The 144,179-nt window shown below is 47.4% G+C and overlaps 3 protein-coding genes, 1 long non-coding RNA gene and 2 pseudogenes across 4 annotated transcripts; 2 read left to right on the top strand and 4 right to left on the bottom strand.

The window, feature by feature from the left end:
- Positions 1-4,192: 4,192 nt before the first annotated feature.
- Positions 4,193-4,829, bottom strand: LOC147974158 (uncharacterized). Its single transcript, XR_015603724.1, has 3 exons — positions 4,523-4,829; positions 4,341-4,436; positions 4,193-4,253 (listed from the first exon to the last, which is right to left on the bottom strand). It is a non-coding gene; the product is annotated as an uncharacterized LOC147974158 (long non-coding RNA).
- Positions 4,830-11,799: 6,970 nt separating this feature from the next.
- Positions 11,800-12,930, top strand: LOC147974159 (anthocyanidin-3-O-glucoside rhamnosyltransferase pseudogene; annotated as a pseudogene).
- A 6,782-nt stretch (positions 12,931-19,712) lies between these two features.
- Positions 19,713-20,876, bottom strand: LOC125506582 (protein PLANT CADMIUM RESISTANCE 7-like). The gene is made up of 4 exons (XM_048671370.2): positions 20,592-20,876; positions 20,434-20,505; positions 20,136-20,351; positions 19,713-20,052 (listed from the first exon to the last, which is right to left on the bottom strand). The coding sequence occupies exons 1-4, from the start codon at positions 20,743-20,745 to the stop codon at positions 19,973-19,975; spliced, it is 522 nt and encodes a 173-aa protein (XP_048527327.2). The 5' UTR covers positions 20,746-20,876; the 3' UTR covers positions 19,713-19,972.
- A 20,257-nt stretch (positions 20,877-41,133) lies between these two features.
- On the bottom strand, positions 41,134-43,720 carry LOC147974160 (uncharacterized; annotated as a pseudogene).
- Positions 43,721-48,579: 4,859 nt separating this feature from the next.
- On the bottom strand, positions 48,580-76,822 carry LOC125507684 (uncharacterized). The gene is made up of 5 exons (XM_087524932.1): positions 76,697-76,822; positions 75,316-75,390; positions 49,140-49,499; positions 48,846-49,055; positions 48,580-48,756 (listed from the first exon to the last, which is right to left on the bottom strand). The coding sequence occupies exons 1-5, from the start codon at positions 76,820-76,822 to the stop codon at positions 48,580-48,582; spliced, it is 948 nt and encodes a 315-aa protein (XP_087381058.1).
- Positions 76,823-104,458: 27,636 nt separating this feature from the next.
- Positions 104,459-111,189, top strand: LOC147974161 (uncharacterized). Its single transcript, XM_087525191.1, has 3 exons — positions 104,459-105,167; positions 108,522-108,701; positions 111,023-111,189. Exons 1-3 carry the CDS (start codon positions 104,459-104,461, stop codon positions 111,187-111,189), a joined length of 1,056 nt encoding a protein of 351 aa, XP_087381317.1.
- Positions 111,190-144,179: the final 32,990 nt, after the last annotated feature.

Raw genomic sequence — 144,179 nt, forward strand, 5'->3', positions numbered from 1 at the left:
TGGAGGGGGGAAAAGAGAGAGAGCGGCGCGCGGCCCATCTCCTTGTCCAATTCGGACCAAGGGAGGGGAGGGGCGCGCGGCCCATGTAGGGCTGCCTCTTCTCTTTTCCACTAAGGCCCATCATGGCCCATATAGCTCCCGGGGGGTTCCGATAACCTCCCGGTACTCCGGTAAAATCCCGATTTCACCCGGAACACTTCCGATATCCAAACATAGGCTTCCAATATATCAATCTTTATGTCTCGACCATTTCGAGACTCCTCGTCATGTCCGTGATCACATCCGGGACTCCGAACAACCTTCGGTACATCAAAATGCATAAACTCATAATATAACTGTCATCGTAACCTTAAGCGTGCGGACCCTACGGGTTCGAGAACAATGTAGACATGACCGAGACATGTCTCCAGTCAATAACCAATAGCGGGACCTGGATGCCCATATTGTCTCCTTCATATTCTACGAAGATCTTTATCGGTCAGACCGCATAACAACATACGTCATTCCCTTTGTCATCGGTATGTTACTTGCCCGAGATTCGATCGTCGGTATTCCGATACCTAGTTCAATCTCGTTGCCGGCAAGTCTCTTTACTCGTTCTGTAATACATCATCCCGCAACTAACTCATTTAGTTGCAATGCTTGCAAGGCTTAAGTGATGTGCATTACCGAGAGGGCCCAGAGATACCTCTCCGACAATCGGAGTGATAAATCCTAATCTCGAAATACGCCAACCCAACATGTACCTTTGGAGACACCTGTAATGCTTCTTTATAATCACCCAGTTACGTTGTGACGTTTGGTAGCACCCAAAGTGTTCCTCCGGCAAACGGGAGTTGCATAATCTCATAGTCATAGGAAAATGTATAAGTCATGAAGAAAGCAATAGCAACATACTAAACGATCGGGTGCTAAGCTAATGGAATGGGTCATGTCAATCAGATCATTCACCTAATGATGTGATCCCGTTAATCAAATAACAACTCTTTGTCCATGGTTAGAAAACATAACCATCTTTGATTAACGAGCTAGTCAAGTAGAGGCATACTAGTGACACTCTGTTTGTCTATGTATTCACACATGTATTATGTTTCCGGTTAATACAATTCTAGCATGAATAATAAACATTTATCATGAAATAAGGAAATAAATAATAACTTTATTATTGCCTCTAGGGCATATTTCCTTCACCCCATTTAGCAGCGGGCGTTCACCAAGCTAGTAGGCCTCCAATTTAGGATTCAGTACAAGCCTGGGATATCGAACAAGGCAGCGGATGCTTTATCTCGCCGAGTGCCGGATGCCAACGCAGAACTGGCGACAATTTCGCTCTGCAAGCCGGCCTGGCTGGAAGCGATCACTAACAGCTACCAGCAGGACCCCGCAGTGCAACAGCTGCTGACTCGTCTGGCCCTCACGGCGGGCAAGGATGATGAGGAATTCGCCCTTCAGGATGGGGTAATACGCTTTCAGAAACGCATCTGGATTGGCGACAACGGGGAGATTCAGACGTCGCTGATCCGGGCACTTCACGACAGTGCCACCGGGGGGCACTCTGGCTTTCACGCCACCTACAACAGAGTTAAACGCCTCTTCTTTTGGAAGGGCATGAAGGGAATGGTGCAGCAGTTTGTTTGGAGTTGCGCTATCTGCCAGCAAGCAAAAACTGATCGCGTCTCTCCAGCCGGTCTACTCCAGCCCCTGCCAATTCCCAAGCAGCCGTGGGCAGTGGTGTCACTAGACTTCATTCAAGGACTGCCCAAGTTAGGGGGATACGATGTGATCCTGGTGGTGGTTGACAAGTTCTCCAAATACGCGCATTTCGTTCCAATGAAGCATCCCTTTACAGCTCTGACCGTGGCCACCATTTACATGCAAAACATCTTCCATCTTCATGGACTACCCTTGGCACTCAGCTCCGACCGGGACAGGATATTCACAAGCACTCTGTGGCAAGAACTGTTCACCCTCTCGAAGACGCAGCTCTGGATGAGTTCATCCTACCACCCCCAGACCGATGGCCAGACCGAGCAGTGAACCAGTGCTTGGAGACCTATCTTCGATGTGTCGTTCATTCGTGCCCCGCTAATTGGATCAAATGGCTGTTCTTGGCAGAATATTGGTACAACACTACCTACCACTCGGCTCTGGGAAGAACACCGTATGAAGTGCTCTATGGGACGCTGCCACGAGAATTTGGGATTGCACAAGTTGACGAGAGCTCGGTTCCTGATTTGACAGCGTGGCTGCAAGAGCGAGAAGTTATGAGGGAATTGCTGCAGCAACAGTTGAAGAGAGCGCAAGATCGTATGAAAAAGCAAGCAGACAAGCACCGTACGGACAAAGAATTTCAGGTGGGTGAGATGGTCTACCTCCGACTACAACCATTCATTCAAACTTCTTTGGCCCAGAGGCCATACCAGAAGCTGGCGTTCCGATACTATGGACCATACAAGATCGAGGCTCGCATTGGTGTCGTGGCGTACTGATTGGCATTGCCGGAGTCCAGCAAAATTCACAATGTGGTGCATGTCTCTCAGTTGAAGCGTGCGCTGGGGGCCAGCGAGAGCGCAGACAAGCAGCTTCCGCCCTCCAATGACGTCCTCCATGCACTCCATGTGCCACTTCAGGTAACTGATCAACGTACTGTGCAGGTCCAAGGGAAGGCTGTGGAGCGGGTGCTCGTGTAGTGGCACGATCTGCCTCGCTCGCTCTCTACATGGGAGGATCCTGAGCTTCTTCTCCTCCGTTTCCCTACTACACCGCCTTGGGGACAAGTCGGACTTCAAGGGGGGGAGAATGTCACGCCTGGGGTTGGACCCCTGACCAGCGCGGGCGGCATCGAACAGGCGGGCCCAGGCGACAGCGAGCCAGGCAAGGGAGGGAACGAATATTTCCCAGAAGGCCGTGACTGATTGGGTGAGCTGGCTGTGGGTGCGTGCGTGGGTGGAGTGGAGCATACACTACCGGACTCGCGGGCTATGCCTACGGCCCAGGGCCGTCGGCATAGGTCCTTTGCCGTCGGCATAGATCTATGCCTACGGCCGCCGTCGGCATGGCCCCGTCGGCGTAGATCACGTCAGCGTAGATGTGTCAGACCGTCGGCGTAGTATAGCCGTCGGCATAGGTGCATATGCCGACGGCCGTGGGATAGCCGTCGGCATAGTTTAGCCATCGGCGTTGTTTTCCGTCTGACGGCAACGGACGGCACCGTCAACAGCGCGATTCAGGAGACGACACGTGGCGCAGGTATGCCGTCGGCATAGATGGAAATCTTCCATCTATGCCGACGACCTAGCCGTCGGCATACCTGCGCCACGTGTCGTCCCCCGGCTTCTCCTGGCGGCAGGGCTATGCCTACGGCAAAGCCGTCGGCATAGATGGAAATCTATGCCGACGGCTTTGCCGTAGGCATATGTCTGCCACGTGGCAGCTCCTGGTTTCTCCTGGCAGCAGGGCTATGCCTACGGCAAAGCCGTCGGCATAGTTTGCCACGTGGCAAGCCCTGGTAACTCCTGGGCGTATATATGCCGACGGCTTTGCCGTAGGCATAGTTTTTTTTTGTTTTTTTAGTTTCCCTGTTTTCTCTTTTCCAATTCATTTGACAGCATTTCAAAATAGAACAATATGAAATTATGCAGAAATATGACAATTCATCATGTGAACATACTCAAGTTCATCTAAACATACTCAAGTTCACCATCATCATCTAAACATACTCAAGTTCATCACATCATCTAAAGATCATCACCGATGGAAGTTCATGAACATAAAAGTAGTGCAAGACATGAAACATGATAAAAGTAGGAATATGAAAGGCATGGCACGATGGCCACATGCACGGAATCATCAAGCAAGAGCACCCCCGCCAAAACCACCACCTCCGCCATAACCACCACCACCTCCGCCAAAAGCACCACCTCCGCCAAAACCACCACCACCACCTCCGCCAAAACCATCATCGCGACCACCACCACTCTGCCAGATCGGAGTGACTGGGGTCGACGGAGCAGGAGTCGAGCCACCGGTCCCCTACATGTTTCAGAAAAGATTCTAACGGTAAATATGATATGATAGTGTTTCATGAACGAGAACTAGTTTGCTAGTAGTTAGGAAAATGTACTAACCGAACCATCACTACCTAGTGCCACCCATTCATCGAACGTGGGCACGTGTGGGGGTTCTCCCGCTGGTGGTGGTGGGGGTCCCATTTGTGGTGGATCCGTGCGGTTAGTCCAAGACGCCAACATAGCCTGAATGTTAGTTAAACAAGCAAACTAGAAGATCAGAAGGAATGAAAGTGCAAAAATTTAGGTTGGTTTTAAGAGGGCAAAACTAACCGTCATCATCTGACGGTTGTAATCATCGTTTGCCTTCACTCGTTTCAAGTACTCCCGCACCTCGAGATTCCTATGCTCGACAAACTCCTTATATGCCTACATAATTTAGGTTGTTTCTAAGTGAGCAATGCTGAAATAAACTGAGAATGAAAGATAGAAAAAGATAAAGAGGAAGTACTTACAGCATGCTGGCGGGCTAAGGGAGTCTGTGAACGCCCCGTACTCTCTAACTGGCTCGGGTTGCTAGCCCGAAGCCGTGTGTACGAGATCGAAGGAGTGATCAAGCCATCGAAACACGGATACCGGCCATTCTTCTTCCCCTGGATGGCCACCACCGCCGTGTCGTCGATCTGAGACTGGGCGACCTCAGCAACAGGAACATCCGGATGCAACTCCTGATAGTGATGAATGTAAGACCCCAGGTGCTCCTCGGTCTTGCCGTAGTACTGGCTCTCGCCCTCCTTGCGATGACTCCGCTCGCGGGCCAGCTTCCACGACTCCATGTATGAGAGCGGCCTCTTCAACTTGTCCTCCTACAACGTCAAATAGAAGTCAGCCATACATAAGACCATGACGTAAAGAAGAACAAAAATGCATCATGCACATAGATATACCTTCATGGCCTTGAAGCCCCAGTGGTTCCTGTTTCCTTGGCCGTGTGTCCCGTCGTCTCCACGGTTAGCCCAGGCCCTGATGCTCTTGGCAGCAAACTCTACATCGGCGCCGAGCCACCTATCCACCAAACTTGCCCATCCGTCATGCCTTCCATAGCACCAACGAGGAACAACCTATGCAAATTTTGGAAGCATGACATGTGAGCACGAAACATATAGTTGACTGCTTGAAACAATGAAAAGTTAGTAATAGTTACCATCATGAACTGCTCCTTGCTCAAGGTAAGTCGTAGCTTCTGCGCTTGAGTTTTGGGCATCTTTTGGTGCAGGTAGTACTGGTAGTACTGCGAGACGGCAACCCAGCGCACCTCGTACTGCAACTGACGAGCTTTCTTCTTCGCAGCCGCAAGCAAGACCACGTCGGCTCTGGCCTTGTGCTCGTCAAGAACTCTATAGAGTTGCTGCAATCATGCAAAAACCAGAAACAATCAAGGCATGAGTTGAGTGATTCAATGATAAACTATGAACGAAACTAAAGACAAGTGATTCAGAAGAGAACTTACCCAAAATTTGGTGATCACGGCCTTAGCGGTCGTCCCGTACTCCGCGTTGAACCCATCACCTGTTTCTGACATTCCCAGCCTCGGTGCTTCCTCCGGGTACTCTATATCGAATGACTTCCATGCTTCACCTCCTGATGGATGTACAATTTTTTTGGATTGTACCTTTTCTCTTCCTTGTGCCACTTCATCATTTTGGCAGACTCCTCGGTGATGAAAAGGCGCTGTAGTCTTTTTATAAAATCAAGATACCAAAGAACCTTCACAGGGATTTTTAGCTGCTGCTTCTGACCATGCTTATCGACCACCTCAATATACCGAGAGGAACCACACTTCCTACAGTACTTGTCATCCGCATACTCATGCCCAAACAAAAGGCAATTCTTTGGACAAACATGTATTTTTCTCATAGTCCATCGAGAGCGCCTTCATGATTTTCTTCGTACCGTACATGGTTTTCGGCAGTTCATGGCCCTCAGGCAGGCTGTTAGCCCATACTCCCAGAAATGCTTCGAAGCAACCTCGGCTACAGCCGTACTCAGCCTTGACTGCCATCAGTTGCGAGATGGCATCCAGCACAGACAGCTTGGCACCCTCATAGAGAGGTTTCTTTGACGAGGCCAAGATTTCCAGGAAGGCCTTTGCGGTTTCCTCCGGCTCCTCCAGTTCATTCGCTGAATGTGACGGAGGTGTCGGCTGTGCAGCAAAGACATCATCTAGCATGTCTCTAACCCCATCGTCCTCATAACCAGCGACGCGTTGTCGTATCACATCCTCTCTACCACGGTCCCGCTGGGCAAAGTTTATCGGCATATTAAAGTTGGGCATAAATCCATGCGTGCGAAGGTGCTTAGTCATCTCACTCTTATCTCTGCGGATACTCCTCTTACATCTGGCACACGGGCATTCTGGCACCATCCTCATTGGACTACGGAATATCTCTTTCAAAAACACATCAGTTTTCTCGACCCACTCTGTTGTTACTTGATTCCGACGGAAAAACCCACTATACATCCACTGATTATCTGCCATCTCTGCTTTATTGGAAGCCACACAACAAAATTAAGGATTCATTTAGATTACTCACATCAATATTTTATTTTTTACAAGGTTGACGAGAAACGTCATTTAATCCACCTACATCTCTAATAGGTAAAGATGGGTCCTAATCCCACCCGAGAATGTGTAGATTGAGTACGTTGTCCATGCTCTACCCCATTCCGAGACAAAATTTCGGCAGCACCTCCCCGCTGTTCTCCAAATACACGTCTCGACAAAATGCCGAGAGAATGTGCATCCGGAGAACAACAGGGAGGCGCCGCCGAAATCCTGTCTCGGAACGGGGTAGAGCATGAACAACGTACCCAATCTACACATCCTCGGGCTGTCCGTGGAAAGCGCTGGACAATCCGAAAGAGCTGCGGTGATAAATATGCAATTGAATGCATATTTATCGATGCAACCCTTTCGGACGGGAGACCTAGGTTACGCGACTTGATGTGAAAATTTAATCTAGTGACATGGAAAAAAAGTGGACGAGGTCATGGAATTGTTGCTCACCCTCCGATGTAGTCGATCAAAGGAGACGGACGATCGTGGACTAACACCTCCAACGTCGACAATCACTCCACGAAGATGGAACACCACAAATCCTGTTAATTACACCGAGTGAAAAAAAATTTGGTCATCACCTCACATTAAGCATTGATACTTTTAACTATGAAAAAAAATCATGTTTCGTCAAGTGTCAAATTTTGTCCTTCAATTTTTTTAGCAAGATCATCATGATTAAATAACCACTCATCATATCATAATTTTGCAGCACATCTCACATAGCTACTTAACATTAAGCACTGACACTTAAAACTATGAAAAAAAATCTTATTTTGTCAAGTGTCAAATTTTGTCCGGTTTAATTTTTTTGACAAGATCATCATGATAAAAATAATCACTCATCTTATACCAATTTTAGAGCACATCTCAAATGACAAGATCATCATGATAAAAATAATGCAAACTAACAATCTAACATCCTAACATCCAACATTCAACTATATATCAACCTAACAACCTAACATCTAACATCTAACCTAACAATCTAACATCCAACATCCATCCATGCATTCATTCATCCATCCAACAGTAGAAAAAAATGCAAAAAAATGAAAAAAAAACGTAGCTCACCGAGAGGGGCGTGGCAGGGGGCGAGGCGGTGGAGGGGATGGTGAGGCAGGGGCGGTCGGGGATGGGAGGGACGGGGCCGGACGGAGCCGCGGCCGGCGGGGTCGGGAGAGGCCGGGGCGCCAGGGTCGGGGGAGGCCGGCGCAGTGGCGGGGTCGGGGGAGGCCGGTGCAGCGCGTGGTCGGGGGAGGCCGGAGCGACGGCGGGTGGAGACGGCGGCGCCGGCCGGTGTGGAGGCGGGGGCGGCGACGCGGCTGTGGAGGCGGGGAGGGCCGCGCGGGCGTGGTGGAGGCGGGGAGGGCGGCGGCGGCAGGGGGAGGTGGGGGGTGCGGCGGCGGCGGCAGGTCGGGGTGGGGGGTGCGGCGGCGGCGGCAGGTCGGGGTGGGCGTGCGGCGGCGGCGCAGGTCGGGGTCGGGGGGTGCGGCGGCGGCAGCTCGGGGTGTAGGGGAGACAGTGAGTGGATGGGGGAGAACGCGAGTGGATAAGGTCAACTATGCCGACGGCTAAGCCGTCGGCATAGCTCAGGGCGCCACGTGGCACCTATGCCGACGGCTTAGCCGTAGGCATACTTTTTTTTTCTTTTTTATTAACCACGTCACCGATCCGCGTATAAGCTTCCCTATGGCCGCAGCTATGCCGACGGCTTTGCCGTCGGCATATTTTTATTTTTACTTTTCTTATTTTGTATAAATTTTGTAATGTTTTCTTATTTTTTATAAATATTTTAATTTTTTCTTATACATATTTTTTACATGCAGAACATTATTTAAAATGTACCATACATTTTCTTTAATGATTTGAAACATTATTTTTAATGACATGATCTTTTTTTATATTGTACAACAATTTTCTAAAATATCACGTATATTTTTTCTATGGTCTCGTGAAAGGTGATACATAGGAAAGCAACTGACTGAGGGGTACCGTTACCGAGTGCCTGATCCGGTAACTATGCGAGTGCCTGATCCATCTACTACCGTGTCATCGCCGTCCGTGAGGGGGGCACGCCCCGGAGACACGTGCCGCCTCTTCGGACATGCCACCACACCACCCCGCATGTATGAGGGCCCGGTGCGATGCTCCGGTGGCATTGCTACCCCCCAGGGCCCCCGACCCGCCTAACCCTGTAGCGTTTGACCACGGGATCTAACCCTTTGACTTTGCACGGACGGGATTTGACCAGTGGACCTCTCCACCCGGTTGTGTTAGGTCAGCCCATAGGAACACTTTGGAGCAACATCCGGGCCAGACCCACAGCAAGATCCCCTCCGTGTAGACCCGACGCGTCCGTTTCCCCCCTCCAGGTGCCGGCGGTGGTGCCGTCCGTGAGGGGGGCCAAACCCCGGAGACGCGTGCCGCCTCTTCGGACATGCCACCACACCACCCCGCATGTATGAGGGCCCGGTGCGACGCTCCGGTGGCATTGCTACCCCCAGGGCCCCCGTCCCGCCTAGCCCTGTAGCGTTTGACCACGGGATCTAGCCCTTTGACTTTGCACGGACGGGCTTTGACCAGCGGACCTCCCCACCCGGTTGTGTTAGGTCAGCCCATAGGAACACTTTGGAGCAACATCCGGGACAGACCCACAACAAGATCCCCTCCGTGTAGACCCGACGCGTCCGTTTCCCCCCTCCAAGTGCCGGCGGCGGCGCCGTCCGTGAGGGGGGGCACACCCCGGACACGCGTGCCGGGTGTTTGCAACCACCACAACACTTCCAAACTCGTGAGAGGCCGCCTACGCAAGATTTGGCGGCATGCTAGCCCCCGGAGGCCGCCGGCCACAGCCGTTGACGCGCGAAGGGCAATCCGCGTAGAGGGAATTTTTCGGATACTTCTCCATCACCAAAAATTATGAAAAAAATATTATCATTCCTATAGCACATGTGCCCACGTCGTGCAAAAAAACTCATGATTTTATCGCGCTCCGAGTATTTAATAATATTCACGTCGCATCGTTACCGCAGAATGGCTACTACCGTGTCATCGCCGTCCGTGAGGGGGGCCACGCCCCGGAGACACGTGCCGCCTCTTCGGACATGCCACCACACCACCCCGCATGTATGAGGGCCCGGTGCGACGCTCCGGTGGCATTGCTACCCTCCCAGGGCCCCCGTCCCGCCTAACCCTGTAGCGTTTGACCAAGGGATCTAGCCCTTTGACTTTGCACGGACGGGATTTGACCAGTGGACCTCTCCACCCGGTTGTGTTAGGTCAGCCCATAGGAACACTTTGGAGCAACATCCGGGCCAGACCCACAGCAAGATCGCCTCCGTGTAGACCCGACGCGTCCGTTTCCCCCCTCCAAGTGCCGGCGGTGGCGCCGTCCGTGAGGGGGGCTAAACCCCGGAGACGCGTGCCGCCTCTTCGGACATGCCACCACACCACCCCGCATGTATGAGGGCCCGGTGCGACGCTCCGGTGGCATTGCTACCCCCCCCAGGGCCCCTGTCCTGCCTAACCCTAGAGCGGTTGACCACGAGATCTTGCCCTTTGACTTTCCACGGACAGGCTTTGAACAGTGGACCTCTCCACCCGGTTGTGTTAGGTCAGCTCAGAGGGACACCTGGGAGCAACATCCGGGCCAAACCGACAGCTACATCCCCTCCGTGTAGACCCGATGCGTCCGTTTTCCCCCTCCAGGTGCCGGCGGCGGCGCCGTCCGTTAGGGGGGCCACGCCCCTGAGATGCGTGCCGCCTCTTTGAACATGCCACAACACCACCTCGCATGTATGAGGGTCCGGTACGATGCTCCGGTGGCATTGCTACCCCCCCTCCCAGGGCCCCCGTCCCGCCTAACCGTGGAGCGGTTGACCACGAGATCTAGCCTTTTGACTTCCCACGGACGGGCTTTGACCAGTGGACCTCTGCACCCGGTTGTGTCAGGTCACCCGTAGGGACACCCGGGAGCAACATCCGGGCCAAACCCACAGCTACATCCACCGTGTAGACCCGACGTGTTCGTTTCCCCCCTCCAGGTGCCGGCGCCGTCCATGAGGGGGGCACACCGCGGACGTGAGGGGGTTCACACTCTGGAGACGGGTGTCGGGCGTTTGCAACCGCCACAAAACTTTTGTCGGCATAGCTGTTTTTGATTTTAATAAAATATAATGATCTATATTCAAAAGAACATGACCGCACATTATTAACGTGCTCGAAAAAATACAAACCATATATATATATATTCATAATATATGAAAAAAATACAAACTACATATATATTCATATGTATGTTTATATTTAACATGCTATATGTTAGTTTATATAATAATACATAAAAAAGCTTAAAAAAATACATATGAAAAAAAAGTCGACCTATACCGACGGCTATGCCGTCGGCATAGAGACGCCAGGTTTTAGGCGGCGGGCGGCGTGCCGCGGATCGCTGACGTGGCAGGTATGCCGACGGCAGCCGTCGGCTTAGCTCATGGACGGTGCGCCGCGGATCTGTGACGTGGCATGACGATATATGCCGACGGCCGGCCTTCCAGGCCGTCGGCATAGATTTGACGACGTTAGCCGCTGGTCACGGGCGGGGTCGCCGGGCCCACGGGTATGCCGACGGCCTGGGTATGCCGACGGCTGCTGTCGCCATGTTCGCAGTTGGGCCGACGACATATGTATGCCGACGGGTGCCGTCGGCTTAGCTCGTGGTAGCCCGACGGCCAAGATACGCCGACGGCCAAGACATGGCTGTCGGCATAGCGCAAAGTAGGCCGACGGCAGCCGTCGGCATTGATTTGGCCGTCGGGGTAGGGCCAGTTTCCGATAGTGATATATGCTCAGCGGGTGTGAGTCAGAGAAGCATCGATTGTAACCAGAAACAAACTGACAAGAAGAGCTGTCCTCTCTCTCGCTCTCTTAATATTTATCTCCTCCTCCTCTACCTACCGTTGTTCTTCCCCTCCTTCTTGCCCCGATCCAATCTAGTCGCTGAGGTACGTTACAACGGGCCGCGCCACTGCTTCCAGATCGTACTGGAGTAGGACTAGAGTTGTCAATAAAACCTCCACCTATACCGCAAGCTGCTGTCGCTGCTTCCCTCCGTGAGACCGTGACAGTGTTCGTCCATTATCCAGCTGAGTACGTACACTAGACGACCCACCGATGGGAAGTAGCGGCGGTGATGGCAGCATACACGTCGTGATGTTCCCCTTCCTAGCCTTCGGCCACATCAGCCCGTTCGTGGAGCTGGCTCGGAAGCTCGTCGCCGCGCCGGAGATGCCATGCGGGTCACGCTGCTGTCAGCCGCGGCCAACGTGCCCCGTGACTCCCTGAGGGAGCCGAGAGCACGGCCGACGGCGCCGAGCTGCTCAAGATCGCCGTCGACGCCACCAGGCCGCAGCGGAGCTCCGACCCGATGCCGTGCTCTACGACTTCGCAAGCCCATGGATCGCCCAGCTGGCGAGGCCGCTCGGCGTCAAAGCGCTGTATATCTCCGTGTTCTCCGCCGTCTCCATGGCCTACCTCGGTGTCCCCGCGCGCTGTCTCCCCGGCCCCGGGCACTTCCCGTCTGCCCAAGACCTCACGTCGTCCCCGCTCGCCGCCGTGCCGGCCTACCAGGCCGCCGACTTCACTTCACGTACGTGTTCACCAGCTTCCACGGCATGCCGCCCGTGTACGACCGCACCGTCGGCGGCATCCAGGACAGCGACGCCGTCGTGGTCAAGACATGCGTGGAGACGGAAGGCCCCTGCATCAACTACCTCTCCGCCCAGTACAGCAAGCCGGAGCCACCACAGCGCGAGCTCGAGGAGCGGTGGGCCAAGTGGCTCTCCTCCTTCCCGGAGAAGGCCGTCGTGTTCGCCTCCTTCGGAAGCGAGACGTTCCTTCCGACTGCCGCCGTGACGGAGCTCCTCCTCGGCCTGGAGTCCTGCAACCGGCCGTTCCTGACCGTGCTCAACTTCCCCAGGGGCACGGACACGGCGGCGGAGGTCAGGAAGAGCACGCCTCCGGGGTTCGAGGAGAGGCGTGGTGCACACGGGGTGGGTGCAGCAGCAGCACATCCTGCGGCACCGGAGCGTGGGGTGCTTCGTGAACCACGCCGGCCTGAGCTCCATCGTTGAGGGGCTCGTCGCCGGCTGCCGGCTCCGGCTGGTGCTGCTGCCGATGAAGACCGACCAGTACCTCAAGTCCTCAACTCCGCGCAAGTGGAGGGACTTCTTCATGGACCACACCGCGCAGAAGAGGTTTGCAGATAAATTTGTCCGGGATTTCAAGAATCTCATCGGGCCATGAAAAGATTCACCCATCGAGAATTTTCTTTCATTTTTACTGGGTGAACGGCATTGTTTCAATCTGCTTATAGCTACGGGCCGTGAAAGTTATATTTCTCCAGTTTTGCTAATGGTCAGGTGCCTGGTTTTTAAGTTTGTGTCAGTTAAATAAATTATGCTAATTGTAGGGAGTGAATTGCAAAAACAAAAAAAAACATGTTAGAAGTTCTCGTTCAGAGTTGCCACCACATTTTTTGCGTGCCTAAAAAATCTACCTTCTTCTTACTAATTCTATCAATAAACACCAATGACCAATTTAAACTGTTTTAATCCAATTGTTGACATGTCGGGTCTACCTGTAAGCGCTGACGTGGCACAAAATGTCAGCACCGTTTGTTTACTCTGAAGTTGGACGAAGGGTCCACCCACCAGCAGCCTTGTCTCTCCCAAATCTTCTTCATCTATTTGAGGCATTCCATCAAACAGGTATAGAGCATGATCGTGGGCGAGCGGGTCGTCAATGAGGGGGAGCTAAGTTTTTTTTTTTTTGAGCATCGAAAAAAAACAAGTGAGTGAGCGACCGCACGGGGCCTCCAACATCGGGGGCCTCCAGATAAACGAAATGGAGATGAAAGCTTGGTTCATTCCCTCGTGTTGTTAAAAGTCGCTAAATAACAATATAGGAAACATACACGAAACCTATTTGACGTTGCAGGTGCCGGTTATATAGCCGTTTTCTGCAAACCGGCGCCTGCAGCTGCGTTAGTTGGGCTCGGCCCATATACCGTGTCTTTAATCGGCAAAAAACAACGCCATATTCATGTATCGAACCCGTGATGCACCACTACACCACAAAGCGAGTTCTGCTAACTAGCAACTGTTTCCCTCTTTTATTCCTTCGTTTTCATTTTTTCCTTTTTTCACATTTTTCCCTTTTTTTGTTTTTTTCTTTTCTGTTTTTTCTTCTTCCTGGTTCGATGAATTGCTTTTGTAAAATCGTGAACTTTTTCTTCAAATTGATGAACTTTTTGGAAATTCGCTGAACTTCTTTTCAATTGATGATCTTTTTTTGCGTTTTAATTGTTTCCTTTCTTTTCTAAAGTCAACGGTTAGGTCAACTATGACCGCACAAACAGCCCTGAGGCTCGAGCCAGCGAGGCAGGCCGAGCGAGTTGAGCGAGCGATCGGGCGTGGCTCGCCACATGGGCTGGCCCACGATTTGGCGCCTGTGAGCGCCAGATCTCTGGTGCCTGAAGCGCCAACTAGGAGCACCCTCGCGGAGCTACACATAAAAACTTTTTTTTGAAGGTCACCGGGGGAGGGCGAAGCCCTTCACCTGAATCTTTTTCTTTTTTCTATTGCATCACACCCCCTGTTTGGGGAAGTTGTTTACACAAGCGCGCGCGGGAGGGGGGGGGAGGAAGAGAGGTACTGAGAGAGGGAGGGAGGGCACAGGCGCCACACCCTAACACTAAGGCTAATTCTCCTGAGAGAACGCGCGCAGTCACTTATCTGCGCACGGCCGATCGGCCACTTTCAAACAGCCTTTCCGGAGGACCGAGTCTTCCCGGCAGCACCCGAGCAAGCGGGTCAGGGAAGGCCGTGCGCCTTGGAACACAACGGCATTTCGATGCTTCCACAACTGCCAACAGCAAAGGAGGGTGAAGGAGGCGTGGGCAGCATCACCGACCACCCCCCGCACACCCAAGGCCTGGAGAGCATCACATAAAAACTTGGACGGACCAAATTAAAGGGAACTCCAACTATTTTAATCTGATTCCCCATTTGCTCTTATATCCTAGTGAATTTTCGCTAAACTTGGACGGGTTATAGCACAATTTTGCTTGGCCGTAGCTTCGCGAGTGCTCGTAGTTCCCTGCTATGATGGCTGAATCATCGACGGTCACATTCGGGAAGGCAAAAAAAAAAAAACAGATCAAGGCCGAATGCCCTGATCGGACACGTTGGAGGCCTAAATCCAGGACAGGAGGCATATCTTTTCTTTGCGGCTGGTCAGGAGGCATATCGATCCATTCTACCCTCAGGCGTAACAGCAGAACTGGCGTTTGAGGGAATAATACGGCGAGGCCCTAGCAGTCGTGCTCGTGCCGGAGCAGTTGACTACAATGATCCGATCCGATCCGATCCCATCGGTTGATCTTCTTGCTGCCATGAAAACACAACAGCCGCGGACTGCGGTGCCGTTCCTTGCTTCGATCAGGAAGACCACCAACAAAATCATTCAGGAACACGCCAATGTCCGGACAACTGACTGACTGTATTTTAATCTTCAAGAGCAAGGTTCGTTTCTCAGTTTATTTTCTTGTATTTGAAGATCTGGTCATCTCCAGATCATTACCATATGAAGCTAATTTTATTCCCTTTGATAATTTATAATCTGTTAGGTTTTCTTCTTGAACATTCATCATGTCTACCAGAATTACCAAGATGATGTTGGTGCTGCAAAGCGTAAGAAGAAGCCACGACCAGAAGTTGAGGCTCAATCTCAAACGGATGCCCTCGATAGATATATTGTGAGAGACACTCAACTTGATTCTGAAAATCAAACTGCATATGTGAATGTTGAATTGATAATGGTCTTGATGATAATGCAGCAAAGGTTGAGGTCTCTGATGCAGAAAATTGATGATGGTAATTTTGTCGATGAAGGGGGTGTAGATAATACTCAACGGATTGGCGACAATAGTAATTGAAAACGATGTCTTGGAAAAGATTAAGTTTAAAGTTGTGATTGATGATTTTATTTCATGAAATACTAGAGGGATGCTCCTTTTTGGTAGAACATGAGGTTAGTTTGTTGTTGTACTATCATTTACTGTTTTTTTTAGCATAAGTATTTGATATATGTCTAAATATCGTACAAAATAAAACAAACTTGAAATTGTGTAATAGTGTGAGACTATGCTTTATGCATATTCATTCTTCTATTATACTAGTAAGGTATACGTGCATTGCACCCATGAGATTTGGTAACTAAATTATAAATAAACACCACACTATAGCATGTAAGCTTTGAGTCATATATGCATGATATAGATGTTTGTTTAATTCTTATAGTTCATCTCATTCAAAATCAATTAGTTTTGATCATGGCTATTTTTCTAGCGATAGTGGGGAGGGGGATGTTGGTCGAACCATCACGACAACGGCGGCGGCAGATCCCCTTTTAATAGTAGAGATAATAAGATCCTATTTGGGTTGGGTTGATCAGGATCAGAGGTCTTACCGGAGGTCGTGTTTCGGTCGCCCAGGATGAAAGACGAAGTTGGTGCCCCTGCACCTGGTAGTTCTTGGTGGGTGAGCGTCCAAGGGCAGCAAGTGTTGAGCCGAGTCACCAGAACCACTTCCCTTTTTATAGAGCCGGACCTTAGTAGTTCTTTCCACATTTTCTTCTTTATAAATTTTACATAGTCTACGTACAGACCTATCTAGTCTAGCCTAGAAGTAGAAAAGAAAAACAGAAATCCATAATGGAGACAAGCTCAGTTCAGCAAATCTTCTATATCTAAATAGCTTTGGTTGGACATCCCTAACCACCATTGAAGGACGAGAGCCGGCTAGGGAGCCACAAAGTTGTTTGCAGGACAAAGAGACAACGACAGAGCTTACTTTATCTGGGGTGGGGTGGGGGACGATTGAACCAGCGGTAGTACTGACTCCACCATTGAAGGCTCTTTGTCGCCCACACACACACACACACACACAACCGACGACGATTGAACCTGCGGTAACTCCACCATTGAAGGCTCTTTGTTGGGGAGCAGATGGAGAGCCCACTTCCTTCGCTTCCTTGCCGACCGCTCCCAGTGGGGTGCACCGTGAGCCGAAATCCCTCAAGATCTCCTACCGCAGCTAGGCAACGGTGGCTTCAAGCATCTACTTGTCCGACGCGGTCCTCGCTGTGGTTGCTATGGTATTTTTCTAGTGATATGAACAAATATGATTAGTAGTGGTAGCTTCAGGCATGTACCTTTTACACCACCGAAGTAAGTGTGATTCATTCCCCCCTTCAAGTGGATAAGAAAAACAGTTGAGTATTTCGACATGATATTCTGAGGCTGACATACGACACCCCTCCTGCCCGTAAGCAGCAGCAAGCGTAAAAGCAAAGAACTAGAGCTAAGCCACGCAACTGACGCTCACAATCATGTGTGCTCACAGTGATGTTCCCATCGTGGTCACCGTGGTAGGATCTAGTGGTGTGCCGTTATGCTAGCTAGAGTCAGACGCGTCGTAGTCACCATGGGAGGCAGGCTCACGTGATGCGTCGTTGCATCAATCAGAGTCAAGCGCGGTGGTATCAAATCAAGGAGACGAGATATCAAGGATTCTCCCTACCTCATTCATGGCCTGCCGCTCCTGTCCCGCGCCATGTAACATGGTTGGCTAGTCTTGTGAGCAAGTGGGTGGTTCGTTCTCTGGAAGAACACTACTATGTAGCACGGGCGGACACTCTGACGCTAGTTGGTTGGCATCTTCTTGTTGGCTTGCTACTCAACGTGGTAACGGTTGTATATTACTCTACTATGCAAGTAATATAATTGTAGGAAACTGGATGACCCGAATGCCGCACATAGCATGCAAAGCACGCATTGAACGGTTCATTTAAAAGAGGCCAACCGCTTGCCTTTGCAATACACACTTGCCATGCATGTGACTTCGTGTTCTATCAACAGAGGCCAAGCGTTTGCCTTTTTCATTATTTAAGTAATAGAGAGTTTCATGCGACAATAATTGTGGCACCCCGATTCATCAAACCGGAGGCCTCGTGCTCCAGCCTAGGGACCTATGTCTTCTGAAACACTGTATAGCTTGATATAGAATAAACCACCATATATTGAAGTATTACGACCACAAAGACTTATGATACAATACTCTTGCGAAGTATGGTGGTACTACTCGAGCAACTATGCTCTTTACATTATTCTTTGAATGACCTATCATGGGGGTACGACTAGTGGCGGAAGCGGTGAAACACAACGAAAAGCGCGACCAGACGGGACTCCAATACAAAGGCCCTGTTTAGATACTCTAACTCAGTTAGAGGTTGGAGTTAGATTCTAATCTTGAACTAACCCTGAACTAATTCTAACCAAAAAGATGTTTGAATGGCAAGGTTAGATCAATAATAAATTCCTTTTCTCAATCATTTGGCTACTTTGAACCCTATTTCCCGTCGGATTTGGTGTGGCCGGCTCTTGTATGGTCTCCCCCCGCTCACAATTGACATAAACGAACCATCTTTACAAATTGGCGCCCTCGGTGTCCGGCGGACGGGTACGCGTTGGCAGCCGCCACCGTCACTGAATGCCGTGTTGGTGCGCCGGTTACGGCGGCCGGGTGCCGCGGCTCCCGAGTTGGCATGCCGCCACCTGCCCCCGACGATGACCCGCCGAGTAACACACCACCGTTTCCTCCTCCACGACCGGCTGCCATCGACGAGGAGCCGCCAAAGTTCAGTCGCCGGGCGTAGGGTGGGCGATAGGGAAGGAGCCCGGATCCCCTCCTGCGACCAGGGAGGACCTCGTCGTCGTTGCTTTGGAGGAGGTCTCCATAGAGGCCAAGCCCCGAGAACCCCTCCGCCGCCGGCGCTTGGGAGTTGAGGTTGATGTCGGTGTGGGTAGCGGGGCCGCTTGCTGACGGCTGCGAACCCCACACGTCGAAGTCGTCTCCGTCCATTGCCTGCACCAAAAGTCGTCTGAGATTTCCCTGTAAGTTCAGAAAAGAACACCTACACTGCCTAGTACTGAAAGAACAAATTGTAGGCATATCACAGAAGGTCATCTGAACAGCACATGGAAGGTGATGGAAACTACACAGGATAGAAATCAACTGAGCAAGAGATTGCAGATGAATTGAGGGTAACGTGATTGCATTCCATTCTTGGCACTAGTATATCGATTCCAACATCAAGTAGAAACAGAGCAGAGCAAACAACGAACACCGCCACGAACTATGCTGGCGAATCAGATCACGGAAGGTCACAGGCGCTCCTTGCGCTGGCGGAGTGAGCCCTGGCCGAGAGCGACACGCCCGGCAAGGAGCCGCGCTGGCCTCTTGCGCAGCCCGCCGGCCGAATCCGCCGTCCCTGCGCAAGGAGCCGCGTTGGCCGAGGCCGACGGGGACGGGCCATGCAAGGAGCCGCGACTGCTTACCGGCCGGCGGACGGGCCGTGGGGAGACGAGGGGGTTGGAACGGGAGGATAGGGCGAGGCTGCTTACGGCGGCGGACGGGAGCATGGATACGGCGAGTCGCCTTCACGGGCGGTGCGAGAGGGAGGGAGGGAGAGGACGAGAAGCTTTGAGGAAATGGGAAGGGGTCTGCGAGAGCGAGAGAAAAAAAATGTTTTTTTAATGGTCCTGAGGAGAACTAACCCAAATAAACACCTCTTGGGTGGGTTAGTCTTTTTAGATAGGTTAGATGCATCTAACCGAAACTAACCCTTTTGTTTGAATATTTTTGGGTTAATTGAGTACAAACTAACACAAACTAGCCCTAACCCATGGATTCAAACAGGGCCAAAGGAAGACTGTTGGGACAAAGAGTCCTAGTTCACACTCTCGGCATCCTTGGATTGGGCTTGTCCTGCATCTTGCATGTAGCGAGCTCACATAAACTTCCAAAAGCAAGCAAGGCAAGAATATGGCAATTAAACAAGAAACAGGCTAAAGAAACAGTAACACAAGTTTAACTAGTGTGGACACTTAGCCTGCCCGTTTAACGTCCCGTGGACCAACTCCCGGCATGATCCCCGACTAGAGTCGCTCTTAAAGCATTATGCTGTGACCGAGTAATCATTATGGTCTGATTCAAATGTCTTCAAAAACATCACAGGTACATGGTGGGGGTGGAGGTATGAAAAACGACCCTTGCAACAGCAAGGCACACACATCGATCGGTCACAAAGACAAAATTGACTCGCGACATGACAAAAGCAGACGCTGGTGTAGCTAGACTGACATTCTTTATTTTGAACTGGAAGCTATCACTGAGCATGCAATGCATGCATGCGTTTGATTGAGCGGCGCATGCGGACACACTAGCTAGCGAGTCATCCCCTGGTGCGTCCGCGGTGCGGCGGTCGCACCGCTCTTGCCCATCCTCTCCATGTTCCCTTGCCACCCTGCACGTACCAACAGACAAACAAAGCAGGTTAACATGCCGCCGCCGTGCATGCCATGATCAAGCTTCACGGACGGAACATACCGAGGGCCATGTCGAAGCCGCGGGTCTGGAGCTCGCGGTACTCCTGGCAGAGGGCGCAGGGCTCGCAGAACCAGTGGACGCAGCAGTCGCCGCAGGGCTTCTCCTCCAGCCCGTACTGCTCCCGCAGCCTGGAGCGGTAGCCGAAGGAGTAGAGGCAGCCGCCCAGCCCCGTCGCCGTGGCCAGCAGCGTGTACGCCGTGCCGCTCTTACAGCAAGCTGATCGGTCGTTTCCATCGTTAGTGGTAGATCATTCGATCCTCGTTACAGATAAATGAAAACTAGATGAAGGAAGAGTTACATGTGGCTCCCTTGTCGACGATCTCGGCGATTCTCCCGAAGACGATGCACGGGCAGAAGAGCGTCAGGCAGCCTGCACGCACCACACCAGTTACTGTTAGGCCGGCCGGTCATCACCTTTTCTCTAAGGGAATGCGGAAATTAAAATTACTAACTTACAGCTGCGGACGTCGTGGGTGCAGCCGCAGAGGCCGCTGGACCACGAAGCGTTGTTGAGGTTGGCCATGGCGAGAGCCGAGAGAGAGACTTGCGGTTGTAGGACTAAATACCAGAAAGAAGCTCGCCGGAGTTGGCCGGGGTCTTCACGCGGCATGTCATGTGAACATCAGTATAGTTGTCACCAGCGCAACAGCGCTAGCGTCCTAGGTTTGTCGTGCTAGGCCGTGGTGTGTTCGCATTAATTTGCATGCACTACGTACGTACTGTACGTGTGTTTTGACTTGGGACTCAACGACGGCGAACATCACACGCACGACGACCGCTGTTGTGACCTAGACTAGACGACTCGTACCCACTCGATCTAGGTTGCAGCTGATTATATACAACTCGGATACGTTAGCCAACAGCGCGTCTGTGCCGTGTTACCCGTGTAGGCGTGTCTGTTTTAACAGCAGCTGATTTCTGTCGTTAGGTAAGTTGGCAGCTGCATGCATGCGTCCGATCGATAGCTTAGGGCCTGTTTGGAGCCCCTCCGCTCCGTGAGGCCGCTCCCGGAGCTGACGGAGTTCTACTTAAAAAGCGCAGAGCCAGCGAAACAGTACTTCCAAGATTCTCAATTTTTATGAAGCGGGCGGACTGCCGAACAGCGCCTTAGTTGCTTACAGGACGGACTCTTTCGGCGTTATTGGCTGTGTGTAAGCGTCTGAGCGTTTGCCTCCGGCCGGCGGCGGAGCACCTATAGCTTTCTCCACTGCACACACCAGAGTTGACGGCACGTGCGTAATCATGGGGACCGCCTTCCCCTTGGTCACCCAAAAATGAAAAAAAAAGTGTTGCATCTTCTTCCTCCAACCGTTCGCGGTTCTTCTTCCCCTGTAGATGCACGCACGTCTCTCTCTTCCTCCCTCTTGTATCATCGGTCGGACCGCCAGCTCCCGCATCCCGCGGCCCACTACAAGAAAAGAACAAGTTGCCTAGTCTTTGGATACAAGTCTAGCGTAGAAGGAAGAAGACTTTGGCACCCCAAGAATTTTGCTCATGATGTACCACCGGTTGATGTAGAAGAAACATGAATTTCGATGTACATTTTTCATATGAGTGTGTTTGTAAGGACTTATGATAATTAATACTATACGGCCTTACAATCCGTTTGGTCGGAGGGATTTAGTTGTAGGAAATGAGAGTTTGAGGGGTCGGAGATATATAATCCATGGTTTTGGTTGGAGGACATGTGAGTTTAGGAGGAAAGACGAAAGAGAATTAAGTAGGCCAATTCTCACATATCTCTTCCCTAGTCCCCTATAATAATTTAGGAGGGATGGAACTTCTTCTCGAAATCCCACTATTAATTCCCACCACACACCAAATATAAGATTGGGACTAATAATCAACTTTTCAAGTCCAATACCTTGACAAACTCCCACTCATAAAATCCCATTCCCTTTCTCTTACACTGCCAAAGGCTTTTAGGCCTTTCCAAAAAGGAAAAAAAAGCCTTGTGGCATCTTAATCATTAATCCCTTAACGTGTATATAACAAGGGAAAAACGGGCAATCACCCGACTGATCGCTCAGGCGTTTTTACCACATCTTCCATGTGATGCACGTCCTCATGGGCTCCTGCAGGCACCCCTCTCTTCCTCAGCCCATCTCATCCTCTCCTGTATTGCTTCTTTGTCTCTCGATTCTTCCTCTTTTCCGCTCTTTGTTTCCTCTGGTTGCATCCCAGAGCATCTCCCTCTTCTCCATTTCCCGTCGCCGAGGCCAGCAGCGTGTATGCCGTGCCGCTCTTACAGCAAGCTGATCATTCGTTCCATCATTAGCTGGTAGATCATTCGATGGTCGTTGCAGATAAAAGAAAAACTAGATGAACAAAGAGTTGCATGTGGCTCCCTTGTCGACGATCTCGGCGATCCTCCCGAAGACGATGCACGGGCAGAAGAGAATCAGGCAGCCTACATGTGGCTCCGTCTCCGGCGGACTGGCAACGGCGGCTGTGGCCATTGAGCCTTGCTTAATGAAGCTTCTGGTCTCTCTCCTGTCTCGCACCCAGACAACTTTGGTGCTGCGGGGTGGGGTTTTGTGTAGGTAGGGAAGGAAAGGGTTATGTTGGCCATTGGATGAAGATTCATTGGATGATTTAGTTACCTACAGCTTTTCTAATTTTTTATTGTTATATAATTAGTGCAAGTAAAGAGGAGTTGGTGCTTGTACGTCGTCAAATTTTGTTTCGTCCGTCCTCGCACCCTCCATTCCTCCTTCGGTAGTTGAGAGACGTGATTCAAGACCATTGGTTCAGCCGAACTTATAGTCTATGCCGTATGATTTAACATCCTACTACATGTGGATCAGTGACATGCATGCCAACTGCATTTTTAAATCAACCATGCATGGATTCTTATGTATAGACATGCATTCTTTTCTTTTTTACGAAAAGGGGACAGGCCCCGGCCTCTACATCAGAATGATGCATACGGCCATATTATTAATAATAATCAAAAAGGTTCCACAAAGGTCTTCCGCTCTGAAAAGCAGAAAAAGGTCACAAAGAGCAAAAGCATCATGACAGGAAAAGCCACAACCGGCAGACAAAAAAAATATAAGATAGGAACCTAAAAATCTATCCTATTACATGACCGTCATCCAAACCGGTTGAAGATATCCCGAGTTACCATCTCCCATCGGACAGATCCAGTAACCAAACGCTCCCTGGCCTCCGTCGGAGTGAGTAGCAACCACATACGGATCAGTGTAGTGGCCCGGAAGATAACCTGCAAGAAATGAATATTTGTTGTTCTGTTAAAAACCAAATCGTTTCTGCAGTTCCATACAACCCATAATAAAGCACATACTCCAACACGGATATGTCTCGCAGTTTCGGAGTCTAACCCATCTAACCACGTCCCAAATAACGTGTTGATGAATAGACATGCATGTCAACTGCATTTTTTAATCAACCATGAGTCCTTATGAATAGTGTCTAGAAATCAATGGAGTCGAGCGTAGGTTCGGTTGAACCATGGTTCCATAAAACATTTTCATTCGGTGGTTTTCTTTCCATAAAGTCCATGCTGGGTTTTTTATTTCGACTCGTACCATTCTCCTTTTTTTTAGGAAATACTCGTAGCGTTCCACACGCACAGTGGAAGAAAACAGAAAAAACCAGCCGTTCAATCAGAAATACATGCACATCTCTCTCTCTCTCTCTCTCTCTCTCTTGACCTCTATCCCATGATGTTCCTCATGCTAGCGCCGCTAGGGTTCCTCTATCGTGACTCGCGGCGTGCCCCCGTCACCGACTGGGTCATGCCTCGAATGTGGATCTCCATGCTTCAGCAAGGCCCCTGTCAGTCGCTCGCTTGATCCTCTCCACCCGCTCATTCAGGTGTGTGCCACCGTCGTCGCTCGCGTCCAAAATCCCATTTATTCCCTCGACCTCGTGGCGCCCGGCACGAGAGGCGCCAACAAGGCCATGGGTGTTATCATGGAGGATGTGAATGGCTGTCGCATCAAGGTCACCGACCCGGCCGTCCTCACTAGCAGGTGTAGCTCGCCTCCATGGCCTTCGCCAACCGCCACGTCTACACCATCGTCACTTCGTCAGCACCTGCTGCCGCATCGTGTAGCACCCCGGCACTAAGTGGGAGGTCCTACGGTGCGTCCCAAGAAGACCATGCAGCAGGTCATTCATTGCCTCTTCGTTCCCCTTGATAACATTTAACCCACCTCAATCGTCAATGAGCAGGTGGGGTTCCTTCTCACCAATTGCATGTTCATATTAATTGTGCACATGATCATGAACACGTATGTTTTCCTTTACTGCTCCATTTCTTAAGATTGTGATAATTTAACTTGCAGTTGTAGTAGTGCTTTTGTAGGTTAGTGTACTGAAGTAATTGAACGTATTCATGTGTTTTTGCTATAGATGATTGATTGGATTATCCTAAATGCTATCACTCCAAAAATTTGATCTTGAGCACACTGAAACACTCGAGAACCTTGAGTATCTAAGCAATTCCTACTAGTTGTTGATTCTACAAATCTTATATAACCAAGCAAGTTCATGTGTGCAGACCAAATTCATTGGACGCTCCAAAGCAAAGCGTAGATTGTCTATTAGGAGTAATTTCTAAACACTATGATATGTCAACAATGAGGCCTATCTATTTGTTTTGTTCTTCCTTTCTGGATAGAGTTTGAGGAACAAATTCTATATATTATAAAAGATAATGCATATTATTGCCGAGCATAAGAAATATCAGAACACAATGATGACTACAAAAAACTAAGGGGATCTACAATGCAAAGCACTTAAGTAGACACTTAAATAGGAAAATATACAAATAAAATAAACATCCCAAAAAAATAAAAAGGAGCTAACGACCCTTCTCTTCAACGCAAGGTGCTAACTAAGACACTAAAAATCAGCTAACCACTCGTGAGTAGACACTAAAAACATCTAATGTACATAATTTTTTTATTAATGAAAATATACAGTAGAACTATTGTTCTACGGTTTCAGGGCCGAAAAAAAAACTAAATTAGGTATGCAAACCAGGAAAAATTACAGAGCAGAACCATGGTGGATTGCGTTTATCTAGTCAATTTGAAGCCCTAGAAAGCAAAAATCTAATTTTGTATTACCAATATCTACGCTAATTACAACTCATTGCCATGGCATTGCCTATCTCTTTCGTGGCTACCTGGTCTCATTTCTGAACAATGCAAGAATGGTGGTAACTTCTGAAAGGATCAACTAATATGAAGCTCAGATCAGGTACCATACATCACATGTTTCATGAGAGCACACTTGCCAAGAAGGAAAATTATAGTGAACTAACATCAACTAACATTGCAAATGTGCCTTCCACCATCATATTTGAGTTGATAGCTCCCCATCATGTTCTTTCATATCAAGGCTATCCTAAATCATCTTATCTGCAAATAAAACATGACACATTGGTAATATTTTCTCAAACATATTTAAAATGAGAAGGATGTTGGTAGAAAATAATTTTCTTCGTGTAGAGAACTCTAACAAACACATGACATGCGAATTAAAATTATCCACAAGGCCTTCTCCCCAAAGCGATCAGCTTCTCCTCCACCCGTCGGTGTAGCTGTTTGGACCTCTGCCCTTGTTCAATGATGGATCCTGGGAGGCGACCCTGCCGGTGAGGTTGTTGGCCCCCTCTCTCTTGACTTGCCACTCCAGTAACAAGAGGACCCTATGACTTTGGTGTTGTAAATTTATAGTTATGGTTAGGGTCATAGGTCATGCGCCAACACTCCCATGGTAGCGACAGACGACAACGCCGTGTAGAATAAGTTCACCCTGGATTTGTCTCCAACTCTGCGACGAGGAGGATTTTCTTGGGTTATTTTTCCGCCATTCCTCTTGGGCGGCAGACATAGGTTTGTCGGGTATTGCAAGTGAGGCGGCAATGATATTAGGCGTTGTCGTCTTTTGGATCCAACCGCATTACTAAGTAGTCTCTTCTATCTGTCATGGTGGAGTTTGTGAGAGTTGTTTTAGGAGTATTAGACCAGGTATTATCCCTGGTCAACGCGGGCTCCAACAATGATGCCCCCCACCCCACAAACACAACTCAGAAAGTGTATGGGTGATTGTGCTTTGAGGTTGTGATCTATCTATAAAGGGGAGGCAAGTGCCCTTTCGGATGTGGGCGATTATGCATCCGACTTGGACAAAATCTCCACCGTGCGCCTTGGCAACCGTCATTGTAATTTCTATGAAGTACCTTGTGATTTCTTCCATTACCAACATATTTTTTTTCCTATAACATTGCACGGATCCCATTTGTACCGAACAAGAAGATATACTCCCGGTATAAACTAATATAAGACCATTTAGATCAATAAGTAGTGATCTAAACGGTCTTACATTTAGTTTACAAAGGGAGCACCTTATAATGTATTGATTTACTCTCAACCAGCATCGACACCTACAAAATATGACGGAAATAGTAATTGGCGAACGTTCGCCAGGTAGCAACTACCAACAAACGCCTAAACTGCCACACGACCTTTACCCCTACTCAGCAGAGTGGATAAGTTTCTTACAACCAAACTTAAAGAAATGCCATAGCAGTTTTGCAAAAAAGCTTCCCAGTTCCCCCAAATACACTAAGGCCTCCTTCGATTTGGAGGAATTTCATAGGAATTTTAGAGGATAGAATTTTTATAGGATTTTTTCCTTTAGAGCCCTTTGGTTCATAGGAATAGATTCCTATTCCTACATAGGATTGGTTCCTATCCTTCACATTTCATAGAAAAATAAAAATGAGCCTAGACTCAATGAAAAAAAAAATTGGTGTCAACCAAATGACATCTCGTTTCCTATTCCTACTCATAGGATTTGAGATACATGTCATCTTATTTCTTACAAAATTTCTATTGCTATAATAATCTTATCCTATGAACCAAAAGAGGCCTAAAACTGCCCGACGAACCTTGGCAAATGTCATCTCTTGTGGTGAACGTTCGCAAGACATGGCAACCGAGTGAGTCGTCGATGGTGCCGGCTGAACCGAACTCTCCTCAGCCTCTACTCTGAACCTCATCCCCTGCTTTCTTCTTCTTCTTCTTCTTCTTCTTCTTCTTTCTTCTACTTGTAACCTGAACTGGTATCCTGCTACCGATTCCATGAATCAAGGCATCAATGGAGAGAGGCCCTGGACGGAAGAGTGATTCTTGTGTGTGCTTGATTTGAACAGCAGAAATGAGATTCCATCAAGTAGATTTTGAACAAGCAGATTCAGCAAGTATTACAGGTTATATGGTTCTGGGCAGCAGCCGCGCGCGTAGCGGCTTGGCCATGACGACGGTGAACTCAGGCTTGTCGGCCAAGTCCACCTCGTCGCCTGCAACCTCCAGCGTCGTGTCCTCCTCCGTTGGCAATGGCACTGGCTTGATCTGTTGCTTCTTGCACTCCCTCCGCGGGTCAATCAGCGGCAGGAAGAGCTCCTTGTGCCGTTGCCTCAAGGCGAGCGCCGTCTTGAGACGCCCGCGGAAGATACGCTTGGTGATGGCCGAAAAGAAGGCGAAGACACTCGTTTTCCGCGCGGCGAACATGAGCCAATCGCGCTGCGAGCTTCTGGCCGAAGCACATGAGCGCCAGGAGGAAGAACATGGCGTGCCGGAATGCGTCCATGACCATGACCCCGCCGTCGGCGCCGAGGTCGGGCTCCCACAGCTTGTCAAGGAGCACGCGGCGCGAAGAGGCGGGCACGGGACGGGTGCAGCGTCTCGGAGACGAGGTTCCGCCGCAGGAGGCGCCATGCGGGCCCGTAGCTGGCGCCCGAGACGGTGCATCCGCTGTTGATGACGAGGTCCGGGCGGTCGGCCAGCGCTCCACCAGGAGAGCGTGGGCCACTCACCGGTCAGCCACGAAGATGGAGAGGCACCGGAGGAGGTGCTCAGCGTCAACCAAGGAGATGCGCAGCAACAGCACGGCGATCGGGCCCGGCGGGATCTTGGGTTTAGCGGCGCCGTGGTGCGCGAGTAGGCGGACGAAGAGCGGGATGAAGAGCAGGAGGAACCATGCGACCTCCCTGGTGACTCTGACTCCTTTGCGTTGGGTTGCTCCAACCCGGCCGACCGTCACTTGAGCTTGGCCCCCGTGACGGAAAAATGAGACCAATCCAAAGGTTAATCCTCGTTGGTTTTTTTATTATAGGAAAAACTTCGTGAGCACCGCGCATTCATGTCGAGATTTGAAGTTAGGTGGGCTGGCAGCAACCTCAGCTGCCCAACCAACGGGTGGACGCTCCGTCCTCCGCCCTTGATGGAGACTGCTCAACAATACCACGTGACAATGACATGATGTGGAAAGATTCTTGAGCAAAGCATGTTTATTTATCAATTTATCAGCTGCCAACAAAGGACGGATACGGGCGATTTGAGAGATTCATTCTCGAAAAAGTAAATAAGAGAGAGGCCTTGCAACCACCCATCTTTCAGTCAGTGAGGGAGACTGCCTCGTAGTCGTAGGGCCCTTTTCGAACACAAACAGGCCAGTAACACTGAATACACAAACATTTTTTGGTTTTGTCCCAGGTGCGTCCGCCCAAGAAAATAATCTTATACGACCTGGTCGTATGTGTCTGACCGAATCTCAAAGCAGCAATCTTCGTTCCGCAGGAGACCCTCTTCTGCATGTGACACGTGCCTGACCGAATCTCAGAGCAGCAATCATCGTTCCCAATTTCACCCAACCTTGATTCTTACGTCCAGAAAGCCATCTGCATCCTTCCAAGATTCCAGCTCTCCGCCGGCGGCGCAGCAAGATGGCACCACTCGACGACGGCAAGGGACCTATCAGCGAACAAACATGGCAGGCTCTTCAGTTGAACCTCCTCTAACAAACGACGACGATGATGACAGCTCTTCCACTCCAACAAGGATAAGCGATGGACGGTGACGCGAGCTGAGCCACCGAGGAACCTGACCATTTCCGGCAGGGATGGAGCACCAAGAGTTCGTCCTTCGTTGAGGAGCTCTCAGTAAAATTTTTTTTTGAAAGTATACATACGTAGTAAGAGCAGGAATAGGGAGACATGAGCCCTTCTAGCAAGCTCCAAATGCTCTCTCAACCGTTACTCTAAGGTTGGAGTCTGAGATTAAACCGTCATGAGGAGTTCTAGGATAGTGCCTATTAGAGAACTCCTTCAGATGGTACCTGGTTTTCCTGATGGGTTGAACAACACCTTGCCGACATGCACAACCAGCATCTTCCAGGTAGAACTTGCCATCGGGGATGTTGATGCCATCATGACGACTCATGCTGTCACTGAGAATGTTAGCATTATGTGCTGATCCTTCCCAGCTAGCCGACACATATGTGAACTTCATATCGAAGTCAACAACAGCGAGCACATTATGTCTTGTGTAGTGCTTCCTCCCTCTATATGCTGCAACTTGTGACCTTGGCACCCTGGCAGTGACATGAGTACCAATCTATTGCTCAAATGCAATCATGGAATGGCATTACAAGATGTTGTTAGTGCTCACCTTGAAGTATACAACAGAACAATAACAACATATCAAGGCATGAACGACATACTATTAGTGCTCACCTTGAAGCACGGACACCATCTTGGGCTAGTGCGGATCTTGGCAGGAGTCCGGCTGGATGGTGACCTGATCATCTCTCCTCTTAGCTCCCCAACATCATAGAGCACTTGCTTCAAGTACCTGGAGATGGTCTCCATTGTTCTCCTAAAGGCGTTGTGTATAACCCTGAACCACTGGTTATGACCAACAACATGGAGGAAGATCGCTACTTGCTCTTCCAAAGTGGTGGGGATGCTATTTTCTAGTAGCCCCTGCTCCTGAACGTCTGCACAAGCCTGGCGAAAGGTGCTCTTTTCATTCGAAGCATCCACAGAGCCTCTGTGTCATTGCATTTGTAGATGTAGTTCAGATTTGCTATCCTCTCCTGATCCTGGATTAACATCGGACTATACCGGATGAAAGGTTTTTCTCATTCCGACGAACAACTCTCTTATGGACCAACAAGATCCAGGCGTGAAGCACAGCTATCAGCCATGCTTCCTGAACTACAAGCTTCATCCCTTCATCCACAACCTAAGCGACATCCATGATGCAGTCAGTGGTGGCGTTATCGACCCTAAACGATCCTATCAAACTACCTAGCACATAACAAAGGAGGGGGAGGGGTAGCTTACCAGCTTTAGGGTCGGGGAGACATGGCGGAGACAAGGATAGCCTGACGGAGTCGAAGAAGAAGGGGAGAGGCAGCTGTCGCTGCCGAGGAGTATTGTTGCCGCTGCTGGGGAGTGTTGCGGCCGCTACCAACGCTGCCACCGCTGTCGCAGCCGCAGATCTGAGTCACCGCCACTGCTGGTGCCAATAACAGAGGAGGGTTTGTCTTACAACTAGGGGTGAGCGAGTAAATGGGATGGTGAGGGTATATTTTGTGCCATCTCGCCTCTGCCGTTTTCCCACTGCCGCCATCTCTCACCGAATCCTCCCTACACCGCGCCCTACGCCGCGCCTTCGTTGTCTGCCTGACTCAGCCTAGCTCACTGGAAACGGCCGATTCGAGTGTTCTCAGCGAGCCAGACTCTGGGGTGCTTTAAATTTCGTGCCGATGGAAGCCAAGCCTCCTTGCAGGCAACCAAACGGCCATTTTCATCCCGCCCGAGCCTGATTAGGCTCTATGCAGCCTACCAAACGCGTTCTTAGACCCTTGTGCAACCACGGCATATGCTTTCCTTGAATAATTTGAATTGAGTAAAACGCATTTGTGGTCATTAAACTTGTGTCGAAAGCTCCATATCTGACTGTCTAACTCGTATCTTACTCTGCATTTTTTTGCGGGGAGTATCTTACTCTGTTGACTGGTCAAACGCCACATCATCCTCTCTATTTTACGCGGATCTCATCTACTCCTATCTCCTATCAGTGCGAAAAAGACAAAACTATGCGTTGTAGGGGAAACGAACCAGGAATCTCCCGCGGAGTCCATGTGTGGATAATAAGAGGGACAGCTTAACCTTAGCGTCATCGCCGCTGCGTGTGTGCACGTAGGTGATGAATCACGCATCGAAGGCGATGAGGTGGCGGCACGGTGTCAAGCAGCGGAGTAGGCGGCCACCAGCTTCTCCATCTCCTCTTGAGTTGTCCTGCCTAATTATCCTGATCTATTATTTGACTGCAACTACACGGAAACCAAACAGCGTTCATGTCACCATCTCCCCGTATACACGAGCATCTATGTACTATCTAGCCTTCACATGGTTTTAAAAAGGACAATCTAGCTCACACACACACAAAAAAAAAAACCTGGCAACAACAAAAAAGACAACGCACAATGTGGACCACAATCAGATGATGATATCAACAATGCCACATCTAGATGAGCCTTAGGCACACCCTAATTTCAAAGATATCTCTTTTTGTTCGATGCAAATTGGATGTGTCTAATGTTATAGGAAATACGAATGTGTGTACTGGACAGAAAATGCAGTGTGGCCGAGGCATTCGAAGGAGATTCATCCAAATCAGGATGGACAGTCGCCAACAATCGAAAAAGGCTCTCGCCCCGTATTTTTTTAAATGGGGAAGCCCTTTGATGCATTCTTTTGACTTGTGAACAAATTTACATCATTCAAAAGCTCATCAAAAATAAAGCAGGGAGGATTAGCAAACCTCAATTGCCCATACACTCCTGAGTCAATGAAGAGGGCTGGCACGAGTGTCGGAACCCATGTCTCCGTGTCACGTCGATTGGGGATTGTCATGATCCTAGGTCCGCCACACTAGTCCACATCTCATCGCAGAAAGACACTAGATCCTTCTTCCGTTAGCCGCTTGTCTAGTCATAGGACACCAACATGTAGGGTAACACAGTAGAAAACAAAAAAAAATCCGACCTATGCGCCAGCCCAAGACCATTATGGAGACTGCATATATGGTTTGATCCTTTTTATTACCGACTCGTAGCGCAGCGGGAAGTAGAGTCGATGACGATCGGCGGTGCAGATCCCCGCAGCTAGGATTTACAACCTCCCGACCGTGAGGATGTATACACTCATCTGCTCCTCAGACAGCCCTCCGGGAGGTGGTCGAACAGCCCCACCCGGATGGTGTCGCGGACAGCCCTTCGGGAGGATCTTCGAAACTCGAACGGTCACTCGGACAGCCCTTCGGGAGGACCTTCGAAACTCGGACGGTCACACGGACAGCCCTTCGGGAGGCACTCACGAACTAAGACCGAAACTACGATCTCTCTACAGAGTTGCACACATACGGTGTCATCTATCCGGCAGGGCTTCACCGTCCAGAACTAGTTCCTGCCGGAACCCAGACAGCCTTTCGGCTCTACGAAACTATTTCGCGGGGAGGGAGAGAGAAGCCAGATCATTGCATGGCACTTGTATGTGAGAAGGGATCAATTTTGAGCTGCCCCACTCCTCTATTTATAGGAAAGCCAAGGGGTAGGGATGGCTCATAAAAACCCAAAATGCCCATGCAAATGTCACACATGAAGGGCATAATGGGGAGGGAAGTGGAGCTCCATGGAGCCCCACACATGTGGCCGGCCAACCCCCTTGGGGGACCCCCATGAGGAGCATGCTTGGCCCCCAAGCCCTTCTAGAAGCCTTTTGTAAATATCCCAAAAGGTGATTCACCATAAAATATCCCAAAAAGCACTTTCACTATTCACGACGACATTTTTCAATGTCTATTCGAACTGAAATTATTTATTGGGCTTAGAACATTTCCATTACCCACCATAATGATTTTCAACGCGTTCTGGAACAATTCCAGTTTAGTGATTTTCATCTGCGAAAAGCATCTGAACCGGTTCCAGCAGCTCCGAAACATTTCCGGTTTTTATTTCTGAAAATTCCTAAAAGTTTCCAGAATGATTCTGGCACCCTCCAAGAATTATCAGGCATGTGCCGAAACCATTTTGACTTAATGGCATACCCCGAAACAACTTTTTCGGTTTCACCGAAACTTATCCGGTGACCTCTCTCTGTGGAACTTTTCCGCTGTCCGAAACTTTCATTGTCCGAAACTTTTTCGATGATTTTCTCTCAGACTCCCTGTCTAGTATTCAGCAGATAGATGACCCTTAAGCGTGTGACCCTATAGGTTCGGTGAAGTATAGACATGACCTGGAACCCCTTCCGATCAATGATCAACATCGGAGCCGTGGACACCCATATTGACCCCTATACCCACACGAATAAATATTCGAGTGAACCTCCAGTTGCAGTGAGCTATTCCTGTTGCTTTGCGATATGTCACAAACACCTGAGGTGAGATTTATTGCATCCCCATGGACGAATAATTTGTCCACCATGCAAGTTACCTCGTTACCGGTTTTGTTCTCTTTTCTCGTTTCCGTGTTCCGGCATCCCAGTGATCAAATCACACTGTGTCTGGGGATACCGTAATACCGAGAGGGCCCGAGAATATCTCTCCATCGTCGGAGGAGCAAATCCCAATCTTGAGCTATCAAGTTACTTGACACACTTTTCCATGAACCCGTAAGCCGCCGTAATAGCCACCCATTTACGGATGACGTTTAACAAACCCCAAAGTTCATGAAGCAAGCATGAAGAAACTCGATACTCTCATGGTCTAAGGAATCATGCAAACGTTAACCATCTCTGTGTTATGTACCATTAACTTGTGACGAATGAATCTCTTAGCATAACATCAATCCGGGTCGATTCAACACAAATGTTCTCTTAACATTGTGCCCTCAAAATTGCTGGCATAGACATGCCCATGATCAGGAACAGAACCATCATGCAACACTTGAGCTAGTCTTAGAGGCCGGACTAGGAATACATTTTACCGTTTATTATTCCACACGTGCATATGAGTCTTCCTCTGAGCCTCGTGGTTATTGCAGACTCGAGAACCATAATAGTTATAGCATGGAACATAAACATAATTATGAACTCGGAGATAAATAATATCATTTATTATTGCCTCTAGGGCATATCTCCTACAGACTCCCACTTGCACTAGAGTCAATAATCTAGTTAATGCTAATGCACTTTACACCTATGGCATACTGGTGTAAAAAATGCTTTGCATGTGGTATAGCCTGATGTCCATCGGATCTGACAATTTCAGCTCCTTGTGTATCTCTGCATATCCTCGCATTTTCATGCTTTCACAAAATTCATATTTTGTGTGGACTTGGCGTTGTATGTATGTGAATCATAGGTCGAACCTGGATTCCTCAGACTGAGTTATGGAGCAACTACCTGCAGTAGTGTCCCATTGACAAAAGCCATCTTGGAACCATACTAAGTTCATGAATGAACTATATGATTCAACATCTTCTTTTGTCGCTTCTAAAGCGTCAACATACTTAGTCATTTGTTATAGAATTCGCCACAGTATCCTGTTGGGAACAATTTCCAACTACCGTGCCACCATATTGTGTAAAAACCTTAACTTAAATCGAAAAATCACATGTAGAAAAGATGAAGACTGTATCGATGTAACATTTTACAACGAACTCTTCATGATCTCCGCTTGCGAGAAAACATATCATCAGTACTTACTCTAGTACTCAATGACATCGTTCACTGTTGTCCCACGATCAGTACTTTGATCACTTTAGTATCCATACTCGCAACACCTTGGGAGTATCGGACATATCTGGTTGTTTTACATACCATGGAATACATGATTAATCCAAACACAAAAGTGTGTGGAATTTGCATCATGTATTTTTGCTCATCAATGTTTTGGGACACCGAGTCTTGCAAAAACCTCTTCCATGTGACTCCGGCAAGAATCACTCCTTGGCGGTTTTAAATGCTAAAAGGTTTTAGCACCTTGTCAATATGTATTCATTGCTTAGCCCTATTAGGTCAATCTATCTCCATAGATCATTATGCCTAATAATGAGGCTATTTAGCCTAAGCACTTCATCAAAAAACTATTTTCAAATGAAGTCCTAATTCGTGTCAAGAAATTTATTTCCAATTAACAATGTGTCAAGCACACAAGGTTTTTAGAAATATTATTACGTTCCCACTTACTTTCTTGAATTACAAGCATCTTCGTTACCCATTGATGAAGTCAAACCCCTTTGACCATTTCATCAAAGCACGGAGATTCCAACTCCATTTTGCTCTCTTCTGTCCATCGCTGGAACTCTGAAGTTTGCACCCTTACTAGCATCCTCTGGATAGACAAAATGCCTTGGACTGTAACACATGCAAGTCCTTGGTTTCATTTCCATCAGATGGAAATCCTATTGTCATCCATGTTTCATATCTCATGGTTGAAATATGTATTAATTGCTAGTTTAACCCGAACCGACTTTAAGCGTCCGAAGAGACATGAGACAACCGCCTCAATTAAGAAAAGCAGGGATTAATATGATTAATTAAATCCTAATGATTAGGTAGGATATTATTTACATGTTATTAATGTGATTAGCCCTATAATTGGTCTGATATTAATTGCACGTTAAACATGTTGAGGGCTCACCATTAAAGCAGTCTATGTTGTTGGATGGACCCGGTTTGAATTTTTTTGGGGAAAAACTTCTTATCTATTCATCTTCAATCATGCAGTACAACGAGCATAGGAAATAATAAAAATTTCATCCAGATTCGTAGACCACCTAGCGACGACTACACGCACTAAAGCAAGCCGATTGCGTGCCACCGTCATCGCCCCTCCATCTCCAGAGTCGGGCACAACTTGTTATCGTAGACAGTCGAGAAGTCGTCGTGCTAAGCACCATAGAACCAGCGCATCAGAATAGCAACTGCCACCAATAAAAAATAATGTAGATCGAAAGGATCCAAACCGAAGACACACAAACAAAGACGAACAACGACGTGATCCGAGCACCCCTCTTTGCACTTGTCCGATGCAAGATTTGTGGGCCTGAAGTTATGAGAAGAAAGGAGCGTTTACGGTAAGATCAGCATACAAGATGTTAGTCACTACAAAACTTCAAAAGAAGGCTTGGCTTGAAGGCTGTCCAGGTGTGTCGAATAGCATCACGGAACAAAGAGCATGGTGTAGATTGCGGACGGTCGATGTTCCATTAAAAATTCGGATCTTCGTTATGACATTGGCACAATTGTCACTACCTACTACCGACGTGATGCACCACCGTAATATGTGAGTGACTTCTTGTTGCACTATATGTGGTAATGAAGATTGGTGGATGCACTCTCTTATCATATGTACGATAGCAATGTGTGTTTGGATAATCATGGAAGGGAACAAAAAACTTTCTAGAAGACTAAAAAACCAGACAAAGGAAAAAAGGACCATCCGGAAGCTTTGGAAAACCGGGTAGACACTTCCCAAACCGGAGAGGGAAGCTTGGTAGAACTGCTACAACGCTTCTGCTATGGGCCGATCCACCAAAGGTGTGGCATGAGCGATTGCTCTTTAGCATTTGCACATCTCCGTTTGCCCCCTCTTTGAGCTTGGCCTTTAACCTATTGCCATTCGTTTCCTTTTTAGTATACTACTAGATGTGTACGTGTAATACACGTTAATATTAGGCAGCATATCAATTGCGCGTGCATATTAGGTAGGATATTATTTGCATGTTATTTATGTGATTAGCGCTATATTTGGTCTGATATTAATTACACGTTAAACGTGTTGAGGGCTCACCATGCGACGACTACACACACTGAAACGAGCCGAAGATGTGCCACCGTCATCGCCCCTCCATCTTCAGAGTCGGGCACAACTTTGTCATAGACAGTCGAGAAGTCGTCATGCTAAGACACCATAGGACAAGCGGATAAGAACAGCAACCGCCGCCAATGAAAAATAACGCAGATCGGAAAGATCCAGACCGAAGACATACAAACGAAGACGAACAACGATGTGATCCGAGCAAATCCACCAATGATAGATCTGCTGGTGTCACACCTCCACACGCCCACCAGCCATGCTAGACGCACCGTTGAAACGGGGGCTAGGTGGGGAGACCTTCTTTGCATCTTCAGGGAGCCGTGACCGTCTCGCCTTTCTGAGTAGGAGACAAACCCTAAAAAAACTGAAAGAAACGACTAAAAACGGACCCCTCCCGCCGGCCCTTGCAAGGATCCATCGCGCACCCATGGCCGAAGGGCCACCGAAGACAAGACAGTCCTGCGGCATCGCCGGCGAGGGGCAAGAACCCTAACTTTTGTTTTGGAGGAGGTGGCGGCTGCATTAACATATGGAGGTATAGTTTATGGACCTGGTTTGATAGCCGTGATTAATTGAATCTGTACTTTTGGTCTTTTTTGTTGATGATAGATATATACAGATTCTTCTAAAAAAACAAAAAACATATACATATAGGTACAATATTCTATATTATAACGAGTCTAGTAAAAAGCTCGAGAAAAAACAGTGAACGCGCCCCCTATATAATAACCTTAAAAGTACAAATATGTGGTCATCTAACTTGATGTCCGGTGCAAATACGGTGCTTTCCACCATATTCGGGTCTGTCTAGGTACAGACATTCCTCCGACAAGTATTATCGGACGGAGGGAGTAGTACTGTATATACAGAGGGACCAAGTAACAGTGTTCGAACTCGGGATCTCAGGAATTAAGCTCTCGGGCTGAAACATCCCGCCTAGGGCCAACTGGTGCTTTCTGTGTGTAACAATTACTTATAACCTTTTCCAGGAAAGACGTGGGAATCAGCTGAAATCGACAATGTTCAGTGCAGCACAGTTTGCGCCTTTGGTTTTTTTGAATTTTGTAAATAGTATGTAAATTATGATACCAGTAATAAACTAACATTTAAATATTCATGTGCTATAAGTATTGTACATAAAAATGAAATAAATTACTTTTGAAATTACTCATGCATTATTATAAACATATTTATATATTAAAAATAATATGTACCAATTAAAAAATGTTTGTGGCGATCTAGAAAACTATATGTGTCAAAACACTATGTATCAATATATATTGAAAACAATATTAGTGGAGGAGGTGCGGGAGAGCAGCGCGGCGAAGCTGAATAGGGGAGCTCCGGCATCCATGCGCCTGTGTTGAAAGGGTGGGTTGTATCAATTGAAGACGACGAGGAGTGGTAGTGTCGGGAGTTTGGGGAGGGGTTTCCTGGAAATAAAAACTAGTGCGACAAGAGTTACGGGGCGGAGGGAGTATAATTTAAAATAATACACATATTTGTAAGCATTTAATTTTCGAAATAATTATTTCAATTATACAAACATATCAATAACTACACAGACATTTGTATAGTTTACTGTTCATATAATTAAAAATATTCATAATTTAGAAGTTAACTACAATTATTTATACATTAAATTTAAATGTTTGCATTAATAATTTAATATTTCTAAATTTAAATGTTTACATATATATGTAATATTTTAAATTATACAAGCATTTTTTAGTTGATACATATTATTTTAAATATATAAATATTTTATTATGATACATAAGTAATTTTACAAGTAAGTTATTTCCTTTTGTTTACAATACTTATAAAACACGAATATTTGAACGTTATTTTAGTTACTTAGATCATATTTACATAGGAAAATGCTTGTTGTCAACCGGCGGATTTTCTCTCACTCGTCCACCGTCTCCCACGGGCGACGTGTGTCCCAGTGGGCGTGCACCGCTTTGCATCCAGGCTTATCTTCTCGTCCGACTGCTTTCATCCACATCTTTTGTTTTCTTTTGCCTTCTTTCTTCCTTCCCCAGCGACCCTTCCTTCTCCATTACGCACATAATCAGGGACCTGCTCGGAGATGTTGGAGACACCCACAACCGAGCTTTTTTGAAGAGATGCCGGAGGCATCGCCACTTTCGTGTGCGGGTGTTCGAGGGTGGATCTTCAAAGTTTCTGCAACATGGTAGTTGTTTCTGCAACGCAGCCATTGTTTTCAGGAATTGTTTGTGCAACACGGCCGTTGTTTCAGGAATTGTTTTTGCAATCTCCAAATTTTTGCAACATGGTAGTTATTTCTGCAACGCAGCCGTTGTTTCAGGAATTGCTTCTGCAATGTGGCCGTTGTTTCAGGAATTGTTTCTGCAACGCGATCATTGTTTCAGGATTGTTTCTGTAATGCGGCCGTTGTTTCTGCAACTGGTTTATTGTTTCAAGAATTAGTGTGTCGGGACGGCGATGAGCCGAGGAGCTAGATCGGACGGCTCGCGCGCGAAGATCCGACGACTGTCGAGGTGATGGATATTTACTAAACGTCTGCCGGTAGACGCGTAGCGCTTCCCATTTACATACTATCTACAAATTTTCATGAACAAACAAAGTCGCAAACTGAGCTGCACTGACCATAGCCCATTTCAACTGATTGGCCCGCATGTTTCCAGGGTAAGGTTATAAAACGTTGTAAATCCTACAGGCCCACAGCCATGTTGGCGCAGAGCGTACACCAAGATACAGTACAAGTTGCCCAAAAAACCAAGATACAGTACAAAGCACCGTATTTGCATCGGACATCAAGTTAGACTAGAAGGTGACGCGCTTTGCCGCGCCATTGTTTGATTCTGGGTTCAACTTCCCTTTTTTTTCTTCGTGGATTATTATGGTCAGTTGCTTCACCGTGGTTTCAGTTCCATTGCGTTGTGTCTTAATTATGTTAGACTAACCACAATGAAAAGTAACATATACTACTCCCTCCATTTTTGTTTGTTGGGCGCATCTCCAAATCCTTGATTTTTCAGAATAGGAGAGATTTAAGGCGTGTTTCATTAATCACAGAATTAATTGTGGCGTTTGGTGCATGCGGTGCTCTCTTTCCTTTCTCCTTCCAATTCTGCATGCAAGTGGGAACACGTCAGTTTTTATTGAGGTGTGAATGGAGAAGGATTTGCATGCAGCAGCTTTTGATCTCCTTTTCACACCGCATCCCCATTCCTTGGTGTATAAAAGAAGAGCCATTTGCTTTGCTATTCCTTGAACCAGCGAGGTGGAAGCCAAATGGAGAAGGAAGTTGAGGTTCATGGAGAAGGAGAGATGGAGGGCGTCCATGGAGAAGGAGAGGTGGAGGGCGTCCATGGAGAAGGAGAGGTGGAGGGCGAGGTGGATGCCGTCCATGTCGAGGTGGATGGCGATGTGGAGATCACGCAAGGCCAAGTACAAGAACTAGAGGATGAATTTCAGAGGGTTGATAAAAACATCCAGGATCTTTTTCATAGAGTGGATCGTGCAACCAATGTCGACGCTACAGATGCAAGGATTTCGGCTAGGTACGTCCGCACCGCTAACCTCGTGCAAGATGTGTCACACAGAACCTACTCCAACCCGACATCAACTTGCGAGGTGTGCATTCATCCGGCTTTGTGCTTCAAGTGTGGCATCCGCGGTGAGCCTTCCATATTCCTTTGCTTAGGATGTAGGCTCCCGGTACCAAAAGATTTGCGTTTTGCGAGGCTTGCGGAAATCCTTGCCTGTGTGACAACTTTTGGTGCAAAGATTGTGCGACTACGGTGGCGATAAACAAAGAAGGGGTATGCATAAGGTGCCGTCGCAACCCATCTATCTATCTAGAGGACGAAAAGAAAGCGCATAATGTGCCGGATAGTCAAGTTTAGATTCGCCGAATGATGAAAATAAAGTGAGTTGTAATGGTTTTATATGCTTCAAGTTTATGTAAGAAAGTGAGTACGAATATGGTTTTATATAATCTTATTATGAGCTTATCTTGGTGATAGAATATGTAAAAGTGTATGAGTGAACCTGCGGATTATTCACAAAGTAATCAAGGGGAATAGCAATGAAGTATACCATAGGATTTGCGCAAAAAAAAAGCTACTGCATGATCTATGAACCTGATGGCCGCCCCTTGCATATAGGAGTATTATCTCATGTTGAGTTCAAAACAGTACATTCGCAACACAGTAGGAGTATTATCTCATGTTGAGTTCAAGTGCTACTGAAAATCTGCCATTACATCTCATGTTGAGTTCAAGTGCTACTGAAAATCTGCCATTACATCTCATGTTGAGTTCAAGTGCTCAATTGCCTGCTCAACATATTCTCTGTCAACTGTCAAACGAACAGGGAGACATCCTTGTCTCTCTAGTGCTTTTTTCTTCAAGTGAGGAACTGCATAGTGCATAGAACCCTTGTGCTTGATGATCTCTCTCATACACGCTTGATGACTCAACCAGATCCTATTAAGCTTTTGATGGGGGTACTCAGCAAGGGATTGATTAACCTATTACACATAAAATTAAAAAACTCAATCAGTTCATAACATTAACCTATGGGAGTAGATATCTTGAACAAATAACATAAAATACTCAAATCAGTGCAAGACCTTTGCGACAATCTCAGGTAGAGTCTTGGGCATCTTTTTATGGAACATTGCTTGAATTGAGGCAAACCAACCAAGATCTAATATGTTTGTGTCAGGAGAATTAGGTGGTTGGTATATCATCCTAATATCCCAACCACCCCTTGCAGCTTCCTGCAAAAAAAGTGGATCATCTGGTTTTATATGAGTCCTAGCATTGTCCTGCTGTACGTAGATGGTGTTCCATCTATCACTCTCAGGCCACTTTTCCTTTATAGCCGGCAGTACGTATTTCACTAAGTACTCCCGACTTTTCTCCCTGTCCACTTTATCGCAGGGCTTCAACTCCCATGCTCCCCTCAACCTAAGAATATAGAAATAAAGAACAAGTAAATAATGTGCATATAAAAATTTAGCAGAAAGTAGGAGTAGTAACAAGAACAAGTACCAACCTATTTTGACTCTTCTTTTTTGCTTGCACCCACTCTGTGTAAGCCCAAACCCCAATCTTGCCATCAAATACACAATTGCCTTGAGCATCATACCTTGGTCTAGCCATTGCGGACAAGAACATAATTTTTTGAATGTGGTTTTTATGTTTACATTCCCGGTGTGGTGCCTCCTCTCTATGACTCAAATACATGTTCTGGGTCTTCCGCGTGCGATAAAACCATTTCTCATCTATATGAACCACATCCATATCAGCCCTAAATGTGGGATTAATACCGCCTTGGGATGTTAGGCTACTTCGCTCAAGATGCATAAGAGCATACTCCACACGAGCCCTTTCGTTTGCAGCAGTCAAAGAAGGCTTCAATTCACTTGTTATTCGTCTAATTTCCTTCATCTTCAACCTACAACAAAATATCAAAAATATCTCGTTGATAACACTCACCTCCATATAATAAAAGAATGTTGACATGTAGAAAATTGACAACAATCTGATAGTATGACGCTCACCTCCGCCAAATAGTGGTAGTTGACAAGTTCAAATGTCCAGCAACTTGTTCTAATGTTGTTCTCTCTCCAGGTGGGATGGCCTCCAATGCATCTATGTCGAAATTAATCCTCTTCCTTCCTGATTTGAGCTTCCGATTGTTTTTGACCCCAGTAATGCCGCCACCTTTTTTAGCCTCCCGCCATACCCTTTGCACTATCCTCCTAGGACAATCACAAGCTACTGCAACAGCTTTAGAAACACCATGCTTCAACCTTATACCCGTACCATTACGTTTAATGATCTCAACATATATGTGACGCTTGTCATCTGTATTGTACTGTCTTCTTGTCTCCTTGTTCGACAGAACATCTAGATTCGTAGGAAAAATAATTAGATAAACAAAAAATATGGAAACAAAACTATGCTGTAAATATGCTTACTCAAATCGATTGGTTGTTTTTGGGTTTGTACAGCCTCTTGACTAGGAGGGTATTCGTCGGCATGGGCAAAATTTGGGTTGTATCCACTTCCTCGATAGCCAATGCCCGAACCAGTTGCGTTCTCTCCGTTCATCACATCCAAACCATTGTGTCCACCAGTTCCTTTAGAACACAAACGTGAGAAGAGAACAGCTTTAGAACACAACAGTTTTAGTACTCCTGCAGCAAACACTGCAGTTTTGGTAACGATCTGCAGTTTTAAAACATTGCAGTTTTGGCAACGCCGACGAACACATGAACACAGGACGACGCGCCGTACCTGCACTAGTGCTTGGAGCTGGTACTAAACGCATGCACTAGTGCATGGAGCTGGTACTAAACGCATGCACTAGTGCACTAAACGCGAACACAGTACGACGCGCCGTACCTGCCCCGCCGACGAACATAGGAGCTGGTAGAACATTAGTGTTTACCTTCTGTGCTGGCTGCACTGAACGTGAAGCCTAGTGACTCGCCACCGCTGCCTGTACCTGCCCCGCCGACGAACGAGATCCCGCCGCCACCGCCAAACGAGATCCCGCCGCTGCCAAACGTGAAGCCCACGAACGTAGAACTTGCGATCCCGGCCCCGCCGCCGCTGTCTGTACCTTCCCTGCCGACGGAGCCACTCCAGTTCGACGAACCGGCCTCGTTAGGTGCCGGAGGGCGAGATGGGCGTGCGAGGCCGACGCGCCGTCGAGGCAAAGTCGTTGGAGGAGGAAGATGGTCGAACCCAGCCGTGCCGATGGAGATGGATGGAACTCTCGCTCGTCCGGTGAGACCAAGAGGAGGAAGTCCTCCGGGCGGCTGCGCTCTCGGTTGGAAAGCAACCCTAGACAGCCCACGGAGGCCAAGAGGAGGAAGCCGGCGATCTGATTCATCTTGCTGCGTCCGTGCCATTGGACCGAGGAGGCCAAGAGGAGGAAGCCGAAGATGAGCGCCGTCTGTTCGTGAACATCCATCGCCATAGCTACTTATACTGCGCGCGGCGTAGAAGGAAAATCAGGCGGCCAAGAAGGAAACTCGCGCGCGGCGCGCTGCGCAGAAGGAAAATCAGGCGCGGAATCGCGCGCGAAAGGAAACTCGCGGTGTAGAAATCGCGCGCGGAAGAAATGCATGCGGAAGGAAAGTACTCGGTCCGGTACATGCAGAGTAGGAAACGCCAGAGGGAAAAGAAGGAAACCGGTGCATGCAATCAGTTTAATGGACGGGGAGTACTATGCGTCAATTTTACATTTGATTAGGCGCATCTAGAGCTAACTGGCTCCGTTTTTCCTTCCAATTAGAAAACACCTAGGTCCCAGAGCCCTCTGAGTTACGCCTAATAAACTGTAATGGAGGGAGTAGTAACATACACGTATTCCTAGACCATGTTACTACCTTCATAGTGTGTGGTAACATAAGTGTGGTAACATGCATAGCTTCATTTATTAGGTTATAGACTCATATTGCATTGGGACATGTGATGTTACAGTAACTAGCTAAGTTACTACTACTACCTCTCTCCTTATTAACTCATTGCCACATAAGCAAATTTGCTGAGTTGGACTCGATGTTACTATTGAAGTTACTCCCACTGTGGCTAGTCTTAGAGTTTGGTGGTGTTTCCTTCTCTTGGCTTCGCTCTTGCTTGTTGGAGGCGGTATCTGTTGTGCCGAGTCGTAGCTGTTCGGTGCATAGTAGATTCCTTGTCCGTCTCAAATCGACGTCCTCATTCAGCAATGCATTCAACAGAATGATCAACCTCAAGAATTCTGCACCCAAATCGACCAGTTGAATCTTGACCTGAAATATCTCAAGGCTGTAAGTTACAGCGGAAAACCTTCAGGCACGACATCTACAGGTTTGACGGAAGGAAACTGCAATTCAAATCTAAGGTACATGAACCGGACCTGCCTTTTGGCGGGGCTAATCTGAAAGAACTGTAGATAACATACACAACCTTCAGACATCAGCTGCTGAAATTTGGAAAGTAAGCCTTTGAGCACAAGACATTGTATTCCATCACCCTGCAGCTTCGTAGCAAAGATAAATTAGAAATGAATGGAAAGTTGTTCAATAGTACTCCTTCCGTAAACTAATATAAAAGTGTTTAGATCACTAATTTAGTACTAAACTAAGGCTAGTAGATGATGCCAGACCCCATGTAAGAATATTCTGTCAATAGATAACGCAAAACATGATAAAGGGGTAACTCAGTGATCTCATTAAGAAAATGTCCATTCCCGACGGAAATTATTGTCTACATATATTGCAAATAACTCAAACACGAACATATAGCTTCAGCCTTTTCTTCTTGGTACCTTGTTAAAGACAACTCAAAGCATAAGTTCTTCTGAATCATCTTGCTCAATGACTCCTGGTAATAGAACTGGGACAGGGACACCACCAATACTAATGCAAACAGAGATCTCTTTCTCTATCCAAACAATACCAGGAGAGGAAACCTCTTCATCTGACCATCTAAAAAAACAGAGCACCTGAGCCTATAATATAGGAATCACATGCATGAAAGGAAAATAGTGAACCAATCAACTCCCAAACAAAACATCAAGCTCACTATAATCATATAGTACATACATGTACCTTTTCATCCACAAGGGAACATAAACCTACATATGAATTCCTCCTAAAAGTCTAAAACCATCATGATCCAAATAAAACATATGGAGTCGATGGGAGTCACTACCAGAATTGCCCCCTATGCCGACGGCCAGGGCCGTCGGCATAGCCCTGAGTCCCGTCGGGATAGGCCTATGCCGACGGCCCCCGTCGGCGTAGGGCCGTCGGCAACATATGCGTCGGCACAGGCAGGGAGGCCGTCAGCATAGAAAAGCCGTCGGCATATATTATACGCCGACGGGGGCCGTACATCTATGCCGACGGCCCTAGCGTCGGCAACTATCACGCCTAACGGCGGCCGCCGTCAAGTCTGCCCAACGAATGGTCACCACGTGGCACAACTATGCCGACGGCTCGACCGTCGGCATAGGTGTGCCACGTGGCGACCAGCCGCTGCTCTAGGACCAGGGCTATGCCGACGGCCTGGCCGTCGGCATAATTTGAAACTAAGCTGACGGCCAGGCCGTCAGCATAGTCCTTCATACAGAGATCCCAGTAGCTGACACGTGGGCGCCTATGCCGACGGCCTAGCCATCGGCACAGTTTTTAAACTAAGCCGACGGCTAGGCCGTCGGCATAGGCGCCCACGTGTCAGCTACTGGGAGCTCACGCTAGTTTGCTTTTGCTTTTTCTTTTTCTTTTTTCTGTTTGTTTTCAGATCAATTCAATTCAAATAGCAGCACATATCAGCAGATATATATGATGAGATAGACATATAAAACACAACGAGATATCATTCGGCACCATCACAACAGTATATGCATAAGCATCATCACACACAAGTCTCTAAATGAACATCATCACAACCAACATAAGCATATAGAGAAGCACACAAGTCATCTAAATGATCATCACCACACACAAGTCATCTCAAGCATCATCACCACACAAGGATCATCGAGCACCGCGGAGGTCGTCACCGCCAAGACGGCCAAAGCCCAGGTCGTCACTGCTAGCGGCAGTGCTACCGCCAAGACCGCCTCCGCCTCCGCCTCTGTGGATCGGAGTGGTCGGGCTCCGTGTCTCCGGAGTGCTGCGAAGACCACCGCCAACGGTAGATCCACATGTTCCCTGGATGTTGAAAAGACATATGCACGGGATATATGACTGTGTTGAAAGGCATGACATGCTTCGGGTGAATAGATTGGGGATGCACTAACCGGCGAGGGGCCAGCGTTCTGTGCCACAAACTCCTCAAAGCTCATCAGCACTGGTTGTGCTGGAGGGCATTGTGCTGGAGGGAACTGAGGACACCTGCCGGCCGCCATATCCTGAAAAGCCTGCTGCATCTGGCTATCCCTCTGCACTTGGTGTTCATAAAGCCTCTGATGCCACGCCATGGTCTCCTGGCATGTGTACTCCATGTAGGCCTACAGTATGACATGATGGAACTCATAAAACTACTAAATGCGGAAAATGAAGTGAGCAATGAAGATAAGAGGGAAAATACTTACAGATTGTTGCTCCTGAAAGAGGGACTGTGTATTGGTCACTGGCTGGCTCGTGCGCTGGCTCAGGCTCGGGTCGATCCGACGAAGCTGTGTGTAGGAGATACTAGGAGTGATCACAGCATCGAGAACCGCCTCCCGACCGTGCTCCTTGGGCCCCATGCTCACCACCGCCCTGTCGTCCAGAGGCGCCGCAATGGGGTCAGGTGTGTCAGGATGCAACTTCAGATACGCTTCGGAGTAGGCCTGCTTCCTCCCCGCGGTCTTCTTGCCGTAGTACTGGGGCTCGCCAGGCTTGGAGTCCTTCCGCGTATGGGCGATCTCCCACGCCTGCATGTCTGAGAGCGGCCGCTTCAGTTTCTCCTCCTGCACCACCAAACAGAGATTAGTCATACATAAGAAAGTGATGGTAAATAGAAGAAGAATGTTTAATGGGGTTAGTCATACATTAACTGCCTTGTGGAGATAGTGGTTTTGGTTTCCCTGAGCATGTACTCCCTCCGTCCCTCGGTTAGCCTTATTTTTGGTTCTCATAGCCGCCCAGGCTCCAGCCTCATCACACCAAAGATCCACCAATGCCGCCCAGGACTCGTCTTTTCCATAACACCAATTTGGACACACCTACATAATAAAAGCATAATGGCATGTAGGTGTGTCCAAATTGGTGTTATAGAAGCATAAAGCATAAAGCATAATGTACCACAAGGTAATGAAAGCATAATGAAAAATCTTTTATACTTACCGCCAAGAACTCGGGCCTCTCCAAGGTAATGGCCATCCTCCGCGCTTCTTCCTTGGTCATCTTCACTACCAGAATCGCCCCCTATGCCGACGGCCAGGGCCGTCGGCATAGCCCTGAGTCCCGTCGGGATAGGCCTATGCCGACGGCCCCTGTCGGCGTAGGGCCGTCGGCAACATATGCGTCGGCACAGGCAGGGAGGCCGTCGGCATAGAAAAGCCGTCGGCATATATTATACGCCGACGAGGGCCGTACATCTATGCCGACGGCCCTAGTCGTCGGCAACTATCACGCCTAACGGCGGCCGCCGTCAAGTCTGCCCAACGAACGGTCGCCACGTGGCACAACTATGCCGACGGCCTAGCCGTCGGCTTAGTCAAAAACTATGCCGACGGCTCGACCGTCGGCATAGGTGTGCCACGTGGCGACCAGCCGCTGCTCTAGGACCAGGGCTATGCCGACGGCCTGGCCGTCGGCATAATTTGAAACTAAGCCGACGGCCAGGCCGTCAGCATAGTCCTTCATACAGAGATCCCAGTAGCTGACACGTGGGCGCCTATGCCGACGGCCTAGCCGTCGGCACAGTTTTTAAACTGAGCCGACGGCTAGGCCGTCGGCATAGGCGCCCACGTGTCAGCTACTGGGAGCTCACGCTAGCCCTATGCCGACGGCCTAGCCGTCGGCATAGTTTGCTTTTGCTTTTTTTTCTTTTTTCTGTTTGTTTTCAGATCAATTCAATTCAAATAGCAGCACATATCAGCAGATATATATGATGAGATAGACATATAAAACACAACGGGATATCATCCGGCACCATCACAACAGTATATGCATAAGCATCATCACACACAAGTCTCTAAATGAACATCATCACAACCAACATAAGCATATAGAGAAGCACACAAGTCATCTAAATGATCATCACCACACACAAGTCATCTCAAGCATCATCACCACACAAGGGTCATCGAGCACCGCGGAGGTCGTCACCGCCAAGACGGCCAAAGCCCAGGTCGTCACTGCTAGCGGCAGCGCTACCGCCAAGACCGCCTCCGCCTCCGCCTCCGTGGATCGAAGTGGTCGGGCTCCGTGTCTCCGGAGTGCTGCGAAGACCACCGCCAACGGTAGATCCACATGTTCCCTGGATGTTGAAAAGACATATGCACGGGATATATGACTGTGTTGAAAGGCATGACATGCTTTGGGTGAATAGATTGGGGATGCACTAACCGGCGAGGGGCCAGCGTTCTGTGCCACAAACTCCTCAAAGCTCATCAGCACTGGTTGTGCTGGAGGGCATTGTGCTGGAGGGAACTGAGGACACCTGCCGGCCGCCATATCCTGAAAAGCCTGCTGCATCTGGCTATCCCTCTGCACTTGGTGTTCATAAAGCCTCTGATGCCACGCCATGGTCTCCTGGCGTGTGTACTCCATGTAGGCCTACAGTATGACATGATGGAACTCATAAAACTACTAAATGCGGAAAATGAAGTGAGCAATGAAGATAAGAGGGAAAATACTTACAGATTGTTGCTCCTGAAAGAGGGACTGTGTATTGGTCACTGGCTGGCTCGTGCGCTGGCTCAGGCTCGGGTCGATCCGACGAAGCTGTGTGTAGGAGATACTAGGAGTGATCACAGCATCGAGAACCGCCTCCCGACCGTGCTCCTTGGGCCCCATGCTCACCACCGCCCTGTCGTCCAGAGGCGCCGCAATGGGGTCAGGTGTGTCAGGATGCAACTTCAGATACGCTTCGGAGTAGGCCTGCTTCCTCCCCGCGGTCTTCTTGCCGTAGTACTGGGGCTCGCCAGGCTTGGAGTCCTTCCGCGTATGGGCGATCTCCCACGCCTGCATGTCTGATAGCGGCCGCTTCAGTTTCTCCTCCTGCACCACCAAACAGAGATTAGTCATACATAAGAAAGTGATGGTAAATAGAAGAAGAAGAATGTTTAATGGGGTTAGTCATACATTAACTGCCTTGTGGAGATAGTGGTTTCGGTTTCCCTGAGCATGTACTCCCTCCGTCCCTCGGTTAGCCTTATTTTTGGTTCTCATAGCCGCCCAGGCTCCAGCCTCATCACACCAAAGATCCACCAATGCCGCCCAGGACTCGTCTTTTCCATAACACCAATTTGGACACACCTACATAATAAAAGCATAATGGCATGTAGGTGTGTCCAAATTGGTGTTATGGAAGCATAAAGCATAAAGCATAATGTACCACAAGGTAATGAAAGCATAATGAAAGCATAATGAAAAATCTTTTATACTTACCGCCAAGAACTCTGGCCTCTCCAAGGTAATGGCCATCCTCCGCGCTTCTTCCTTGGTCATCTTCACACCAAGATAGTCGTGGTAGTATGTGGAGATGGCCACATAGCGCACCTCGTACTGCATCTGGCGGGCCTTCTTCTTGCATTGGCGCAACACGATCTGGTCCGCTCTAGCCCTGTGCTCCGGAAGAACTCGATAGAATGTCTACAATCATGCATGAAACAAGAATGGAAGAAGCCATGAGTTAAATCATTCATGAAACTAGAATGGACTTGTGCTTCTGATGAGAACTCACCCAGAAAGTAGTGATCACGGCCTTGGCATGGGTCTCATGGTCCGCTTGGCGGGCCGCTTCCCAGTGGTCCCAGCTCGTGGCCAAAACCCGACGGTCCGGCTGCCTGACTGGATCAGGACAGTACAACCCCGGCCAATATAACTTCAGCAAGACAGTGATGAGGCCGTTGGGAATACGAACCCCTTTAGAATATATCCAGTTGCTGCAAAAGAATGAACTATTAGCATGGGACAAGCAAAATAAATAATAACCGGAATAAGCATGTGACAAGCAAAATAATGAACCACTTACTCTTTTCCCGTGGGCTCAATGAGCCACTTCTGCTCCTCAGTAGCAGGAACCTGCTTTGGTAGCTTTGCGTTGCCACGCAGCCACTCCTTCTTGTCAACCCCCTTCCCGTCACCACCATCATCCCTGCCACCACCCTCCTCCTCGCCTGCCTCCCCCTCCCCAACCTCCTCCCCAACCTCCTCCTCCTCCTCCTCCTCGCCTGCCTCCTCCTCCACCTCCTCCTCCTCCTCCACCACCACCACCTCCTTCTCCTCCTCCTCCTCCCTAGAGGGTACCTCACTAGAGGAGGGCCTCGAAGACAACACCCCTAAGTCGGTGAGGGTGCGCTCTTTCTGGCCGCGACCCCCTGTAGTGGCTCTCCCCCCAGCACCTCGTCCTCTAGAGGCTCTCCCCCCGCCCCCTCCTCCTCTAGGGGCACCTCTCCCTCGACCTCCCTGTGAGGAGTCATCGTCAAGTAGCTGAGGGGGAGGATTACGTGCTCGACCACTCTGACTAGGCAGGCCGACGACCTTGCGTAGGAAACCCACGCCGTCGGCCTTCCCCTTGCCCATGTTCCACGAACCTGCATTGAAAAGAGAAAATGCAATTAGTAAATTAATGAAATGAAGGAAAAGGCATGATAATAAACACATTAATAAAAATGCATAAAAAGGCATATTCCTAAACTATAGAAAAAAAATACTTGAAACGTACATCTGCTAGAACCCATATGAATCATCACTGTTGTAACCTCTTTCTCGGTCCGTCTCATCATCACTATCAATCATATCATCTTCGTTGTCCGACGGAGGTGGAGGCTCTTCCTCGTCGTCAGCGTCTTCGTTTAACTTTTCTAGCATAAGTATGTCATTTTCATTGACAATGGTCTCACCATCATTCCGTGCATCGTCGATGTTTGGGTCCACATCATCATCACCCAATGGTCTAGCGTCATCGTTTCTAACCACATCATCATCATCATCATCAGGTTGTTCTTGATAGAACACTCCCTCGTATGTCATGGGGTTAATGTTGTAGTAATCGTCTTCATTCGGGTCTGGTAGCTTACCATGTGGCGACACCTTGAACACAACTTCCCAACCCTTTAGATACACTTTTTGGCATGGGTAAGGCAGATAATATACTTGTGTAGCTTGGGTAGCCGCAATGAAGAGATCGGCTCCGGCATAGACGGTTGATGGTTTAACTTCGACCAAACCAATGGAAGGCGTATGTTTTACCCCCTCCTGCGGATCGAACCATTGGCATTTGAACACAGGCAGACTTAGGGTCTCACGCCCCTGGCGGAATTTAACCTCGTATATATTTTGTACCCTTCCATAGTAGTCTACTGAATTTTGACCGGGGGTGTACACTCCAGTATTTATAGTTTTGGGATCGGGGCGGCTGTTTTGGTGCTCCTCTGTATGGAAGCGATACCCATTCACATCATACTTTTTACATGTCACGACGGCAGGGTCAAAACCCATGGAAACCCATCTCAATTCATCATCCATAGATATGTTCGGATCTTTTCCCTACAAGTATAATGGAAATTGTTGCGTGCATTTGTTCGTTTAACTAATAAATGTTGAAGTAGGTATTTAATAGGGGAGTGTGGAAAATTACTTTCTCCATGAACCAAGCAACAAAATTTTTACGTCCAGGGTTTCCATGACGGAGAAGAGTAAATGCCTCCGCCTCAGTAGGAGGATTCACTCCCGTCCATTCCTCTTGAACGAAATCACTAAAAAAAGATAAGCGGTGTTAGACCGAGACTAAGTGAACATGAAACATGATGATGTGGAAGACATAAAGGAATGGTGTAGTGGTATTACCTCGTCCACACTTCCTCAACTTCCTTGATGTTGTGCAAGATATAGAACATGAGGTCCTCCCACTCTTGTCGTGGCATGTTATAAGATTTCGAGGCCCCAGCCCTCCCACCTTGCGCATTGAATAGATCGAGCCTGGGTTGATACTTGGGCTCTTCTATATTGTATCGAGGCACCTTGTTATACAGATGGGGAACATGGTCTGGATAGTATGATGTCCTGAGGTCTGACACCTCCTCTAGGATAACTGCCTCAGCTATGGAAGCTTCAATCTTAGCTTTGTTTCCACATTTCCGTCGGAGATGCTTGTTCTGCCTCTCAGGGCCGTACTGCCAGTGATTTTGCACAGGGCCCCCCAACAATACCTCGTTCGCGAGGTGCAGAATGAGATGTGTCATCGGAGTAAAGAAGCCTGGCGGAAAGATCTTCTCTAGCTTGACTATCAACTCCGGTGCCTTCTTATGCAATTTTTCAATCACCTCTTTACTTACTTCTTTAGCACAGAGCGTGCGGAAGAAATGGCTAAGCTCGGCAAGCACTCGCCAGACATGCTCGGGGACATAGCCTCGATCCATCATCGGCATTATCCGCTCAATCCATACATGGTAGTCATGACTCTTCAGGCCGGTCACTTTGCCCGTTGAAAGATTGACTCCCTTACTTATATTCGATGCATAACCATCGGTGAACTTCAAAATTTGTTTCAGCCAGATAAGTACTTCTTTTTTTTCTGGCGGTTTAAGGACAAAGTCAGCATCTGGCTTGAACCAGTTTTTTCGACCGCCTGTGGGAGGCTTCATGTTCAGGCGTGGTCTATCACAAATTCTCTGTTGATCGGCTCTAGCTTTTACATTATCCTTCGTCTTATCAGGAATGTTGAGGATCGTGTGGAAAAGGGACTCTGCCACATTCTTTTCGGTGTGCATCACATCAATATTGTAAGGAAGTTTGAGGTCCTTGAAATAGGGAAGCTGCGAGAAGGGGGTAATGTGCGTCCAGTTGTGCGTCTCACCATATCCCTCGAAGCCTTTGGCTTTGGCTTTGGCTTTGCCTTTGACTTTAGGCTTGAGAGCTTTTAGCTGAGCAAGAACATCTGCCCCCGAAAATGTTGGAATCTCGGTTACTTCATGAACAACCCGGCCTTTCGTGAAGTTCTTCTTGTCTTCTCTGTCTGGATGGTCTGGAGGGAGGAACTGTCGATGCAGGTCAAAGGCTACATACTTGCCACCCTTACTCAGCCAAATCATTCGCAGAGCCTGCATGCACACTGGGCATGGCATCTTTACACCATCCGCAGAATAGAGCATAGCCGGGAAAGTCATGCATGCAATAGTGCAACCAAACTTTCATCAAGAAATTTCTCTGCAGATCCCGGTCGTATGTCAACCTCGGAAAGTACCAAGAATGGTGCAAAGCATCCACAAGCGGCTGCATAAACACACCCAATTGCTTCCCCGGGTAGTCAGGCCCCGGAATGATGAGCGACAAGAACATGGTCTTCCGTTGCATTAGGGCACCGGGAGGAAGATTGAGCGGAATTACAAACACAGGCCAGCAGCTGTATGGATTGGACGACATACCATATGGATTCAACCCATCACCTGATATGGCTATTCTGACATTCCCAGCCTCGGCTACTTCCTCGGGGTATTCTTCATCGAATGACTTCCATGCTTCCCCTCCCGATGGATGTATGATTTTTTTTGGATTGTACCTTATACCTTCCTTGTGCCACTTCATCATTTTGGCAGACTCCTTCGTGATGAAAAGGCGTGCAGTCTTTTTATAAAATCAAGATACCGAAGAACCTTAACGGGGATGGTTAGCTGCTTTTTCTCACCATCCTCACCGACCACCTCAATGTACCGAGACGAACCGCACTTCCTACATTGCTCAATAGAAATGTCGCCCTTCAACACATGATCGCGAAGAAAATGATGACGAATCTGAATGTGCTTTGTATTCGAGTGCTGAACTGGGTTGTGAGCAATCTTGATGGCACTCTCATTGTCACAGGGGAGAGGCACATTCTTCACGTTGACGCCATAGTCCTTGAGTGTTTTCTTCATCCATAGCAGTTGAGCACAGCAAGAACCAGCAGCAATGTACTCAGCTTCAGCAGTAGACAGTGATATGCAGTTCTGTTTCTTCGAGGACCAACAGACCAAGGATCGTCCGAGGAAATGACAAGTACCAGATGTTGACTTGCGGTCCACACGATCACCAACATAGTCAGAGTCAGAGTATCCAATGAGATCAAAATCCGAGCCCTTGGGATACCATAATCCTAGTGTTGGTGTGTGAGCTAGATATCAAATAATATGCTTCACAGCCTTATGGTGTGATTCCTTCGGTGCAGCTTGAAATCGGGCACACATGCAAACACTAAGCATTATATCTGGCCTAGATGCACATAAGTACAATAAAGAGCCAATCATGGAGCGGTATACCTTATGATTGAAGTCAATACCATTTTCATCAGTGCATAGATGACCATTTGTGGGCATAGGAATTTTGATTCCTTTGCAATCTTGCATGCCGAATTTCTTCAGGACATCCTTGAGGTATTTCTCCTGAGATATGAATATGCCATTGCGCTGTTGACGAATTTGAAGACCTAAGAAGAATTTCAACTCTCCCATCATAGACATTTGATATTCTTCACTCATCATATAGGCAAATTCATCACTATAACGTTGGTCAGTACAGCCAAAGATGATATCATCAATATATTTGGCACACAAACAGTTCACCATCATAAGATTTAGTAAAGAGAGTGGGATCGAGTGAACCGGGTGTGAAGCCTTTCTTCATGAAGAATTCCTTCAAATTGTCATACCACGCCTGTGGGACCTGCTTGAGGCCATAGAGGGCCTTATTGAGTCTGAAGACTTTGTCAGGATTCTTTGGATCTTCAAAACCACAACACCATTTTCATCTTGCTTGTTGCGGTAGATCCACTTTGTGCCAATGATATTATGCTTACGAGGATCTGGACGATTGACCAGTTCCCAGACATTGTTGAGCTTGAACTGATGTAATTCTTCTTGCATGGCCTGAATCCACTCAGGCTCCAGAAATGCTTCATCTACCTTAGTGGGCTCTCATATACTTCAGCAGTGAAGAATATGATATCACAATTCATCAGATCAATGTCATCAAGCAGTAAGACAGATAAAGCAGTGTGAGGACATGAGAAATGAAAATTCATTTCTTCATGATTAGCCTGCGTCCTTTCAGGCACGTTGTCAGGTCCCCAGCAATTTCTTCAGACGTTTGAGCATGTCTGGAGACCTGACCCTGCAGAAGAGATTAGTTCTTTTTCTTCACCACCCACATCTGAAGGGGTGGCAAAGAGTTCATCACTCTGCGAGCTCCATATGAGAATGGTGGCATAGAGGCCAATCCATTTCGTTTCACATAAGAGTGGTTAGGGTAAGCATATGAATATGCAGAGAAATTCTTCGAGGACTTAGGAACATAATAATTAGAAGAATAATGCTCATATTCATAGCCCTTGGCTCTTCCCTGCGAAACATAGTTGTTAGCACGATGATGTTCATATGAGGACTTTGATCCTTTTGAGGAATTTGATCCATGTGAGGAATTTGGTCCGTATGAGGACTTGGATCCATATGAAGAGTTTGGTCCATATGAGGAATTTGATCTGGGGTTCCTATTCTTCACAGGTGGTGTCATGAGGACATTCACCCGAAGACTTTCAAGGCACCTTTTGGGAACCCAGATTTTCTCCATAGGGGAACCATTCCTACAGTTAGTGCCAACATATCTAGCAAATACTTCACCGTTCTTATTTTTGAAGAGCTTATAGTTGGAGTCAAATGACTCATCAAAAGAATGAGAAGATTCACATGTATAGCCAGATAAATTAGATGGATCAACTGGAGGTCCCTTTGCAGCAACCCATGAGATTTTGGGGTACTGCTTAGGCTTCCAATATGTACCATCAGCATTGAGTTTCCTCTCAAAGGAAATACCCTCTTTCCTAGGGTTCTTGTTGAGGATCTTCTTTTTAAGCACATCACAAAGAGTCTGATGCCCTTTGAGGCTTTTGTGCATGCCTGTCATGTACAATTCCTTCAGCCCTGCATCGTCAGTGATACTAGCAATGTCCTCAGATGAGGAATTAGTGATAGCAGAGGCAGGTGAAGAATTTGTAACATTAGAAGCATTTGAGCATTCAGGTGAGGAATTAGCAGATTCTCGTTCAATGCATTTCAAACATGGAGGAACAAATTCTTCCTGAGCAGCGTTGATTTGTTGAGCAAGTAATGAATCGCGCTCCTTCTGAAGATCTTCATAACTCACTCTTAGCTTCTCAAGATCTTGCTTTCTTTGAAGAAATTCATAAGAAAGATTCTCATGATCAGATAAGAGAGTGTTATGTTGATCTTGAAGGGAGTCATACTTATTATGAAGTCTCTGAAGACTTTCAGCCAAAGCTTTTGACTGATCCATTTCTTCACCCAACATATCATCGCTTTTATTGAGCATGTGTTGAACCTTTTCCAAGGCTATTTCTTGTTTAGTGGCAAGGGAAGCAAGTTTGACATAGCTTGGTCCAAATTCATCACCAGATTCATCATCACTTGACTCAGATAGGTAGCATTCAGTTACCTCAGTACTTTTTGCCATAAGGCATGATGAAGAGGATGATGATTCTGGTTCGAATGTCATCGCTTTGAGAGATTCCTTGAAGTCCTCAAACCAAGGATCATGATGGGTTCGATGACCTTCATAGAACTCAGAGAGACGGTCCCAGATAATCTTCGCATGATCGAGATGCATGATGTTCCTGAACTGATTTTGAGACAGACAGGTGCAGATGACGTCCTTCGCCATGAGGTTGAGAAGAGTGTACTTGTGAATGTCATCAGCTCCCACCGTCTTGCACAGATCGGTAAGACCAATCTCAGTGACGGTCCATAGTTCGCTGTTCATTGCCACGAGGTGCTTCTTCATCATGGCCTTCCACTTGGGATACTCGTGACCATCAAAGATGGGGCATGTCACTTTCTTCATACCTACGGTCAACATAACTAAAACTCCAGGAGGTTAAACCAAAATCACACAGAACAAGGGAGTACCTTGCTCTGATACCAATTGAAAGTGCGTTATATCGACTAGAGGGGGGGAGAATAGGCGATTTTTATGAAATTCTTCACTGAGGAATTTGCTAGTGAGGAAATTCCTTAGCGAAGAACTACTAGCAGCGGAATAAGTACTCAGAAGTAAACATAGCAGAATACATGCATGGTCATCATGATGAAATGAAGACAAACACAGAGTACAGAAAGCGTAAACACATGATAGTTCAAGATGAAGACAAATAGACTGAAGAAATTGAACTGAGGAAATTGAGAAAGTCTTCAGTCAAAGTCTTCAAACACAGATATGAATAAGCACACAACACAGTAATGAGGAAATGAAAGTGTTGAGGAAATAGAACCAGTTGGCTTGGTGAAGACAATGATTTGGTAGACCAGTTCCAACTGCTGTCTCAGTTGTACATCTGGTTGGAGCGGCTGAGTATTTAAACTCGAGGACACACAGTCCCGGACACCCAGTCCTGAGCCCGCAGCTCAGGACACCAAGTCCTCACCGTATTCTCCTTGAGCTAAGGACACACAGTCCTCGCCCAATCACTCAGGGTAAGTCTTCAGGTGACTTCCGAACCTTCACAAACTCGGTCACTCGGTGATCCACAATTCCTATTGGATGCTCTAGACCATGACGCCTAACCGTTTGGAAGAAGCACAGCCTTCAAAGGTAACAAGCGTAGGATCCACGCAGGATCAATCTCTTCAGTGATGCTCAATCACTTTGGGTTTGTAGGTGTTTGGGTTTGGGTTTTGGATTTTCCTCACTTGATGATTTTCGCTCAAAGTCCTCGGAGGATGGGATGCTCTCAAATGACAAGTGTCAGTTTCTCTCGGAGCAGCCAACCAGCTAGTGGTTGTAGGGGGCGGCTATTTATAGCCTAGGGAGCAGCCCGACGTGATAAGACATAAATGCCCTTCAATGATATGACCGTTGGATGGATAAGATATTTTGGGACAGCTGGCGCGTAGCACAACAACGGTCGGAAATTTGAGGTACAAATTCCTCAGGGCTATCATGTTCCTCACTGTGTAGGCAATCCGCACTGGCGAATTCCTAACTCCTCAGTCAGAACAAAGTCCTCAGTGACCAGAAGAACTGCGTCTCTGTCACTTAAGAAATTGACTGAGCTGTATGAGATTTCCAATGGCTTCACTCGAAGGGATTGGTAGGTGTAGGATTTGAGTTGAGCATCACATGGAAATTTTTCCTTAGTATTTCCTCGACCCCCTTTAATAGTACGGTGTTTCCTATGACTCAAGAAAGAGAAAATGAAACTACAAAAACAAAAGTCTTCACGCTTCATGTTCCTCGAATGATTACCAAGTCTTCAAGGTCACACCAATTTCTTCACTTTCAAAGTCTTCAGAAAGTCTTCAGAATGTCAAAGTCTTCAGTCGAAGAACTTCATTTTTAGGGGTCGGCTTTCTTTGTAAATATCAAACTCCTCATAGACTTATAGACCTGTGTACACTCATAAACACATTAGATCCTTAACCTATAAGTCTTAAATACACCAAAATCACTAAGGGGCACTAGATGCACTTACACGTGCAAACGTTGCAGGTCCTCCCGTGCCTCAGGTGTATCTTTTGTCTTCCCATACACGCCCAAGAAGCCTAACAGGTTCACGCAAAGGTTCTTCGTCACGTGCATCACATCGATTGAAGAGCGGACCTCTAGGTCTTTCCAGTAGGGTAGGTCGAAGAATATAGATTTCTTCTTCCACATGGGTGCGCGTCCCTCAGCGTCATTCGGAACAGCTAGTCCGCCGGGACCCTTTCCAAAGATTACGTGTAAATCATTGACCATAGCAAGTACGTGATCACCGGTACGCATGGCGGGCTTCTTTCGGTGATCTGCCTCGCCTTTGAAATGCTTGCCTTTCTTTCGACATTGATGGTTGGTCGGGAGAAATCAACGATGGCCCACGTACACATTCTTCCTGCATCTGTCCAGGTATATACTTTCGGTGTCATCCAAACAGTGCATGCATGCGTGGTATCCCTTGTTTGTCTTTCCTGAAAGGTTACTGAGAGCGGGCCAATCATTTATGGTCACGAACAGCAACGCCTTTAGGTTAAATTCCTCTTTATTGTGCTCATCCCACGTACTTACACCGTTTCCATTCCACAGCTGTAAAAGTTCTTCAACTAATGGCCTTAGGTACACATCAATGTCGTTGCCGGGTTGCTTAGGGCCTTGGATAAGAACTGGCATCATAATGAACTTCTGCTTCATGCACATCCAAGGAGGAAGGTTATACATACATAGAGTCACGGGCCAGGTGCTGTGATTGCTGCTCTGCTCCCCGAAAGGATTAATGCCATCCGCGCTTAAAGCAAACCATACGTTCCTTGGGTCCTTTGCAAACTCATCGCAGTACTTTCTCTCGATTTTTCTCCACTGTGACCCGTCAGCGGGTGCTCTCAACTTCCCGTCTTTCTTACGGTCCTCACTGTGCTATCGCATCAACTTGGCAAGCTCTCCGTTTCTGAACAGACGTTTCAACCGTGGTATTATAGGAGCATACCACATCACCTTCGCAGGAACCCTCTTCCTGGGGGGCTCGCCATCAACATCACCAGGGTCATCTCGTCTGATCTTATACCGCAATGCACCGCATACCGGGCATGCGTTCAGATCCTTGTATGCACCGCAGTAGATGATGCAGTCATTAGGGCATGCATGTATCTTCTGCACCTCCAATCCTAGAGGGCATACGACCTTCTTTGCTGCATATGTACTGTTGGGCAATTCGTTATCCTTTGGAAGCTTCTTCTTCAATATTTTCAGTAGCTTCTCAAATCCTTTGTCAGGCACAACATTCTCTGCCTTCCACTGCAGCAATTCCAGTACGGTACCGAGCTTTGTGTTGCCATCTTCGCAATTGGGGTACAACCCTTTTTTGTGATCCTCTAACATGCGATCGAACTTTAGCTTTTCCTTTTGACTTTCGCATTGCATCCTTTCATCGACAATGACCCGGCGGAGATCATCATCATCGGGCACATCGTCTGGTTCCTCTTGATCTTCAGTAGCTTCACCTGTTGCAGCATCATTGGGCACATCGTCTGGTTCCTCTTGATCTTCACCAGCTCCCCCCGTTGCAGCATCACCGTATTCAGGGGGCACATAGTTGTCATCGTACTCTTCTTCTTCGCCGTCTTCCATCATAACCCCTATTTCTCCGTGCCTTGTCCAAACATTATAGTGTGGCATGAAACCGTTGTAAAGCAGGTGGATGTGAAGGATTTTCCGGTCAGAGTAAGACTTCGTATTCCCACAATTAGGGCATGGACAACACATAAAACCATTCTGCTTGTTTGCCTGTGCCGCTTCGAGAAATTCATCTACGCCCTTAATGTACTCGGAGGTATGTCTGTCACCGTACATCCATTGCCGGTTCATCTGCGTGCATTATATATAATTAAGTGTGTCAAAAACCATTACAGAACATCATGAATAGATAATTAAGTGACCAAATTAATATAAGTTCATCATCACATTAAAACCAAAGTACATACATAGTTCTCATCTAACAACATATAGCTCTCCACAGCATCTAATTAATTAAACCATACATTGAAACTATGTAAAACATTTCAATGCGAAAACAAACGTGATCATAATCGCAACAAAGGTAACAATTGATCCAACGGCATAATGATACCAAGCCTCAGTATGAACGGCATATTTTCTAATCTTTCCAATCTTCAAGCGCATTGCATCCATCTTGATCTTGTGATCATCGACGACATCCACAACATGCAACTCCAATATCATCTTCTCCTCCTCAATTTTTTTATTTTTTCCTTCAAGAAATTGTTTCCTTCTTCAACTAAATTTAACCTCTCAACAATAGGGTCGGTTGGAATTTCCGGTTCACATACCTCCTAGATAAATAAAATCTATGCCACGTTGGTCGGCATAATTTTCATAAACAATAAATGAACCAATAGTTATAAAGATAATATATACCACATCCGAATCATAGACAGGACGAGGGCCGACGGGGGCGGATACCAAAACCATCGCACTATATAAGATGCAATAATAAAAGTAAGAAAATGATACAAGTATCTATATAAACATACAAGTAAGAATATTTTTCCTTTCAGAAAGAAGATAAGAACAAGAGGCTCACCACGGTGGTGCCGGTGATGAGATCGGCGCGGGTGATCGACGGCGGTGAAGACGGTGTTGGAAATATGCCCTAGAGGCAATAATAAAAGTATTATTATTATATTTCTTTGTTCATGATAATTGTCTTTATTCATGCTGTAACTGTATTATCCGGAAATCGTAATACACGTGTGAATACATAGACCATGATATGTCCCTAGTAAGCCTTTAGTTGACTAGCTCGTTGATCAACAGATAGTCATGGTTTCCTGGCTATGGACATTGGATGTCATTGATAACGGGATCACATCATTAGGAGAATGATGTGATGGACAAGACCCAATCCTAAGCATAGCACAAAGATCGTGTAGTTCGTTTGCTAGAGCTTTTCCAATGTCAAGTATCTTTTCCTTTGACCATGAGATCGTGTAACTCCCGGATACCGTAGGAGTGCTTTGGGTGTATCAAACGTCACAACGTAACTGGGTGACAATAAAGGTGCATTACAGGTATCTCCGAAAGTGTCTGTTGGGTTGACACGGATCGAGACTGGGATTTGTCACTCTGGATAACGGAGAGGTATCACTGGGCCCACTCGGTAATGCATCATCATTATGAGCTCAAGGTGACCAAGTGGTTGATCATGGGATCATGCATTACGGTACGAGTAAAGTGACTTTCCGGTAACGAGATTGAACAAGGTATTGGGATACCGACGATCGAGTCTCGGGCAAGTAACATACCGATTGACAAAGGGAATTGTATACGGGGTTGATTAATCCTCGACATCGTGGTTCATCCGATGAGATCATCGTGGAGCATGTGGGAGCCATCATGGGTATCCAGATCCCGCTGTTGGTTATTGACCGGAGAGTCGTCTCGGTCATGTTTGCTTGTCTCCCGAACCCGTAGGGTCTACACACTTAAGGTTCGGTGACGCTAGGGTTATGAAGATATGAATATGCAGTAACCCGAATGTTGTTTGGAGTCCCGGATGAGATCCCGGACGTCACGAGGAGTTCCGGAATGGTCCGGAGGTAAAGAATTATATATAGGAAGTGTTGTTTCGGCCATCGGGACAAGTTTCAGGGTTATCGGTATTGTACCGGGACCACCGGAGGGGTCCCGGGGGCCCACCGCGTGGGGCCACCTGTCCCGGGGGGGCCACATGGGCTGTAGGGGGTGCGCCTTGGCCTTCATGGGCCAAGGGCACCAGCCCTACTAGGTCCATGCGCCTATGGTTTCCACCACGGAGGAGTCCAAGTGGTGGAAGGCACCCCGAGGTGCCTTGGGGGGGAGGGAAACCCTCCCCTGGCTGCCGCACCTAGGAGATTGGATCTCCTAGGCTGCGCACCCCCCCTTGGACCTCCTATATATAGTGGGGGAGAGGAGGGATTTCAGACCTCAGCCTTTGGTGCTTCCTCTCTCCCCGTTACGTCTCTCTCTCGTAGTATAGGCGAAGCCCTGCTACTGTGACGCCCTGCATCCACCACCACGCCGTCGTGCTGCTGGATCTTCATCAACCTCTCTTCCCCCCTTGCTGGATCAAGAAAGGAGGAGACGTCATCCGTTCCGTATGTGTGTTGAACGCGGAGGCACCGTCCGTTCGGTGCTTGATCATCGGTGATTTGAATCACGTCGTGTTCGACTACATCATCCCCGTTCTTTGAACGCTTCCGCTCGCGATCTACAAGGTACGTAGATGCATCTAATCACTCGTTGCTAGATGAACTCCTAGATGGATCTTGGTGAAACGAGTAGGAAAATTTTTGTTTTCTGCAACGTTCCCCAACAGTGGCATCATGAGCTAGGTCTATGCGTAGTTCTCTTGCACGAGTAGAACACAAAGTAGTTGTGGGCGTTGATTTTGTTCAATATGCTTGCCGTTACTAGTCTTATCTTGATTCGGCGGCATCGTGGGATGAAGCGGCCCGGACCGACCTTACACGTACTCTTACGTGAGACAGGTTCCACCGACTGACATGCACTAGTTGCATAAGGTGGCTAGCGGGTGTCTGTCTCTCCTACTTTAGTCGGATCGGATTCGATGAAAAGGGTCCTTATGAAGGGTAAATAGCAATTGGCATATCACGTTGTGGTCATTGCGTAGGTAAGAAACGTTCTTGCTAGAAACCCATAGCAGCCACGTAAAACATGCAAACAACAATTAGAGGACGTCTAACTTGTTTTTGCAGGGTATGCTATGTGATGTGATATGGCCAAAAGGATGTGATGAATGATATATGTGATGTATGAGATTGATCATGTTCTTGTACAAGGAATCACGACTTACATGTCGATGAGTATGACGATCTACAAGGATGATCATGGAGCCCCAAGATGGAGATCAAAGGAGCTATGTGATATTGGCCATATCATGTCACTATTATTATTTGATTACATGTGATGTTTATCATGTTTTGCATCTTGTTTACTTAAAACGACGGTAGTAAATAAGATGATCCCTTACAACAATTTCAAGAAGTGTTCTCCCCTAACTGTGCACCGTTGCTACAGTTCATCGCTTCGAAGCACCACGTGTTAATCGGGTGTGATAGATCCTTTCGTTCACATACAACGGGTGTAAGAAGTTTTACACATGCAAAAACACTTAGGGTTAACTTGACGAGCCTAAGCATGTGAATACATGGCCTCGGAACACAGAGACCGAAAGGTCGAACACGAGTCGTATGGAAGATACGATCAACATGGAGATGTTCACCGACGATGACTAGTCCGTCTCACGTGTTAATTGTTCACGGATTAGTTGACTTGGATCGTGTAACACTTAGATGACTAGAGGGATGTCTAATCTGAGTGGGAGTTCATTAATAATTTGATTAGATGAACTTGATTATCATGAACTTAGTCTAAAATCTTTACAATATGTCCTGTAGATCAAATGGCCAATGTTGTATTCAATTTCAACGCGTTCCTAGAGAAAACCAAGCTGAAAGACGATGGCAGCAACTATATGGACTGGGTCCGGAACCTGAGGATCATCCTCATAGCTGCCAAGAAAGATTATGTCCTACAAGCACCGCTAGGTGATCCACCCGTCCCACAGAACCAAGACGCTATGAATGCTTGGCAGACACGTACTGATGACTACTCCCTCGTTCAGTGCGGCATGCTTTATAGCTTAGAACCGGGGCTCCAAAAGCGTTTTGAGAGACATGGAGCATATGAGATGTTCGAAGAGCTAAAAATGGTTTTTCAAGCTCATGCCCGGATCGAGAGATATGAAGTCTCCGATAAGTTCTTTAGCTGTAAGATGGAGGAAAATAGTTCTGTCAGTGAGCACATACTCACTATGTCTGGGTTACATAACCGCTTGACTCAGCTGGGAGTTAATCTCCCGGATGACGCGGTCATTGACAGAATCCTCCAGTCGCTTCCACCAAGCTACAAGAGCTTTGTGATGAACTTCAATATGCAGGGGATGGTAAAGACCATTCCTGAAGTATTTGCAATGCTGAAATCAGCAGAGGTAGAAGTCAAGAAGGAACATCAAGTGTTGATGATGAATAAAACCACTAAGTTCAAGAAGGGCAAGGGTAAAAAGAACTTCAAGAAGGACGGCAAGGAAGTTGCTGCGCCCGGCAAGCAAGCTGTCGGGAAGAAGTCAAAGAATGGACCCAAGCCTGAGACAGAGTGCTTTTATTGCAAAGGGAAGGGTCACTGGAAGCGGAACTGCCCCAAATACTTAGCGGATAAGAAGGCCGGCAACACCAAAGGTATATTTGATATACATGTGATTGATGTGTACCTTACCAGTACTCGTAGTAACTCCTGGGTATTTGATACCGGTGCCGTTACTCATATTTGTAACTCACCACAGGAGCTGCGGAATAAACGGAAACTGGAGAAGGACGAGGTGACGATGCGCGTCGGGAATGGTTCCAAGGTTGATGTGATCGCCGTCGGCACGCTACCTCTACATTTACCTACAAGATTAGTTATAAACCTCAATAATTGTTATTTAGTGCCATGTCTGAGCATGAACATTGTATCAGGATCTCGTTTAATACGAGATGGCTACTCATTTAAATCCGAGAATAATGGTTGTTCTATTTATATGAGAGATATGTTTTATGGTCATGCTCCGATAGTCAATGGTTTATTCTTAATGAATCTCGAGCGTATTACTACACATATTCATAGTGTGAATACCAAAAGATGTAAAGTTGATAATGATAGTCCCACATACTTGTGGCACTGCCGCCTTGGTCACATAGGTGTCAAACGCATGAAGAAGCTCCATGCAGATGGACTTTTAGAGTCTCTTGATTATGAATCATTTGACACGTGCGAACCATGCCTCATGGGTAAAATGACCAAGACTCCGTTCTCAGGAACAATGGAGCGAGCAACCAACTTATTGAAAATCATACATACTGATGTGTGCGGTCCAATGAGTGTTGAGGCTCGCGGTGGCTATCGTTATGTTCTCACCCTCACTGATGACTTAAGTAGATATGGGTATGTCTACTTAATGAAACACAAGTCTGAAACCTTTGAAAAGTTCAAGGAATTTCAGAGTGAAGTTGATAATCAACGTGACAGGAAAATCAAGTTTCTACGATCAGATCGTGGAGGAAAATACTTGAGTCACGAATTTGGCACACACTTAAGAAAATGTGGAATAGTTTCACAACTAACGCCGCCTGGAACACCTCAGCGTAATGGTGTGTCCGAACGTCGTAATCGCACTTTATTAGATATGGTGCGATCTATGATGTCTCTTGCCGATTTACCGCTATCTTTTTGGGGCTATGCTTTAGAGACTGCCGCATTCACTTTAAATAGGGCTCCATCGAAATCCGTTGAGACGACACCGTATGAATTATGGTTTGGGAAGAAACCTAAGCTGTCGTTTCTAAAAGTTTGGGGATGCGATGCTTATGTCAAGAAACTTCAACCTGAAAAGCTCGAACCCAAGTCGGAAAAATGCGTCTTCATAGGATACCCTAAAGAAACTTATGGGTATACCTTCTACCTCAGATCCGAAGGCAAGATCTTTGTTGCCAGGAATGGATTCTTTCTAGAGAAAGAGTTTCTCTCGAAAGAAGTAAGTGGGAGGAAAGTAGAGCTTGATGAAGTATTACCTCTTGAACCGGTAAATGGCGCAACTCAAGAAAATGTTCCTGAGGTGCCTGCACTGACTAGAGAGGAAGTTAATGATGATGATCAAGATACTTCTGATCAAGCTCCTACTGAAATTCGAAGGTCCACAAGGACACGTTCCGCACCAGAGTGGTACGGCAACCCTGTCTTGGAAATCATGTTGTTAGACAACGGTGAACCTTCGAACTATGAAGAAGCGATGGCGGGCCCGGATTTCGACAAATGGCTAGAAGCCATGAAATCCGAGATAGGATCCATGTATGAAAACGAAGTATGGACTTTGACTGACTTGCCCGTTGAACGGCGAGCCATAGAAAATAAATGGATCTTTAAGAAGAAGACAGACGCGGATGGTAATGTGACCATCTATAAAGCTAGGCTTGTCGCTAAGGGTTATCGACAAGTTCAAGGGGTTGACTACGATGAGACTTTCTCACCGGTAGCGAAGCTGAAGTCCGTCCGAATCATGTTAGCGATTGGCGCATTCTATGATTATGAAATATGGCAAATGGACGTCAAAACGGCATTCCTTAATGGTTTCCTTAAGGAAGAATTGTATATGATGCAGCCGGAAGGTTTTGTCGATCCTAAGAATGCTAACAAGGTGTGCAAGCAACAACGCTCGATTTATGGGCTGGTGCAAGCATCTCGGAGTTGGAACATTCGCTTTGATGAGATGATCAAAGCGTTTGGGTTTACACAGACTTATGGAGAAGCCTGCGTTTACAAGAAAGTGAGTGGGAGCTCTGTAGCATTTCTCATACTATATGTAGATGACATACTTTTGATGGGAAATGATATAGAACTCTTGGACAGCATCAAGGCCTACTTGAATAAGAGTTTTTCAATGAAGGACCTTGGAGAAGCTGCTTATATATTAGGCATCAAGATCTATAGAGATAGATCAAGACGCCTCATAGGTCTTTCACAAAGCACATACCTTGATAAGATTTTGAAGAAGTTCAAAATGGATCAGTCCAAGAAAGGGTTCTTGCCTGTTTTGCAAGGTGTGAGATTGAGTTCAGCTCAATGCCCGACCACGGCAGAAGAGATAGAAGAGATGAGTATCATCCCCTATGCCTCAGCCATAGGTTCTATTATGTATGCCATGCTGTGTACCAGACCTGATGTAAACCTTGCCGTAAGTTTGGTAGGAAGGTACCAAAGTAATCCCGGCAAGGAACACTGGACAGCGGTCAAGAATATCCTGAAGTACCTGAAAAGGACAAAGGACATGTTTCTCGTTTATGGAGGTGACGAAGAGCTCGTCGTAAAGGGTTACGTCGACGCTAGCTTCGACACAGATCTGGATGACTCTAAGTCACAAACCGGATACGTGTATATGTTGAATGGTGGAGCAGTGAGCTGGTGCAGCTGCAAACAGAGCGTCGTGGCGGGATCTACATGTGAAGCGGAGTACATGGCAGCCTCGGAGGCAGCACATGAAGCTATATGGGTGAAGGAGTTCATCACCGACCTAGGAGTCATACCCAATGCGTCGGGGCCAATCAAACTCTTTTGTGACAACACTGGAGCTATTGCACTTGCCTAGGAGCCCAGGTTTCACAAGAAGACAAGGCACATCAAGCGTCGCTTCAACTCCATTCGTGAAAATGTTCAAAATGGAGACATAGAGATTTGTAAAGTACATACGGACCTGAATGTAGCGGATCCGTTGACTAAACCTCTCCCTAGGGCAAAACATGATCAACACCAGAATTCCATGGGTGTTCGATTCATCACAATGTAACTAGATTATTGACTCTAGTGCAAGTGGGAGACTGTTGGAAATATGCCCTAGAGGCAATAATAAAAGTATTATTATTATATTTCTTTGTTCATGATAATTGTCTTTATTCATGCTATAACTGTATTATCCGGAAATCGTAATACACGTGTGAATACATAGACCATGATATGTCCCTAGTAAGCCTTTAGTTGACTAGCTCGTTGATCAACAGATAGTCATGGTTTCCTGGCTATGGACATTGGATGTCATTGATAACGGGATCACATCATTAGGAGAATGATGTGATGGACAAGACCCAATCCTAAGCATAGCACAAAGATCGTGTAGTTCGTTTGCTAGAGCTTTTCCAATGTCAAGTATCTTTTCCTTTGACCATGAGATCGTGTAACTCCCGGATACCGTAGGAGTGCTTTGGGTGTATCAAACGTCACAACGTAACTGGGTGACTATAAAGGTGCATTACAGGTATCTCCGAAAGTGTCTGTTGGGTTGACACGGATCGAGACTGGGATTTGTCACTCTGGATAACGGAGAGGTATCACTGGGCCCACTCGGTAATGCATCATCATTATGAGCTCAAGGTGACCAAGTGGTTGATCACGGGATCATGCATTACGGTACGAGTAAAGTGACTTGCCGGTAACGAGATTGAACAAGGTATTGGGATACCGACGATCGAGTCTCGGGCAAGTAACATATCGATTGACAAAGGGAATTGTATACGGGGTTGATTAATCCTCGACATCGTGGTTCATCCGATGAGATCATCGTGGAGCATGTGGGAGCCATCATGGGTATCCAGATCCCGCTGTTGGTTATTGACCGGAGAGTCGTCTCGGTCATGTCTGCTTGTCTCCCGAACCCGTAGGGTCTACACACTTAAGGTTCGGTGACGCTAGGGTTATGAAGATATGAATATGCAGTAACCCGAATGTTGTTCGGAGTCCCGGATGAGATCCCGGACGTCATGAGGAGTTTCGGAATGGTCCGGAGGTAAAGAATTATATATAGGAAGTGCTGTTTCGGCCATCGGGACAAGTTTCGGGGTTATCGGTATTGTACCGGGACCACCGGGTGGGGCCACCTGTCCCGGGGGGGCCACATGGGCTGTAGGGGGTGCGCCTTGGCCTTCATGGGCCAAGGGCACCAGCCCTACTAGGCCCATGCGCCTAGGGTTTCCACCACGGAGGAGTCCAAGTGGTGGAAGGCACCCCGAGGTGCCTTGGGGGGGAGGGAAACCCTCCCCTGGCCGCCGCACCTAGGAGATTGGATCTCCTAGGCTGCGCACCCCCCCTTGGACCTCCTATATATAGTGGGGGAGAGGAGGGATTTCAGACCTCAGCCTTTGGTGCTTCCTCTCTCCCCGTTACGTCTCTCTCTCGTAGTATAGGCGAAGCCCTGCTACTGTGACGCCCTGCATCCACCACCACGCCGTCGTGCTGCTGGATCTTCATCAACCTCTCTTCCCCCCTTGCTGGATCAAGAAAGGAGGAGACTTCATCCGTTCCGTACGTGTGTTGAACGCGGAGGCACCGTCCGTTCGGTGCTTGATCATCGGTGATTTGAATCACGTCGTGTTCGACTACATCATCCCCGTTCTTTGAACGCTTCCGCTCGCGATCTACAAGGTACGTAGATGCATCTAATCACTCGTTGCTAGATGAACTCCTAGATGGATCTTGGTGAAACGAGTAGGAAAAATTTTGTTTTCTGCAACGTTCCCCAACAGACGGGGGTGGGGCGTGACGGACCGCTAAACCTAGACAAATATTGAGGAAAATGGAGCTTGGAGGTCGAGCTTGGAGAGGAGAAAGCTTAAGTAGTGTGGCTCGGGCATTCCATCGAACACCTTGCGTGCATAGGACGTGAGCTAGAGCACCACCAAGCCCTCTCCCCCTCGGCAAGAAAAAACAGAGCAGTGTGCTCTGCTCTTGCGCGAGGGGGTATATATAGGCACCACCATTGACCCTGGTTGGTGGCATGAACCGAGACTAAAGGGGGGGGGGGCTTTGGTCCCGCTTCATGTCACCAATCGGGACCAATGGTGGTGGGCCAGTAGCCAGGCCCATTGGTCCCGGTTCGTCCCACCAACCGGGACCAAAAGGTCCAGACGAACCAGGACCAATGGCCCACGTGGCCCGGCCGGCCCCCTAGGCTCACGAACCGGGTCCAATGCACCCATTGGTCCCGGTTCTAGACTGAACCGGGACTAATGGGCTTACCCGGCCTGAACCTTTGCCCCCTTTTCTACTAGTGTATGGAGGCTCAAGGGGGACGCCGTGTGATGAAATACGAGTTTTTATTTGTTGAACTATATAATTTGTATTGAACTATTTGTTGTTGTACTATTTTGTTGAAGTATTTGATTTTTCTGTGATGAAATATGTGATAAGAAATAATTGTGTTGATAATTGAACGCCGAGACACGGCGAAACCACGCCGAAAAAGGGGCTATTCTCGCCCATATGGGCCCTTTATTCGCCGAAATGGGGCTGCAAAGTGGGCCAATTTCGGCGCCTGGGGGCGAGCTGGGGGCGACGACTGGGCGCAAAACCGCCCCCAGCGCCGATTGTATTGCCGGCTCGCCCCTGGGGGCGATTTTTACGCGTCCTGGGGGGCCAACGGCTGGAGATGCTCTAATGCCTTTAGCCGCTCGAACCGGGACTAATGTGTATATTGAGCTGTGACCAAAGCCCTGTTTTCTACTAGTGTGTTACTTGCCCGAGATTCGATCATCGGTATCTTCATACCTAGTTCAATCTCATTACCGGCAAGTCTCTTTACTCGTTCCGTAATACATCATCCCGCAACTAACTCATTAGTCACTTTGCTTGCAAGGCTTCTTATGATGTGTATTACTGAGAGGGCCCAGAGATACCTCTCCGATATCTGGAATGACAAATCCTAATCTGGATCAATGCCAACCCAACAAACACCTTCGGAGATACCTGTAGAGCACCTTTATAATCACCCAATTACGTTGTGACGTTTGATAGCACACAAGGTATTCTTCTGGAATCCGGGAGTTGCATAATCTCATAGTCAAAGGAATATGTATTTGACATGAAGAAAGCAATAGCAATAAAACTGAACGATCAATATGCTAAGCTAACGGATGGGTCTTGTCCATCACATCATTCTCCTAATGATGTGATCCCGTTCATCAAATGACAACACATGTCTATGGTTAGGAAATTTAACCATCTTTGATTAACGAGCTAGTCTAGTAGAGGCTTACCAGGGACACGGTGTATTGTCTACGTATCACACATGAATCGAGTTTTCGGTTAATATAATTATAGCATGAATAATAAACATCTATCATGATATAAGGAAATATAAAATAACAAATTTATTATTGCATCTAGGGCATATTTCCTTCACCGACGGCGGCGTCGTCGGTCTGCCTCATCTCGGGTTGCCTTAGGGTCATGGCGGCGCGGTAGATCCCGACCTTGCCGATGGGAGGCCTCTTTTTTTCTGTCCTTCGAGTTTTTTAGGGTTTGTGTCCTACTCAGGAACACAAAACAGCGACGACTCCCTGAAGATGGAATAAGGTTCTCCCCGCCTAGCCCCCACCCCCCGGTGGTGTATCTAGCAATCGATGGGCATGTGGAGATGTTTCTCCGGAGGATCTGTCCTTGGTGGATTTGCTCGGATCTGGTCGTAGTTCGTCTACATTCGTGTGTTTTCAGGTTGGACCCTTCTGATCTACGCTACTCTTCATCGGTGGCGATTGTTGTTCTGTTGCGCTGGTCATATGGGGCCTTAGCACGATGACTTCCCGACTATATACTACAACAAGTTTTGCCCGGCTCTGCCGAGGGAGGGGCGATGACGATGGTGCGCCTTCAGCTCGCTTCAGTGCTTGTAGTTGTCGCTAGGTGGTCTACGGATCTGAATGTAATTTTTATTATTTATGATGTTCGTTGTACTGCCATGATTGAAGATGAATAGATTGAAAGAATTCTCGCAAAAAGGAGGAAAATAAGAAGTCCCTCCATCTCCGGCCAGCGAGTCGAGAGCTGCTGCAAAAAAAAAAGTTGTCATAGTTGTGTATGTGATGAAATTATATTATAAGAAAATATATGATTTTTTCTTGGTCAGTATATGTATATTTGTCTAGGTTTTTTTTGAATGTGTAGTTGCATGGTTAGTTTTAATCCATTCGTTCCTACACGTCTCCCTGCATAACCCCCCCCCCCCCCCCCCCCAAAAAAAAAACAATAAAAAGTATTGACGTCGTGTCTCCTGTACTAGTACTCGTGTGTGTTTCGAGCTTAGGCTAGCTGATGCAGTGCTTCCAGCCTTGTAGGCCTCACCAGTAGCCCCTTTGCCAAGCTTGACAGTGATGCCTAACTAACTATATGAAAAACATCTTTGCTAACTCATAAAAGCAACAGTGTAGGTAAATAAACTCATTTTCACATGTTGTGACAAACTAACTTCGTCCAGCTGACCCAAAACCAGAGAAAACAGAGTTGTAATGCACAGAGAGACTGTATGAATGTTAAGGCTGATTTACAAATTAATTTGATAATAAACTGAACATATCAGGATATACACCAGTTGACTGCAAAGAAAAGAAATCATCATCTACTAATACTCCACTAAATGAACATTATCAATTAACATCTCCAGAATTGTACTACTATACATGACATAGAATGGCTAACAGTACTTGTTCTTCTCTCAAAGCTGTCAAGAAAATACAATCAGTAGAAAAGTTAGAAGGATTTTGAGCACTACACTCCAGTTACCAATAGACATGGCTGATCTCTGACCAGTTAATTTATGAATCATCAGATTTACCTATAAGGGGGCAATTGTCTGTAAGATGTGATTTTCTTGTATGAATTTCATAGATAAATATGTAAATAGAAGTTAGGACTTGCTTACATACCTGGATATTTACATTCACATAGAGAGACAATATATCTACAATTCACATGTAGGACACAAGAATGTATAGTAACAAACTCACAATCGTGCTAATCTATGAACTCCATACAACAATGATATTATAGATCTCTTGTTTTGTTGATATATTGAAATATAGAGGAAGGAGATATAGTCGACAGGAGAGAAGAAACTATCAATCGTGCAAATGTTACCTCGCCATAGTACCATTGGTCCAAAGGCACTCAAGTAATAATCAAAACACAAAAAATGACAAATGGCACTAGGAGTTTTGGAGCCCGTCCATCTTATTTAGATGATCTGGGAAAGAGCAATGATTTTGCCCTCTTCTGGATTTAAAATACAATTAGAAAAGCTCAGTGCATTCGTGAATAGGTGCTTTAAGCTCATCCAAATTCTTAGTTTTAAAAATGAAGAACCCCTCTCAAAACACAATTTAATACATCATAGTTATGCAAACATTGCCAATTTAATTTTCTGTTACGCAATAGTTAAAAAATAGAAACTCCTAGTACAACATACATATATACAGTATATCAAAAAGCATGGCTAGAGTTGTTTTGTTATTAAAATGCCCCCTCTTGTGAGTTTAATAGCAGTTTAGGATAAAATCGTGGATCGCTACACCATTCACTAAAATTGAGCATTGGATGGCTTCAAAGATCCAGCTGATGGTGATAAACTGATGATGCACACAGTTAGCTTCCTACTTAGGACAAAGCTTACACGTATCCCGGGCCAATTGTGCTGATCAGAAAGGCAAAATAAATGGAAACCCACTTCCTACACAAAAGTACTGACACTTCAAACACACACACACACACACACACACACACACACACACACACACACACACACACACAACGTATATGACACTTTGTAGACTCAAGACCTGTATTATAGGTGTGCTAATGCCTAAAGTGCCAGAACAAATCATGCTCCTATGCATATAACAACACAGACATGCATAAACTCGTCACAAATTTCTGATGAAAAGGGTCGGGGCGTCACGAGGCCACATGATTTTTCATAGGAAATACTTCTGGTCATGTGTCATCTAAAAGTATATACATGCAAGGACCTTTTCTCTCTTGATATTGGAAACATCTACCTGCCTGGAAACATGCTAGAAGCATGATGCAGACCAGAGGCAAAGTATTTTTTTTCGAATTAAGAAGCTACAGAGAGAGCAGTGAGCAGTGATCCTCGCCTAGTTAGTGCATGCGCGCGCGCACACACACACATCAAGCCAATACACCATACACACAGCAGCAGCATGCAAGCCACAAATACAAGTGTGGCGCAGCGCACGGGAAAGCCAGAGACACAACCAATAGAGCGAGGAGCAGACAGCCACGCTTGCTGTTGAGCCGTTCATACTAAAATGGATCAAAGAGTAGGACATTTCTATTCTCAAACCTTCATTGTAGGGAGTAATTATCAAACAGAGAAACAAAAGGAAAGAAAAGCAAGAAGTTACCTTCCTCCATCCATTTTTTTATTTTCTTTCACGCATATACATCAGACCAACACACAAGCACTATAAGTATTTAAACCATAATTCCCAATTCAAAAACACAGTAATATTATAGCACCACATACTACTCTTCGTAAAGTAAAACCGGGCATGCGAAGTCATGACTGACGTATGCAGCTTAGGGAGGATTCGATTGTGCTATTAGCTAGTCAGCACGTACATTATAGAGCTTGTTCATGCTAAGAACATCTACTATTATATTCTTATAACCACACTTCATGTTTCTATTTTCTAAACTAAAATTAGTGATCTAACTACAGTGAAAAACAAACACATATATAGCTGACAGAATTACCTCGCGAAGCTATTATCAAGGCAGTAGCAAAATATTATGCTATCCTAATCATATTACCAAATTACAATTGACCGATTCTTGTCTAGGTTTTAAATTTGAAAAGGGAGAACAACTCACCATGCTCACCGCTTTTAGTCATGTTTACTATCACCAGTCCCCTCCCCGCCACCCGAATCCTCATTGATCCCTGCAAATCTTTGAAAGCATCCAAATAACCAATATGTATCTACAAAATAGAAAAATCAAATTAATAAAAAATATCTAATTGATGGAAGGAACTTCATTTTGGCATCCATGGTCAAAACATCAACATAAAATTCAAATATTTAGACCTGACGATAAGTGAGACAGGATGTCGTAAAAAGCAGAGTCTTTCTCAATCATTTATGTGGGACAAACTACATAGTTGATATGCTTAATAATAAGTTAACAAATATGACTCCCAAACACTAAAGGTTTGGTTTCACCATAACAAATTAAGCTTTGCCATGTATAGTCTAGCCGTCGATACCTAGCATCTCATTGTACAATGGAACTCTCTTTCCCTAGGCAAATAGCAATAGTGTAGCAGTAGCACTTCTTTCTCATGTACTCATGTTGCACAGAACAAATATTAGATACTAAAAGATCATATTATACATGAAGCCAAATAAGCATTTTTGCATAAACCAAAAGGATAAACTCACCCTGGGGTAGACTGCAATCTTCTGATAACAACATCAACCTTGTATAATCTATTCAAACAGATTCGTCGGTCAAAATATGCCAAATAGCGTCCACCGTGTCGCTTTATTAAGGGTACTGTTTGATGTCGAGCTGCAAAGAAAAAACACGTGTTACTACATTTAAATCTGTGCTGCTAAACAAAACACGTAAGTGGCAAGAATTATGAAAATATAACACCCGTTGCCTTGGATTCCAAAAAACTAAAAATGTAGTCGCCGGTATGGACTCTTCTATATGCACACATTACATTTCCTATATGAAGTAAGAGATGAACCACTAACCTAGCAAGCAGTCAAGCGATCCTGATGGTAGTGGTCTCTTGCCATCGAGGCCAATGCGCTTGACTTGGTGTTGCTTTCTACTGCCTTCACGCCGCAAGGCTTTCTAACGCTTGTCGTCCTCTCCCTCGAATGCAATGAACATCAGATACATACATCATAGAGAAAATTTAAGAAACTGAACATATGACATTTCATTCATCAATTCTTAAATAAAAAATAAAAGTTTAGTTTTTCTCATTGGCTCATTGCCTTCTCTTCAATCCTTGCTGCTCACAAAGAGTATTCGTCTCCCCACTGCTAGGGAAAAGCTTATAGGCAGACACTTACTAGTAGCGCGGGTTTATACCCCTCGCTACTGCTACTTACTAGCAGCGTGGGTTTTTACCCCTCGCTACTACTAAGCGGTCTCTACCGTGCCCCCCTCCCCCCGGGGAGAAGCCATAGTAGTAGCGAGGGTATAAACCCGCGCTACTACTAAGTTGATAGTAGTAGTGCGGGCTATAAACCCATGCTACTACTAAGTACTGCGTTTTTTAACAGCCTTGAAATCCTCATCTCCTCGTCCAAATCACTCTCTCCCTTGTAACTCTCCTTCTCTCTATCCATAGGCTCTCCGATGGCGCTCCTGCCGATGTGCGTCTCCTCCTCCATGACGCCTAACGAGGCCGCCGCCTCGCACCGCTGCCATCCGGAGCTCGCCGGTCTTCCCCCTCGCCTCCCGCCACCACACAGGAGCACCTCACCACCAACGACTAGCCCCGGTGCTCCCTCCATCTCCTTCCTCTCTCCCTTCTTTCTATCTTTCCGACTTTCCCTCTGCCCTCTGTTTTCACTCGCCCTCCCATGTCCATCCCCATGCAGGTCATCGCCATGGACGAACAAGATCTCTCTGCCTTGGCCGTGAAGTGGAGCCCCACACCGTCGCCTTGCTCCGCCCTGGATCCGGTCCCTCTCCAGCAACTGCCACCGTATCTGGTCTGCCGCTGCCCGTCGGCACCATTGGAGACCCCTACTGTTGCTAGATCGAATCATTGCTGCCATTGACATCATGCACGGGATTGATAATTTATTTTGTTTTTGAAACTAATAGTAGTAGCGCGGATGGCACCCACGCTACTACTAACACACACATAGTAGTAGTGCGGGTGGCACCCGTGCTACTACTAACAGTTAGCTATAGCGAGCTAGTAGTAGCGCGGGCACCCGCGCTACTACTAGCTATTTAACCCACGCTGCTAGTAGGCTTTTTCCTAGTAGTGCCCTCCAATGCAATGAACAACAAGTGCATACACCATAGAGAGAATGTTAGCAACTGAACATATGACATGTCCTTCATCAATTCTTAAAAAAAAAGAAATTGAAGCTCTTCTCATTGTCTCATTGCCTTCTCTTCAATCCTTGCTCTCACAAAGTGTTTTTTGATTCACAAATAACCAAATTAGGAGGCAACCAAGAACATATAGTAGCACATAGTAGCATCACAGGTAGAGTCAGGCCAAGCAGCAGCCAAGCCTGGTAGCAGCAGAACCAACAGCAAACACATCTACCAGCACAAAACTGAAAGGAGGGAAGGAGGAAGTAGCTCACCCTGCCTGAAGAGAAAAGAACGACCCAAGGAGGAGGGGGCTCGGATGACGGGTGGCTTGGTCGGCTTCTCGAGTGGACGGACGATGGCACGAGACCTGACCTTCTCTGGGGCCCATGCTCCTTCTGCCAAGGACGACGACGACGACACCATGAACCATCGTGCCTGCGCTTGTTGGGAGGAGATGAGGAGAGCTGGCCGCCAAGCCACCACACTGCCTCTTCAACGACAACCTCCTCCTTGCTAACCCTACATCCATAAGAATAAAAAAAAGTAGGAAGCCATGAATTAAGATATGAGCTCAGGTTACCATGCGAAGAAGAGTAAACGGTGAAGAAGATTTCACCTGCGATGGGCTATGCGAGCCATCCTCGACCTCTCCTCCTCTGCAGGCAGCTACCAGGTGGGGTCTCGATCAGGCGGGTTACTCTATAGCTCTGCTACCCTCACTGCAGCAACCGCTCCTGCTTTCCTGACTAAGATCTGAGCCCGATCCAGGATCACTGCGCACGACGCCGGATGCCGGCGACCTACGCCTGATCCGACTGGAAGGAACATAGTGGAGTCCCCGCTGCTGCACCTGGAGCGCCGTGGAAGAGGGCCGGGAGAGAAGGCGGCGGTGCGAGAGGAGCAGTGGAGGCGGGACATGGCGGAGTGGTGTGGGGCTTGAGGAGGAAGAGGATTGGTCCTGGTGCGCTAGGTTTTCGGGAGGGGATTGGTCCTCGAGCTCCACGCCGCTCCTCTAGTCCAGCCCGTCTACTCAACACACTGAAACGTGGGCTCAAATGGTAACCGGGACCACCGACACAACAGGGTAGAGTTCAGCCAAGTAGAGCAGCGGGAATCCACCTCATCATGTCGGCCTCAACCAATCAAGAATAGCCCACCCTCACCCAATCGTTCACGTGCCTCCACAGAAAACACACCCTCTGCTCGCTAGCCCCCTCAGCCTCACGACCCCACCCGTCATCCTCTCTTGAAATAGCTATGAACATGAAAAATAGTGGACGGTTGACCAGGCGCCAGCAGCCAAAAACACTGTAGTTAATCAATCTGGTGGTCAAAACGCAGCGCGCGCTCAATGCCCACAGAATGGCGGGTAGTCTAGTGGCATTTATAGTAGAGACAAGAGTACATTGGCCTTTTTCTTACTAACTAGAGTACTTTGTGATGACAGTTCACTTTTATTTTTCAAGGGATATTCCTCAAGATCATTTTTATCTGACTTACATATCTCAATTCTTGTTCGTGCAGGAATTGGGGGCATGCGGTGCGTTTGTACAGGTATCCGTCTGATCCAATCCTCCTCATATACGTGTCCTCATCCTGTGCGCCCATTTTTTTAATGCAGGGGATAAAAAACAGCACCAAAACCGCCGCCGCCCTTCCTGCTTTCGCCTGCTGCCACCGCCACGCTCCCGCCCTTCTCCTTCCGCGCTACTATGATCATTATTTACTGTTGTGCACTACAAATCATGCCCTTAGCGGCCCGGTGCAACACATTATTTTACATCTAGGTTATGATGCAGTTGCACTTCGGCTCTAAATAATTTAGAGTATCATGTTCCCAGATTCTCATGCATATCAAATCCTTATTTTGATTTTGCAGGCTACTACATCTACCGAGTTAAACGTGCGTCCCGTGAACAGCCCCTTGACTCTGCGGTAAATCCATGTGCAGTCATGGAACCTGAGGAGTACAATTACATCTGGCAAACTGAATACAAGATCAGTGTATTTAGTGAAACGAATCAATACATTGCACGCTATTCCAATTAATAAATTTCACATGCTTTCAGAGAACATGATCTACCATTACCTATTTCCTAAATCTTATAAGTGGTTGTTTGGGTTGTATGTTTCAGCATTGAAACGGAATGCTCACAAGCTGAAAGGTGTTTTTTGTGATCTATTGCCCGTTCTGGGATACTTTATTACTCCCTACGTAAAGAAATATAAGAGCATTTAGATCACTAAAAGTAGTGATCTAAACGCTCTTATATTTCTCTACAGAGGGAGTAGCATACAAATCTTCCATGCCATCATTTCAAATCAAGTGGTCAAGTTGTTTAGTTTCTGAAAAATCATGGCTGGAACCGAGCTTATTTGTGCTCCCAGTCAATAGCTTCCACTAATAGTTTGCTTGTAGGAGCTCCTGTCTCTGATTGTTTCTAGCAGTGAGGTATCCCTTTCCACTTGCCCCTTTTGTGCTATGGTTGTTAGCTCTTACCTATTGTCGTAATTGAAAGAAACTTTATATGTATGTCTAGATTTCTTTCTATGCCTATTGTCTAATAAGAAATATATTAATGTAATCAGAAGTATGGATATGAAGTGTATTGCATTGTTGTCATAGAATGGAGTTCTGTTTTAATTAAATCTACCTCCATACAAATTGTTGTCTTTTCACTTTTCAGTCATATGGGCACCATATTATCTTTGCCATATCAACTACAACTATTTTCCACTTTGCAAATTTGCACTGCTGTTGGGTTTTGGCCAAAATAGCAACAGGGAGAAACGTGGACTGATAGATGAGGCAATTTCAAATTCCTTTTGGCCATAGTGTCGGTGCTGTTAGGAAATAAGACACGATGGGCGTGTGTGTGCGCGCGCGGTGAGCGTGTTAGGTGCCAGTCCGTGGCCACGCCGAGCCCGTGGCGTGCGTGCGTGTGAGTGTCTGACCATTGTCTGGCCATCATCTGGAGGTCTGAGAGACTTGGCTAAAATAAGATTTCTAGCAGATGCTTCTATTGACCATAGGTTTGATTTTACCGCCCTGTCTGAAACAGGCTGGGGTAATTTTTCCCACAATTCCTAAATACGCTATTGGGAGGTGTCGAGTTTGATTGGCACTGCCTACCCTCGAGAGGAAGATCAGGCGGGATTTTACTTGGGGTTAGATGCGAGACTTTGGAAGTCCGTAGTGTTATTATGGGAAATTTCGCCGTCAAGTTCCGGGTCAGATGGAAGACCGATGGGTTCAACTGGGCTTTGGTGGCGGTATATGGGGCCGCACAGCCAGAACTCGAACCAGATTTTTTGGCAGATTTGGTTCGTATTTGCGGGTCTGAGCAGCTTCCAATCTTAGTTGGGGTGACTTCAATATTATTAGACAGAGAGACGAAAAGACCAATGATAATTTTAACGACAGGTGGTCGTTCATGTTTAATACCATTATTCAAAGCTTGGATCTGAGAGAGATAGAGCTTTCTGGTAGAAAATACACATGGGCTAATACCTTGCCAACCCCTACGTTTGAGAAGTTTGATCGTGTCCTCGCGAGTGTTGACTGGGAACAGAAGTTTCCTCTAGTAACAGTCCAGGAGTTATCACGCTGAATCTCGGACCACACCCCTTTACTGGTTGACTCTAGTGAGGCAACACATGTAGGGAATAAAAATACCTTCTCTTTCAAATTAGCGTGGTTCGAAAGAGAAGGTTTCTTCGACCTAATTGAAGGAAATATGCCCTAGAGGCAATAATAAAGTTATTATTTATTTCCTTATAATCATGATAAATGTTTATTATTCATGCTAGAATTGTATTAACCGGAAACATAATACATGTGTGAATACATAGACAAACAAAGTGTCACTAGTATGCCTCTACTTGACTAGCTCGTTAATCAAAGATGGTTATGTTTCCTAACCATGAACAATGAGTTGTTATTTGATTAACGAGGTCATATCATTAGTTGAATGATCTGATTGACATGACCCATTCCATTAGCTTAGCACCCGATCGTTTAGTATGTTGCTATTGCTTTTCTTCATGACTTATACATGTTCCTATAACTATGAGATTATGCAACTCCCGTTTGCCAGAGGAACACTTTGGGTACTACCAAACGTCACAACGTAACTGGGTGATTATAAAGGAGTACTACAGGTGTCTCCAATGGTACATGTTGGGTTGGCGTATTTCGAGATTAGGTTTTGTCACTCCGATTGTCGGAGAGGTATCTCTGGGCCCACTCGGTAATGCACATCACTATAAACCTTGCAAGCATTGCAACTAATGAGTTAGTTGCGGGATGATGTATTACGGAACGAGTAAAGAGACTTGCCGGTAACAAGATTGAACTAGGTATTGAGATACCAACGATCGAATCTCGGGCAAGTAACATACCGATGACAAAGGGAACAACGTATGTTGTTATGCGGTCTGACCGATAAAGATCTTCGTAGAATATGTAGGAGCCAATATGGGCATCCAGGTCCCGCTATTGGTTATTGACCGGAGACATGTCTCGGTCATGTCTACATTGTTCTCGAACCCGTAGGGTCCGCACGCTTAAGGTTACGATGACAGTTATATTATGAGTTTATGCATTTTGATGTACCGAAGGTTGTTCGTAGTCCCGGATGTGATCACGGACATGACGAGGAGTCTCGAAATGGTCGAGACGTAAAGATTGATATATTGGAAGCCTATGTTTGGACATCGGAAGTGTTCCGGGTGAAATCGGGATTTTACCGGAGTACCGGGAGGGTTACCGGAACCCCCCAAGAGCCATATGGGCCTTCATGGGCCTTAGTGGAAAGGAGAAAGGGGCAGCCCAAGGTGGCTGCGCCACTTCTCCCTCCCCTAGTCCTATTAGGACTAGGAGAAGGTGGCCGGCCCCCCTCTCCCTCTTTTCCCCTTTGGGGGAATCCTAGTTGGAATAGGATTGGGGGGGAGTCCTACTCCCGGAAGGAGTAGGACTCCTCCTGCGCCCTCCTCCCTGGCCGGCGCCCCCCTTCCCCCTTGGATCCTTTATATACGGAGGCAGGGGACACCTCTAGACACACAAGTTGATCCTCGTGATCTATTCCTTAGCCGTGTGCGGTGCCCCCTGCCACCATATTCCTCGATAATACTGTAGCGGAGTTTAGGCGAAGCCCTGCTGCTGTAGTTCATCAAGATCGTCACCACGCCGTCGTGCTGACGGAACTCTTTCCCGACACTTTGCTGGATCGGAGTCCGGGGATCGTCATCGAGCTGAACGTGTGCTCGAACTCGGAGGTGCCGTAGTTTCGGTGCTTGATCGGTTGGATCGTGAAGACGTACGACTACTTCCTCTACGTTGTGTGATCGCTTCCGCAGTCGGTCTGCGTTGGTACGTAGACAACACTCTCCCCCTCGTTGCTATGCATCACATGATCTTGCGTGTGCGTAGGAAAATTTTGAAATTACTACGAAACCCAACACTAATAGCCAGGGAGTGGGCTAAAGAGGTAGGAGGGAGGACTTCTATTGAGAGATGGCAGAATAAGATAAGACACTTGAGAATTTTCTTGCGTGGATGGGCTAAGCATCTTAGTGGGATTTATAAGGTTGAAAAGGAAAGACTCCTTACACTTATTCAAGCCTTAGATGTAAAAGCCGAGTCCACAATCCTAGAACCCACGAAACTTCATGCTAAAGTAGATGCGGAGATGAGATTGAAAGAACTCCTGCGAGAAGAGGAATTGAAGTGGGCATTGCGGGCTAAGGTTCGCAAAGTTGTCCAAGGGGACGCCAATACTCAATTCTTTCATATGATAGCTAACGGCAAGCATAGAATGAAAAGAATCTTTCAGCTTGAGCAAGATGAGGGGACGATCTTAGGGCAGGAGAACCTAAAATTATACATTACCAATTACTATAAGAAGCTTTTTGGACCGCCGGAGGATAATTTTGTGTCCCTGGATGAGTCGAGGATTGAGGATGTTCCTCAACTAGCTGCGGATGAGAACGATATTTTGACTGCACCGTTCTCCACTACTAGGAAAACGGCTATAGATGAAATGGACACTAATGGCGCACCACGTGTGTGGTGCGCCATTAGAATATAGCAATGACGCACCACATACAGGTACGCCATTAGTAATATATTACTAATGGCGCACCTGGTGCGCGGTGCGCCATTAGAAGTTTTGAAAAAAAAATTGTTACTAATGGCGCACCGTGGGTGTGGTGCGCCATTACTAGTTGACATAGTAATGGCGCACCACACCCACGGTGCGCCATTAGAAGTTTTGAAAAAAAGTAAAAAGAAATAAAAAAAATTGTTAGTAATGGCGCACCAGTGGACAGTGCGCCATAACTAGTTAAAAAAACTAGTTATGGCGCACTGTCCACTGGTGCGCCATTACTAAGTTTTTTTCAAAAAAAATTCAAATTTTTTTTCAAATTCTTTTATATATTTTTTCAAAACTAGTAATGGCGCACCGTGGGTGTGGTGCCCCATTACTAGTTTAACTACAAATGGCGCACCGCCCCACGGTGCGCCATTACTAGTTTGTCCGGCTTCCACCGAATGCACCCCCCCTTGGACCGCCTTTTCAGTTTTAAGAAAAATAAAAAAATGATAAAAATGTCAAAAAAATAAAACAAATAAGTTTGCCATGTGATATGTGGTCTAGTTGTTGGGAAAATCTACAAATATAAATTTCGACTTTATTTGCAAAATCTCTCTGGAAATTTGTAAAATGGGCATAACTTTTGCATATGAACTCGGATTAAAAAGTTTTATATATGAAAAATCATCTACTCGAAAAGTCACATCCGAATTTAACGGGGAACGTCGTTAAACATTTTCAAAATCCCCAAAAACCTAACACAAAAAAAGTTACGGGGCTTTCAAGATCTAGAGGCAAAAAAATTCAAAAAAAAGGTTTTGAAATTTTTTTAAATTTTTTTTCAAAAAATGATACTCAATATGACCGGGAAGTTTGAAATATTTTTCAAAATTTCATCATAGTCATGAACATGAACAAAGTCCTAGACATCAACAAGGTATAATAGGATTGATATGGTAGATATATCAACAAGTGCCTGTGAAGTGAGCGGTTGCTGGGGTTGGATAGAACTCTGAAGTTAAGCGTGCTTGGGTTGGAGTAGTGTGAGGATGGGTGACCACGGAGTGCGATTTGACCTGAGATTAAGAATATTGACCCGAGACTAAGAAAAAAAACAAAAAAAAATTGAATTTTTTTGAAAAAAATTAAAAAAAATCTGAAAAAATTGAAAAAAATTTGTTACTAATGGCGCACTTCTATGTGGTGCGCCATTCGTATACCAGATACTAATGGCGCACCGTGGGCCATACTAATGGCGCACCAGCGGTGCGCCATTAGAATACCAGATTCTAATGGCGCACCACAGGTGCGCCATTAGAAAAAATTTCTAATAGCGTGATGCTAGTGGCGCACCAGTAGTGCGCCATTAGTAGCGAAAATAGGTGCGCCACTAGCAACCCTTTTTCTAGTAGTGCTCAGAAAAAGAGGTGTTTGAAGCTATTTCTCAGATGAAGAACAATAAAGCTCCGGGGTCGGATGGATTCCCAACGGAGTTTTATAAAAAATGCTGGCACATTATTAAGGGGGATTTGTTGCCGATGTTCCATGAATTATTCTCTGGACAGCTTCAGTTGTTTCATCTGAATTTTGGAACTATTACTTTGCTTCCTAAGAAAACAAAGGCCGTGTGAATTGAGCAGTTCAGGACGATCTGCCTTCTTAATGTAAGTTTCAAGATCTTCACCAAGGTTGGGACAATAGACTCATGCAGATTGCGCACTCTGTGGTGCAGCCGTCCCAAACTGCTTTCATGCCGGACAGAAATATCCTAGAAGGGGTTGTGGTCCTTCATGAAACGCTCCCTGAAATTCATACGAAAAAACTAGACGGGGTTGTTTTCAAAGTAGATATTGAAAAGGCGTATGACAAAGTCAAATGGCCATTTCTTCAACAGGCCTTGCGTATGAAAGGTTTTGATCAAGCCTGGAGAAAATAGGCAGAGTCTTTCACGCAAAAAAGGAGTGTTGGAATTAGAGTAAATGATGACATCGGTCACTATTTCCAAACACATAAAGGCCCGAGACAAGGAGATCCGATGTCACCTATTTTATTCAACATTGTAGTTGACATGTTGACGATTCTAATAGGTAGGGCCAAGGATGCTGGTCAAGTAGGCAGTCTGGTACCTCATCTAGTTGATGGGGGTGTATCTGTCCTACAGTACGCCGATGATACTATCATCTTTATGGAGCATGACTTGGCAAAAGCGAGAAACAAGAAGCTGGTGTTATGCTTATTTGAACAGTTAACCAGATTAAAGATTAATTTCCACAAGAGCGAATTGTTCTGTTTTGAAAGAGCCAATGAGGAACAAGAGGCATATAAGCAATTGTTCGGTGTCATGAAATTGTCACGGCAGATGTCCTCTTGCAAGGACTTAGTCGTGGAGCCATCGCAACTAGGAAGCTTAAAGGGGTTAATCGGGACAAAGGATACGAGAGGTTTATACTAGTTCGGACCCTTACGGTGAAGGTAAGGCCTACGTTTAGTTGGGTTGGTATTGCTTGAGGTTTCGATCACCAGGGAGCGAGATACCCTATGCCCGGTTATCGATTGGTTGTTTTCTTGCCCTAAGCCACCGGCGGGTCGTCCCCTTATATACACGGGTCGACGCCCTGCGTCTTACAGAGTCCCGGCCGGCTCATAGACAGTGTCCGGCTCGGTGACTAGTTACTTCTACCTTATGTTACAAGTAATGCCATCATGGTGGTTTATCACTATGGGCCTTAAGCAGCCTGTGGGCCTTAGACCCTTTATTGAACCGCCATCTTCATGCTTGGTCTTGGGCTTCTTTCTGATGAGTATTCTTTGCGTAACCCGGCCCCTCCTAGGCGGCTTACACAAATAGTTATATCCCCAACATTAGGCCCCAGATTGATTTGAACCGGTTCATGTCAATCTTAAAATACCTTAATAACCAGTCTTTCTGTCTTCTGTCCGTGAAAAGGTCATAACCCGCCATGACGTCATCTTCCGGATCTGTGTCAACCCACCGTGACGTCATCTTCAATTAAATCCTTATTTTATTTCATCATATCTTCAACGGATCTCTGCCTTTACTGACCATCCCGAAAACCGAGGCGTCGGGGTCGCTGAATAATGATACTTGGTCTCCTCGTTTCTCGCGCCATCTCAGTCGACCTTCCCTTATAAATAGGCACGACCTAGGTCTTCCATTCTTCCCTCTTTTAGTCGTCTTCTTCCTATTGGTTCCCCCCGAGCTCCGCCGCCGCCGCCGTTGAACCCCTCATCTTCACCGACTCAGGCTGCTGCATCGACCTGACTCTGAATAGAAATCAACGGCGGTCCTCCGCAGCTGGTCCACATCCATGAGTTCCTCTCCTTCTCTTTCCCAGATCTACATTGGAACTTTGTTGAGTTCGTCGGCGTTCATCGCTGCCCGATGCAAACCCTCACTAATTCTCACCTCCAATGCCCTGTTTAGATCGTAAAAACAACATAGAACTGCGGCGGTAATTGTTTGTGTTTATCCTGCATAAGAACAGATCTCATTTCCCTTGTTTTAGAAGCCCTCTTCGAGTATATGAACTTCTTTGTACTGTTTTAGGTCTAGAAATTTTTTCTTTCCAGAGCACCGTTTGATCCAAAATAATAATTGCAACTTGTGAAACCTGTTTGTTCCACACTTAGCCAAAAATCACATCTATTGAATCTGCCTTAGTCATAGTGGTCCATGTGGCCGGCTTAAGACAACACCAATTGTTAGGCTTGCTTGTTTCCAGCGACTTAAAAAAATTAATTACCTTTGATACCGGCAGCGACTTTAATACCGTTGGAAAGCGCTGACAGCAACTTAAATACCGTTGCATAGTCACCCATATGTCATTAGGCCCCTTCTTAAGCCGCCACCCTGAATAAATCAATAATGCTCTCCTCCGGGTTATGAATTGAGCCGGAAAAATTCTTTTATATTGTTGTAGGCTTCGATTTACGCAATGGCACCTAAGGTTCCCAAGGCTCCTGTGACCTGCAGCTGGGCCCCGTCCGTTGTCACAGAAAGCAAACTGTCTGAATTTGTAAAGTCTGGCCATCGGCCCAAGAAGGATGTTATGTCTTATCGTGCTCCTGACCCGCCTGAGGAGAAACCTCATCCCAAAGAAGGGGAGGTAGTAGTTTTTACGGATCATATGAGCCGGGGATTCGCTCCACCCGGTTCAAAATTCTTTAGAGATGTTTTGCACTTTTTTGACTTAAGACCTCAAGACATCGGACCCAATTCCGTGTCAAATATCTGCAACTTCCAACTCTTATGTGAGGTCTACCTTGGAGAAGAGCCCAACCTACTTTTGTTCAGAGAATTGTTCTATTTAAACTGGCAGAATGAACGTGCCAACGGGCCCAGTCTGGAACTCGGTGGCATATCAATTCAGAGGCGGAGAGACTGCCTGTTCCCTTACGCTGAACTACCGAGTCATCCCAAAGATTGGAACCAGACGTGGTTCTACTGCCAGGACACTTCTCCGGCTGGCAAAAATCCACTGCCCGGCTTTCGTGCCTTGCGCCTTGAATCCACTCACCCGCTGCGGGACAAGTTGACTGCTGTTGAACGTCTGCCACTCACCCCCATTATCAAGAAAATCAAAGCTCTTTTGGGGAACGTCTTAGATGGCATCGACCTGGTCCGAGTCTGGGTTGCTTGGAGAGTGATTCCGTTAAGCCGCTGCCCCGACTTAATGTGTAATTACTCAGGCGAGAAAGATGATCCTCAACGTCATAATCCTGACGACTTACCAGATGACGTGGTGGAGGCTACCACCCAATCCTTGCTGAAAGAGGGCACGGTGACCAGTAATGCTTTCGGCTTACTGCCTTTCTGCAAGAAGAACCCGGCCCCTGTGGTAAGCCATCAGCGTCAATGATTACTCTTTGCTATGTTATACCTTATTTTTGCTTATAACCCTTTACCATTTTTCACAGGCAAATGACAACTTCTGGAAGGTCCAATATGACCATGAGGCGGCCAAACAAGCCAGGGTGGCCAAGAGGGCCGAAAGAAAAACCGCCAAGACTGGGACTTCGAAGAAGAGGAAAACAAGCGCCTCAGAGATGTTCCAACTTGATGACTCTGATGACAACGAAGAAGAGGTAACATTTTAACTTTCCTTACTCTTTACCATCATCTTGCTGACATTACTTCCCTTTCAGGAAGACACAGGAAACATCCAACCCGTCGAGGAGGTAACTATTGTTGGGGAACGTAGTAATTTCAAAATTTTCCTACGCACACGCAAGATCATGGTGATGCATAGCAACGAGAGGGGAGAGTGTGATCTACGTACCCTTGTAGACCGACAGCGGAAACGTTAGCACAACGCAGTTGATGTAGTCATACGTCTTCACGGCCCGACCGATCAAGCACCGAAACTACGGCACCTCCGAGTTTTAGCACACGTTCAGCTCGATGACGATCCCCGGACTCTGATCCATCAAAGTGTTGGGGTAGAGTTCCGTCAGCATGACGACGTGGTGACGATCTTGATGTACTACCGTCGCAGGGCTTCGCCTAAGCACCGCTACAATATTATCGAGGATTATGGTGGAAGGGGGCACCGCACACGGCTAAGAATATGATCATGTGGATCAACTTGTGTGTCTAGGGGTGCCCCCTGCCCCCGTATATAAAGGAGCAAGGGGAGGAGGCCGGCCGGCCCCTATTGGCGCGCCAGGAGGAGTCCTCCTCCTAGTAGGAGTAGGACTCCTACTAGGAGGGGGAAGGAAGTGGGGAGGGAGAAGGAAAGGGGGGCGCCGCCCCCCTCTCCTAGCCCAATTCGGACCAGGGGGAGGAGGTGCGCGGCCCACCCTGGCTGCCCCTCTCTCTCTCCACTAAGGCCCATATGGCCCATTACTTCTCCCGGTAGGGTTCCGGTAACCCTCCGGCTCTTCGGTTTTCTCCGAAATCACCCGGAACACTTCCGGTGTCCGAATATAGCCGTCCAATATATCAATCTTTATGTCTCGACCATTTTGAGACTCCTCGTTATGTCCGTGATCACATCCGGGACTCCGAACTAACTTCTGTACATCAAAACTCATAAACTCATAATATAACTGTCATCGAAACCTTAAGCGTGCGGACCCTACGGGTTCGAGAACAATGTAGACATGACCGAGACACGTCTCCGGTCAATAACCAATAGCGGAACCTGGATGCTCATATTGGCTCCTACATATTCTACGAAGATCTTTATCGGTCAGACTGCATAACAACATACGTTGTTCCCTTTGTCATCGGTATTTTACTTGCCCGAGATTCGATCGTCGGTATCTCAATACCTAGTTCAATCTCGTTACCGGTAAGTCTCTTTACAAGTTTCGTAATACATCATCTCGCAACTAACTCATTAGTTGCAATGCTTGCAAGGCTTATGTGATGTGCATTACCGAGAGGGCCCAGAGATACCTCTCCGACAATCGGAGTGACAAATCCTAATCTCGAAATACGCCAACCCAACATGTACCTTTGGAGACACCTGTAGAGCTCCTTTATAATCACCCAGTTACGTTGTGACGTTTGGTAGCACACAAAGTGTTCCTCCGGCAAACGGGAGTTGCATAATCTCATAGTCATAGGAACATGTATAAGTCATGAAGAAAGCAATAGCAACATACTAAACGATCGGGTGCTAAGCTAATGGAATGGGCCATGTCAATCACATCATTCTTCTAATGATGTGATCCCGTTAATCAAATAACAACTCTTCTGTTCATGGTTAGGAAACATAACCATCTTCGATTAACGAGCTAGTCAAGTAGAGGCATACTAGTGACACTCTGTTTGTCTATGTATTCACACATGTATTATGTTTCCGGTTAATACAATTCTAGCATGAATAATAAACATTTATCATGATATAAGGAAATAAATAATAACTTTATTATTGCCTCTAGGGAATATTTCCTTCAACTATAATCTCCTTCGACTTCGAGCCTTTGTCGCGGCAGAAAACTCGAAGAGTGACCCGGAAAGTAAGATTTTCACATCCTTTGGCTTACCAAGATCCTCAATTTCTTTTGAAATGATAGCAATTTGAGAGCCGGAGGCAGACCCGGACCAGCAAGGATGCAGAGCTCTCCTCCGGCTTGCCTGACACAACCAGGAAGCGTCAGACTGAGGTTATCTCCGACTCACGCCATGTTTTACCTTTGGCGGGTTTAATCCGTCAGCCTCTCAATTCGTCTGACTCCAATTATCAAGATACCTCTCCTTCCTCTGGCGAGTCTATGCAGTCAAACATGCCGGCTTTTAAAACTGCCCCTGGGTAATGTCAATTTGTTTACCTTACGCTTTGTCTGACTCATGTTTTCATACTCATTCTTCTGCTTTGTCCACAACGTGCAAGTGAAGCCCAGGAAGACAACAAAGAAGGATAAGCCGGCCCAAGATCCTGTAGTGACTGAGCCGGAACTGGGCACGGCTGCCCCCGACTCTTCCACACAACAACCGCCGCCTGAGCCGGTTCATGATATTTCAGCACCAACTTCTGACCCACCCGTTGAAGAGACTCTTGATGGTTCTGACAACCCGGAGGCACCTAGCCAGGTCAAGACAACGGATCCAGAAGTGGAAATTCTCAAGACTCAATTCGTTGAGCCGGCCCGGCCCACTGTACTTGCCAAGTGTCCTGCGAAGGAGGAGTTGTTAGAACGTCGTAAGGCCAAGATGGACATCACTGACTATACTCATTTGAGTATTGGAGAGATCGTCTCGGGCTATATCAACCAGGTGCATAGCAGCCGTGACCTGGAAATTGACATGGTGAAGCAAATACAGCAAAAATCTGAGGTATGACTTATGCTGCCTTATTTTCAATCATACTTACAGTACCAGCCCCCAAGTCTATTGCTTATAAGTAAATATGTTGTAGACTTAGAAAAACTGTCTAACACTGCTTGTCCGGTTTAAAAGAAGTCACTTAACCTGGTTGTAGCCTGATACTTTGAACTTGTAATATGCATTAGCCCCCAAGTGCCAAGTATCTTTGCTTGCAAAGTGCTTGGGACTTTAGTTTACATAAGCCGGCGCAATAATTTAGAACTTTTCCGCATACATTAGCCCCCAAGTGTCAAGTATCTTTTCTTGCAAGGTGCTTGGGACTTAATGTTACTTTATCATGATCTTGACTATGACCCGGTATTTGGAGATTGCTGACCTGAAGAGCCGCCAGGCAAGCCAACAACTTGAAATTCAAGAGGCCAACTCCAAGTTTGAATTCAGCGTCTCTGATCAAGAGAAGTTGAAGAAAAACTTTGAGTCAGAGAAGAAAATCTGGGTTGATGAGAAGGCCTTACTGGTAACTCGGGCCGAGACAGCAGAAGCATCACTTGCAGAGGCAAAAACCGAGCTGTCCGGCTTAAAACGCCAGATATCTCAAACGGTCTCAGCCATCTTCGGTAAGCTTTTTACAAAAAACCTTAAACACTGCAAACCTTGTTCCAGTTGTTACCTCTGGCTCACCTTTTGTTTAAAAATGCAGGCCCCAGGAGCACAAACCTTAAGCAGAACATGTTGGTCAAGCTGAAGGCAGTCTACACTCTGGTGGAGCAACTGTACACCGTGTCACAACGAGCTTTGGCCGTTGTGGCTTTATCAAATGATGTCCCCCATCTTCTGCAAGATGTGCTAAAGCGGATTGCTGTGCTACCTCAGCGGGTCCAAGAGCTAAGACGGGCATCTGCAAGAGCCGGAGCTATAGCCGCCTTGAGCCGGGCCAAGGCGTGGATTCCAGAGCTAGAGCCGGCTGACATTGCTCTTAGGTACCCAAGCTTGAAAGAAGCTGGTACTTTATTTAATGAGGCAGACTTCACCGCCTGTGTGAAAGACATACGCCTTGTGGCTACTCTTATTGGGAACGACACTGATCTTACCAAGTATCAGCCGGGTTATGACAGCGAGAATCGGAGGATTCCAACACCTCATTATGACAAAGTCAGCCTGATCCCTCCAATCCATAAGCATACCTTTGCCCCTGAAGTCGACCCAGCCGGTTTAATAGATGACGAAGCTGAGTTTGAAGCTTTGAGTGGCATTGACTGGGCATCGTCCACCTTCCAGGACAGAGCAGCCGACGGAGAGGCGGAGAAGGATAACCCGGAAGCTTCAGGTCAACCCCAGAGTAAATCGCCAGGCACCATACGCTTATGTCTTCTTAGAAAAACAATGCTTCATCATTCAGACTCGGGGAGTCTTGTAATAGGGTAGAAAATACTTTGATTTTGTCATGCCTTCGCGCATGCTTATGGCGCTCAATACTTTCATAAGCCGCCATCACTATGCACTTCCAGTTTCTATTAATCTGTTATTTCCTTATAGAAACTTGCTTGTATTGTCCTGCATAGAAGACAAAACAGAAACCCCTTAGCTACTTTATCACATCAGGAGTCACATAAGGTACTAATAATCTGGAGTGTATACCAAACAATCTTAGGAAGGCCGACTTACGATTAGTCTTAGTAAACATAAATAACAGCATACCTGTGATTCCTGCAGTTATCTCACCGGCTTATACGACCCAACCTATGAGGGTAAATTTAACTCCTGAAGGTTGGCATATATAAGGTTCACCTGGTACTTAACAACCTGAGGCAATCAATATTAAACCGGTGGATCAAAATCCACTCCATAGTACTTTCAAGAGGGTCTCAAGGTAGTCAAACATTTACACTTATAAAGTATAATGAACAACAAACAAAATTTAAAGGCTTCTAATTCGAATACGATCAGTGAACTGTCCCAAAGGGGTTAAGCTAAGTTTCGGATATGATCATATAGCCCCCAGTGGCTTTGGCGATGCCGATCAAGTGGGTATCGACAGCTATGTTCTCTTTGGTTCGAATACGACCTATGTTTGAACAGGAAGCCCCCAAGTGACCATAAGAGTTGTTTAATGACGCTGATTCAAATACGATCCACGTCAGACCCAAAGGGGTTAAGCTATGATTCAGATATGATCAGGAAGCCCCCAAGTGGGTTTGGCAGTATGCCGATCAAGAGGGTATCGACAGCTATGTTCTCTTTGGTTCGAATACGACCTATGTTTGAACAGGAAGCCCCCAAGTGATCATGGCTAGATTCAGATATGATCATAAGCCGGACCAAAGGAAAAGCCGGATTCAGACATGACCCGCCTCCTGCTGGTTGTTTCCACCACATGACAAAGAAGACACGTAAACCTTTTAGGGTGGGAAAAAGGAAAGAGGTCCTGCTTTATTGCTTTATGTAATATATACATTGTCGAAATATATACATATTAGAGCCGGTGGCTCAAGTATAGTAAGGCCGAAGATGAGCGATATTCCACCGCCGGTGGGTCTCCTCCTCCGACTTACGTGAGTCTTTGTGCTCTCGAACATCGATAAGGTAGTATGACTCGTTGTTTCAGATTCTTGCTGACCACAAAGGGTCCTTCCCAAGGAGGGGATAGCTTGTGCATATCAGAATGATCCTGGATGAGCCGGAGCACTAAGTCGCCTTCCTGAAAGGTTCTGGACCTAACCCGGCGGCTGTGGTAGCGGCGCAGGTCTTGCTGGTAAATCGCCGAGCGGGCTATTGCCAAGTCTCGCTCTTCATCCAACAAGTCAAGTGCATCTTGACGAGCTTTTTCGTTGTCCGCCTCAACGTAAGCCGTCACACGGGGTGAGTCATGAAGGATGTCACTTGGTAGGACCACCTCTGCTCCATACACCATGAAGAAAGGTGTGTAACCCGTAGATCTGTTAGGTGTAGTGTTGATGCTCCAAAGTACAGAAGGTAACTCCTCCACCCAACAACCCGGCGTCCGCTGCAAGGGGACCAAGAGCCGGGGCTTGATACCCTTCAAGATCTCTTGATTAGCTCTTTTTGCTTGACCATTGGACTGAGGATGAGCCACAGCCGAAACGTCAAGCCGAATATGCTCTCGTTGACAGAACTCTTCCATGGCTCCTTTGGAGAGATTGGTGCCATTATCAGTTATGATGCTATGTGGAAAACAAAAACGAAAAATCACCTTTTTCATGAACTGGACCGCCGTGGCTGCATCACACTTACTGACTGGCTCCGCCTCAACCCACTTTGTAAACTTGTCAACCGCCACCAAGAGGTGCGTCTTTTTATCCTTAGACCTTTTGAAAGGCCCGACCATGTCAAGCCCCAGACTGCAAACGGCCAAGTAATTGGAATCATCCTCAATTCTTGAGCCGGCACATGAGCTCGTCATGAGAACTTCTGACATCCGTCACATTTGCTAACTAGATCTTCTGCATCAGCATGAGCCGTCAGCCAATAAAACCCATGACGGAAGGCCTTGGCCACAAGAGATTTTGAGCCAGCATGATGACCGCAATCGCCTTCATGGATCTCACGAAGTATCTCCTGACCCTCCGCAGGTGACACGCAACGTTGAAACGCTCCAGTGACGCTGCAGTGATGTAACTCGCCATTAACGATTGTCATGGACTTGGACCGCCGGACGATTTGTCTCGCCAAGGTCTCATCCTCAGGCAACTCTCCCTGGGTCATATAAGCCAAATAAGGCACTGTCCAATCTGGGATGATGTGGAGAGCCGCTACCAGCTGTGCCTCCGGGTCTGTCACTGCCAGATCTTCTTCTGTAGGTAACTTGACAGAAGGATTATGCAAAACATCAAGAAAGGTGTTAGGCGGCACCGGCTTACGCTGAGACCCCAGCCGGCTTAAGGCATCAGCCGCCTCATTCTTCCTTCGATCAATGTGCTCCACCACATAACCCTTGAAATGCCCAGCTACATCGTCAACTTCACGATGGTAAGCCGCCAGAAGGGGATCCTTGCAGTCCCACTTGCCTGACACCTGTTGAGCCACAAGGTCTGAGTCTCCTAAGCACCTTACTCGTCTCAAATCATCTCTTTGGCCATCCGAAGACCATGGAGTAAGGCCTCGTACTCAGCTGCATTGTTAGTACAAGGAAACATAAGCCGGAGCACATAACAAAATTTATCACCCCGAGGGGAAGTTAACACGACTCCAACCCCCGAGCCTTCCAACTGCCCTGACCCATCAAAGTGAATAGTCCAATATGTGTTATCGGGCTTCTCCTCAGGTGCCTGTAGTTCTGTCCAGTCATTGATAAAATCCACCAAGGCTTGAGACTTAATGGCAGTGCGTGGCATGTACTTCAGACCATGAGGCCCGAGCTCAATGGCCCACTTGGCGACTCGTCCTATGGCCTCTCTGTTCTGGATGATGTCTCCCAAGGGGGCAGAACTCACCACAGTGATAGGGTGACCTTGGAAGTATTGCTTCAACTTCTGGCTTGCCATGAACACCCCGTAAACAAGCTTCTGCCAATGGGGATATCTTTGTTTCGACTCGATGAGCACCTCACTGACGTAGTAAACTGGCCACTGAACCGGATGCTCCTTACCAGCCTCCTTGCGCTCCACCACAATTGCAACGCTGACGGCTCGCGAGTTAGCAGCCACATATAACAGTAAAGGCTGTCTATCAATGGGAGCTGCAAGGACCGGCGGCTCAGATAACTGCCTCTTTAAATCCTCAAAAGCAGCATCAGCAGCATCACTCCAGACAAAAGTGTCTATTTTCTTCATCATCTGATATAGCGGTAGGGCCTTCTCACCTAACCGGCTTATCAACCGGCTTAAAGCAGCAACATGACCCGCCAGGCGCTGAACATCATTGATGCATGCCGGTTTAGCCAAAGAAGTAATTGCCTTGATCTTCTCCGGATTAGCTTCAATGCCCCTGTTTGAGACCAAGAATCCCAAAAGATTGCCTGCAGGTACACAAAATACACACTTCTCCGGGTTAAGCATCATCTTGTAAACCCGGAGATTATCAAAGGTTTCTTTTAAATCAGATATCGAGGTTTCCTTTTCTCTGGACTTCACCACTATGTCATCCACATAAGCATGAACATTGCGCCCAATCTGATTGTGGAGACAGTTCTGTACACACCGCTGATAAGTCGCCTGGGCACTCTTGAGCCCAAAAGGCATAGATACATAGCAGAAGGCTCCAAACGGAGTGATGAAGGCCGTCTTCTCCTGGTCCTTAACTGCCATCTTGATCCGATGATAACCAGAGTAAGCATCCAAAAAGCTCAAACGCGCACAACCCGCCGTAGCATCAATGATTTGATCAATATGGGGGAGAGCGAAAGGATCAGCCGGACAAGCCTTATTTAAGTCCGTGTAATCCACACACATCCGCCAGGTGCCGTTCTTCTTGAGTACGAGCACCGGGTTAGCCAACCACTCCGGGCGAAAAACTTCAACAATGAATCCGGCCGCTAAGAGCCGCGCGACCTCGTCTCCAATAGCTTTCCGTCTTTCTTCGTTGAATCGCCGAAGAAACTGTCTGACCGGCTTATACTTCGGATCAATATTAAGAGTGTGCTCAGCGAGTCCTCTCGGTACACCCGGCATGTCAGAAGGTTTCCATGCAAAGATGTCCCGGTTCTCACGGATGAACTCGATGAGCGCGCTTTCCTATTTAGGATCCAAGTTGGCACTGATGTTGAACTGCTTAGATGAATCGCCTGGAGTAAAATCAACAAGCTTGGTCTCAGCAGCCAACTTAAACTTCATCGCCGGGTCATGTTCCGTGGTTGGCTTCTTGAGGGAGGTCATATCCGCCGGGTCAACGTTATCTTGATAAAATTTGAGCTCCTCTGCTGCGCAGACAGACTCGGCATAAGCCACGTCGCCTTCTTCACATTCCAGGGCCACCTTTCGACTTCCATGCACCGTGATGGTGCCCTTTTCACCCGGCATCTTGAGCTGCAAATAAACATAACACGGCCTCGCCATAAACTTGGCATAAGCCGGCCGCCCAAATAAAGCATGATACAGACTCTTGATTTTGACCACCTCAAAGGTTAACTTCTCAGCCCTAGAATCATGCTCATCTCCAAAGGCCACCTCCAGCTCAATCTTCCAACGGGGTATGCCGACTTACCAGGCACCACTCCATGGAAAACGGTGTCAGATGTCTTTAAATTTTTGCCAGTTAAACCCATGCGCCGAAAGGTCTCGTAATAGAGGATGTTGATGCTGCTACCTCCGTCCATGAGCACTTTAGTGAATTTATATCCACCGACCTGCGGCGCCACCACCAAGGCTAGCTGACCCGGATTATCAACCCGGGGAGGGTGATCCTCCCTACTCCAGACAATGGGCTATTCTGACCACCTTAAGTAACGAGGAACCACTAGTAGAAAATAGGGCTTTGGTCACAGGCCAATTTTCACATTAGTCCCGGTTCAGTCATGAACCGGGACTAATGTGAGCATTTATCCCGGTTCGTGCGGCTAAGGCATTAGTCTCGGTTCACTTGGGCCCTTTAGTCCCGATTCGTGCCACGAACCGGGACTAAAGGGTGCGATGCCCATTAGTCCCGGTTGGTGGCAACAACCGGGACTAAAGGTTAGACCTTTAGTCCCGGTTGGTGCCACCAACCGGTACTAATGGGCTTTGAGGCATTAGTACCGGTTCATGGCATGTGAAATGTGTCACTTCATGCTCAAGCAAAATTCCTGAAGGTTAATAGGATTGATATCTTACTATTGTCAGGAAAACAACAAGTGCAGGGTGACCGTTCGGGAAGTTAGATGATTTGAAATGATGAGGGGTGGTTAGAGGATAAATTGAGCAGTGGTGAGGGGTGGTGATTATAGACTAGAGGTTAAAATAATTTAGAAATTTGAAAATAAAAAAATTAAAAAAATTCAAAAACAAATTTCAAAAAAAAAACATAAAATTCCTTTAGTCCCGGTTGGTGTTACCAACCGGGACTAAAGGTGGAGCTCCACGTGGCCACGCCCTTTAGTCCCGGTTCGTGTAAGAACCGGGACTAAAGGGGAGAGGCATTAGTAACGACCCTTTAGTCCCGGTTCGAAAACCGGGACTAAACGGCCTTACCAACCGGGACAAAAGCCCCTTTTTCTACTAGTGAACTGCCGGCTCAACAGAGTTCACAGCCCTCTTATGAATTTTCTGGTCACGTTTACACAAGCTAGTGGTGAACACATGATACTGCCCACTATTCAACTGCTTCGGATGGCTCTGATAACCCGACTACTGCTGCTGTTGTCCTCCTTGACCAGATTGCTGTTGGTTTCCCTGAAAGCCGGATCCTGAGCTGCCACCCGGGCCATGAAAGCCACCGGCTTCCGAGCCGCCACCCGGGCCATGATTGCCATCAAACGTATTAGAATTCTTGAAAGCCTTCATGATCGCACAATCTTTCCACAAGTGAGTGGGGGGTCGTTCCCGGGTGCCGTGTCTCGGGCAGGGCTCATTGAGTAGCTGCTCAAGAGATGGACCTGACCCGCCAGATCGAGGGGGCGGTTTTCCCTTACGTCTCTGATTGTTACCCTGCGCGTTGGCATTGGCCACGAACTTCGGGCTACCCTCCGCCTTACGCTTATTGCCTCCTTGATTCATCGGGTTATGCTGCTGACCCTTTCCATTCCAGTTCTTCTTTCCCTTCCCTATCTTCTCCTCATCAGACGCGGGATCCTTGGTACTATCAGAATCGGCGTACTTGACTAAAGCCGCCATCAGCGTACCCATATCATTGCAATCACGCTTAAGGCGCCCCAGCTTCTATCTCGGCGGCTCAAAGCGGCAATTCTTCTCCAACATGAGGACTGCAGAGCCGGCATCCATCTTGTCAGACGAATGTATTATCTCCTTAACCCGGCGTACCCAATGAGTTGTGGATTCACCTTCCTCCTGCTTACAATTTGTCAAGTCCACAATCGACATAGACTGCTTGCAAGTGTCCTTGAAGTTCTGGATGAAACGGGCTTTTAGCTCTGCCCATGAACTAATGGAATTGGGTGGCAAGCCCTTTAACCAAGAACGGGCTATTCCATCCAACATCATGGTGAAGTATTTAGCCATTGCTGCGTCGCTAACCTCCAGTAGCTCCATGGCCATCTCATAACTCTCGATCCACGTTTCGGGCTGTAAGTCGGCCGTGTAATTCGGCACCTTTCGAGGTCCCTTGAAATCTTTGGGCAGACGCACATTACGCAGAGCCGGCACCAAACAAGGAACACCTTCGGTTCTAGTAGCAACTCCCGCCTCAACGGAAGTCGTCGGATAAGCCGGTAAGTCCTGTTGGGCTGCTAGCTGAGCCGCTATCTGAGCCGCCCGCTCGTCCTCCTGACGTATCCGATCCTATACCGGGTTATACCCGCCAGGCTGGTTCCGACGCTGAGCGTTGCTTGACAAGGCCTCTGACTCCATGTGTCTGCTGTAACTCGGGGTCCGGTTTGGATAAGGCGGAGCTAACCAGGGCGGAGGAGTTGAATGAATCATGTCCCCGCTGTAGGAGTAAGTCTCTTGCTGAGCCAGAGCTGTCTGGACAAGTTCTCTGATCCTCCGGGTCTCCACCGCTGTCGGATCATCACCGTCCACTGGGAGAGCCGCCAAACGCGCTGATGCTGCGATTAAGTTCTCCATGGGGTTGGAGAAGTGACCCGGTGGTATCGGCACATAACGGGGCGGTGCCATATTCCCATGAGGAGGCGCCGTCACCTGAGGCTGAACCGGGCCTCCCGCTCCGGATGTCATGAGCTGGTTTGCACCTGGCGGGTTACTTGGGCCGGCTCCGGGTGTAGAAAAAAGATTCCGAGGATCATAAATCGGAGGTAAACGGGACTGAGTTTTTTGATGTCTCCTCTTCATTACCTTGTTAGATGCGTTCAGACTCATTGTGAGCTGGTAAGCCTCTGCCTGAAGTTGCTGTGCCCGTGCATCCAAAGCCGCCTGCTCTGTGGCCAATCTAGTATCTTCAGCCGCTAAGGCCTCCTTGGCTCGAGCGATCTCCTCATGAACCTGCGCCACCTCTGCATCATGCTCATCTTGGTTCGCGAGGATGACTGTAGCGGCTAACAGGGCCGTAAGCTTATCCATGAGATCCATCAGCAACTGAGCCGGCGAGCGCACAGGGCCTCCTGCCCAGGCCGCTCCTAACCCGGACATTACCGCTGCCGAGGCCATAGAATTTTGACCAGGTTGAGTACCATCCATGAAGACTCCTGCCCAGTTTGGCGACTCAGAGGGGTCCGGAATAGTGCTGCCATCGAAACAGCCCCCAAGCCCGCCATCTTGCACTGGGTGTAGCGAATCTGTTGAACCGGCGGATGAATCACCATCGAAGAGGACGGCCGTCTCACCACCATCTTCAGATCCTTCAAAAAGTTCCCCACCATGGACGCAGCCCACGAAGGCACGCTTCATGAAGGGTTGAGCCCGGGCGGGTCTCGCGCGCTGAGCCGTCTCGACGAGGTCGGTGCTGTTGTCCAGCTCAGGGCCCAGCTCACCAATCCGGCCGATGAAGACGTGGATTCCGCCGAAGGGGACCCGGTACCCGTACTCAATTGAGCTGGCGTCGGGGCCCCAGCCTTCGTCATCAATGTAGATCTTGCCGCGACGACTTTTGGTCATCCGGCCGACCGCGTATCCCTTGAGCCCTTCGAAGCTGCCCTTCAAGAACTCAAATCCATCGTGCGCTGGCCCCACGGTGGGCGCCAACTGTCGTGGAATTGTCACGGCAGATGTCCTCTTGCAAGGACTTAGTCGTGGAGCCATCGCAACTAGGAAGCTTAAAGGGGTTAATCGGGACAAAGGACATGAGAGGTTTATACTAGTTTGGCCCCTTACGGTGAAGGTAAGGCCTACGTCTAATTGGGTTGGTATTGCTTGAGGTTTCGATCACCAGGGAGTGAGATACGCTATGCCCGGTTATCGATTGGTTGTTTTCTTGCCCTAAGCCGCCGGCGGGTCGTCGCCTTATATACACGGGTCGACGCCCTGCGGCTTATAGAGTCCCGACTGGCTCATAGACAGTGTCCGGCTCGGTGACTAGTTACTTCTACCTTATGTTACAAGTAATGCCATCATGGCGGTTTATCACTATGGGCCTTAAGCAGCCTGTGGGCCTTAGACCCTTTATTGAACCGCCATACACAAATAGTTATATCCCCAACATTCGGATGTGAATTTGGGGCTTTACCTTTCACGTATTTGTGTATACCAATTCACCATCGTAAGCTAACAAACAGAGAATGGAAAAGCATTGAGGATCGTTTTGAGAAGAAACTGGGATGCTAGAAGGGCAAACTGATGTCATATGGAGGCCGTTTAATTCTCATTAATTCGGTTCTCACAAGCATGCCCATGTTTCTTTTGTCTTTTTCGAGGTTCCAGTTGGAGTTCGGAAAAGACTTGATTTCTATCGCTCCCGCTTTTTCTGGCAAAGTGACGATCTCAAGAGGAAGTATAGACTCACTAAATGGGACATTATTTGTCGACCGAAGGACCAAGGGGGTCTTGGTATTGAAAATCTTGAGGTCAAGAACAAATGTCTTCTCAGCAAGTGGTTGTATAAGCTATCTAGTGAGACCGGGGCTACATGGGCACAGATTTTGGGTAATAAGTACCTTCATTCCAAAACTTTATCCCAGGTGACAGTGAGGCCGATGTATTCGCCTTTCTGGAAAGGACTGATGAGAGTTAAATCGGTCTTTTTTAATCGGATGAAGTTTGTTATTGGGAACGGTACTTCTACGAGATTTTGGGAGGATACGTGGCTAGGGGATACACCCCTCGCGCTTCAATATCCTTCTCTCTATAGCATTGTTCAACAGAGAGATGCAACCGTTGAGACAGTATGTCAGTCCACGCCTCTTAATATTCACTTTAGGAGAGTACTAGCCGGAAACCGTTGGGAAGCCTGGCTCCATCTTGTGAGAAGATTGATGGATGTTCAACTAACTCAACGACCCGATCAGTTGTGTTGGAAGCTAACTAGGAATGGAGAGTTTACGGTTAAATCCATGTATTTGGATGCTATTAATTCTAGCTCTATTCCTATTTTGAAACATGTGTGGCATGTCAAAGTTCCCTTGAGAGTTAAAGTATTTATGTGGTTTGTACACAAACAAGTCATTTTAACTAAGGATAACTTGATAAAACCCAACTGGAATGGATCCACTAGATGTAGCTTCTGTGACTAAGATGAATCCATCAAACATCTCTTTCTCGATTGCGCCTTGGCAAAAATTCTTTGGCAGTCTGTGCACATAGCCTTTAATATGACTCCTCCGAATAGTATCAACACGTTATTTGGGATGTGGCTTGATGGGTTTGAGCTCCAAACAGCGAGACACATTCGCGTAGGAGTATGTGCTTTACTATGGGCTATCTGGATTGCAGAAATGATTTGGTCTTTAAAAGAACAACAAACACTCATTTTTGCAGGTTATCTTCCGAGCTACGGCATTGATCCGTATGTGGTCGCTACTCACTCTGACGGAGGCCAGGGAGCATTTGGTTACTGAATCTATCCGATGGGAGATGGTAGCACGGGATATTTTCAACCGGTTTGGGTGGCGGTCATGTAATAGGATAGGCAATTAGTTTTCCTATCTTTATCTTGCTAGCCGGTTGTGGTTTCATTTTTGTCTTTTGCTCTTTGTGAGCTTTTTTTGTACTTTCTTGAGACTTTAAGACTGTCGTCGAACCTTTTTGTTTGGTAATAAAGTTGGCTGTATGCATCCTTCTGATGCAGAGGCCGGGGATGCCCCTTTTTAGAAAAAAATCTGGGCATGGTCCGACTTGTGTATGGGCAATATCTGGGGCGCGCGGCTGGGTAGAAATCGTGCGGGTCACGCCCAGCACAGGCCCAGGTATAAACCCCCCTCCGGACGATCGTTGTAACCGTGGTGTCGAGTTCGTGCTCGGGAAAAGGCTGTTCGAGCAGCAGGCGTATGTGTGCCGGAAACCAATGTGCCCACCGTGTTCTTCCTCCTCCTCCTTCTTGTGTATGTGCGAGAGAGAGGGCGTGACGAGAGGGTGAGCTAGGGCAAGGGTCTGGCTCCAACAGGTGCATGCATATGATCCTTGCTGTTATTTCGTTTCTTATACTTCTTTACGTGTGATAACTTTCTTTTCTTAGTCAAATGGTTCCTGCTTAATTATACAGAAACTTATATGCAAATTCAAGTTGAGTTGGTTCTAGAAGAAACAAAAACTGTAATAATAGTATGTACCCAGACAAAATATCATATTTTTTGAGATTGTGGTTGGCATGTTTCTAAAACATCTTTGGTTTATATGTTATGATGCTTTGCGATTGACCAAGCGCTTGTTATGCTGTCACACAGGGACGAGGGGAAATCATAAATGGTACAGAAGATGTGTTTATTTTACGGTAGATCGCTCTCATGTGCCGCTCCTGATTGCGCTGCTGACGGGTATTACAGATATAAGCCTACAAAGGTACGCATTGCCTGAGAGAATAATTGTCCACTCCCCGCTCCCCGTTCCCGCACCACGGCGACTCCGCTCCCCGCCCGCGCCGTTGCCTCGTTTGCGGGCCTAGCTACGCTGCTCCTTGGAGATGCCTCCGAGACGGCGGAGGCAAGGCCCCGCGAGGTCGTCCGCTGTTCCACCCCCGCCCCCATCGGCGGATCGCTTCAAGGAGGACTGCGCCGAGATGGTGAGATTGATTTCACCTCTCCCGCAGGCGGTGCTCGTGGCTATGGGATCCCCGGGGTGGGTGGATCGGGCAAAGCGGATTCGTGCTGCTACGGCGGCGTGGATCTGCCGGATCCAGGAACTCAAAGCGGCGGATCGGGCGGGGGAGGCGGTGCGAGATCCGGAATCAAAGGAGGCGGCGACAAGGGTTGCGGAAGCCTGCCGGCTGAGAGCAGAAGCAGAGCAGAGGAATCTGGTGCGGCGCATCTAAGACGAAGCAACAGTGGCGGAGAGGGCGCGGATGCCCCCCTTCCCGCACTCCACGTCGACGGCATATGTGCAGTGGGCGCGGGCGGAGGCGAAATCCGGCGATCCTCGCACGGCGATGAGATGGGAAGGGATGCTGGGGGTGGTGCCCTCGGGTGCGCCGCTCCAAGGCATCTCAACCTGGCCGCCGGCGTCGATTTGGGAGTGAGTGCTCAGGCTGGATCGATCGGAGGTGGGACGGAATTTTGCCTACCTCATCCGGAGAAGGAGAAGATCTCTTCGTTAACAACTATGGCAATCCCTGGTAAATGCTGCTCCTCTGATGAAGCTTTGAGACATTGTTCTATTATTTTGATTCCCAGCCACCGACGTTCTACGCCGCCACCGCCGTATGTTGTTCCCGCTCCGATGAGACCTAGTGCTTGTAGGAATAGAGTCAACTCCGATCTGCCCCAATCTGGTTCTAGTGGCCGTCCAATATGCTTTATTTCCTCCTCCACTAAAACAACGAGGGATCATGGCTGCCATGTGGCTCATAGTCGCCGGAGATCCCCATCTCCGGCGCCCTTCGTAGCTCCGCACTTCGACGGACGAAAATTGGGGATCGATAAGCGGGACCCAGCTATCGGCCGCAGAAATTGGACCAACCGTCAGATTCCGCCTAAAGAGATCGAGACCGTTGTTTCTCCCCCCACCTCTAATGATGAAAGGATATATAATCCCCCCTCTGACAGATATCCTGCGCCTCGTCCCGCTAGGGTTCTTCCTCGTGCGCTCCGCCGCCATGACCACCGCAATCTAGTTTGGGTTAGGCGCGACCTCTTTGCTTCTGGTAATTTTTCGGCTTCAGATTGCTACCCTGTTGGCCCTTCAGACCGCATCGTTGCTCCAAAGCAATTCAGCTTCTCCCGTGATTCTTGGTCTAGGAAGACTGGGAAAATCCCCTTTGCTGCTGTAGTGAAGATGGCTGGTTCTGGGCAGATCCCTGGTCCTAGGGGTGGAAGATCAGGGGGCGGGCGTGGCCGTGATGCGATTCGACCCCCAGCTGCTGTGAATGCACCTCCAGTCCGTACTCCAGCTGCCCCTGTCCCTGTTCCTGCTTCTGCCCCCAACCAACAGGGCCCTCCCATGTCTATCTTCGCAAAGCCCCCCATCATTCCGTTAGGAAGCAATTCTCCCAATTTCATTCATCCTGGCATGAATCAAGTCTATCCTGGTTTCCCTGCCAAAAACTATCAATACTCTCAGATGCCCCCTGGATGCAACAGCCGCAGTTCCAATTCCCCTATATGCAACAGAATCTCCCAATGCAATTCACTCAGCCTCTCCCTTTGAGCTCTGGAAGCACGTCTGGAGGAAGTGGGCAAGTAGCTGTTGGGAAGAACAAAAAGAAGAACAGGGCTGGTGCTAAGAAGCAAACTATGACTGCTGCTGGAACTGGTGACAGTGCTACTGGTCATACAGCCTCTGACTATGAAGAGTATATGATAGATCCTAAGTATATTGGCACTATTTGCTATAACTGTGGCCTCCATGGACACTTTGTGGGCATGTGCTCTGTTCCAAAGGTCTGCTTTATCTGTAAAACCCCAGGACACCATATGGACGCCTGCCCTAAATGGTATGAACCTTATCCTGCAGCCCAATATTGGGGGAGTGCCAACAGTGGCCTAGGTTTCCTCCATATTGAAGCAGGTGACAAGTGTGACAGTAGCTGGCTGAATTTTGGCAATGTTGGCCTGGTTGTTGTGGAAGAAGGCAACATCACTGCTGAAGAACTGGAGAGATGCTTTATTGGTATGTGGAAAACTAACTGGCCTTGGCAGATCAGACCTTATGATGATACTCAATTTCTGGTTAGATTCCCCCCAACAAAAAGATATCTGATTTGGTTGCTTTCAAATCCATTAACCTGAAGAAGAAGAAGAAGGGGGTGACTATATCCTTCAAAGACTGGCATGGTGACTTACCTGCCTTTGATTCTCTCAATGAAGTTTGGGTTAATATCATTGGCATTCCCCCTGTCTGGTGCACCTGGCCAGTCATCACCCAAATTGCTTCTTCCTTGGGTGTCATTGTCAATATTGACTGGCATGAAATTTTCAGAAGTTTCTATGAAGTTGTCAGGGTTCAAGTTGTTGTTAGAGACCAGAAGCTTATTCCTAAGGATAGGCTCTATGAGATCCAGCAGGAACTGTATCTACTCAACTTTGAAGTTGATGATAACACTGGCACTGAATCTCCTAACCACAAACCTCCAGATGGTCCTTCTGGTCCTACTGGTTCTGAAGATCATGAGAATGCTGACAGGAATGGTGATGGTGATAATGACAGTGATGATGACCTACTTGGGGAAGAGATGGAGCAAGATGCTAGCAATCAGATTCCTAAAAATCCTACCCCTGCCCCAAGTGGATCTAAATCTAGATCTGTCCACCATATCCCTGATACCCCTACTGAGCAAGCTCATTTACCTTCTTCTAATCACCTGGGTGCCCCTGTGACTAAAAGTTATCTTGATGCTACTAAAAAAGCCAGCTATGAAGGCTATGGTAACAGTTTGCTGGCCCAGTTTGAAGCAGTGAAAGGTAACCCCAATGACACTGGCCCCAACCCCCTAACCTCAGCCTCAGCTGCCACTGCTCTCTCTTGTCCTGCTCCCAGACCTCAGCCCACTAGGACTGGTCAGGGGAGATAGGGCCCTGTTGTTGCCACTAGGATGAGCAACAGGATTAAAAGAGATGGCAAGAACACTATAGCTAAAGCCCAGGAAATTAAGCAAGTTTAGAATCTGGAGGTTACTAGAGGTAAATCTACTGCTAGCTCCATTAATTCCTTTGCTTGCCTTAACAATGAACTTCTCTTATATAATGTTGAGATATCTGGATTAAAACTTGGGAATGATCCTATTAGCTGCTTTAACAATATTGAGTATATCAAGCGGATAGAGCTTCATAGGTTGTCTAATTTCCAAAAGGACAACCCTGAATTATTTCCCACTCCTGACACTGATGTCAAAGGAGTTAATTACTGCAATACTAATAGTGACACTGAGACAAACCCTTTTCCACAAACTGATAATATTTCAGAAGTGGAGGAGGGTGAGTTCCCTTGGATGGAAGTATCCCATCGAAGGACTAAAAAGTGTCAGAGTAGAAGTAGATTTCCTAAGAAGATTTTATTATGATTGGTGCTTTCTGGAACATCAGAGGCCTTAATGGTCCTTCTAAGAACACCAGGGTTCAAGAGCTTGTTAAAGCTTGTTGCCCAGACTTCATTTGTTTGTCTGAAACCAAGAAAGCTGATTTTACCATCCCTCAACTAGAAGCTATTGATTCTAGGAGTGGATTTGTGTGGAATTGGCTCCCTGCTGTTGGTACTGCAGGAGGTATTTTAATTGGTGTTAAAGATGATAAGTTTGACATATTAAATTGTGATATTCACACTTTCTGCATCTCCTGTATCTTAAAGTGCAAACATAATGACACTAAATGGAGGTTGATTTCTATTTATGGTTCAGCTTATGATGAGTTTAAAATTGATTTCATTAATGAACTTGACCATGTCCTTGCTGAGTGGTCTGGCCCCACCTTAGTTGGTGGAGATTTTAATTTGATTAGGAATTCCAGTGAGAAGAATACTGGCTCCATTAACCAGCACTGGGCTGACCTGTTCAATGATTGGATTAATAAGTTTGGTCTCATTGAAATTAAGAATGCTGGTAGAAGGTATACTTGGGCTAATAACCAAGACAACCTTATTATGGCCACACTAGATAGGGTCTTTGTTTCTGTTGATTGGGAGGGCCTTTTCCCTGGGGCTTCCATTAAAGCTCTCCCCAGAGTGGGCAGTGACCACACACCCTTGGTGCTGGACACTTCCAATGGACCTCCCTCTTTCCCTACTAAGTTTTTCAGATTTGAAAAATGGTGGCTAGAAATTCCTGGCTTTGATGAGGTTATCCACAAAGCCTGGAATACTAAATGTAGTTTCACCAAGGCCATTGATATTTGGCAATTTAAGATCAGGACCACCAGGAAAGCTGCTAAAGGATGGTGTGCTAACTATGAAGCAGACCAGAATAGGACCAAGCAAGCTTTGGTGGCTGAGTTTAATTGCTTAGACATTTTAGCTGAATCTCAACCTTTATCCCCTAACTCTAAAAAAAGAATGAATAACATTTCAGGTGATTTAAAGGATATTTGGAGGAAGGAGGAGATCAAAGCTAGACAGAGGTCCAGAGAGAAGGAAATACTGGAGGGAGAACTCAACACTGGGTACTTCAAAGCAGTGGCTAATCAAAAAAGGAGAAGGAAACAGATTGCTGTCCTAGAAACCCCTTCAGGTCCTGTGGAAGACACTAAAGGTATTTTGCAGTTAGCTGTTGATTATTACAAAAAGCTGTTTGGCTATGTTCCTACTATTGATATTGATCTCAAGGATGACTTTTGGGATCAAGATAGCTTACTTTCCACAGAACATTTTCATTTACTTGAAAAGCCTTTCTCTGAGGATGAAATCAAGGCAGCTGTATTTGGCTCCTATGCCGAAGGAGCTCCAGGCCTTGATGGCTTTCCCTTTCTTTTTTACCAGAAATACTGGGATTTAATCAAACATGATCTTTTTGCTCTTTTTAAAGATTGGGAGGATGGCAATCTAGATCTATATAGGCTCAATTTCTCCCTTTTGACCTTGGTCCCTAAAGAGCCTAATGCTATTAAGCTAGATAGATTTAGGCCTCTAGCCATGATCAATTGTAGTTTTAAAATTTTTGCTAAATGTGCTACAAACAGATTTGGCCCTGTTTGTAATGTTCTCATTTCCCCTAATCAGACTGCCTTCCTGAAAGGGAGATTTATTTTGGAAAGCATTGTAGCTGCTCATGAGGTAGTTCATGCAGTGGCCTCAAATAAAATGTCTGGTTTCTGTTTTAAATTAGACTATGGAAAAGCCTATGATATGATTAGTAGAGAGTTTCTTTTGAAGATGCTGAGGCAGAGAGGCTTTGGTCCTGGTTGGACATATAAGCTTGAATCTCTGCTTTGCAATGGATCTGTGGGTGTCAGAATAAATGACACCAACAGTGACTATTTTATAGTTGGCAAAGGAGCTAGACAAGGTGATCCTGTCTCTCCTCTATTGTTTAATTTAGTGGCTGATGTGTTCACCAGGATTTTGATTAAAGCTACTGAAGCAAACCTAATTGCTGGTGTTTTTCCCCCTTCTAATCCTGCTGGTATCATTAGCATGCAATATGCTGATGACACCTTGCTCTTCTTAGATAATAATCTTGATCATGCCAAGAACCTCAAATGGCTTCTGTCCTGCTTTGAGCAGATCTCTGGCATGAGAATTAATTTTCATAAATGTGACCTAGTCCCTATCAATATTGATAGGAATGAAGCACTTGTTTTTGCTCAAACATTAGGATGCAAATTAAGTGCTTTTCCTATTAAATACCTAGGGGCCCCTTTACATTTCAGTAAAATTAGAAAGGAGGATCTCCGACCCACTGTTGATAAGATTATCAAGAAAGCTGCTGGGTGGAGAGGGAGACTTCTTTCTTTTGGCAAAAGACTTATTTTAGTCCAAGCCTGCTTAGCTAGTATTCCTTCTTACCTCATGGGATACATTAAATTCCCTAAGTGGGCCATTAAACTCATAAATTCCCAACTAGCTCATTGCTTTTGGGATGATTATGAAGGTCACCACAAGTACCATCTGACTGCCTAGAAGTCTATTACCATGAGGAAAGAATTTGGGGGTTTTGGTATCACTGACATTGGGGACATGAATTTGGCTTTATTAGCCTCTTGGGTCAGCAGATACTATAACTCTGAGGGCAAGATCTGGAAAAATATAATTGATTCCAAATATAATCCTCAAAGCAATTTATTTGCTTGCCCCGATGCTGGAGCATCCCCCTTTTGGAAAGGGATGCTCTGGGCAGCTCAAGCTGCTAAAATTGGTTTCTCTTGGAAAATTGGCAATGGGAAAAGGATTAGATTCTGGAAGGATCATTGGTTTGGTAATGCCACATTGGCCACCCAATATTGGGACCTTTATGTTCTTGCTAATGAACATAATGACACCATTGATAAAGTTTGGGATGGCAGCACCCTTAAAATTACTTTCCGTAGATGTTTTACCCATGAACTTATGTCTCTATGGTATGAGCTTTTAGAAATTGCCAGTTCTATTCATCTCACTGTAGAGGATGACACCCCTATCTGGAATCTGAATTCCAAAGGGATATACTCTGTTAAATCCTTTTATAAGTTCTTAAATTTTAGAGGTGTTTATCCCATTAGTTCTCCTGCCATTTGGAAGATCAAAATTCCTCCTAGGATCCAGATTTTTCTCTGGCTATTGACTAACAACAAGTTGTTAACCAGAGATAATTTGTCGAAAAGGCAGGAGACAGGCGATCCCAGCTGCGTTTTTTGTGCTGAACAGGAAACTTGTTCCCATCTATTTAGCTCCTGTGTTGTTGCTGTTGAATTCTGGAAAGCCTTGTGTATCCTAACTGGAATCGATGAAGACATTAGTATAATGTCCATCTCCCAGTTCTGGATCAGAGGAGATACCTTTGCTGTAACAAATATTGTACATGCAGCTGGGCTTTGGGCTATCTAGAAAACTCGCAATGACATGGTTTTCAATAATGTGGTTTGGCCTGGCTTACAGGCTATCTGGCGAAAAACTGCGTCAAATCTGTCTTCGTGGGAGTGCCTATCCTCAGGATGTGCCAAGGACAAGGTGGTGTGGACTGCGAAAGAACTCGAGACGAAAGCGAGAAGCCCACCTCTGCTAATGTGGCCAGACCCTGGATGAGGCGTGGAGACACCTTCTGAAGCCTTGTTGCTGACTAGACTTTGGCTACGGCCTCGCTGCACTATAGTGCCTTGTTTTTTTTCGGTGTTTTCTTTTTTAGTTCAGGCTTTAGTTTGTATTTTGTCCTACTTTCACTGCGGCAGCCTTTCTGCTGTCCGCCGTTTGCCTAAACTGTAAGACGATGCTATTCTGTTGTTTCATTTCGGCAAGAAATGGAACAGGGGCGAGGCCCTTTTCATCTAAAAAAAAGGTACACACTTTTAAATTTGGTCATTTTGTTTGTCTGCGTAGCTGATTTCCCCTGATGGATGTAGTCATATTTAAGAAAATATTAGGAGTCCTATGTGCTTGTATGCTACCAGACTGTACCAAACAAGATCTGTGTTATATGCCGAAAATAAAATAAATTTAGCCATAAAGGCTCACAACATATTAACAATCTATTTTTAACCAAATAGCATCTAATGTTTCATGATGATGTGAAGCTCATACGTGTCACAGACCTAGATGCCTATAAATTAGTCTCTCGTCTTGTGGATCAGGGCCAAAGAAGAAACATTAAATGAGTAATACACCTGTCTCCTATGCTTCAAACTTATACAGTTATCTGCATTACTCATGTTTGTTTCTTTCCCAGTGAAAGACACTGCAGGCCAAGCAAAAAATCAAAGTGCCAAACCCACTGGCCGTAGGGTTTTAATTTTCAAAGACTAAATGAACGGGTCACTTATAAAGTAATTTTTGAAATCATTTCCTATAGCAATTGCAAACTATATCACACTGTATGTGTCCTTCTTGCAGCTACCGACTGTCATTTCAATTATCAGAAGACATGCTTCAATCTTATGCCTCCCATAAGCTGGTTACCATATGCACCTTCACCTTTATTTGGACTCATGTGAAATATGAGTTGAACCTTCATCTTACTGTTTTTGTTTGCAACTACCAATGTAACACTAAACAACAGTACGTTTCTGTTATATTCTCTGTAAAATATATATAATCCCTACTATTAACGTATTGTCCTCTTCATAAGCACATTATCCTCAATAATTAACAGATCTAGGAAAAAGAACTATCACGCAACAGGAAGTTAACAATGAATTTACTAACACGAAAGCCTGTCAATGGCATATGCCTAACAGTAAGCGCTACTCCAAAATAACAAGGGAAATACTCTACATGATTTGCCTTTGGGATGATCAAAACTCAACTGCACGACTTTTCCAAATGGTACTGAATTCTACAGTTTATGCTCGAGCGATGAAAGCCAGTACTACTTATTACTACAATTTTTTTTGAGGGAACTACTTATTACTACTAATTAACTGAAAGTGATGCTGATGCTACTAACCTGGACAAGTATGCAACCACTGGCCTGCCACTCCGCACCAGCACTGATCACAAACCGGTTGGGGGGCAATGCTGCCCCCCCCCCCCCCCCCCCCCCGCGCGATAAGTGCGTAGCTCTACCTCTGATTTTTTGTACAATCTCATACCATCTCGCAAGTTACAACACTTAAAAGACAAAAAAGGAACCAATATATCATACTACATATAATAGTTAAATAAAACTACATGGTGAATAAATATATTTTGAATGAAACCGAGTAGAGGGAGAGGCAGGTCTTCACAAGTGAGGAGAAGAAGGAGATCAACAAGTCCTTAGCCTGGTGAGAAAAGAAGAAGGAATACTCAGCACAACACATCACTAGTCATTCGAAAGAGAAGCTCAATGGCTTGAGATTTCAGAATAAAAAAATTTAGGGCCAATTGGAAAGAACCAACCAGGGTGCATATGAGATCCCACAATGCAAATCAACACAGCTGGTCTAGTACCTAAATATTCCAAAATGATGATGGATCGGGCGGATGGGAAGACAAAAGGATCAAGAAAACAGGGAAATGCTCGAATGATGAAAGCTAGCACTACTTACTAATTAACTGCAAAAAGTGATGTTGATGTGGTGAAACCTGCACAAGTAGGCAATCACTGGCCTGTAGCTCTGCAAAAGCCAGCACGGACAGACGGACTCGCCTGGATGATGGAGTGGGGATTGGACGATGATGAACATCAAGCAGAGATCGACGAGACTGCACAACTCAGGAGCAAAATTTATATAGAGCCGAACTCCACAGACCACGGGCGAAAACAATGCAAGCTCCTCCCAAGGTAAAAATGATTGTTGTAGATACGCTACACCATTGACCACAAGTCGGTTGGGGGGCAGTGCCCCCCCCCCCCCCACGCGCGCGAATAAGTACATAGTTCTACCTCATATTGTTATGGCAATCTCATACTATCTGGCAAATTATAACACTTAAAAGACAAAAATAAGGAACTAAAATATCATACTACATATAATAGTTAAATAAAACTGCATGGTGAATAAATATCCATTGAATGAAAATGAGGAGAGGTAGGTCTTCACAAGTGAGGAGAAGCAGGAGATCAGTGAGACCTTAGCCTGGTGAGAAAAGAAGAAGGAATGCTCAACACAACACATCACTAATCATTAGAAAGAGGAGCTCAACAAATTGAGATTTTAGAGGATCAAAGACCTTAGCCTAGTGAGATTCGAGAAGATTATCTGCAGTACATAGATAAGAAACGCCATGGCGATCGCAGTGATGGCGACCGATAGCCGCAGAGCCAGCATTCCATAGGCCCTCAACATCTTGGTCGACGGTAGTTGGTTGGCCTCCTCGGCAACCGCGTCCATCTACCTGGACAGGGTGTAGGTGCGATGGCGGCTCCTAACAGTGCAACCGTAAGTATGGATGGAGCATGGAGACACTATCTCTAAGAAAAGGCCTATAGGTGAACTCTAATTAGTGGCGGGCGTGGGCGGGCACCCGCCACAACTATTCTGGAAAACTAGCGGTGGGGTTAACAAAGCGTGACAACAGCAGTTCATGCCACAAGTAAAATCTTCCAGACTGGATTTTTTTGCATAACAAAGCAATGGTGCAACAAGGTGGCCCAAATCCTTTTTATAGCAATGGACAAGCCGGAAAGTTCTCTTATGTAAGGCAGAGTGCTCCCGAGGACACATGGGAATTCTGATCAATCTAGATTCGTCATATTTAGTTGATTCGCGTTCGCTACTTTGATAATTTGATATGTGGGTGGACTAGTGCTAGGGTGTTGTTCTTACTTGAACAATCAACCCTCTTATGATTATCACCTCTCGCAAGCATCCGCAACTACGAAAAGAAGAATTAACATAAGTCTAACTGTAGCATGAAACATATATGGATCCAACTCAGCCCCTTACAGAATAACTCATAAACTAGGGTTTAACCTTGTGTAACTCTCGACCCATCATCTACTTAATACTCCACAATGCCTTCCCTTAGGCCCAAATTGATGGGGAACGAAGCATCAAAATCAAAAAAAATATCCTACGAACACTCAAGATCTATCTAGGAGAAGCATAGCAACGAGAGGGGAGAGTGTGTCTACGTACCCTCATAGACCGTTAAGCGGAAGCTTATATTATGCGGTCGATGTGTCCGTGCTCGCCAAGATCCAATCGCGATCCAATCCAATGAAGTACCGAATGCACGGTACCTCCACGTTAAGCACACGTATGGCTCGCTGACGTCTCCTCATAGTTAATCCAGCAAATGGGAGAGGAGAAGTAGATGGGATCACAACCACCACTACGGCATGTTGGTGATGATGATGGTGGAGCGTCGACAGCGCTTCATTAAGCGTCCTCGGGACGAGGTGGTGGAGTAACGAGAGAGAGAGAGAGGCTCCCAACGGGTGTGTTGATATGTGGATCTCTACCCTTTGGTGCGCCTCCTCCCCTCTATTTATATAGGTGGAGGGGCTAGGAGTCCAGACCTACTCCTAATATGAGTTGGCGCCAATGGGAAGGAGTCCTACTCCTTGTAGGAGTTGGATTCCTAGTCCCTTTCCACATGTCTTAGCCACGTGGGACTCTTAGGGGCTGGTGCGCCAGGCCCATGTAGGCCAGGCGCCCCCTTAAGCCAATGCTAGCCTATGGGACGTGGTGGACCCACTGGTGGACTTCGGGGCTTCTTCTGGAAGCTTCCCGGTACAATATCGAAAAATCTGAAGTTTTCTGAAACCCTGAAAACGACTTTCCATATATAAATCTTTACCTCCGGGCCATTCTGGAGCTCCTCGTGATGTCCGGGATCTCAACCGAGACTCCTAACAACATTCGGTTACCAACATCAAAATATCCCAATATTACTCTAGCGTCACCGAATGTTAAGCGTGCGGACCCTACAGGTTCGAGAATCATGTAGACATGACCGAGAAACCTCTCTGGTCAATAATCAATACGGAACCTGGATGCCTATATTGGTTCCTACATATTCCACGCGGATCTTTTATCGATTGAACCACGATGTCGAGGATTCGGTTAATCCTGTATGCAATTCACTTTGTCCGGTGATATGTTACTTGCCTGAGATTCAATCATCGGTATCTCCATACCTAGTTTAATCTCGCTACCGGCAAGTCTCTTTACTCGTTCTGTAATACAAGATCCCGTGATTAAACTCATTAGTCATATGCTTGCAAGCTTCTTGTGATGTTGTATTACCGAGAGGGCCCAGAGATATCTCTCCATCAGACAGAGCGACAAATCCCATTCTCGACCCATGCAACCCAACTGAGACCTCCAGAGAAACATATAGAGCACCTTTATGATCACCCAGTTATGAAGTGACGTTTGATAGCACACAAGGCATTCCTCCAGTATCCGGGAGTAGCATGATCTCATGGTCGAAGGAACAAATGCTTGACATGAAGAAAGCTGTAGCAAATAACTAAATGATCTGATGTTAAGCTTAGGGTTGGGCCTGTCCACCAGATCATTCTCCTAATGATGTGATCCCATTATCAAATGACAACTCGTGTCTATGGTTGGGAAACCTTAACCATCTTTGATCAACGAGTCAGTCTAGTAGAGGCTTACTTGGGACACTGTGTAGTTTATGTATTCACACATGTATTTAAGTTCCCGGTCAATACAATACTAGCATGAATAATAAAATTTATCATGAACGGGAAATATGATAGTAACCATTTTATTATGGCCTCTAGGGCATATTTCCAACACAAATATGGTGAAGTGTCATGTAGTCGACGGTCACGTTCACATGATACCACTAAAGGAAGAGCAACATACATATCATCAAAATATCGAACGAATACCAACTTCATATGATTACTTATAACAAGACTTCTCCCATGTCCCGAAGAACAAAAGTAACTACTCGCATATCATGTTCATGTTCAAGATTAGAGGTGTATTGAATATGCTTAAGGAGCTCAACATGTAATCTTCCACCAAGTAAACCTATTAGCATCAAATACAAGGTGTAATCAACACTACAAGCAACTCACATCTACCAATCTGAGCTTTTGGGACAAAGATTAAATACAAGAGATGAACTGGGGTTTGAGAGGAGATGGTGTTGACTAAGATGTTGATGAAGATTGGTCCTCCCACGATGAGAGGATCGTTGGTGATCGCCAGAGGGAGGTATCCCCGGCGAAAACACTCAGCCGGAGAACAAATGTGCTCTTGCACGGGTTCCGCCTCGAGACAGCGGCACTTCGTTTTGAAAGTCTTCCTCTTATTTTTCTAGGATAAAATCCCTCATATAGCAGAAGTAGGGCACCAGGCCATCTGTGGGCCCCACAAGGCATCAGGGTGCGCCCTAGGGGGTGGGGCGCGCCCTGTTGCCTTGTGGGCAACAGGTGGCCCCCATTGGTATTTTTTTATTTCAATCTCTCTCTCTCTCTATCTATATATACATATATATAGACACACACACACACAAAAACACACACACACACATAAATTACGCACTCCCAAGAAATTATCATGTTAATTAGAAAATTAGAGCCGCTCATGGTGGGACCAAGTTATAACGGTATAGATTAACTCGTATGGTTTTCACATTAATCAAAAATTATGAGTCGTTTATTATGGTGTAGATTGACACATACGATTCTCTCTTCCAATTTATCTTTCATGGTGCGTCCGTGATTTACAAAAAAAAATCATTGTGCGTCTTGATTTATTGGAGGCTCACAGAGCCTTTCTCCAAAAGCAGTTAAAAAAGAATACCTTATCCAATAGATGCCACAAGAGATAAAAAAAAGCGAGTACTGGGCGCCGGCCCAAAAATTCGGCCGGTCGCCCGTGATCCATCCGATGCGCCCACGCGTAGCCGTTAGATGCGCATTATCCCATCGCTTCTCACCCCCACTTGCATATCAGATCTGGAAAAAACACCGCAAGTTCATGGCGGCTGCCCCACCGCCATCGCATCCCGCAGCACGCGTCTACTCTCTCCCGTTTGACCTCGCTGTCAACGCTCGTCGCCGATACTCGCCGTCGACGCCTGCAACAAAAAAGTGTTGCCGAAAAAAGCAGCTATCCGCCGAGGCCACTATTGAATCATTTGAAAACGGTGGTTCCAATAAAACAAGGCTACGATTGTAGCAAAAATCGTCGGTCCATTAAAAGAACGAACTCCGGTGGAAGAAATTTTTGGACTATACTTCCAGCAAAAAAAGATATGGTTGTAGCAAAAATTTGTTGGTCCAGCAAAAACAAACTCCGGTGGAAGCAATTTTTTGGGCTACTTCCAGCAAAAAAAAAAGATACCGTTGTAGCAAGAATTTGCTGGTCCAGCAAGAACGAACTCCGGTGGATGCAATTTTTGGGGCTACTTCCAGCAAGACATTCCGTCGGTTCGAGCAAACCTGATCCATGGTCGCAGTAGCACCTTGCCAACCCTAGTGCAACTTGCCATGGCAACCTCCGCTGCTCGCCGGGGTGAACCCCCACAGCTCGCCATCGTCACTTATTCCAGCAAAATCAATATGCGGTTGTGGCTCCCTCCCCAGCCGGTTGTAGCATCTGCGTGCTCCACCATCGGGCCTGCCGGTTGAGGTAGTAGCCCGCCGCTTTAGTCGCTGGCGTGCTCGCCGTCGGCGCCCTGACCAGCGGGAAAACAATAGTAGATGGAAGGGATTTTGGGGCTACAAGGGAATGGTGCGGGGAGCGCGTGGAGGTGGAAGGACAGAAGGAAGATGAGAACGAATCGGGAAGGGATGGACAAGGTTGGATGCGGTTTGCACGGGGCCATGTCAGGGGAGACGTGGCTATATGTGCGCGCGTATTGTGCGTGACGAGGCACGAAGTCGGCCCAGCGTTCGGCCAACGCGCCGACGTAAAACGTTTCCCATAAAAAGAAGCTCTCCTCCTATATTATCTCTATCTCTCTATCTATCTTTCTACTCCCACGTAAAATATTCAAATATCCCTCCCCCTCCCGAATCTCTCCATGTTTCCTGCGTCCCTTCCTAACTAAAAAAAAAATTCAAGATTCTGCCGTTCTTTCCTATCTATTCTTTCTCTCTCACCCCATGGAAATTATTCCATCGTCCCTTCTTATCACTCCCATAGAAAACAAGGCCATTGCCTCACTCACACTATTGCAAGCAAAACGTTGGGGCATCGATCTGGTATGGTCAGGGGTTTACCGCCTCAAATTTATTTTTCTCATGTAGATCAGGTTTATTTCTTACGATGTTCTGCTGAATTTTTCTCTTGCAGGTTTGCCATCCTATCTTTTATTTTAGATTGAATTTTTTTGTGGTATCCTTTGATCATGAGATGCTCGAATCTATACCTACAAACCACAGCGAACCTAAAACCTGGGAAATTCTCCAGTTTCTGATTGAGATGCTGCCCACCAGGCTACCCTTCAGATCTTTGGTTGTTCGTGACGAGCAGATCAATCCATCTAGCCAAGGTTTATGGTGGCGGCCATATAGATATATCCAGGGACGAAGCTAGGAAAAAAGTGTTGGGTTTCGTAGTAATTTCAAAATTTTCCTACGCACACACAAGATCATGTGATGCATAGCAACGAGGGGGAGAGTGTTGTCTACGTACCAACGCAGACCGACTGCGGAAGCGATCACACAACGTAGAGGAAGTAGTCGTACGTCTTCACGATCCAACCGATCAAGCACCGAAACTACGGCACCTCCGAGTTCGAGCACACGTTCAGCTCGATGACGATCCCCGGACTCCGATCCAGCAAAGTGTCGGGGAAGAGTTCCATCAGCACGACGGCGTGGTGACGATCTTGATGAACTACAGCAGCAGGGCTTCGCCTAAACTCCGCTACAGTATTATCGAGGAATATGGTGGCAGGGGGCACCGCACACGGCTAAGGAATAGATCACGTGGATCAACTTGTGTGTCTAGAGGTGTCCCCTGCCTCCGTATATAAAGGATCCAAGGGGGGAGGGGGGCGCCGGCCAGGGAGGAGGGCGCAGGAGGAGTCCTACTCCTTCCGGGAGTAGGACTCCCCTCCAATCCTATTCCAACTAGGATTCCCCAAAAGGGGAAAAGAGGGAGAGGGGGGCCGGCCACCTTCTCCTAGTCCTAATAGGACTAGGGGAGGGGGAAGTGGCGCAGCCACCTTGGGCTGCCCCTTTCTCCTTTCCACTAAGGCCCATGAAGGCCCATATGGCTCCCGGGGGGTTCCGGTAACCCTCCCGGTACTCCGGTAAAATCCCGATTTCACCCGGAACACTTCCGATGTCCAAACATAGGCTTCCAATATATCAATCTTTACGTCTCGACAATTTCGAGACTCCTCGTCATGTCCGTGATCACATCCGGGACTCCGAACAACCTTCGGTACATCAAAATGCATAAACTCATAATATAACTGTCATCGTAACCTTAAGCGTGCGGACCCTACGGGTTCGAGAACAATGTAGACATGACCGAGACATGTCTCCGGTCAATAACCAATAGCGGGACCTGGATGCCCATATTGGCTCCTACGTATTCTACGAAGATCTTTATCGGTCAGACCGCATAACAACATACGTTGTTCCCTTTGTCATCGGTATGTTACTTGCCCGAGATTCGATCGTCGGTATCCAATACCTAGTTCAATCTCGTTACCGGCAAGTCTCTTTACTCGTTCCGTAATACATCATCTCACAACTAACATATTAGTTGTAATGCTTGCAAGGCTTATGTGATGTGCATTACCGAGAGGGCCCAGAGATACCTCTCCGACAACCGGAGTGACAAAACCTAATCTCAAAATACGCCAACCCAACATGTACCATTGGAGACACCTGTAGTACTCCTTTATAATCACCCAGTTACGTTGTGACGTTTGGTAGTACCCAAAGTGTTCCTCCGGCAAACGGGAGTTGCATAATCTCATAGTTATAGGAACATGTATAAGTCATGAAGAAAAGCAATAGCAACATACTAAACGATCGGGTGCTAAGCTAATGGAATGGGTCATGTCAATCAGATCATTCAACTAATGATGTGACCTCGTTAATCAAATAACAACTCATTGTTCATGGTTAGGAAACATAACCATCTTTGATTAACGAGCTAGTCAAGTAGAGGCATACTAGTGACACTTTGTTTGTCTATGTATTCACACATGTATTATGTTTCCGGTTAATACAATTCTAGCATGAATAATAAACATTTATCATGATTATAAGGAAATAAATAATAACTTTATTATTGCCTCTAGGGCATATTTCCTTCAGTCTCCCACTTGCACTAGAGTCAATAATCTAGATTACACTGTAATGATTCTAACACCCATGGAGCCTTGGTGCTGATCATGTTTTGCTCGTGGAAGAGGCTTAGTCAACGGGTCTGCAACATTCAGATCCGTATGTATCTTGCAAATTTCTATGTCTCCCACCTGGACTAGATCCCGGATGGAGTTGAAGCGTCTCTTGATGTGTTTGGTCCTTTTGTGAAATCTGGATTCCTTTGCCAAGGCAATTGCACCAGTATTGTCACAAAACATTTTCATTGGACCCGATGCACTAGGTATGACACCTAGATCGGATATGAACTCCTTCATCCAGACTCCTTCGTTTGCTGCTTCCGAAGCAGCTATGTACTCCGCTTCACATGTAGATCCTGCTACGACGCTTTGTTTAGAACTGCACCAGCTGACAGCTCCACCGTTTAATGTAAACACGTATCCGGTTTGCGATTTAGAATCGTCCGGATCAGTGTCAAAGCTTGCATCAACGTAACCTTTTACGGTGAGCTCTTTGTCACCTCCATATACGAGAAACATATCCTTAGTCCTTTTCAGGTATTTCAGGATGTTCTTGACCGCTGTCCAGTGATCCACTCCTGGATTACTTTGGTACCTCCCTGCTAAACTTATAGCAAGGCACACATCAGGTCTGGTACACAGCATTGCATACATGATAGAGCCTATGGCTGATGCATAGGGAACATCTTTCATATTCTCTCTATCTTCTGCAGTGGTCGGGCATTGAGTCTTACTCAACTTCACACCTTGTAACACAGGCAAGAATCCTTTCTTTGCTTGATCCATTTTGAATTTCTTCAAAATCTTGTCAAGGTATGTGCTTTGTGAAAATCCAATTAAGCGTCTTGATCTATCTCTATAGATCTTAATGCCTAAAATGTAAGCAGCTTCACCGAGGTCTTCATTGAAAAACTTTTATTCAAGTATCCCTTTATGCTATCCAGAAATTCTATATCATTTCCAATCAGCAATATGTCATCCACATATAATATCAGAAATGCTACAGAGCTCCCACTCACTTTCTTGTAAATACAAGCTTCTCCGAAAGTCTGTATAAAACCAAATGCTTTGATCACACTATCAAAACGTTTATTCCAACTCCGAGAGGCTTGCACCAGTCCATAAATGGATCGCTGGAGCTTGCACACTTTGTTAGCTCCCTTTGGATCGACAAAACCTTCCGGTTGCATCATATACAACTCTTCTTCCAGAAATCCATTCAGGAATGCAGTTTTGACATCCATCTGCCAAATTTCATAATCATAAAATGCGGCAATCGCTAACATGATTCGGACGGACTTAAGCATCGCTACGGGTGAGAAGGTCTCATCGTAGTCAATCCCTTGAACTTGTCGAAAACCTTTCGCGACAAGTCGAGCTTTGTAGACAGTAACATTACCATCAGCGTCAGTCTTCTTCTTGAAGATCCATTTATTCTCAATTGCTTGCCGATCATCGGGCAAGTCAACCAAAGTCCATACTTTGTTCTCATACATGGATCCCATCTCAGATTTCATGGCTTCAAGCCACTTTGCGGAATCTGGGCTCACCATCACTTCTTCATAGTTCGTAGGTTCATCATGATCTAGTAGCATGACTTCCAGAACTAGATTACCGTACCACTCTGGTGCAGATCTTACTCTGGTTGATCTACGAGGTTCAGTAGTATCTTGTTCTGAACTTTCATGATCATTATCATTAACTTCCTCACTTATTGGTGTAGGTGTCGCAGAAACAGTTTTCTGTGATGTACTACTTTCCAACAAGGGAGCAGGTACAGTTACCTCGTCAAGTTCTACTTTCCTCCCGCTCACTTCTTTCGAGAGAAATTCCTTCTCAAGAAAGTTTCCGAATTTAGCAACAAAAGTCTTGCCTTTGGATCTGTGATAGAAGGTGTACCCAACAGTTTCCTTTGGGTATCTTATGAAGACACATTTCTCCGATTTGGGTTCGAGCTTATCAGGTTGAAGCTTTTTCACATAAGCATCGCAGCCCCAAACTTTAAGAAACGACAACTTTGGTTTCTTGTCACACCACAGTTCATAAGGCGTCGTCTCAACGGATTTTGATGGTGCCCTATTTAACGTGAATGCAGCCGTCTCTAGAGCATAACCCCAAAACGATAGCGGTAAATCAGTAAGAGACATCATAGATCGTACCATATCGAGTAAAGTACGATTACGACGTTCGGACACACCATTACGCTGTGGTGTTCCGGGTGGCGTGAGTTGCGAAACTATTCCACAGTTTTTCAAATGTACACCAAACTCGTAACTCAAATATTCTCCTCCACGATCAGATCGTAGAAATTTTATTTTCTTGTTACGATGATTTTCAACTTCACTCTGAAATTCTTTGAACTTTTCAAATGTTTCAGACTTATGTTTCATTAAGTAGATATATCCATATCTGCTTAAATCATCTGTGAAGGTGAGAAAATAACGATATCCGCCACGAGCCTCAATATTCATCGGACCACATACATCGGTATGTATGATTTCCAACAAATCTGTTGCTCTCTCCATAGTACCGGAGAACGGTGTTTTAGTCATCTTGCCCATGAGGCACGGTTCGCAAGTACCAAGTGATTCATAATCAAGTGGTTCCAAAAGTCCATCAGTATGGAGTTTCTTCATGCGCTTTACACCGATATGACCTAAACGGCAGTGCCACAAATAAGTTGCACCATCATTATCAACTCTGCATCTTTTGGCTTCAACATTATGAATATGTGTATTACTACTATCGAGATTCAATAAAAATAGACCACTCTTCAAGGGTGCATGACCATAAAAGATATTACTCATATAAATAGAACAACCATTATTCTCTGATTTAAATGAATAACCGTCTCGCATTAAACAAGATCCAGATATAATGTTCATGCTCAACGCTGGCACCAAATAACAATTATTTAGGTCTAATATTAATCCCGAAGGTAGATGTAGAGGTAGCGTGCCGACCGCGATCACATCGACTTTGGAACCGTTTCCCACGTGCATCGTCACCTCGTCCTTTGCCAATCTTCGCTTAATCCGTAGCCCCTGTTTCGAGTTGCAAATATTAGCAACAAAACCAGTATCAAATACCCAGGTGCTACTGCGAGCATTAGTAAGGTACACATCAATAACATGTATATCACATATACCTTTGTTCACCTTGCCATCCTTCTTATCCGCCAAATACTTTGGGCAGTTCCGCTTCGAGTGACCAGTCTGCTTGCAGTAGAAGCACTCAGTTTCAGGCTTAGGTCCAGACTTGGGTTTCTTCTCTTGAGCAGCAACTTGCTTGCCGTTCTTCTTGAAGTTCCCCTTCTTCTTCCCTTTGCCTTTTTTTCTTGAAACTAGTGGTTTTGTTAACCATCAACACTTGATGCTCCTTTTTGATTTCTACCTCCGCAGCTTTCAGCATTGCGAAGAGCTCGGGAATAGTCTTGTTCATCCCTTGCATATTATAGTTCATCACGAAGCTCTTGTAGCTTGGTGGCAGTGATTGGAGAATTCTGTCAATGACGCAATCATCTGGAAGATTAACTCCCAATTGAATCAAGTGATTATTATACCCAGACATTTTGAGTATATGCTCACTGACAGAACTGTTCTCCTCCATCTTGCAGCTATAGAACTTATTGGAGACTTCATATCTCTCAATCCGGGAATTTGCTTGAAATATTAACTTCAACTCCTGGAACATCTCATATGCTCCATGACGTTCAAAACGTCGTTGAAGTCCCGATTCTAAGCCGTAAAGCATGGCACACTGAACTATCGAGTAGTCATCAGCTTTACTCTGCCAGACGTTCATAACATCTGGTGTTGCTCCAGCAGCAGGCCTGGCACCTAGCGGTGCTTCCAGGACGTAATTCTTCTGTGCAGCAATGAGGATAATCCTCAAGTTACGGACCCAATCCGTGTAATTGCTAACATCATCTTTCAACTTTGCTTTCTCAAGGAACGCATTAAAATTCAACGGAACAACAGCACGAGCCATCTATCTACAATCAACATAAACAAGAAAGATACTATCAGGTACTAAGTTCATGATAAATTTAAGTTCAATTAATCATATTACTTAAGAACTCCCACTTAGATAGACATCCCTCTAATCCTCTAAGTGATCACGTGATCCAAATCAACTAAACCATGTCCGATCATCACGTGAGATGGAGTAGTTTCATCGGTGAACATCATTATGTTGATCATATCTACTATATGATTCACGCTCGACCTTTCGGTCTCCGTGTTCCGAGGCCATATCTGTATATGCTTGGCTCGTCAAGTATAACCTGAGTATTCCGCGTGTGCAACTGTTTTGCACCCGTTGTATTTGAACGTAGAGCCTATCACACCCGATCATCACATGGTGTCTCAGCACGAAGAACTTTCGCAACGATGCATACTCAGGGAGAACACTTCTTGATAATTTAGTGAGAGATCATCTTATAATGCTACCGTCAATCAAAGCAAGATAAGATGCATAAAAAGATAAACATCACATGCAATCAATATAAGTGATATGATATGGCCATCATCATCTTGTGCTTGTGATCTCCATCTCCGAAGCACCGTCATGACCACCATCGTCACCGGCGCGACACCTTGATCTCCATCGTAGCATCGTTGTCGTCTCGCCAATCTTATGCTTCCACGACTATCACTACCGCTTAGTAATAAAGTAAAGCATTACATCGCGATTGCATTGCATACAATAAAGCGACAACCATATGGCTCCTGCCAATTGCCGATAACTCGGTTACAAACATGATCATCTCATACAATAAAATTCAGCATCATGCTTTGACCATATCACATCACAACATGCCCTACAAAAACAAGTTAGACGTCCTCTACTTTGTTGTTGCAAGTTTTACGTGGCTGCTACAGGCTTAAGCAAGAACTAATCTCACCTACGCATCAAAACCACAACGATAGTTTGTCAAATAGACTCCGTTTTAACCTTCGCAAGGACCGGGCGTAGCCATACTTGGTTCAACTAAAGTTGGAGAGACAGTCGCCCGCAAGCCACCTGTGTGCAAAGCACGTCGGGAGAACCGGTCTCGCGTAAGCGTACGCGTAATGTTGGTCCGGGTCGTCTCGTCCAACAATACCGCCGAACCAAAGTATGACATGCTGGTAGGCAGTATGACTTGTATCGTCCACAACTCACTTGTGTTCTACTCATGCATATAACATCAACATAAATAACCTAGGCTCGGATGCCACTGTTGGGTTTCGTAGTAATTTCAAAATTTTCCTACGCACACGCAAGATCATGTGATGCATAGCAACGAGGGGGAGAGTGTTGTCTACGTACCAATGCAGACCGACTGCGGAAGCGATCACACAACGTAGAGGAAGTAGTCGTACGTCTTCACGATCCAACCGATCAAGCACCGAAACTACGGCACCTCCGAGTTCGAGCACACGTTCAGCTCGATGACGATCCCCGGACTCCGATCCAGCAAAGTGTCGGGGAAGAGTTCCGTCAGCACGATGGCGTGGTGACGATCTTGATGAACTACAGCAGCAGGGCTTCGCCTAAACTCCGCTACAGTATTATCGAGGAATATGGTGGCAGGGGGCACCGCACACGGCTAAGGAATAGATCACGTGGATCAACTTGTGTGTCTAGAGGTGTCCCCTGCCTCCGTATATAAAGGATCCAAGGGGGGAGGGGGGCGCCGGCCAGGGAGGAGGGCGCAAGAGGAGTCCTACTCCTTCCGGGAGTAGGACTCCCCCCCAATCCTATTCCAACTAGGATTCCCCAAAGGGGAAAAGAGGGAGAGGGGGGCCGGCCACCTTCTCCTAGTCCTAATAGGACTAGGGGAGGGGGAAGTGGCGCAGCCACCTTGGGCTTCCCCTTTCTCCTTTCCACTAAGGCCCATGAAGGCCCATATGGCTCCCGGGGGGTTCCGGTAACCCTCCCGGAACTCCGGTAAAATCCCGATTTCACCCGGAACACTTCTGATGTCCAAAGATAGGCTTCCAATATATCAATCTTTACGTCTCGACCATTTCGAGACTCCTTGTCATGTCCGTGATCACATCCGGGACTCCGAACAACCTTCGGTACATCAAAATGCATAAACTCATAATATAACTGTCATCGTAACCTTAAGCGTGCGGACCCTACGGGTTCGAGAACAATGTAGACATGACCGATACATGTCTCCGGTCAATAACCAATAGCGGGACCTGGATGCCCATATTGGCTCCTACATATTCTACGAAGCTCTTTATCGGTCAGACCGCATAACAACATACGTTGTTCCCTTTATCATCGGTATGTTACTTGCCCGAGATTCGATCGTCGGTATCCAATACCTAGTTCAATCTTGTTACCGGCAAGTCTCTTTACTCGTTCCGTAATACATCATCTCACAACTAACATATTAGTTGTAATGCTTGCAAGGCTTATGTGATGTGCATTACCGAGAGGGCCCAGAGATACCTCTGCGACAATCGGAGTGACAAAACCTAATCTCGAAATACGCCAACCCAACATGTACCATTGGAGACACCTGTAGTACTCCTTTATAATCACCCAGTTACGTTGTGACGTTTGGTAGTACCCAAAGTGTTCCTCCGGCAAACGGGAGTTGCATAATCTCATAGTTATAGGAACATGTATAAGTCATGAAGAAAAGCAATAGCAACATACTAAACGATCGGGTGCTAAGCTAATGGAATGGGTCATGTCAATCAGATCATTCAACTAATGATGTGACCTCGTTAATCAAATAACAACTCATTGTTCATGGTTAGGAAACATAACCATCTTTGATTAACGAGCTAGTCAAGTAGAGGCATACTAGTGACACTTTGTTTGTCTATGTATTCACACATGTATTATGTTTCCGGTTAATACAATTCTAGCATGAATAATAAACATTTATCATGATTATAAGGAAATAAATAATAACTTTATTATTGCCTCTACGGCATATTTCCTTCAGTACCTACGGATGTCTGAGAGCACATGCGGAGATGCCATGGTCATGTTTGCAACTACTATTGTCGAGGTGGTCGGACCTCAGTACCTAAGAGAACCAACTGTGGCAGATACCGAGAAGTTCTTGGCAATCTCAGAAGCAAGAGGGTGGCCGAGTTTGCTTGGATCTCTTGACTGCATGCATTTGAAATGGAAGAACTGCCCAAAATCTTTTCAAGGGCAATATCAGGGTCATGTTAAGAAGCCCACCATCATTCTTGAAGTAGTTGCATCACAGGATCTTTGGATTTGGCACGCTTTCTTTAGCATGCCTGGGTCACACAATGACATCAATGTGCTGCAACGGTCGCCGTTGTTTGCAAGGCTGATTAAAGGAAAAGCTTCTCCTTGCCACTATACTATCAATGGATATGAGTACAACATGGGCTACTATCTGGTTGATGTATCTATCCTCCATGGGCTACCTTTGTCAGCACCATCTCAAACCCAGTTGGCCAGAAAAAGTCTCACTTTGCCCAAAGACAAGAAGCAGCTAGGAAGGATATCGAGAGGGTATTTGGAGTTCTTCAGGCCCACTTTGCAGTTGTTCGTGGACTACACCCAGTGGGTGCATTCAGCGTGCCCCCACTAGAAGAGAACTCATAAAGAAACATTTTGCTCGATGCAAAACAAGATAAAGAATTACTTGACCTCAGAGTCAGAGAAGAACAAGTTCGATCAGTACCAGCTAAGAAGATTTTTAGTTCTCTCAGACCCCCCCGACTGCCCGCAGTCGACGGCGGTCTCGGGGACTACACCCAGTGGGTGCACTCAGCGTGCCCCCACTGGAGTAATCTCCACTCGGTACGGCCTGACCAGTCCGAGTGATGAACAACAACAAAAAAGATAGGCTCTAAGACTCCCACCGACTACCCGCAGTCGACGACAGTCTCGGGGACTACACCCAGTGGGTGCACTCAGCGTGCCCCCACTGGAATGGTATCCACTCGGAACGGTCCGCCCGGTCCGAGTGACGGCCAAACAACAAAAAAGACACGTTCCACGCGTGAAGAAATTCCGAGTAATCAGTTACTCGATGCAGGACCAGCTCCAAATCACTCCAAAAAAATTGCTATAAGGTGAGTTTAACGCTCCTCCGCGGACCCGTTTGAGCTCATTTCACTCGGACACCATGCAGTCCAGAATCCGTCAAGGCAACATGCGGAGATAAGACCGCCGGGTGACTAAAGGGAGTTCATAAGTGCCTCCGTAGCACTCGACTCATCTAAGAATTCACCTTGACTTGACCCGCTCAACCTCGACCGATTCGGGGGCTAATGACGACATGTATTGGGGGTAGGGTAACAGGCCTGACCTAAAGACCCTACCCATGGGCACCGTACACTTTGTACTGGGCCCCTGGGCCAGATCGCCGTCCAGATGTACCGCAACTTGAAAGTCACTCGGACGGCATCAACCACACGGAGCATGTCACTCCACTCGACGAACTCATTCCACTCGGCCGTGTAACTCACTCGGATATGCGCAGACCAGCAGTCGACAAGGCACACGAAGCATCATCTTAGTAGTAGGCTGAGTTATGGCATTAACGCCCCCACTTTGTAACATAGGAGGTGAGGGGGTGGCGCACTCTATATAAGCCACCCCCCACCGCTAGACTAAGGGGCTCTTTTTCTTCCACCTCTCTCTTTGTAACCATTAGTCTCAGGACATAGCTGAGGCAAGGAGACCCGCTCTCCCCTCTCTCTCTCAAACACATACTGTAATCTCCGGATACATACTCAGAAAAAACAAAGCCTCTCCGGAGCACGAGACGTAGGGCTGTTATCTCCACCGTGAGAGGCCCGAACTCGCTAAAACCACCGTGTCACCCATATGCATCTCGATAGATCATGCTCCTTTATCCTACCCCTCTCTTATTGTCGAAATCGTTACCACGACAGTTGGCGCCCACCGTGGGGCATGGCGTCTATCGAGCCATGGTGCAAATGGTTTTTCTTCAATCTTCGACAGCGGATCAACTACCATCGCCAGAGAAATTGGCCGCTGAAGTTCTGGCCATCGCGCCATTCGTACAAACAAAAGGATCAGGGAAGTATCCATTTGATCTAGTCTTTTTACAGTACATTGTCTAACAACAAGTTTGGTTTTTCCTCCTATAGGATCAGACACACCCATGCATGAATAAATCAGACAAGAGACGAGGAAGGGAAAAGGGCATCAACACGGTGCACGAGTCATGGCCATCCGTCCTCATGCACGGCCGCCAGCGCGGCAGACTGCACCTCCTGCTTCCTCTTTTCAATCGACTTCATCCCGCCCGCCAGCCGGCTGCGACGAGCGCAGGCGCTCGACAATCCATCTGGCAGCACGGGCGCTCGGCTGTGGTCACTGTGACGTACGCGCAGGCCTGGTACTGCAGCGGCTTCTCCGCGACATCCTGACACGGCACGTTGCGGCGGCGTCCCTCGTGAACCGCCGCACGGCGACCCCCGCGGTGGATGCACGGGCGGGATGCGGCACCAACACCGGGGCTGTCCACGTCTCCGATCACGACAAGACGGGAGCCGCCAGATCGACTCAGCGCGCCTCAAGCTCTTCCCGCGCGCGGCCTCGCAGGAAGACGCCGCCCGACACTCGGATTCGTCGCGGCCATCTCTCGCGATGGATCCGTGCCAAAAACCGCCGCTGCCGTGGCCGTCCAGGGAGCTCTGCGCCTCGCCCTCCAATTTCCTTCTAACCTTAATTCCTTCTCATTTATTTTTCTGCGTGCAGGGGATAAATGGCCGTGGGAAAGGGAAACTTCCTTGCATGCATGAACGGCCTTAACTCCTGCTTAACTGCTGTTAATTAAAGCCCCTTGCATGCACGTACAGATTCTGGACGTGGGGCAATTCCACCAATGCGTTGGACGTTTACAACTCCATCAATGCCTTGGACACGGACGCCTCCTTCAATGCGTTTTGGACGCGGTCAAATCCATCAATGCATGGTAACGGCATCTAAAGCGGCAGGCGTTGGCGAATCCCCACGACCAATGGTTTCCGGCACGACGCCCCGGCGGTTCCTCCGTCTGACGCCAAGCACTCGCCGATAGCCTGCACGAAGAAGTCAACACCACACCGCCGCAATCGGAAGTTGACTCTGCACTCGCTCACGACTGTGTCTTCCGCTTTGGAGGCACAAACCTGACGCGGCGTGGCGACCAGGAGTTGGTCAAGTTGCCATGCTCAGCAGTTTCTTCCTCCGGCATCATCCACTCGACGGCAACTCCTTTCAGTCGACATGGCCACTCAGATGGGATGCGTCTACTTTATTCGGACGCCCGGCGCATCATCACTTCACGCCATGCGTCTATATCGCTCGGACGCCCCGCGCATCATCACTTCGAGCCACATGTCTACTTTACTCGGCCGCCCCGTGCGTCGTCACATGGTTGGTCACCTCATAACCACTCGGCCGCCCCGCGCGTCGTCATCGGTTGATCACCTCATAACCACTCGGCCGCCCCGCGCGTCGCCACACGGTTGGTCACCTCATAACCACTCGGCCGCCCGCGCGTCGCCATCGGTTGGTCACCTCATCACCACTCGGCCGCCTTGCGCGTCGCCATCGGTTGGTCACCTCATCACCACTCGGCCGCCCCGCGCGTTGTCACGGTTGGTCACCTCATAACCACTCGGCCGCCCCGCGCGTCGTCATCGCTTGGTCACCTCATAACCACTCGGCCGCCCTGCGCGTCGCCATCGGTTGGTCACCTCATCACCACTCGGCCGCCCGACGCGTCGCCATCGGTTGGTCACCTCATAACCACTCGGCCGCCCCGCGCGTCGCCATCGGTTGGTCACGTCATCACCACTCGCCGCCCCGCGCGTCGCCATCGGTTGGTCACCTCATAACCACTCGGCCGCCCCGCGTGTCGCGATCGGTTGGTCACCTCATCACCACTCAGCCGCCCCGCGCGACGCCATCGCCAAAATCCCCCAGTGGGTGACTTAGCTGCGAATCTGTTTCGCCTAAGTTCAAGAAATCCTACCGAGTGGAGAGCAAACCTCTCACTTGGGTGCTTAGCTGCAGTCCGGTACTCGCCTAAGTTAAAAAAAAATCCTACCGAGTGAAGAGCAAACCTCCCACTCGGGGGCTTAGCTGCAGTCCAGTACTCGCCTAAGTTTGAAAAAATCCTACCGAGTGGAGAGCAAACCTCCCACTCGTGGGCTTAGCCGCAGTCCAGTACTCGCCTAAGTTTGAAAAAATTCTACCGAGTGGAGAGCAAACCTCCCACTCGTGGGCTTAGCTGCAGTCCAGTACTCGCCTAAGTTTGAAAAAAATCCTACGGAGTGGAGAGCAATCCTCCCACTCGGGGGCTTAGCTGTAGTCCAGTACTCGCCTAAGTTTGAAAAAAAATCCTACCGAGTAGAGAGCAAACCTCTCACTCGGGGGCTTAGCTGCAGTCCAGTACTCGCCTAAGTTTAAAAAAAATCCTATCGAGTAGAGAGCAAACCTCTCACTCGGGGGCTTAGCTGCAGTCTAGTACTCGCCTAAGTGTTTGAAATCCTACCGAGTGGAGAGCAAGCCTTCCACTCGGAGGCTTAGCTGCAGTCCAAGGACTCGCCTAAGTAGCCAAAATCCGACTGAGACAAGAGCAAACCTCTAATTCAAGGAGCTGCATCATAAGTATAATGTGCGCTCCATCCCTATCCGCAAGGACACCGAGACGAAGGTCGACTGTCACCATCGCCTCGTCACCACTCGGCTGCCCCGCGCGTCGCCACTCGGTTGGTCGCCTCATCACCACTCGGCCACTCGCGCGCCTTCAGACAGCTAAGTCATTTTACATTCTGTTATTTCCGTCTTCCCGAGTATCCCGTAATTCACACATCACGTTCACTCGGAGGCCACACCATCGAGTGTACCTCTACGCTCGGCTGTTTATTTTCACATACTTGCTTAGTACTGGTTATGTGACTCCCGAGTCCAACTTCCATTTTTCGCACACATCATTCACGAACACCATGTGTCGTTCTTCATTTCGAGTTTGCATCGGTCCTCCGGGGCTGCAACTCAGTCGAAACACTACACTTCCGTTTTATTTTAGCCACTATTCCAACAAGTTCAGTAGGATCTCTCGCTTCGACAAGTTCAAACGAATCCTTCGCTCTTTTAGACTCTTGCTGGTTAACCAGCAAGCCCCTTGCACTCCCAGCGGGTGTCTATGGGTGTTATTCACACAAATCATTTCAGCACACATCAAATTTCCTCAAGAAATTATTTTGTTGACTTGTGCCATTTTTTACACAAGTTACGCGATCACTCGACGGCCCTATGCGCCAACTTCATCGCTGCTCGGACTCGGTCACCATACTGGTCCAAGCGCACCACAACACTGACCTTGTCGCTCTGTTGGCTTCAAGCACATCCGGCCAACCCCTCTATGGAATCCTCTTCATCGATAATATAGACCTCGTCAGGCACGCGACAGATAAGTCCCTTTTATAATTAAACTTCACACGTCATTCTTTTTGCGAGTTTGCCTCTTTTGAGTATCACTCGGAAATTTCTCCTCATCCTTACCCGAGTCCGACTCGATGAATTACAAACTATCCATTCAACACTATATTTCCCGTATTCCGACATGTCCGTTGTTGAAGCCTGTAGTACGCTCGGGAGCTACGCCACACTCGGAGGCTGCAACTCATTTCGAATGACATTCTCCTGAGTGGTCTGAGTGCTTCATCACCAGTTAGATCCTTCACTTCAACAAGTGCATTCGACCCACCACTTTGACAAGTTTTATAATTACCCAGACGCTCTGCGCGCCATCTTCATTCCTACTCAGACTCAGTTGTCACGCCGGTCTTGTTGCGTCGCAACCACACTACATCAACCTCGTCGCTACATTAACTTCGAAAGCATCTGGCTAACTCCTTCGAAGACAATTTCATCCACTTGGCTGGACACGTAGTCCTTCACTCGGCCACCTCACGTATCTTCACTCGGCCGTCCCGCGCATCGCCACTCGGTTGTGCATGTCTTCACCGCTTGGTCGCTCCGCGCGTCGCCTCTCGGTTGTGCATGCCTTCACCACACGGCCGCCCCGCGCATCACCCGTTGACTGGACACGTAATCCTTCACTCGGCCACCTCATGCATCCTCACTCGGCCGTCCCGCACGTCGCCACTCGGTTGTGCATGTCTTCACCACTTGGCCGCTCCGCGCGTCGCCTCTCGGTTGTGCATGCCTTCGCCACACGGCCGCCCCGCGCGTCACCACTTGGCTGGACACGTGGTCCTTCACTTGGACACCTCGCGCATCCTCAATCGGCCGTCCCGCTCGTCGCCACTCGGTTGTGCACGTCTTCACCACTTGGCCGCTCCGCGCATCGCCTCTCGGTTGTGCATGCCTTCGCCACACGGCCGCCCCGCGCGTTGCCACTTGGCTGGACACGTAGTCCTTCACTCGGACACCTCGCGCATCCTCACTCGGCCGCCCCGCGTGTCGCCACTCGGTTGTGCACATCTTCACCACTCGGCCGCCCCGCGCGTTGCCACTCAGTTGTGCATGTCTTCATCATTCGACCACCTCGCACATCATGACTCGGCCACTCCGCGCATCGCCACTCGGTTGTGCATGTCTTCACCACTCGACCGCCCTGCGCGTCGTCACTCGATTGTACACATCATCGCCCCTTAGCCACCTCGCGCGTCACCATCAGTTGGGCATGTCTTTACCTCTACACCCCCAGCACGGGAACGACTAAGTTACTCATATGATCAAACCTCATATCACACTCTGTAGCAAGCTTACCTCTTTGGAGCATCACTCGGGGGCTACGCATAGCCATTAGCCATGCTGCCCTCAGGGGTTACACCCATTCGATCAACCCATTGACCACATCAGGAATATCTTTCTGACCATACATGCTCGTTCTGCCGAACATCTATAAGGGTAGTACTGTCCACTTGGACGATCGCCCAAATCATTTCTTGAAGTCATCTTAAGGACTGCAAAAGGGTGAAAATGGCGGTCCTCTATGGATACACTTGGCCCTTATCCTAGTCTCCAAGGCCTCAGTCTCACAAACTTGGACTCAGAGATGGCATGTGCTAGTGTTCCCCCGGGATAATGAGTGGCGTCTCTCAGGATAGTCGGCCCACACACTAGCCTCGCCACTCGGGTTTCATGGCACGTCCACGTCAGACCACTAGTCTATCTCCTTCGGGAGAAATACGAGTGCCACCGAGTTTTTCCTTGCAGTCAACATACCCCGATCAGTTGGGAAGCATGTCTACTCGGACAAACACCCCTTTCACGCAAAATATAATGGTTATAAGAAGTATTACTGGAACGATTACTCCCTGGAGTGTCCAGCTTTTTTCTACAGTCGGCAATTTCAAAGCCGAATTCATTCACCATGCCGAGAGCACAAAGATTCAGCTGCTTGACCGAGTTCCAGGCTGAATTTATTCCATGCCGAGTGCACGAAGATCAGTTCGACTGACTCAGCTCCAGGATGAGCTTACTTTCCATGTCAAGCACCTGAAGATGCATCTGATTGACTCAATTTCAGACTAAAAGATATTTACCGTGTCGACTGCATGGAGGTTTACCAGGAGACTTGAACCCTCTGCCCGACTCATCTAGTCCGACAGAGGCTCGGGGACTACACCCAGTGGGTGCACTCAGCGTGCCCCCACTGGAAGAGAACTCATAAAGAAACATTTTGCTCGATGCAAAACAAGATCCAGAATTACTTGACCTCAGAGTCAGAGAAGAACAAGTTCGATCAGTACCAGCTAAGAAGATTTTTAGTTCTCTCAAACCCCCGCCGACTGCCCACAGTCGACGGCGGTCTCGGGGACTACACCCAGTGGGTGCACTCAGCGTGCCCCCACTGGAGTAATCTCCACTCGGTACGGCCTGACCAGTCCGAGTGATGAACAACAACAAAAAAGATAGGCTCTAAGACTCCCACCGACTACCCGCAGTCGACGACAGTCTCGGGGACTACACCCAGTGGGTGCACTCAGCGTGCCCCCACTGGAATGGTATCCACTCGGAACGGTCCGCCCGGTCCGAGTGACGGCCAAACAACAAAAAAGACACGTTCCACGCGTGAAGAAATTCTGAGTAATCAGTTACTCGATGCAGGACCAGCTCCAAATCACTCCAAAAAAAATTGCTATAAGGTGAGTTTAACGCTCCTCCGCGGACCCGTTTGAGCTCATTTCACTCGGACACCATGCAGTCCAGAATCCGTCAAGGCAACATGCGGAGATAAGACCGCCGGGTGACTAAAGGGAGTTCATAAGTGCCTCCGTAGCACTCGACTCATCTAAGAATTCACCTTGACTTGACCCGCTCAACCTCGACCGATTCGGGGGCTAATGACGACATGTATTGGGGGTAGGGTAACAGGCCTGACCTAAAGATCCTACCCACGGGCACCGTACACTTTGTACTGGGCCCTTGGGCCAGATCGCCGTCCAGATGTACCGCAACTTGAAAGTCACTTGGACGGCATCAACCACATGGAGCACGTCACTCCACTCGACGAACTCATTCCACTCGGCCGTGTAACTCACTCGGATATGCGCAGACCAGCAGTCGACAAGGCACGCGAAGCATCATCTTAGTAGTAGGCTGAGTTATGGTATTAACGCCCCCACTTTGTAACATAGAAGGTGAGGGGGTGGCGCACTCTATATAAGCCACCCCCCACCGCTAGACTAAGGGGCTCTTTTTCTTCCACCTCTCTCTTTGTAACCATTAGTCTCGGGACATAGCTGAGGCAAGGAGACCCGCTCTCCCCTCTCTCTCTCTCTCAAACACATATTGTAATCTCCGGATACATACTCAGGAAAAACAAAGCCTCTCCGGAGCACGAGACATAGGGCTGTTATCTCCACCATGAGAGGCCCGAACTCGCTAAAACCACCGTGTCACCCATATGCATCTCGATAGATCATGCTCCTTTATCCTACCCCTCTCTTATTGTCGGAATTGTTACCACGACAGGTGACGATGCTGCCGCAGCTCTGAAATTTGAGAACATGGGTGATCCTATCCAACTTCTGGACCAGCATCAGGTCGCATTTGAGGAGTTTATTCAAATGCATCAACAAATTCGGCATCAACCAACTCACGAGCAGCTCAAGGAGGATTTGATTGAGCATTAGTGGGCGGTGAAAGGGTACAACAATGATGGGATGTAAAATATTTGAACTATTTTAAATTTTAACTAGTGTTGCATGCGGCTATTTGAACTTCTCTGCCCTTTGCATGCGGCTACTTGATAGTGCGGACTGGGAAAAAAATCCGGAAGGCCGGATGTATGCGGCTACAGTTGGATGGCTGCCTCCCACATCCGTATCCGCGAACAGACGCGTGAGGTTTTGTCAGGTTATCGTTGGAGATGCCCTTAGTTCAGGACTAATTAAGTCGAATCCTCCAATATGAAGACTCGAAGGGAGAAACTTAATCGAGCAGACTCGTCATCGCTCACTCAGTCTTTACATGTTTTGGAGGGCATTTGTCGAGCACTCGTACAATGGAGGTTGCAGGGGGATGTTTTCGAGTGCACTCTAAACTCAAATGATGCGGCATCCATAAACATTTCTCCCCCCGAACCATCCTCTGTTTCTCTCTATTTAACGATGATGTTGCCCGTACCACTTTCACAGGCATAGTAATCCCCCATAGATATGACAAAAACACATGCATTAATGATGCCCTCCATGTGTCCTGCTCGCCCCGTGCTTCCCACAAGCCTCCGTGAATTCTTGTCGTGCGCCTGGTTTTTCCACCGACCGCGAGGCCAGGCTATAAAGGTGTGGGGACGAAGCATCCCCTCTTGCTACACTCATCTCCTTGTCACCTTCTGACCCTAGGTTCTGCATGGCTCTAGCGCCTCCCCACCTCTAGCACCCAGCACAAATGCCACCTCGGACCAAGCAGCCACCTCGGGACACCTCTTTTTTTTATATATAAAAAAGCTTCTTTTTAGAAAAGAAGGATCATCCCCGGCCTCTGCATTAGAATAATGCATGCATCCCCTTTACTAAGCAAAGTATTTAGAAGGTCCACGATCTCGTACAAGCTCGCATGAGGTACGGACCATGGAAACAAAAAACCAAACACAACCAAAAGGGAGCCACAACCATGACCAACCGCAGTAGAGGAAAAGACGAGGTCATCCCTCAGCGACGCGACCCACTCCCGCAACTCGCGTCGCGTCGGGACGAGGCATGTGGCGGAGGAGTGCGCGAGGCGTGCGGCGGAGGAGTGCGCGAGGGCCTCTTCTCTTCTCAAGCTCCAATAGAATGTAGAAGAGAAACCCTTATAAGGAGGTCCAACTCCTCTCCACTTCCGGGGTGGGACTAAACTTCTCACTACATCTAGTGCCAATAAACCCACATGGACACTTAGAGATTTTCAGAAATTGTAAGATGCGCCCTAGGCCCACCCTAATATTTCAACATTGAATATATGGTTTGCATGTATATTGTATATCGTGACCCACCTTCTAGTCTTTGTATAGCTGAGGTCGAGGCCTACATTGTACACCATATATATGCGCTTATGCATCTATCAATACATCAAAAGTTGCATGGCCAAAACCTATCCTTCTACAAAGACTTATATTTAGGTACGGAGAGAGTAGATAATAACACATAGAAAAAGAAAAGGACCATTGCATGGTTACGTGCGTGTTTTCCCGAACGCGTGTTTCCGTGGCCGACGCGTTCGCACGTCTGCCGTTGCTCCGATATGCACAGGCGCGTCTCGTCCTCGACGCCGCACCACGGCCCACTGGCGCGTCCTCTTCCGCGTGGTTTTGCCGGCTGCCTCTTGCTTTGGTGCGTGAGATGTGTTCGTTGCGCTGGCTGGATGTGCTGGGTTCTGCGTGTGGATGGATGGATGCGTGCGTCCCTCGCTCCCTCTCTGGCCGTGCCCCCCTTGGGTGGATGCATGCCACCATCTTCAAGTCATGTCGAGAGTGTCTCCTTGGATTCCTGCCTGCTACCCAGACAAGTGCTGCTCCTGGACCCTTGTACGTGCTAGTAGTTGAACTACGAAAAGACCCCTCGCACCCCTCGCGTCGCCTCCCCCCGGGCGACGCCAGGGGCCCCAACCCTAGCGCTGCCAGCACCTCTCCCTCCACCCCCTCCTGCCGCCGCTGCCGCCGGCGTGGGCCGCGGTGGCGGCAGGCCCGGTGCCAAAGGTTCTGGGCGGGGGAGGCGGCGGGTCCCATCTGAGGCGGCGGGGGCGGCCCTTCTCATGCGATCCAACGGCGGCGGCTAGGACGGAGTATCCGGGCAGTGCGGCGGGGGCCCGAGCACCATCGCCGGCGGAGCGGCGGCCCTGCATGGACGGCGGCGGTGGCAGCGCCCCATCCGGCGAGGTGGGCTGTCCTGCTCGTGATGGTGACGACGGCTTCCGCGGATCCAACGCCCCGTTTGGATCTGTCGCGGGGAGGCCTTTCGCCGACCGGCGGCGCGTGAAGGGACCGGTGAGGAGATGCCGGATCTTCGCCGGAGTGCCGACGGCAACATACGTCTTCGTGGCGAGGTTCCGCTCGGTTCCAGCCAGCCACGAGGTCGGGAAGACGTGGCTTCCGGTGAAAATCGCGCCAGACTGCGGTCTTGGCGGACGATGACGGCGTCTCAGACGTCGTTTCCTTCTAGAGGCATCGTCGTTGCAAGTCTCATCAACCTGATCGGGAAGTTCCGGGGGAAACCCTAGATCTGGGTCTACCGGATCGAACGATGACGGTGCTATCGGTATCGTTCTCCCTCATGGGGGCATCGTTTTGGAGCGAGTGCTGGTTGGAGGGGACAAGAGGAGGAGTGGTGTTTCATCTGCTCCATTGATGACGGCGGATCTCGACGGCGTGGCGCAGTGGAGACTCGGCGCCTGATGAGCGGAGATGGACTCGTGCAGGAGGGTGACACTGCCTGGCGTCATGGTGGCGTCGGCGGCAGTTGGACCGGCCAAGGTTGATGCATCAGTACAGCTCTGAAGATGGATTCGTGGCAGGTGGCTGCGGCGGCCTCATACCCGGCAGGGGTCCTGGTTGAGAAGCACGCCGGACTGGTGGGTGCCCATACCCGGCAGGCGTCCTGGGTGGGACCTCAAGTCTTTAAATATTTAGGTTTGGTTGTGTGGTCTGTTTGGTATTAGGCCCAGACTTTCAGCGCCCCTACATCAACTGGATAGGGATAGCGACAGTTGTTGCTTAGTTTGGTGGCTTTAAACTTATTGTTGTATGACTCTGTACGGTCTTGTGTCAATAATTAATAAAGTGACCGTATGCATCGTCCAGATGCAGAGACCGGGGGTCGTCCTTCTTTTCTAAAAAATAAAAAAGAACACAAGAGAGATAGATGAATGTATTTATTAGTAGTTATTAACCTACTAAGAGATGGCACTCCATGTTGTATCTTAACACACGCTCATCCGCAGGCAGGTTGCCACCAGCGTGTTCGGCTTGCCTCTGCCGTCGTCCTTGTCACCGGCGCAGCCGCCGGACAGGCAAGGGTGCGTGTGTGCGCGCGAGGGTGCCGACGCCGGCCACAACCTCGCGTCTTGATGTGTGTAGCCACCATAGCGGCGAGCGCATCACTCCTCTGGCCTCCGTCTCCTTGCCGCATGTGCTGCCGCCGGAAAGAGCATGCTATCGCCGTGGTTCCCCTTGGGCCCCTCAAGGCTCATCTGCATGTCGACGCTGCCACTATCGAGCGCGTCTTCTCTTCGTGCGTCCGTCCCCATCTCGTCGATGCTGCCGCCAGGGTGCATCTCCTCTTGGTCTTCTGTCCTCGGCTCAGGGTCGACGCCACGAGCAGGCTTTTTCGCCCGCTCATGGCCCGCTAAGGACTGGACCGGTTACCAAATATCAGCCCGAAAAAGATTTGGTCCGGTCTGGATTTAGCTCGGTCCCACACGGTTAACCGAGACAGCGCCGCACACGATTCAGCATCGCGCGCATTCAGTGTTTTTCATTCCGTTCTATTCTGTGCGATCCACAAATCTCGAAGATCATAACCGATCGCTACGCTAACGCCTCCCCACGATCCTATTAACGCGTGCCATCCAACAAAATATCGATCGGACTAGCCACAGTAGGAGTAACTTCAACAGTAACTTCGAGTCCAACTTAGCAAATTTGTCTATGTGGCAATGAGTTGATGAAACTGTAACATCACATATCCCAATGCAATATGAGTATATAACCTGATAAATGAAGCTTTGCATGACACCACATCTATGTTACTACCCACTATAAAGATAGTAATATAGTATAGGAATATGTGTATGTTACTAATGTACGTTACTCTTCACTGTGGCTAGTCTCAGAGGCAGGCCATAACTACACGTGTACGTGGACATACACGTGTCATGCCCTATTTATTTGCAACATGCAAATTGTAAAAATGATAGCTATGCCACATGCAACAACTCTGCATTGTGAAATCCTATCGACTCAACAGAATTAACGTGACAGAAAACAACAAACAACGAGGAAACACGATTTTTTTTCTCAAGAACAAAGAGGCAACAAGATTAATACCAGCGTCACCAGGAACAGACCCGTGCCTCCCGGATGAAGAAACTACAGCTGCCCCAGGTAGGCGAATGCCTCGCCGACGCATACCACGAAGAACTGGGGCACCACCGCACCAGCAAGAACGCGCTTACGGTGACGCCGCAGCTGCCGCTCGAGGCGTCTTTGCGTTTCTTCTCGACGAGCGTGGAGACGGCCATGCCGAGCGTGACGAGGACGAGATCCGCGGCTGCTTCCCATCTCCTTCTTCTCCTTGCCATGGCCCATAGACTCCTGCCGACGTGCCGCCGCTCGGTCCGGCCCGAGCTTTACCACCTTCGGTCTGGTGCATGAAAAGAGGACGGCAGCGCTGCTCGGTCCGGTCCGGTCCAAACGGCGGCTCGGTCAGGGAACGGACCGTGTTATCTCCTGGAAAGATAGACATGGAATCCCGTCTGCGAGCTCCGTTAGTGTTTATCTCCTCTTCTTCTTGGGCTGCACAAAGGAAAAAATAAAACCATCTCGTACATACCCGAGCTACAGAGCTTCCGGTGGGCCATCTGGTCGACGCGTGATGTTAACTCCGATCCCAAGTTTGCTGGCTGGATGAGTTGCGGGTATTTGAGTATGTACACGTACTTGCCGGCCGGTACGCGGGTATTTGTATACTTACATGTACAAAGTAGGAGTAGAAATCAACTATATCTAAGCCTATGTGCACGTCACGGCCAGCCCAGACTACGTACACTGGTGCATATATGCATGCATTAGTATATGTAGGCAGCCCTGCCATGCATGCGGGTGTGCAGGTTTTTTTTTAAGGAAGGCCATCATGACTAGCTTTATTAAATCATGAAAACGTTTATATCGTCTACGAGCGTGCTGACAATGAAGTCAGGAGCCTCGTCCAACCAAGTAAGAGTAGACTTATTACAAAAACCATAGTTAGCTAGCACATGAGCCGCTTGATTACATGAACGAATACAATGCTTAAAAATGACCTCCCCAATTGCAGTACTTATGTCCACACATTCTGCAAATAATGCTGCAGCTTCATCCCACACATCCTTCTCCTTCCTTACCTCCGGCTCACTCCGGCCAACTCTCGAAAATCGATTGACCCTATTTCAAATCAGTCGACTGGCATTTAGCTAAACTGATCTATTATTAGTTAACCTAGTAAGAGATGGTACTCCATGTTGTATCTTGAGTTCTTGACACATGCTCACCCGCAGGCCGGTTGCCACCAACTTGTTCCGCTTGCCGCTGTCGTCCTCCTTGTCACTGACGCAGCCGCCAGACAGGCAACGGTGCGCGTGTGCGCGCGAGGGTACAGGCGCCGGCCACAGCCTTGCGTCTTGATGTGTGTAGCCGCCACAGCAGTGAGCACATCACTCCTCTGGCCTCCGTCTCCTTGCCGCACGCGCTGCCGCCGGAAAGAGCCAGGGCGCGTGGGTTGCCTGACGAGCTTGCTATCGCAGTGGATGCCCTTCGGCCCCTCAAGGCTCATCTGCATGTCTACACTGCCGCCATCGGGCGCGTCTTCTCTTCGTGCGTCCGTCCTGATCTTGTCGATGCTGCCGCCAGGGCGCATCTCCTCTTGCTCTTGTGTCCCTCGGCTCCCTCGGTCCTCCCTGCGAATGGCCTTGTGCCTCAGCGTTTGTCCAGTCGTTGCGATCTTCCTGGAAATATAGAGATGGAATCCCGTCACCGAGCTCCGTGGTGCTTATCTCGTCTTCTTCTTCTTGGCGTGTACGCCTGCACAAAGGAAAAATAAAACCATCTCGTACATACCCGAGCTACAGAGCTGCCGGTGGGCCATCTGGTCGACGCGTGATGCATGTTCAGGAGTAAGTAACTCCCAAGTTTGCTGGCAGGATCAGTTGCGGGTATTTGTATACGTACATGTACAAAGTATTACTCCCTTCGTCCCATAATATAATTAAAAACGTTTTTGACACTGATGTAGTGTTAAAAACATTCTTAATTTTGAGTTAGAGGGAGTAGAACTCAGACTACGTACACTGGTGCATATATGCATGCATTAGTATATGTAGGCAGCCCTGCCATGCATGCAGGTGTGCAAGTTAGATAAAAGAAAATGTGCGTGCATGGATGGATAGGTACATGCACATGTATATCTAATGCATCGACCAAGCGTACGTGCACGTCTGCATGCATGGCTATACCTATACGTGAGGGTTCTATGACCAACCGTGCACATCCATCTGTATAATCTGCCCTTCAAAAGTCATGAAAGATCCAAAATAAGATAGACGTGAGCTCCATATATAGAAAAACAAATAATAGTAACAACAAAAATAATATTGTTAGGTCAAGGATTGATCTCCAAGTTAGCTAACAAACAGATGGGATCATATCTCTTGGGCCTAACTAATACAACAACCAAACACGCACACAACCACCTACACCGGACGCGGAGGAGAGGCCGGGGAGGCTGCATCTCTTCAAACAGTTTTGCTAGAACTCATCTAGATGAGATATAATTTGGTCTCATTCATCTTTTATAGCCATTGAATGTGATGCTATAAGATGCTATAAGATGCGTGTGTGCTGACGTGGATGTTATATGTTCTTGTTTTCCAAGTGAATGAGACCAAATTAAATTTTATCTAGATGAGTTCTAGGTACTCCCCTCTTCAAATGGGTCGGATGCATAACTTTTGGATTTGGAATGCATGCAGCTCACACAACAGCTTTGAGGTTACGGATTAGTATATGTAGGCACCCTGCCATGCGGGTGTGCAAGTTAGATAAAAGAAGAAAATGTGCGTGCATGGCTGGATGTGAGGGTGCTAATTAATCCCATGCATGCACATGTATATCTAATGCATCGACCAAGCGTGCACGTCTGCATGCATGGCTATA

Source organism: Triticum urartu, chromosome 5A, assembly GCF_056163025.1.
Source record: "Triticum urartu cultivar PI428250 chromosome 5A, HENAU_Tu73, whole genome shotgun sequence".
NCBI classification, from domain to species: Eukaryota; Viridiplantae; Streptophyta; class Magnoliopsida; order Poales; family Poaceae; genus Triticum; species Triticum urartu.

Excerpts from the sequence above, each read along its gene's own strand:
- LOC125506582 (XM_048671370.2), bottom strand. The coding sequence starts at position 20,745 with ATGCCGCGTGAAGACCCCGGCCAACTCCGGCGAGCTTCTTTCTGGTAT. Across the intron at positions 20,506-20,591 it reads CACCCACGACGTCCGCAGCT|GCTGCCTGACGCTCTTCTGC; the intron begins GTAAGTTAGTAA and ends TGGTGCGTGCAG. Across the intron at positions 20,352-20,433 it reads CGTCGACAAGGGAGCCACAT|CTTGCTGTAAGAGCGGCACG; the intron begins GTAACTCTTCCT and ends ACGACCGATCAG.
- LOC125507684 (XM_087524932.1), bottom strand. The coding sequence starts at position 76,822 with ATGGAGGAGGAGACGCACATCGGCAGGAGCGCCATCGGAGAGCCTATG. Across the intron at positions 75,391-76,696 it reads CAAGGCTGTTAAAAAACGCA|ATACATATTGGTTATTTGGA; the intron begins GTACTTAGTAGT and ends TCTATTTTGTAG. Across the intron at positions 48,757-48,845 it reads AGAACGCTGGCCCCTCGCCG|GGAACATGTGGATCTACCGT; the intron begins GTTAGTGCATCC and ends TTCAACATCCAG.
- LOC147974161 (XM_087525191.1), top strand. The coding sequence starts at position 104,459 with ATGGGAAGGGATGCTGGGGGTGGTGCCCTCGGGTGCGCCGCTCCAAGG. Across the intron at positions 105,168-108,521 it reads GCGCGACCTCTTTGCTTCTG|GTGATTTAAAGGATATTTGG; the intron begins GTAATTTTTCGG and ends ATAACATTTCAG. Across the intron at positions 108,702-111,022 it reads TCCTGTGGAAGACACTAAAG|GCTATCTGGCGAAAAACTGC; the intron begins GTATTTTGCAGT and ends CCTGGCTTACAG.